General features: G+C 37.1%; 3 protein-coding genes across 6 annotated transcripts; 2 read left to right on the top strand and 1 right to left on the bottom strand.

Moving 5' to 3' along the window:
• The first annotated feature begins 23,401 nt into the window (after window positions 1-23,401).
• qki2 (QKI, KH domain containing, RNA binding 2) lies at window positions 23,402-80,717 on the top strand. 4 transcript variants are annotated; one of them, XR_007968491.1, is made up of 8 exons: window positions 23,402-24,127; window positions 38,859-39,001; window positions 56,126-56,242; window positions 59,790-59,933; window positions 66,443-66,530; window positions 68,275-68,571; window positions 71,177-71,994; window positions 76,497-80,717. XR_007968491.1 is itself a non-coding variant. In XM_052102772.1 (8 exons), the coding sequence occupies exons 1-8, from the start codon at window positions 23,986-23,988 to the stop codon at window positions 76,511-76,513; spliced, it is 1,023 nt and encodes a 340-aa protein (XP_051958732.1). In that variant the 5' UTR covers window positions 23,402-23,985; the 3' UTR covers window positions 76,514-80,717. The 4 variants fall into 4 exon arrangements, 3 of the variants coding, with proteins under 3 accessions (XP_051958732.1, XP_051958734.1, XP_051958733.1); XM_052102772.1 differs by having other exon boundaries at window positions 71,920-71,994; XM_052102774.1 differs by lacking the exon at window positions 76,497-80,717 and adding an exon at window positions 69,348-69,413 and having other exon boundaries at window positions 71,177-75,807.
• A 13,910-nt stretch (window positions 80,718-94,627) lies between these two features.
• Window positions 94,628-98,975, top strand: timm23a (translocase of inner mitochondrial membrane 23 homolog a (yeast)). Its single transcript, XM_052103023.1, has 7 exons — window positions 94,628-95,009; window positions 95,356-95,414; window positions 97,458-97,551; window positions 97,639-97,723; window positions 97,909-97,967; window positions 98,150-98,260; window positions 98,345-98,975. The coding sequence occupies exons 1-7, from the start codon at window positions 94,907-94,909 to the stop codon at window positions 98,455-98,457; spliced, it is 624 nt and encodes a 207-aa protein (XP_051958983.1). The 5' UTR covers window positions 94,628-94,906; the 3' UTR covers window positions 98,458-98,975.
• Window positions 98,976-99,751: 776 nt separating this feature from the next.
• Window positions 99,752-105,536, bottom strand: zgc:112285 (uncharacterized protein LOC561476 homolog). Its single transcript, XM_052102990.1, has 7 exons — window positions 105,423-105,536; window positions 104,421-104,907; window positions 103,823-103,932; window positions 103,631-103,725; window positions 103,088-103,368; window positions 101,226-101,389; window positions 99,752-101,127 (listed from the first exon to the last, which is right to left on the bottom strand). Exons 2-7 carry the CDS (start codon window positions 104,575-104,577, stop codon window positions 100,948-100,950), a joined length of 987 nt encoding a protein of 328 aa, XP_051958950.1. The 5' UTR covers window positions 104,578-104,907; window positions 105,423-105,536; the 3' UTR covers window positions 99,752-100,947.
• Between the last annotated feature and the right edge of the window lie 673 nt (window positions 105,537-106,209).

Genomic DNA, 106,209 nt, shown 5'->3' on the forward strand with positions numbered 1-106,209 from the left:
AGTCCCCACCCCGTCTGTATCAGTATCTCAGGACATCCCTAATGTTCTCCATTATGGAAAAGTGTCTATTTGGTAAAGGCTGACGTAGAAGTGAGAGTGTATGTACAGTATATATATAGTGTGTGTATATATGTGTGTGTATTTTATTGAATAACAGAACTCAATGACAGCCTTTTCAGCTAAATCGCACTCAGGAAATTCTCAAGCAGCAAAAGCTTTAAAATGATCTGAAAATCATTTTTTCTCAAGTTTCCTTTTGATCGCTCTGAGAGAGCTGATGCAAAAGGAGGATAAAAGTCTATGTATTATGAAGAAATAAAAATAGAAGGCCTTGTGCCAGAGAGTTCAAAGCATAATTGGAAATGTTGATTTGAATAATCTTTGGCCTGTTTAGTGTGATTCATGTGGCTGTGTGTTTTGTGGAGTAAATTATGACAGAATTAACATTTTTGAGTAAACTACACCTTTAAGAAGTCAGGTGAAAACATCAACACACCAGCACACTTTGCTGGAGACCAGCTTGCAAAACACAAAATCTGATGGTGATAGTGCACTTGTGAAAATTAAGTGACTGTGTCGCCATTTTTGCAAAATGATTGCACGATCATGATTTCCAGCTGGATTACACTTTTAGTTTTTTCTCACTCAAAACCAACAGGATCGCTTCAGAAGACATTTATTAAACCACTGGGGTCGTATGAATTTCTTTAATGCTAACTTCCCCTCTTTTTTCTGAGCTTTTGGAATTCTGGTCACCATTAATTTGCATTGTATGGACCTACAGAGCTGAGATATCTGGGATGGCATGAGGGTGAGTAAATGATGTGAGAATTTTAATTTTGGGGTGAGCTAACCCTTTAAACCTAAACCTAACCGATAGTGCCATAAAAGCAAATGTGAGTTGAAGAACGCAGTTGCTGAAGCAACCATGAATTTTGTGGCGATTCTATGACACTTGGCTCACGTGTCCACTTGCATGTTCTTCTAGATCCGTTCTTCTATCCTTTTGTTGCACGTGCAATGCTCTCTCAATTAAGCTATCGACCGAGGATTGCACTTGCGCATGTAGATATTATAACATGATTCTATGAGACCAGGTTGGATGGTAACCTGTAATTCTGGCCTTTTGTCAGGGATTGTACCTCATATATTAAATAAGATAGAAATTCAACTAACATTAGTCATGTCTGTGAAAAACATGCCAACAAAAAAAAAAACAACAACATAAAGTGATGACAGTAAAACCTACTAGAAATGTACAAAGCCCATTGTGGCTATCTAACTGCCCTTCGCTGCAATCAGGGGGCGCTTTGTCCGTCAAAGACAGTGTGGCCCTATGAAATGTGCAATTGTTTTGCTGGCGCGAGAACAATGGTTCGTCTTCGCCCTCACATGCCCACCATACCAGCTGGTGATCACAAACCATGTCACCACACCAATCCTCCTTGTACGTCCATGCGCCCATCAAGCACATAAGACCACTGTTGTCCCTGACTGGTCAATGGACACTTGATTGTTTGTAAAGCAGTGCTATGTGCTGATTGCCTGGTCTGGGGGTGGAGGGCGGCCAGGACGAGCATTCATGATGCTACATATTTGTCTTGTAGGCCATAGAACAAGGACACATTGAGACTCAATGAGACACGTTGAGTTAGGCTGGAAAAAGGCAGTGCATTGGACGCACACACTCATGTAAAAACATGGGCAAATATATGTTAACACAACATTAGCATTTCAATACTATAGAATCCTAAACTGCTTTGGCATGCATCGGATTAACATAAAAAGAAAGGCAGAATTAAAAATGGACAGTCTTATTAAATCATGCCTTTTCCCTATGTCTTTTCAACATGTTTGTTTACAAAATAAGGCACATTCCAGTATTCCTTGTGCGTGAAATAAATTTGTTTGAAAATGACAAAACTTCAAAGACATCATGCAACAGTTGTAACAGTTCTCAACTTTTATAATCTCAGTTTTAGTATTTATGTTAAATAAGAACTTGGAAGAATGCTTGTATGACCTGTGTGAGCATTCACAGTATCCAATAACAAGCTCTGGAACAAGAGGTTCTTAATATAACAGGCTGACCGAGCCAGAAGCATAAATGAGCCAAGTCTGAATTACAGTGGACTGACATTGTGACTGGAATATTCTGAGTTGTATGACTCATGTCTTTCTAAAGATTGAGCATTAAATCTGAGTCGCTGACAAATAACTCATGATAAAATAAAGTGCAATTTGTTGTTTAACCTTGCTGCAGGGTCCAGTCCTTTTTGACCACTTTGATTGTTTTGTTTTTTCTTTTTCTCTTTATTTTGCTATTAAATTATTTTTTTTTCCCTGCGCTGTATAAGGCCTGGTTACTTTTACTAAACTTGCCATCTAAATGCAAGTTTATGACTATATATTTTGAGTTTTAGTGTCTTCAAAGAGGCTCTGTGTACGTAAAGAATCCAGAAAATGGAGTAGTTTTTCACTGATAGTGTTAGACTGGCCATCAATCATTCAGAATGAGCAATTTATACAAGTATTTGGGAAATTTGAAAATTGTGAAATTTGTAATTGCAAAAACCTTAATTTTTCTTCAGATGTATCTTAGGCCATGTCCACATGAATATGTTTGAAAATAATTTTGTAACGTTTCCTCCTCCAACAAAAATGGAGACTTTCGAAATAAAGTCCTAATAAACAGTGATGGACAGTTGCTTTGCTACAAAATAACGAAGTTATTAGCTTAATTATATTTCTGAGTAGGGAGGTGGTAGCTTCGCTAGTTTTTATATCAAGTTGGTTTTCAGTATCGAAAGCTACACCGCTACATCATGCCTTGTATCTGGTGTTTACTATCGCAAGTTTTGAATCAGAACTAAAGATGTCCGATCACAAATGAATTGATCAATTGAGTCGGTTCTTCACAATACATTGATCAACCGTGACAGGAAACGGTCTAAATCTGAATGACTCAGAAAGCTCACGCGGTCACCGCTGAATCATTTGGTGCGTGCTCTCATTTGCAAACACATGAGCATGGTAATCATAAAGTATAACGATGTACCATTGTATTTTTTTTATTACCTTGAAGCACGTAAATACAATAGTATATGAATTTGGCAATCATATATCCAATTACCATAGTATTAACATTGTATTCCTTGAAGTACTGTGAAGCACCATGCAAATACAGTATAGTACATAAATATGGAAGTTGTATTTCAAAGTACCATTGTATCACCATCTGATACCATCAGATATCACATTGTTATTGCCCAGATGTGCTCACAGACACAAGGAATTTGGCCTCTTATCATAAGCTTCAAGTACTTACAGAAATACAACAGCTAGACAGAGAATCACAGGATAAGATGAATAGTATACTGTATGTATACATGTTCTTTTACAGGAATGTGCAAATGTAATTATTTTTAAAAGGGTAAGGATTTGTAGAAGTAGAAGTATAAATATAAAAAAACAAATAGTGATTTTACATGTTGAACACATGGGTTTGTATAGGGACCACGTTTAAATATGAATTTACATGTTGTTGTTGTTTTTATGTACACATACGTATTGCACCATACTCTATACTTGTATACTCTATTGCACTAAACTGTAATATACTGTACCATGGCTTTGATAAACATTATTTGAGTAAGTCTTTTAGATGCTTTGTCTATGATGGTATGCTCCGTTAGCTCAACAAAATTTTCTGTTAAGTAGTTGGTAACTTAGCTAGCTACATGAGTTGCTTGCCAAACACTGCTAATAAAGTGCCCGAGGTGGTCTCCTTGTAGCCCATCCGCCTTTGAATTGTTATGAATTCTGGAATGCAATTCTGCTCACTGCAATTGTACAATGTAGTTGTCTGTCAGCTCGAACCAGTCTGGATATTCTCCGTTGACTTCTCTCATTAACAAGATGTTTCCATCTGCAGAACTGCCACTAACTGGATGTTTTTTGTTTTGAGTAAACTCTAGAGAATGTTGTGGTTTAAATCCCAGGAGATCAGCAGTTACAGAAATACTCAAACCAGCCTGTCTGTCACCAACAATCATGCCACAGTCGAAATGACAGAAATCATTTTTTCACCATTCGGATGGTTGATGTGAACATTAACTAAAGCTCCTGACCCATATCTGCATGATTTTATGCATTGCACTGCTGCTGTACGATTGGCTGATTAGATAATCGCATGAATAAGGAGGTGTACAGGTGTTCCTAATAAAGTTCTAAGTGAGTGTATATTAGCTACTATTATACCTTCTGTTTTGTGAGAACATTACTAATAACCATTCTGCTCAGGTCAAAAAATACCTGTAGAGAACAGTATAAACATACATTTTGACATTGCATTTTTTCACATGGAACACAAGCTTTTATAGTAGCATTTAATCTGGAAAGAGTGCCACCCATATGTCAGTGGTGGTACTATTTTTTTTACACTAGATATACAGTAAACCCTATATACAGTTCTACAGATATACAGCACACTTATATACATTTATATATATACATTTCTTCAGAATAACAGTGGTTTCAGTATATAAATGTATGTCCGGCAGATGAAAAAAATCCCATAGACTGACTCCCATTGAAAAGGTCTCTACACTTAATGATCACATAAACAATATCATAAGCAAGTATCATTAAAATACATTAATATTGTTTTATAATATTGGAGAATTGAAAGGCATTTTGGCCAAAGACAAGATCAAGACAAATTTTCACTGTTTAAACAGGTAAAAAAAATAACACAAATATACAGTAACAGGAGGGTTAAAGGTTACATAATAGGAATAGGTCAATTTTGACAGAGAACAAAACAAAAATGTATTAAACTGTGTTAAAAATAACTTTAAATCTATCACAATGTTTCCCTTTAAAGAGCCATATACTTCAGTGTATCTTTAGAACAAATGCTGGCATCTAATAATTCCTATTAAAACCACACTTACAGCTATTCAATAACTGTTTTATTCACAGTGAATCAGGCATTAAAGACCTCAGGGACTTGTGCCACAGAGGCAGAGAGTGGTCTTAAATCTTTCAATAAAACTTGCTCAGAAGTAAAGCAAATTCCAATGGACTATCAGTCTTTCAAATTCCAGGAGTTCCATTATATCTTATTCATTATCTAAACGTGATTACCAGTCTTTCTATTTTCTCCTACTTCTGTGAGCACTTCCTCCATTATCTGGTCCAAATGTAATGTCAGTATATCAGATGTCTGTGCTTTTACATTATGATGCACTATTTATATTTCACAATTTATGATTCACTCTTTATGATTAGTTTGCTTATTTAACTTTATTTGTGTCTCCTGATATTACAGTGATATGGAATGATGTTGAATCTAAACATGCTTTACCATGAGTTTCTGATTGGAATGTATGGCAGATGGAATCATAAACTGTTTCCTCAAACATAAATACTACATCCCCACACAGCATTTTATGATGTGGTGAAACTGACCGGTGTTATGCCCATACTTTTGGTTATTTTGTACGCTGATATTAGATGTAAAATCATCATAGAGATCAGAGTGGAGGGAATCTGACTTCGCAGATGGTCATGACGTAGTGGAACCTGGAGATATTTCCTTCAACAGTGTGTGTAATGTGTAACACCCTAATCCTGAGAGAGTAGAGAACGTTTGCCAAGAATGTGCTGCGCACAAGTTCCTTTCCCTTTTGTTTTTAAACTGGACTACTTTGAAGACAATACCAGGTGTGGAAAGATATACAGACCCTATTACCCTTTACAGAGTGAAAGCAATGTATGTACTCTATATAATACAGTAAATGGCCCCTCAATAAAAAGTACATTTTTGATACTGAACTGTACTAATACAGTTTACAGGAATTTTGTAAAAGCTTTTATCAATACAAGAAAATAAATTAATATAAGAAGCTGAATTTAGCATTTTTGCTTGCAACTTTCACCAATATGTGATGTGGTGAAAACAAATCAGTTAATTGTTTTGGGAAATCACAATTTAAACTTGCTGTGCATGCCAAAAGAGATGACAGCTACTTTTAAATTAAGCTATAAAATATGACTTCTTGTTTCTTTCTTTGTTTGCTGTTAAAATAGGTCACTGGGGGAAATTGTCAGAACTAGATCAGTCCAACGCCACTGTCTCCCACATTCCTCCCTACTTGTAGTTCTCTGCGCAGTTTGAAACTTTATATTGCAGCACTTCTTATGTTATTGCCTCCTTATGATGAATTGCTTTTGCTGTATTCCTCTTTTGTAAGTTGCTTTGGATAAAAGCATCTGCTAAATTAATAAATGTAAATAAATAAATAAACAAATGTTTCAAACAGGCCAAGTCTGTTTTATGGCCCTTGAGAGTGAGTTGGCTCACACTGAGAAATTTTGCTCTATCCCACTCAATTCCCTTTTGAGCTAAAAAACAAATGACTGACGACAACACGCAAGCAAATAACCATGTCACTGTTACAGAGGGGAACTTTAAATCAGTCCTTCCTCTGCTTCTTGGTAAAAAGTCAGATTAGGCATCATATTCAATAAACCCTATAAAACAGCTACAGTTGGCTGGGTTTTGTTAAAAGCATATATATAGATGCACTGTGCATATATACTGTGTGCATATATATTATTATTTGTAATTATATATATATTATTTATAATTATTTAAATATAACTATTAATAATTATTTCATCATTATATGTTGAAGCATTGTTATGTTCATGCCCTTCTTGATTCGGTTTGGCAGGCAATTTCATCTCGCCCTCACTCCTCAACCGGCTCAACCTCCAGATCAAGCCAGTTGAGAGACTCCTACCCATCCGCTCAGTGATAGGAAAACCTATCTGCTCTGGTTATATCACCCACCAAACTGAATCGAACCAAATCCTAGCCGTTGCTCATTCTCTCAGATTCCAAGTCGGACATCATCCTTGGTCTCCCCTGGCTCACCCACCATAATCTAGTCATATCATGGTCCACTAATGAGGTAACTGCTTGGGGTTCTTTCTGCGTTTCACAGTGCCTTACAATGCCTGTCAGTCTCTCCCATCCTGAACCTCTCCTGTGTTGCCTCACCACCATTGAGAGCCCTCATCCGCAATCTGAGACTTCCATCCCTGCAGAGTATCAGTACTTTGCTGAGGTGTTCAGCCAACAGAAAGCATCCCAACTCCCTCCGCACCATCCTTGGGATTGTGCCAATGATCTCCTCCCCAGCACCCCTCTCCCTAGAGGTAAGGTCTGCCCTCTGTCCATTCCGGAACAAGAGGCTATGGAATGTACGTCGACGAAGCCCTTAGACAGAACTACATCCATCCATTCACATTACCAGCCACATCTAGCTTCTTCCTAGTGAAGAAGGATGGAGGTCTCCAACCTTGCATCGACTACCGTGCATTCAATAACATCACCGTGAAGTTCTGGTACTCATTACCTTTAGTCCCTGCAGCCCTGGAACTACTGAGAGGGGCCCACATATTCACCAAACTTGATCTTCACATTTCGTATAACTTGATCCGCATCAGAGAAGGAGATGAGTGGAAAACTGCCTTTGTCACCTCCAGCGGCTACTATGAATATCAGGTCATGCAGTATGGACTGGTCAATGGCCCCTCAGTCTTCCAGTCTTACATGAAAGAGATCTTCCTTGGTTTTATCCATCAGTTCGTCCTAGTATACATTGATGATATCCTCATCTACTCCCCCTCCTTCGAGGAACATGTCCATCATGTAAGGCTGGTCCTACAGCACCTCCAAGATCATAGTCTGTATCTGAAAGCTGAGAAGTGTCTTTTACACCAACCTACCATCCAGTTCTTAGGATAAATCATACGCCCTCATGGAGTTCAGATGGACCAGTGACCACCTGGACCCTACGAATGACCGTGAATGAACTTCAACGGTTTCTCGGCTTTGCAAACTTCTACAAGCGATTCATCTGGAACTTCATCGCGGTAGTTACTCCACTCAAAAGCCTACTCAAGGGTAAACCTAAGCAAGCTTCTGTGGCCTTCCAGCAGTTGAAAGCTTCCTTCACATCAGCACACATCCTCAGGCGTCCAAATCTCGATCTTCCCTTCTTAGTCGAGGTTGATCACTGGAGTAAGGGCTATTCTTTCGCAGTGTCAGGGCAACCCCCCCCCAAGTTACATCCCTATGCCTTCTATTCCAAGAAATTATCCCCAGCAGAGACAAATTACGATGTTGGCAATAGGGAATTGTTAGCCATTAAGCTGGCACTGGAAGAGTGGCACCATTAGCTAGAAGGTGCTTCTCATCCCTTCACTGTCATCACAGACCACCGTAATTTGGAACATTTACAATCTGCTAAATGCCTCACTCCCTGACTGGCAAGGTTGGCTCTATTCTTCACCCATTTCAGTTACCTATTGTCCCGTTTAAAAAACTATCAAAGTTGATGCCCTCTCATGACTCCACTCACCAGACCAGCCCTCTCCCATACCAGAGCCTTTCTCCCACCATCTATTATCATCAGTCAGATCCAGTGGGATCTAGAACAATGCATTGCCCAAGCAACCTCTTCCAAGCCCACTCTAACAGCCTGTACACCTAACCGTATTTATGTCCTATCACCCATTCGCACACCTTTCCTAGAATGGCTCCACTCTTCCCCGGGGTCTGGACATCCAGGGATCACAAGAACCCTTGCCCTGGTCCACAATAGATACTGGTGGCCGCAACTCACCCAGGATGTTACCCACTTTGTCCACTCGTGCAGCCCCATCCCCTAGCTGGTAAACTGTTGCCTCTACCCGTCCCTCGCCATCCATGGTCCCACCTTGGAGCTTTATTACAGACCTTCCTCCTTCCCAAGGATACACCTGCGTACTAGTGGCAGTAGACAGATTTTTTAAGGCTTGCCGACTGATCCCCCTCAAATACCTTCCCACTGCCATGGAAACTGCTGAGGCAATGTTCCATCATGTCTTCAGAAACTTTGGAATACCTGAAGGTATAGTGTTTGACCGGGGGCCTCAGTTCATCTCAAGGGTATGGAAGTCTTTCTTTCTTTGTTTCTGTTAGTCTCTCCACAGGATACCACCCCCAGTCCAAAGGCCAGGCTGAGAGAAAGATCCAGGAGATAAGTCAGTTTCTCTGGACCTACTGCTACAAAACAATTGGAGCTGGTACCTGCCTTTGGCTGAGTCTACTCAGAACTCCCTTCGACACACATCTACTGGTCTCACCTCCTTCCAATGCTTCCTTGGTTACCAACCCCCTCTGTTTCCCTGGTCTGGAGAGCCCTCGGAGGTCCCTGCCATAGATCATTGGTTCAGGAACAGCGAAAGGCTCTAGAACGCAGCCCACATCCACTTTCAACATGCAGTCCAGCACCAAAAGATCCAGGCAGACACAAAGCATTCTTTCACCCCTCAGTTCCATCCCGGCTAGAAAGTGTGGCTCTCCACCAGGGATATCCACCTCAGACTCCATGCAAAAAGCTAAGTCCTCGATTTATTGCCCAAATCCCCCCCACCCCCCAGTTATAATGGTTCCACAAAGTTTCTATTATTTTCATCATTAGACAACAACGTGGAACTATAGAGATCAAGATAGAATACTTTAAAAGCATTTTTAATATCAATGGCCGAGGTAAATATTTCACCACCAGCAGATTTCACTGAGGGAATGGTAGAAAAAGACTCTCTCTGTTTTATATGTCTAGCCAGAAGCTTCCCTGCTTTGACATTTTGCCTCAGGCACTTGTAATATTCCCTTCCAATTCCACAAGTTCTTGTGTTTCGGATGTTTTAGTTAATGAGGCATACTGTATGATACAGCCCCTAAGAACCACCTTAAGTGCCTCCCAAGCCACGCCCACAGAGGATACCGAGGACCAGTTGGTCTCCACATAGACAATGATTTCAGCCTTTAGAATTTGTTGGAATTCAGGATTTTGCAAAAGGGATAAATTAAAGTGCCAACTATATAATTTCTTTTTCTTCGTATGTGGCAAGTCTAAACACACCAGGGCATTATCTGAGACAAAAAAAAAAAATCTATTCTTGAGTAAATATTATGGAATTAAGATTTTTTTTTTATAGTTCCTACCAAATGGGTTCAAAAGTCTCCAAATATCTATAAGACCAAGATTTTTACACATCTTGTGAAGCATCACTGTTGCTCTAGGGGGCTTGCAGTGCTTCACTATGATCAAGGACTGAGTCCATCAAAATATTAAAGTCTCTTCCCAATATTATATCATGAGTGGTGCCAGTGGCTGCAAAATCCTTTCAAGATCTATAAAAAGCCCTGATCATCAACGTTAAGTGCATAAATATTAGTATATAATAAGTGCATAAATATTAGTATATACAACGATGAAGGTCGTTGCCAAGTCAGCAACGACCTTCATCAGCATTGCCGACATGTTCAGCATCTCTTGCCGCATTTCCCGTATCTCTCCGACCAAATCGACTCCCGGGCCCGCGGCCTGCTCAGGGGTATCAGCTTGAGCATGTAAGTGTCTTTTAATATATCCAGAGCCTGAGGATTTTTATTTCTTTCACATATTGTCTTCCTAGAACAGTGTATCGAATCTCACTGGTTTATGTCATAAAAAGTATTAAAACTAGCAAAGAGCACAGAGCTTGCCGTTCACATGTCAGATCCTCGCATTGCATCACGTGACTAACCTCCGGAAGCCATAGTTTTAATGCAATTAACCATGGTGTTATTACAGTAATATGCTGTAACCATGTTTCATTTTGTGGTTACTATGATTTTACCACAAAATACCATGGTGATACTATGGTTACTATAGTAAAACCATGGCAATGTTTTATGGTTACAGGTTGGTGTAGGGTTGGGACTCTAAATAAACACAATAAACAAACTGCAGTGATACTGTAGGTTAGTATCTAATTAAGAGTGCATGTAGTATCTACCACTATTAGCTCTTAGTTAGTTATTATGCTTTTTGTTGCTATTTATTCTTAGTAGAAATAGCCTCTTCCAAAAACAATTGTTATTCCTCACACAAGAAAAAACTATTTTTTAGTGGAGTAAGAAAAAATACTTAATTCTTGATATGTATAAAAACGTTTCTTATTATCTAACACAATTTTGCTTCTTAAGTAAATTTATTTTATTTTAAAAATGGTACTATATTTTTGACAGACAAAATATGAATTATCTTTGATCTTTGTTTTAAAAATGAATAAATAAGAGTGCTTAGACCTTGTATTCTAAATATTTTGGTCTTTCAAAATATTACATCAGTGTTCTTAGGGGTTCAGTGTTCTTACAGTGTGGTGGATTATTTGAAATGACTGATCAATCCGTAGGCTGCTATGGTGATGTCATCACATAAGAAAATTAGCTCTATTCATGAAGTCACTTCTCTGTTTAGACTGTAAAAACAATGTGCGTCGGACCTTCCGCCCTTCAACCCACAATGATTACACGGGGGTGAAACAGCCTCTGATTGGCATTTTGGAATTAAACCAAGCCAAGGAGTATATATCTAGCCTAATGTCATTGATTGATCGTGGAGGGAGCATGTGAGATTGGTGATCCTCAATGAGTCTGTCATTAATGTGAATAACAAATGCAGAGGTCTTAAAGGGATAATTCATAAAAATGAAAGTTCTGTCTAATTGCTAACCCTCATGTTGTTCTAAATCCATATGACTTCTTTCTTCAGTGGAATACAAAAGGAGATGTTAGGCAGAAGGACAGTTTCAAAGAAAGACTTATGGGTTTGGAACAACATGTGGGTAAATGATAACAGATTTATAATTTAGAGTTAACTATTCCTTTAATACCACAGACGTGATCTCCGGACTCCACCTTCATTTTCCATATGTGTAGTGAGATTCTATGGATGACTCTATCTCTCCCTGAATCAGTGTTATATCTTGGATCAACTAGTGGAAAAACCAAGCTATAGACCCCTGTAATCAGGCCTGTCTCTGACAAATATCTTGGTTGGAGATAGCCGTCATACCCTTCCAGCCCCCCATTAACAGCCATCTGTCTCTCATTTGGGTTTGTGACAAGGGCATCAGGACCTTGGGGCATGTGCGACATGCTGCCGAGGTAAGGTGGTGATGTGAAGGGCTTTATAGAGAACTAAGTATAGAAGGCCCATCCTCCCCACCCCACCCCCCCACCCCAGTGCCCAAGGTGTCAACTAGAACATATTAATATCTCTCTGTTACCCATAAATAACCAGTAATTGTTATGATCCTGGCAACACTTCAGTGGATGTCTTAAGTTCACGTAAATTAACCATTAAAGTCAACATCAAATGAGTCATTGATGCTATGGTCGCCTACAAGCAATTAAATGGCATTTTGAATATTTTTGATTTTACCTTCGTACTGATAGAACCTTAAAACTGAAAAATCTGATAAAAAAAACTTTCAGCCTAACAGAACAGAGAACGGAGTCATGATATGTGTATATGGGGACCCTGAAATCGAAACTATTCTGACAAATTACTGACAAGCAGCTTCCCCCATCAGACATTTTTGCATCAATTCAATGGTGTTTACAGTTTTTTTGGCACTACTGATCATGTTGCATGAGCAGCCTCAGAGACACAGGTTCTAATTCTGTGGAAACCAGAAAGTAATTGCGTTCACATAAACAACGATGAGCACAATTCAGAGGTAGAATTTTAATTCTGAAATTACATTTGTACTCCATTGAGAGTTAGGTTTAGGGTTTGGGTTAGGCTGTATGATTTATAAAATATGCATTTCTGTATTTCTGGATAACAACATTTACAACTAAAAATATAACTTTGTGGACATTTTACCCGGAAACTGGAGCTCACATGTGCCCAATCATTCAACAATAGTTCCAGCTTTGGCCACTGGGGGCAGTGGTTTGAATTACGTTAAACATAGAACTTTCGACCTACTATTGCCAAATTCACAGTGAAATCAGCATGATGGCAAAAAAGGACAAAACATAATAAAATAAATCCATTCAACAAATACACTATATTCCAAGTCTTCTGAAGCCATACAATAGCGTTGTATGAGAAGCACACCGAAATGTAGGGCTTTATCCTATAAACAATCTTGCCCTCCAGTGCAACTTTGAAATGTAATTTGTGTTTGCTTTAAAAAATTGTGTGCCATTGCTGCCAAACACCATTTGTTCTTGCATATTACATAACCATATGCCAGTTCAAATATGCAGAATGGAGAATCACATTTTAGAGCTGGAGTGAAGGAAATGTTTTTCAGTGGAAAAGAACTATGTGAAGATTCTGAAAAACTTCCCATTTTTGTTACATTATAGATTTGGAATGACATGAGGATGAGTAAATAATGACAGAATGTTAATTTTTGGGAGAACTATTTCTGAAAGGATGTGAAAAATGTGAAAGGATTCAAGCATTCTTCGGATTGCATCGGCCCACAGCCTCACACTACAGTAGTATGTCCTTTTCCATACTGTCTGACATCATTCTTTGCCTATTAACATTTAGCAGCTACATGCAGGTTTGAGAGTCACCTTTGGACATTTCTTGCCTTGAGCGAACATCCTTTTTATAGGACAGAAAAGAAAAAGAGATAAAAAGTGGCAACCATGTAAATATGATTGGAGGCCAAAACTGTCCATCTACTGCAGGGTGGCATGTTGTGATGCCCCTGGGTTCCTAGGCTCTCCTACTTTTTCAGCCTAATGTTAAACCCTCTTTCTCCCCCTGCTGTGAGCCAGTGCATCAGATATGTTACATTACGCACTATACATAATGGATTAGAAATAAATCTATTTCTGTAACGGGGCTATGTCTCCCGCAGTATGTCTCTGACATTTTTATTAGTGAATATCAATGATGTTGTGCAGAAAGCACACACACAGAGAAAGAGAGAAAAAAGGGGTGATGAGGGGAAGGAAAAGAGCTAAAATATATGTTTAAGATGGCGCTATATCACCTAGGGATTTAAATGAATTCTGTCACGCTTTATTGCTCAGTGTTGTTAAAACACTGAAGCATTCTCATCAACATTAGACTTAGTGTCATAATTTGTACATAAGAAATACACAGGGAAATAAATATGGAAGAAAATACAAATGTACAGGGAACCCCTGCTGAAAAGACCAGCTTTCTGCAGGCAAATATTTTTGTATAATGATGACCGATAAACTGTATAATTTACCTTTGTCAGAGGTAAAGGATATCATAATTTTGCTGTGATAGTTTTATGTCTCTTGTATCACTCCACAGTCACTTTCTTCTCGCATAATACAATTATTTCATCTTAAATAATTATTTTTTGGCCATTTAGTTATTATATTCATGAGCATGCATTTCCATGCAAGTCCAAGACGGTTTGGTATGTTGGCTTGACAAAGCAAACATTCTACAGAAATGGTTTAGTGTTTTTCCAAAATCCCTAGAGCTTTCAAGCTGCATCCACCAATCTTGGCACAGACCTTCGTAATGTTCTTACTTTCATTGCTATATCTTTTCTAACTGATCGGAATTACGGTTTCACACAGTGGATGATCAAATATCTTAAAAATCCCATAGACATACATTGATGGAATGTTCAATCAGGCCAAGACCAAGACTATTAAAACACCACCACCTTTAGGCTGTTTTATAGGGGTGGGTAAAAATATTGATTTCCCGATGTGATCTTCATTTGAATGATCTCGATAATTATTCTTAAATCCAAGATCAATCTTACTCAATACTCAACCCTCCACTTCAGTGAGAGGAAATCACTCGCATTGCAAAAATGTGTATATTTGACATCTGTCTGGTAAATGTTTAGATTTCACTCTTAGTTAATGAATTGTGTAGTACAGTGGTGGAGTATGCAGCAGCGAGGTCCTTTCACTGCATGCTGAGATTAAAAGTTGTTCCGTGTAATGTGTGTGTGTCCAAAGACAAGATCCACGCAACCCATTTGTCAATGAATAAAGTCTCTGTTAATTCCCTTTTCTGTTCTCTACAGTCAGTTGTTGATCAAAAACAACAAAAAATAAATATTTAATTCAAATCAGGCATAGCACAGATTAGAAAAAGCCATTAGAGTCTCTCACTGAGTTCGGAATTGCATACTACCATATGGCAGATTAAGTAGGAGAAGTATGGTTAGTATGCAATTCCTCTATCCTCTCTCATTAACATGTGAATTTAATGACGCTTTTTACAGAAATATAAAGAGACAGTACCCTTTTTTTGCACGTGTTCAACAAATCAATGTAAATACCTGTAAATACTACAAATTATGCAACTAAACAATAAGCATTTAACAAAATATAATATATGCAATATTATATCATATTTATTGATTAAATACATTGATTAAATACATTGATTTATTCATTTTTAAAAAGCTAAAATGTTACCAAAATAATAAAAAAATATAATTAGTAAAATTTATATTTTCATATTGTCGAATCGAAATCGTAATCAAATCAAATCGAGAGGTTGTGAATCAGAATTGAATCTTAAAATATGTATCGACACCCAGATAAACTGCTTTACTTATCTATCTATCTATCTGTCGGTCGGTCGGTCGGTCAGTCTGTGTATATATTTACATGGTTTATCTAAATATCTATCTGACAGTCTATCTGATTATCTTTATAACCATCAAGCTTCAAATTTTGAAAACTAGTTTAAACTGTCAGACAAGGCTTTGTCAAACCATCATTAACATTACAAACTTTACAAACTTTGTAGTTTGTTTTGTTTTGTTTTTGTACTGTCGATTATTTTCTTTTCCAAATTTTATTTTGAAGAGGCACTCCTCCTATACCTCCTGGGAGAAAACACCCAGGGGAAATTATTTGTTGGACCCACAGGTGTGTAAATCCCAGTCTAGAGGTCACTATTTGTCCAAAAAGAAACATTTCTTCTTTGATGAAAAACACTTTTTTTTGTTTTGTTTTTTTTTGCTCTAGTACATTTTTAAAGGAAAATATTCCTTTAAAGCTGGCTTACTAAAATGCTTCTTCAAACAGATCAAATTGCAGGGCCAACAAATTGTGCACATTATAGTCTTCTAACAGTGAGGACCACCAACTGTCTTTTTTTGAATAACAGGTGATGGGCAGCTGAATCTACAGCAAAGGTGGGTCACTTCATTGGAGGTGGTCTTAAGAAAATCAACTGAAATGCCTACATCCTGGTAGGAAACATATGAATTGCAGTGATGCAGAAATGATTTTGATGATATGAAAAGATTCCAAGGGAAAACATGAAATGGGGAATCATTACGCTTGTTAGAGACTCAAATACATGGTTAAATGATAGGATACAGCTCGCTGCATGTGCTTGGCATTATTATGGCCCCTTTGAAATAGGGTGTGTTGAAATCACAGTGTGAAGGAAGGTCTAAATAGGGATAAAAGATACTAATTCAGTGATATTTATGTGTGCAATTTACAGAATGTTTGTCAAATACTGCACAGATTTAAACATACATTTTTGGCAAACCCTTTCTTGCCACAGCGACAAGAAAGAGCATATTACAGGATATTATGTCTAGACACAGTTATCTGAACAGCTTAATATCAAAAGTCAATATTTTCTTTTTTTAAAAGATTATTACATAGTTCTCAGAAATAATTGAGTCTGATTGGTCATTCACAGCATTCTGCAGTGAAATATGTTTGCATAATGACTGTCACACAGAATAAAAGTGCTGCAGCCAAATGATTTCATAGATTGCTGTGTTAATTTCCAGTCTCTTGTAATTTGTAACTGTGCAGTCTGAATTTTTTCAAGTCAAATCAGTATTTCATGTCCATTTATTTATTAATTTAAGAAGTAGTAATGTCATAAGTAGTATAATTGCAATATTAAACCCCTCAGGGTGAAGCAAGACTGCTCCAGTTTGCATCGGGTCCTGATCACTCTGTCAGGGATAATTGTGCGATTATGACTGGCTGATTACATTATTTCTTACATAAATTATAATAAATACAAAACAACAACATCATTATTATCTCTTACATGAATTATAATAAATGCAAAACAATGCTATCATAGATAATTATTTATGTATTGTACATGTCATGTATCCATGTGCCAATTGTGTCAATAGGCTATCTAGGAATGTCGAAGATGCAGACATAATGCATAAGCATGTGTTGAACTCTGACCTTTCATCTGACCCAGGCTACATGCTGTTTGTAAAGCTCGTTTGGCCGGATGACAGACCAGCATGCAAAGGGCAAAAGCAGGCACACTTGCCTGTTTAATGCCTTCTAGTTTGGCTTTGGTATGTGTGCTTGTGGGAGAGGCACTTTTTAGTCTGCAGGCATTCATTATAACAAACAAAGCATGTTCATTCTTTTCTTCATTTGTTAATGTATACAGCCATGCACAATATATATGCTCAGACATACAGTAAGGCATTGTAAACATGGGTACACACACAAATTGTATGCTTATGTATATGGATGATTGTTAGAAGAGCATACATACAAGGACACATAATCATTTTCAAACAAACTGTGAACAAACATTGTTTAACATAATCACACAATGTAGGACATTACACTCTCACAACCGTGTCAAGTAGATGACAGCCCACATATAAAAGCAAGATTCTCAAATGCATGTATCTGTGTATATTTAATAATTGGGCCATTTTTCTGAAAAAACTCATGAATAGAAACGCAGATATCCACCTTCTCTTAAACTGCTTCCATATGAGCAGGATTGGACCAAAAAAAAAAAGAAAAAATGCTTTTCAAGTGGAAATTACAGGTTTGTGCACTGAACCTTTGTGCCCCCCAGTTCATAAAAAGCAATTCCTCAGAGATTAATGGAATTTCATTGGCACTGTCGTTATCATGAGCTGTGGAATCACATTTGGAAATAGACTCTCCTATCACTCTGTTTTAGAGAATACCATGCTACCAAGTTTGAAAGATCCTACACATTTTATGAGCCCGATAGTTTGGAGAAAGATGATATCATAAAATAGTTTTATTGACAGCTTGTCTCTCAGTTAATACAATTCACTTAAGGGTGAATTTCTTCTATGCTAAAATACTTTCTACTATTTTAATGTTCAAAGCCACTTAAAAAAAGTTGACTTGAATGGTGTACATTTTAAATACTGCCTCTGTGGCACTGTCAGCATGTCTTTGTTTGTTTAAGGACCATGAGTTTGGGTGGGACTATCTGTTTGTCCGAACCCGGGAGTTAAGATTTAGCTGGTTAGCTTCAACAGTTAGATGCTGTAATTATACTATTACGTGGGCAAAAAGCCTTTTTCTCCAGTAAAGGATCATGGCTTCAGTTAAAGGGATAGTTCAACCAAAAATGAAAATTCTCTTATTATTTACTCACCCTTGTGCCATCCCAATTACTTTCCTTCTTCTGCTGAATACAACAAAGATTTTTAGAATATCTCAGCTCTGGAGGTTCATACAATGCAAATTAATTATGGCCAGAACTTTGAAGGTACAAAAAGCACATAAAGGCAGCATATAAATAATCCATATTTCTCCAGTGGTTAAATCCATATCTTCAGAAGCCATATGATAGGTATGGGTGAGAAAAAGAGCAATATTTAAGTCCTTTTTCATACTCTAAATCTCCACTTTCACAATCTTCTTTTGTTTTTGGCAGTTTGCATTCTTTGTGCATATTGCCAGCTACTGGGCAGTGAGAATTAATTATTTAAAAAAAAGGACTTAATATAGATCTGTTTCTCACCCAAACCTATCATATCACTTCTGAAGGTATGGATTTAACTACTGGAGTCGTATGGTTTCCTTTATGTGCTTTTTGACTTTCAAAGTTCTGGCCACAAATCACTTGCATTTTATGTACCTACAGAGCTGAGAATGGACGTGCCAGCCATATAAGCAAGATAAGCAGTGCCTAACTAACAGAAGTGTGAAATGAAAAATGACACTATGAAATATTTCAATATAACTGTTAATATAAACTACTGTTTTAATTCAAATTCGTCATCTTTCTTCTCAGTTGAGCAGCACAGACAGTTATTAATGTATTCGCTTTTGCGCCACCCTCAGCTATGAGCACTATGTTATGCTTTCTCTGATTCAAAGCATTGTTTACCGCCCTTTCATTCAACACTATACATTCTATCAAATTGAATCACGCCTGCTATTACAAACGGCCAAGGTAAGCATGCTTACCATAATGAGTAAGCTGTTCAAAAGCTCCTTCCTTTAGTCACACTATCTGGCTAGATTAATGTTTTGCCTCATCACGTTCAAGTTCACGTAACTAATACATTATTAAAATATAAAACTTTTCGCAAACTTGATTTCAATGGAAAGAGAGGCTATCGAAACTTCAACAAGTGCGTGTGCGTCATTCGCAAGGAGATATTAAGGGATGTAGAATGCCGTGTCTACATTGCATTTGCCTTGTTCATTCAGACACACAGTGTTTAATAATGTGTATTAAAAATCTTTGATGCTTGCCCAGTCTCAAAGCTCAAGGCCCGTGCCTGGAGCCGAGATATTCTACTAAAAATCTTAGTTTGTGTTTAGTAGAAGAAAGACAATCACACACATCTGGGATGGCATGAAAGTAAGTAAATGATGAAAGAACTTTAATTTTTGGATGAACTATCCTTTTAATTGCCATTCAAAAGTATCTGAGCCGTGTTATTTCATTCACTAAACACATACAGCTGTTACAGACTGGTATATCTGTAGAACAAGTTTCCATAAATAAATTAACTGCTCACTTTCTCTTCGTTTTGCTCAAAGCCTAAACTTTTCTGTCTCAATGAGATGTCAGTCAAATGACCATAGTGTATTTATATGTGCAAATGAGATTTGCACATATTATTTTGTCAATACATCTCACTACCTTTGTCTACCAAACAGTCTCTCTCTCTCTCTGTCTCTCTCTCTCTGAATAAGCAGCAGTAATGAAATGGCCTGTTCTCTCACTAGGCTGTTAATTACTTTTCTATTTATTTAGCGGTTGTGCTGTGGTGATGGGAGGCCCGGGGATTGTCTGACTCCCATGCTAAATAGCCTGCATTCCAATCCCTTGATGCCCAGGCTAATACCCTCCTCACTTTCATCTCCACTGCCTGGCAAATTAGCACCCATCTAACTCCCCATAGTGAAAAATAAGAGGAGAAAGTGGGTGGACAGCATCCTGGACCAATTTGACCACTGAAACATCAGTTAGACTTTTTAGTCTAATGGAAGTTCTACCTGAACCACTGTGTTTATACAAGTAAACGCTTTAGCCCCAAACCATGTGATCCTCAAAGCAAAACACATCTAAAATACATCACAGTTAAATACACATTATTTTGGCAAATGCAACTTTGTTGAAATGTTTTACCCTGCAAAATAAAGCAGTTAATAATCTGTGCACTGCAAAATAAATAAATAAATAAAAATGTCTCAACCTGTATTTTGTCTTGTTGTCCAGTACTTACAACAAAATAGATTTCCTTGAAAGGCAAATTTTCCAAGATAACAACATAATTTCCCCCCATTTTATCTAAGTTTAGAAAGGTTTATGTTTTAACCCTTAAACGTATGGGAATTTCACTAAACATTCTTGCATATTTTTAGAGACCCGGCACATATCTATCACAAATGGATCAACGAAATTCCTAGATAGTGTCAAAATTTCAAAATATTTTCCAGACAATTAGAAAATAATAGAACCAAATATATATTTTTTATATATTTTGATGTGTTATTTTTCATATATCAAAGAGAAAATGCAACAAACCAGGACAAATCTATAACAGGATTCATTACTTTTACTATAGACCCGAGGTATGCATTTGACAAGGACAAAAAAAAATGCCAGTTGGGTAAAATATACTCTGAAAAGTCTTAATATCTTTTAAAATATCTTAAAATTTATTTCTGTTTTCAAGCAAATTAATTTTGTTTACCGATCATAGGCAGAATTAACAGATGGGACAGGTGAGACATGTCCCTACCACTTTTTGTGTTTGTTATAATAAGTGTCTATCCAGCGCTGGATTTTAGTCATTTTTGTTATAAAGAGTGCTCGTTGCGGCTTTTATCAGTGGCATTGAGTGACAGGTGCGGTGCATCATGATCATTTCCAGTAAATTGCCAAAAAATAATAATAAATGCAAACATGATATAAATGCACTAACTATGGATGTCCACATCACTTTGTTAAACAAAGTGATGCCATTGTCACTGATTATGTACAGAATACAAAAGTTACTTTTTTGCAGTGTGGGCAGTTTGGCATGCTAACCCATGCCACGCCTCACTTTCACTCAATGTACAATCACAAAGGCAGTCGTTCTTGGATCTGTTTTTTCCACTTGCGCTTACCATAGCTGCTTACAACAATAAATGGCACATATCTGATCCTGGGTCAGTATTTTATATTCACACTGCTCCCTAAAGGAGGGCCCCTCTCACTCTGGTCTTTAGCTGCGAGAGCAATAAAGTCTGTGTCCATCTGCATAAGAATGTTACCCACTTCACAGAGGAAGGAGGAGGGACAAAGGAATGAATGAAAACTTTTCCTGTTCCCTTGAGCCCTTTCACTCCCTCTCTTCCGTTTATCAAGACTTGGCTGTGTTGTTTTACTTACAACTGTCTGTGCATATTCAATTCATGCCAGCTTCTAATATGAAACCTGTAGATAAAGTGTGGTTTTGGAACATGTAAACATGGTTGATGAAGTGGACAGTACACTAGCAGTAGTCACAGCTGATAAAAAAAAATAAAAATAAATAAATAAATAAATAAATGCTACCAGCAAGATAATCTTATCTATGAGACAGTCCATATCCACATGTAAATACATGTCCATCCTAAAATTTCCTCACAAATACAGAACAGTAACTTTAGGGTAACAAGAAAAATTAGGTTCTGAGTGTTAAAAGTTACATTATATAAAGCCTTGTTTTAGAATATTATTTTGTAAATTCCTGCTATGTGGCATGTTGTCACAAAACGTAGTGAGTTGTGCATGGATGACGCGGAGAACAGCATGAAGCCTCCACACGCTCTAGGTCTCCGTGGTAATGTGCACAACAAGCCATGTGAAAGATGCACGGATTGACAGTCTCAGATGTGGAGGCAACTGAGATTCATCCTCCACCACATTAATTTGAGGCGAGTAACTACGCCACAATGAGGACCTAGAGCGCATTGGGAATTGGGGAGAAAAAGGGGAGAAAATCAAATAAATTAACAACGTTATTAACCATTCTTTTGTTTTGTTCTAACAGGGCATTTACCGATTGGAAAGGATGCTGCGTAACGGTGGAACCAGAACAATGAAAAAACATTTCGTTTTTAGTCCTTGTGAGTGTCATTAGATTTATGTTAACAGAGATATAATCATCAGTGTATGTTTTCAAATATGTTAGCTAGATATCATTTACAGACCATGTATAGGTTAATTTTATCTACATAATGTCCATGTTGATAAGGCCCAAACATATTCTATGCAAGTTCAATTTCACACATCGTTGGATTGTGAAATGTGTCAGCACTCAATTCATAACCAAACTCAAGTATGTGCTGCATTCTCAGTGTTGCAGCAAGGGGCACTAGAGCGGATTTACTGACAATGGCAGTTGACACTTTAAGTTGATCAGCTAATGTATTTATTTGCAATGTTTTTATTGTTTGCAAATGTAACCGGTCCTACTTGACCCGATCTTAACGGGATTCAAACCAGTGTCTCCAGCGTGGGAGGCAGGCGTGCTAACAAATAGGCTAAAGGCTACAGCCTCCAGCGTCACTCGCTTGTGTGCCTCTTGAGGCCAGCGGAGTGAGGTTTTCATACTGCACATCTACCTACCAGCTGGCTACCGTTACACTCACGCCCCTAAACCTCACTCCCATCCGGGTCACGGCACCACTGTAACCGGGTCCTACTCTATCTGCTCTGAACAGGATTTGAACTGGTGTCTCTGGCATGAGGGGATGAGTGTGGCCTCAGTTGGGCACGCTAGGCTAAAGACTCTAGCGTGAGTCGCTAACGTTACATACAAATTATAAACCAGCTCATGTGGATTTTTTTTAGAACTCTGTCAATGCTAGCTAGATGTATTGCTGGCTTCCATGGCTGCAGCATGCTGTTTGCCTGCTGACTTGTTTAAAATCTTGCAAACCGGGATGTTGAAATACTTTTGGGAAATGGGCAGTTAGCAGGATCACACAGGCCAAAACACAAACATACATTCCAAAGGAGAATATACTGGCTGTTGTTTTCAGAGAAGCATGTTTCCTAAATCTCTGATCACGTATTATGATAATTTTATGCTTTAGCAGGGTAAATATATTACATATTGCTCTTTTAAGAACAAAAGATGTCTCATAACAAGTAGTCTATTTGTGTAGAAGTTTGTGCGTGCGTGCGTGCGTGCGTTTGTGTGTGCATGAGGGAGAGTGAGAGAAAGACAGAAGTATCTCCTCCCATTGGCGACTTCGCACGATGGCAACGTTGAGCAGTCTAGGGGTTGATCATCATCATGTGACAGCCAGCTTTGGGAGAGAGAACACCACTGACTGAACACAGAAACATCTAAAGGAGTTTCCGTAGCGCGAGAGATAGTGAACGTTGCTCCGTTATTCAAGTGCTCCCAATAGGCATCGACGGCTCGGTGATAAGTTCTGGAAAGACGCTGCTCTGAACAGCCCGGATAAAAAACATTCTCCGAGGACAGAAGAGAGATTGAGAGAGAGAGATTGAGAGAGACGCACTAATCTCAGCGGGCATGCGGGAGTTTTCTGAGTTATTTGACGGCAAACATTGTACAAACTAATACGAACTCGCTCGCAGATTCTTTTCCTTTATTGCGTCATCAGTTTGGTATTTATAAACTGTCAACCGACTGTTGTCGGTTATAAAAATTTTCAACATTGCGTTTGAAAAAGTAACGATTGCAGGGCAGGAGTTTGGATACTGGAATAAAACGGGCAACACAGATTACACCCCTCTGTCGCCCTTTTTTCCTTGGGGGTCTGTTGTTTATTTCCCTCAGCCCGACACATTTCCGAGATTTTTAGGCAACGGTTCAAACATGGTTGGGGAAATGGAAACGAAGGAGAAGCCCAAACCGACTCCTGACTATCTGATGCAGCTCATGAACGACAAGAAGCTGATGAGCAGCCTCCCAAACTTCTGCGGTATCTTCAACCACCTCGAAAGACTGTTAGATGAAGGTGAGAGGAATTTTTGGTTTCATTTGTTTGACTTTGAAGAGGACGCATGAATGTTTTTTTTTAATTCACCAAATAGTCTGGGTGCACAAAGTTGTTTTTTTTTCTTTTCTGAAATTATGACAGCGTAGTCATATTTATTTTTCGATTTCGTTATAAATAAAACTTGATAGAAGTCATTTATTCCTTCTTATAAGCAGTCGACGGCCCTGCCCGGGTCACGCATGTGAGGGCGTTGTTGATGCCCAGAAACTTCTGCGGCCGGGTGTTGCTATCGCCAGGGGTCGTTGTCCAGTACATCTGAGGGGTGTGGAGCCCTCACATCACCCCTAAATCTTGCTCTGTAGTGACCTCATACTGCACATAAACACATTAGACATGTTAAGATTTTGTACATTGTGACATTATTTTCATAACAGTTGCACTCATTTTACCCCCCAATAATTGTGGACATTGATTCCACTCAATGAAAAAAAAAAAAAAAAAAATGTAGGCTCTACTCTACTTTATAGCAAAGACCTAAATTAATTGAGTTAAAGGAATGTTCTGGGTTCAATACAAGTTATTCGACAGCATTAGTGGCATAATGTTGATTACCACAAAAATAAATTTCGACTCCTTCCTCTTCTTTAAAAAAAGCAAAAATCAAGGTCACAGTGTGGCACTTACAATGAAAGTGAGCATGGCCAATATTTGGAGGGTTTAAACAGAGAAATGCAAAGCTTATAATTTTCTAAAAGCACTTGCATTAATTCTTCTGTTAAAACTTGTGTATTATTTGAGATGTACATTTTTTAAATTGTAATTTATACTGTCGTTTTAGGGTTTGTAGACATTACATTGTGATGGTAGCATAGTAAAATTTGTAGTATAAAATTTGCTATAACTTTACACAGAACAGGTTTGCAAGTAATTTTATCACACTAAAGTTATGTTTACACACATTTCTTTTATGTCTTGTGGTTATACTTTTGAAAAAGTGAGTATTTTAATGTAAAAAAATAATTGGCCTCCATTCATTTCCATTCTAAGTGCCTCACTGTAACCTTGATTTTTGTAACCTTTTAAAGAAAAGGAGGGAAGAGACTAAATACATTTTTGTAGTAATCAACCTTATGCCACAAATGCTTTAGATTGAGCTTAACTTGTATTGAAACCGGAACATTCCTTTAAAGGGGAAGTATGTAACTTTTATGTCAAAATAAGTTCTACTATCCCAGTTTATTGTTTATTGACAACTATAAGTAAGCCATTTGTAGGTTTACCTACCCCAAAAATATAAACACTGGGTTGTCCAGGCACTATCAAAACATTGATGTTTATGTTTTGAGCGGCCTGCTCCGTTCGACCCATCCCTTTCTTGCTCAACCTATTGTTTGGGGCGTGGCTACTTGTTCAGCTGGGTGAATATGAATATACATGGAAGACGTGTACACAGAAAAAGACATTTCGCTTTGCCAAAATTTGAAGACTTGCTAAAAGACACTGATACAGAGAACAAAGTAAAACCAGAGTGAATTTCGCCTAGGGTGCCAAAAATAAAAAAACGGCGCTGTCGTTATGCTTGATAGTTACCAGAAAACAATCCTACCTCATGCTGGATCCCACACACACCCAGCTGGCGTTCAATCCAGCAATATTATTGGACAACCTGATTCCTCTGCCACTCTTTCTGTCCGGTGTTTATATTTTGTAGCGGTTTGTTCATTGCGACATTAAACATTTATCACCATTTTTTAGTATGGTATATTTACTCATATGGAATCGGAGTGCAAAAGGGCGTGATGAGTCAAAGTGGTGTTGACGAAGGTTGTTTGGAAACAGAGCTGGACAGTAATCTGGCATACCGGGCATTTTCCCAGGGGGCCGACACACTTTGGGGCCGATCAGGGACAGACTGGCCATCTGGAGAACAGAGCTGGGCGGTGAGTCAGCCGCGAAACGGGCCGAAAGGGCCGCGATAAGCTAAAATGATCCGCCGCGTTATGCAGAACGGACCACAAAACGGTGCTGCGATATGCAGAAAAGGACAGCAAGTAGACTCTGAATGCATCTAATCAAATTCAAAAGGACTGAGATATGTTCCAGTGAACTTATAAAATCAGCCAATTTTTTATCCAGCCAGAAAGCATCAATACAAGTCCTAATATTCTGGCAGTTTTTGGAGAGCTACTGGCAGCAGTTGAGACCAGCCTACTTGTTAAACCCCGTTCACACCGCCAGCAATTTTGTAGCTTGATGTCGTTAGACTCTGCGATTTGTGTAGCTAGTGGCCGTTCCTACTGTTTGTCGCTGTAACGTTATTGGAGGACTGCTTGTCTGGCCATAGCTTTTGAAAATATGATCAAGGATAACACCAGTAAAATTAAGATATCATTAAAATATTGACAAGGAATCAGTAATCTTGTCTCCTAAAAATGTATATTCTGCAGTGTAGAGTGTTTTAGAAAACATGCAGCAGTGTTCAGTGCATTAAATTATTAACAAATTGGATAACTATCAATCCAATCTATCATGAATGAACGAATCAAACTCCTTCGGAATGCAGAAAGTTTCTGACATGCTTTTCTAATCATCATTGTGTTATTCTATTCATGCATGTGATTACATTTAAGTAAAAATTCCTCACGACGCTGAAACTTCTCCGTCTTGCCTGCACTCGTCTCCAGTCTGCCAGGAGTCAGATAACATGAGTTCTGCTGTCTTCACGCTCATTGGAAGATGCTCGCGATTGTCACAAAGTTGAATTTTTCTCAACTCATCTTATCGCTCTCAAAGGCAATCTTTGTCGCCAACGGCCGCGACAGCTCGTGCCGCCGGAAGTCGCTGTGCTCTCAATGAAAATGAATGGGATGGTCGCTGTCTCGAGTGATGAGGCGGTGAGCATGGGGCTTTCGATTCAGATAGTAGCAGGTCTATTTTTAACACATGTATACTAGCAAGTCATTTGGCTTTACCCTCCTGACCTACATGGTATTTGTGAAATAGATTTTGTAAAGAATGTAAAAGTTTGAGTTTGCTCAGTGTTGACATTTCTATGACAGCACGCCTGAATGCTGAAGAACACGTGCATTGCACAGAGAATGCAGGGGAAGCTGAGTGCCTGATAACAGAAATACTTCTCCCTTTCTCTCTTACTCTAATCACAGCACTTGGCCCTGGGTTATTTCATTCTCAGTTTATTGCAGATAATCCAGTGTAATATAAAGGTTATCACTGCAATACTTTCACGGAAAGAAGGGTGATCTGGTAGATTTATATATCCCCAGAATTTTGACATTCCTGTTAGAGTGAATTCAGTCTGTCTAGTACCCTGGTACACTGAATCTCTTTTCATCAGATCTCACTCGCTTGTGTCAGAAATAACTTCACTAAGCATGGCTTTTTCAGTTCCTCTGTTTAGAGTTAATTTAGCCTTGCCTGTTCTCTTCAGTCAAGCAAACTGCAAGGAGCAAAGGCTAAAATGTTGATCAGCAGAAAAGTAGGTGGAACTACAATGTTTAGCTCTCTTTGATCTCCTTAAATCTAGCTAATTTCTTGCAATCACAGATGGGTTCAAAATGACCCACTGCACTTTGTATAGCTTTATTGGCTCACAGATTTGTTTTATTTATTTTTTTGTTTTAAATATGAGGATCCCAGTTATGTCAGGTTATTATTTAGAGGGTACTGTAATATAAGCTTGGTATTTTGAATGAGCATTTGTAGGCCATTATTTTGTACTATGAACTGTGTTTTTTTGGTCTACAGTTTTCTAAATGTACATTCTATTTTACTATTTAACACAGAAACATGCTTATAGTTGCTATATAGGTTTATCTGTGCATTATTTTATGTCTGGTTCCTCTCAATGATTCTTCCTCATTAACGTAAATCTGTAGTTTGTTAATTTTTGTTAAAATATCTTTTTTCTATTTCAGCTTAATATGGATACAATGTAATGTGGACTTGATATAAGCCAATTGTAGGTCGATTCCAACATAAAACAAACAACATAAACACTATGGTGCTATCAATACATTGTCTTTGTTGGATCATCCCAACCATTGGCTCAAGCAATGGTGTAAGTTTGGGGCGGGGCTGTCTGTTTGTCCAATCAATGGAGGACTGGGGAGAGTTTGGGGAAACCTGTTTGAAAACAGTCGTTTATTTTTGCAATACCATTCAGTGAAAATCACAATACAAATAAATCGAAATTGAAACTATTTCAATTTCATTCATAACATTGTATTTGTAATGTTCCAGATTCATTGCACATCATTTTTGAAAATTGATATTTAAAAATCTGAGTTGTTAAACATTATTGGTCTAGCTATTGTGAAGCTTCAAAGTGTGTATTCAATGTGAAGAGTGTTTTCAACACTCTCTAAGTGTTCCCCCTAAGGAGCAGAGATTCTGGTATGCAGCTAATTTAATTATTTGAGCAATTAAGCCATTGTGGAAGAAAATATCTGGGAAAAGATCCAAAGCAGTGTTAAATCTCTCTTTGAAAACACTGGCTTTTTCTTATCTGATTTAGATATAAAAAGGAACTACAAACCCCCAAGGGGGGCCTATTTAAAGGTTAAATTGACACAAAGTCTGCCTTCCTGTTCTTTTCACTGTTATATTCTGCAATATTTTTGCATTCAACTAAACACTTCAGTTGCCTTTAATAAGTACTTTCTCAAAGTGTAATCACTGTGACTCTGTGGCACTATAAAAACATTGCTGTATTTGTTTGAGCAACCCGACCAGACCAACACAGTGACATTAGCTTAACAATGGTGTGAGTTTGGGGCAGGACTATGCGTTTGTCTGACCAATGAAAGATGGTGGTTCGGAAAACCATTTTTGGCTATTCCATTTGATGACGCTAATGCTGCAGAAATTGCACACCGTAGCTTTAAATAATCAGAATAGTTGGTATTTTGACAAGTGCATGTCTCCATTGCGTCATGCATTTTCTGAAGGGGTGAAAATTGCACCAGTCAACAATTTTGTGAAATGTTGAATTTTGCTGATATCCTCACATTACGGTCTCCATGGTTAAGCTGTTTTCACCCCTTCCAAACATAGCTGTTACATGAGTAATCTAGAGAAGCCACTTTGACCTATGCATCATATGACTATGACAATAAAACACTCACAATGGAGTGAAGGAAAGATCACGATTCTTCATTAAATTTTTCTTCACTTCATGACTGTTTCTGTACGTGTCCACTGGCATGTGGTGAGCAAAGCAGGCATTTTAAATTCATTCCAATGAGAATCCACTTTGCGAGCATGGAATCCCATTGGAATGAACTGAAAACTCTTGCTTCGCTTCACTCGCCACGTGCCAGTGGACATGTACGGTTATAAGTGCTGAGTGTTCCACTGAGGGAAGTCAAGTTTGTGTGTGTGTCAAATCGAGGGATGAACTCAATTTACAAAAACAAACAATTTATACAGAAAGCAAATCATGTCTTTTTTTTTTTTCTTGTACCCTGCTGTCGACCCTGACATTTTTAGTATGGTTGGTAAAATATGCATTCCTGTTGTCTGTATTACATCAATAACAACTAAAAACAACTAGCTTTAGGCACCACTCTGTGGACATATATATATTTACATATGTTCAACAACACTTCCAGCTTTGACCACTGGGGGCAGTGATTAGGATTTCGGTAAGCACAGACCGATTTTAGCTGAAGAACTTCTGACCTAATGTTGCCAGATTCACAGTGAGATCAGTCTAGAGTAGTTACAGGGTTCCTACGGTTAAGGAAAACCTGAAAATATCAGTGAAATTAAAAATTGTGATTTCTAGGCCTTGAACATTATGGAGATAAGTTTAATAAAATCTTAAAGTAATTGAAAATTTTAAAGCATACATATATATATTTTTTATTATTTATTTTTTTTGTTATGCTCTGCTCTAAAATATTTAGCTAAGAAATCGCTCTTTGTGAGTGCAAGATCTTATAAAATTATTTTTAAAACCACTTATCCAGTAATCATAAAAGACTGGAAGAGTAAGGAAAAATTAATTGGTCAAAAGGTGTGGGGGAATCCTTTAGTTATAATGATCCTAATTTAAAAACAGTTGAAGTCATGATATGTGCCCATTTTGATAGTTTAGTTTGTGCGCACAGAAGTGCCTTTTAGTGTAATTGTGCAAATTGTGTGCATGTATGATTTTTTCACTCTCTGAGAAACTTATTGACCTTTTCGTCTCAGTGCATGTGACATCTGCATTCTTTGATTTTGACTGCATTAAGCCATTACCTCCTTAGCCAGATCCTGTGACATAGACAGAGTGAGACACAGAAAAACCCAGGCGATCAGTGTATGTGTCGAGGGCATGCAAAACTAGACAGCCTCCCTCAAACTCAAGGAGAGTGCAGTCAGGACAAATGTCGCAAAATTAACATGCACTAAAATGAATCCTTCTGATATACTTCTCTGTAGGGAGCAGGTGTAAATGAAAGGCTGAACTTGCTTTGCAACCTCTACACAAAAATAACATGGACTCAGTTATTGTATCTTGCATCAGAAAACATCTGGATGATTTTAAAAGTGAGAATACAGAAGAGATTTGTTTTTCTTTTATTTAGGATCTCATAAACATTGATAAAATTAGGAGCATGAAAAAGTGTGCTATGACATCAGCAAAAGTTTTTCATATAATATTTATGTTATGACTGGTTTTGATTCTGATCTGTCAAAGATCACATGAATGGCAAACTATTTTAAACTAGTTTCAAAATGTGACGTAATAATGTAACGGATCTTCAAAGAGAACAAAATGTATGTTTTATGTGTTCCATCAGGAATATATTGGATCATGAAAAGTTTTCTCTATATGACAGATGGTTTAAAAGGGAGGGGTTGCTAAATAAGAGGTCATGGTGGTGTCGCCTGAAATGTTTTGAGAATTTTTTTCAGAGTTGGAACAAGTTATTTCATTTTGATAAAAGAGTAAAAAAATTTTCTTCAAAATAACTTTCCATTTTGATTTCCTATTAACTTTAAAGGAATGTTGCATGTTTAATACAAGTTAAGATCAATCCACTGCATTTGTGGCATAATGCTGATTTCCACAGAAATTATTTTCAACTTGCCCCTCATTTGATTTTAATCAAATGAGGGGCAAAATCTCTTACTAACCTTATCTGTGCAAAGTTATATCAAATATTACAACTTGCATCATGAAGATGTAATGCTGGTAAACCCTGATTACAGTCTTGTGGCTTTACTTTTGAAACCATGTGTATTTAAAATGTTTTGGATTGGCCCTATAACATTGGACGATTCAGTTTTATTTTATTGATCATAAACTTTTTGCAGAGAATGCTGTTGATTGAGCTTAACTTGTCTTGAACCTGGAACATTCCTTTAAAAGATGTGTGTTCTTATTATGACTCCGTCTTTAAATACTCCTGGGCCTTGCTGGGATTTCCCAAAATAAAGGACATTGGAGTTTAGTTTTTATCTCAAATAGATTAACAGAAGCAAAGATGGAAACAAACATTTTTATTTCAGCAGCCAGATCTCACTCCAATGAGAAATGGCCTTTCTAAATGAAACGGCATTGCTTGTCCGTGGGTGCACATCAAAATATTTGTGCCTAGAAAGATAGGGTGGCAGTTCTAATGTCATTTTCAGGTCAAATCTTTGCCTCCATGTCAAACCGCAAGTGTGTATGTGTGCATGAAGATGCTTTGTGGTTGTTTCTCTTTGATGCGATAATAGTGTTGATTATCAAGTTTGTCAGTGCAGTCGTCCTGATCTCATCAGTCTGTCCTGCTCTTGCCAGACAGCTTTGCTTGCGTCTGTAAATACACAATACTTATCTCACCCTTAACTGCCAGTTTGCCTTCCTGTTGTCTTGACACATCACACGATCTCTCTCTCAGCCTAAATGCAATCAGTGTCATCCAATCACAACAGCATGTTACCGCTGACCATTGCAATCACATCAAGATGATGTCATGGAGCTTACAATCAGAGTGACGCAGTGATAAGCACTAAGTACACATTTCACATTTTCTTCAAATTCTGAAGAATCAGGAAGGCGTTATTGCAAGGAATAGATGTCAACATGTCAAGACGAAGCATTGAAAGTGCAAAAGTTTCTTTTAAAGGAATCGTTCACCCAAACATTTAAATTCTGTGATTTACTTGCCATCATTTCATTCCATCATGACTTTCTTTTTTCTGTTTTACACAAAACTGGATTTATTAAGAAAGTCTTGGATGCTCTTATATGCTCCATATAATTAAAGTGAAAGGAGACTGGAGCTGTCAGGCTCTAAAATGTCAGTGTATGTACGATTTTGACATTTATTATGTGAATAAATAAAAGGCACATTTCTTGTTTCGAAATTAGTTGTACTTTACACTTTTGTTTTGTTGGACAAGAAGAACTAGCTTCATACCATGTGACTCGCATTTGATTTTCAATCATTGAAAATAGGCCAAATTTAACAATTTATGGATGGAGCCACATTGAGAGCCCCATATCTATGGAATTTAAACATACCTTTAGTTTTGCTCTAAAATCATTTGTGAAAATTAAAAATTGTATCCCCGTCTGGATTATTTTGGCTATCATTATCATTTGTTTATATTACTTCAGAAAAAGTTTTAACAAAATTTCAGCTAGGCAAGTTTCAGGAATTTCACGGATTTGACATTGAATAACCCAGCTTTGTGTGAGAAACGTACAGAAATTTAATCATTCACTGAAACAGCATTTGCTTGCAAGAAACACAAGAACCTATTACTTTACTGTTGACCTCAATTCTAAAAGCCAATTTGTACTTCTGCGTCCAACCTACACCGCAGACTATGCGTAGCTATGACAGTTATGGCATTTTGTACGCCGTAGGCTGACATGTGCCTCTTCCAAAATGTAACTGCATTGTATTGATGCAGACCACAACAACTGTGATTGATGCACTTTATCCAAAGACCGCCTCCCGGAATGATAAGAACCATTTCTGAGGTAGCCTTACATTTTCGCTCCTTTTCTCCCCAATTTGGAATGCCCAATTCTTAATGTACTCGGAGTCCACATGGTGGCGTAGTGACTCGCCTCAATCCTGGTGGCGGAGGACGAATGTCAGTTGCCTCCGTGTCTGAGACGTCAATCCACGCATCTTATCGCATGGCTTGTTGAGCCATTATCGCAGAGACATAGCGCATGTGGAGGCTTCACGCTATTCTCTGCGGCATCCATGCACAACTCACCATGCGCCCCACCGAGAGCGAGAGCCACATTATAGTGACCACGAGGAGGTTGCCCCAACGTGTGTCTACCCACCCTAGCAACCGGGCCAATTGGTTGCTTAGGAAGATTGACCGGAGTCACTCAGCACGCCCTGGATTCGAACTTGCGACTCAAGGTGTGGTAGTCGGCATCTTTACTCGATCACATTGTATTTGGATTTGGGGCCATTAAAGCAATTTTCCAAGCAAGGTATTGTATAATCAGCATGGAACATAAAAAGTGTGCCAAAATATGTATTTATTATTATTTAAGCAACTCGAGCAAGCATACAGTGCAATGCAGACATATAAATAATAATATGTAGCCTACCTAAATTTCAACATGTTCACATAATTTGAACTTGTTTTTACAATAATTTAATCAATAATTTTTATAAATAATTAAGCGGATTACATTGCTTTAGTTTATTTGTACATGTATAATTGTTTGTAGATAGAAAGTTGGAAGGTTTTCAATAATATTAGAATGAGTAAATGATGACAGGGTTTTCCTATTTGTGTGAAATAACCCTTTTAATGAAAATATTTTGTAAATTGACAAATAATTGAGGTTTCGTGAATGGTGCCTCTAAGTCATAAGTTCTTTCTTAAAATTACAGGAGTTGAAATTGCACAGCCTTCACCACAGGATTTTGCCCTGAAGCTGAAAAATAGCATTTAGTTTAAAGATATGTTGTCAGAGTAAATAGGAATATTTTTATTGCATGAACACATTTGTTTTGATTCTGTCACTAACAGTCTGACAATTGCAGTAACTGTAGAGTCTGCTCTCTCCGTGTGAACACGAAGGATGAGTCGAACAGTTTTCTGGCGGTGAACAATTATCCAGATGGTTCCCTGTTTGAGGTCTGCTCTTTTATCCCTCTAGCAACCTTTTCTGTCTTATTTTTTTATGTTTCTTCTGTTCTTCCCAGCGTCTCTCATCTCTTCTACGCTGCCACAGATGGCCGACTATGCTGTCTGTGTATGTGAGACTGAAATACTGTTTCTGATCCAAACTCACCAGTGCTTGTCCTGCATTTTAAGGTGCACTGATATATCAACAATTAAAAAGACTCTAATGTACCAACTTCCAGTTGTTCATTGAATAAATTGCATTCAAATAGTTTTTTTAGTTTTTTTGCAAGAACTTGAGTACTCTGGAAGTGACATCACTAAGATGTAATCGATCATTAAGACTCAATAATTGCATGACTAGACTTTTTTTTTCAATTTCAAAACATTTTACTTTGATGGAAATCCAATAACAACTATATTTTAATGATCCTTTAAAGGGGCCTTTGTAGTCCCAAAACACGGAAGAGAATAAGCCATGGGTTCCTGGAATTATTATTTTTATTTTAAATAATGATGAGTAAAATAATTTAGAACATAATTACAGTCTTTTTCTCTAGGTATGTCCACTTTTCTGTTGTTTATATGAATTTCAGTGTGTGTGAGACTACATCTCTTCCAACCTTATGTAACGGCACACACTGTAAAGTAGGGTTTGGTTGAGTAACCACTTTGTTTCTATTCAGTGTCCAGGGTGGTCTGAAGACTGCCAGCTCTTGCGGGCAACAACACTTTTGTTCACCAAACGACCAAGGAATGTGTCTAACATCTTTCCTTTTAATCATGCTGGTCTTTCTGCCAGCAAAGAGCTTTGATTTCCAGTTCTATATAACTTGCATGCATATAACTTCAAATTTGGAATAGTGATTTAGGTGCAAACTTCTCTTGGGTTGTTTCATCCTCGGTGTGAAAAATACTAAAGGTGTCAGCAAGAATAATTCTAGCCAGACGCATGACAGTGCATCATTAGTAAATAACAGTAAATGAATAGGTTATCTTTGTGTGTTAAATGTGCAGGAGGCTTGCTGGCATTATGGAGGTTATATTTATGACTCAGTAATGTAGTCGTTGCAAGTTGCCATACCAAACTGAGTGTATCATACTGTAGTATCGGACGGCTAGACTCCGATGACAGTAAACAACACAAACTGTAATCAAAGACGTCTCGGTTTCTCTCTCTCTCTCTCTCTCATACACACACATTTGTAAATGATGGTCTGCAGTAGGAAGCTCGGTCACTGTCTGTGTATGTGTGGTTTTGCAGTGTTGACCAGTCGCATGTAATGTTTGTTTTTAGTGCCCTTGATGGTTGTGCTAAATACCAACCTAACTGGGGGTGGAAATTATATGTCACTTTATACTGTATGTCACTTCAGTTCAAGTGTGTGGAATTACAGTATATTTATGGTTTAAAAAAAAAAAAACCCAGTATTTTAACTGATGTCTTTTTTTATTAAGCTATTTGATATCTTAACATTTATGTATTTTCTCTGAAAAGGCTTAAAAGAGTGTTTTTCTTTTTCTCTCTCTCTTTCAAATCAGGCAAACAAAACCGCTATTGTATCAAACAGCTATTTCAACCCAGGGCCTTTTCTAGCTAAAAGCAATGTCATTTATTTTATTTTAATATACTAAAAGCTGCGGCTTGCATCAGAGTGTGGGGGAATCAGTTATCAACTGAAGTGATAAGTCATACTTCATTTTAAGTGTCGAGACTGTTGGAATTTTAAGCTGTGGAGTAAGACTAAATCTAATATAAACTGACTGGCTGGTTAAAATCACCTTTAAACACTCAGTGTAGTGACCAATTATACAACTAAAAAGGCCAACATGTGTAATTTATTCCCTATTTAACTGCAAAAAGCTTTTAAATGTTTTTTTTATATTTTCTTTTCATTGTTGGCATCATATAACTGGGTTATAACCGTTTTTCATCTTTATTCTGAATGGTAGCATATGTGTGCATACTGATTAATGCAGTTCTAATAGACCTTGTAGATCACAGAAAGCTTTGTTTTTGTTTTGAGTGTAAGTGTGTTGTAGCGATTGTTTATAGCAAAGAACGTTTAAATGAGAAAAGAAACAATTCAATAGACGGTTCCATTTTAACTTGGTGTTGCACAGTAGCCTATACCAGTGCCATAGTACTGCCATGGATTCAAGCTTCATAAAACCGGTGGATCTACAGTGTTTTTCATTAAATACAGTTGTATGTACGTGCATTAATGCTTATGTTGCGAGACGCTGATAATAGTGCAAGGCATAGCGAAGACACAACCGCCAGAGACCTCCAACTCTCTGAGGGCTGTTGACTTTGAACGCCTCCATCTTTTTCTATGCAAGCATGTGCTAGACGAACTTCTTTGATTGTTTTGTTGAGTCACGCTGTTTTTTTTCAGCGTCTCGTGCAGTGACGATGCATTTTTTAGACGCTGTGTCAATTTAAAAGGAAATTCATGCTTTAAAACATGTCTCGAGTCACCTGTAAATGCTCATTTTAGCATTCGAATATGCATTTTTATCTTAAATTCAACAATATTCTACATTTAATTTGACAGCCTTAATACTCATGAAATTAACCCGCTCATTCTTTGGGACTAGGTGAGGGTGGTGGCATCAGTGGGGCTGGAGTTCAGAGGAAAGACAGCCCACTGAGTACCAATGAGTTATTGCTTGTCAGATCTAGTTGAGGTTTGTTACTTTGCTCTGAGGATCCTATGGGAGCCGAACGGGCTACAGCTGGCTCCGCTTAGGGTTATATTAGGGTCACATTAATCTGCAGGCCTGGGCCGTGCTTTGATGTTGTCATTTTGAACTATATTGTACATCAGTGCAAATCCATTCAAATATACTTCTGCATCTTCCCAATATCCTCCAAAGAGCCTTTGTTAAATAATAATCATTGCTTCAGTCTTTTAAGCTGGTCTCTTTGGAATTCCATGGTTTGGACCAGAGAGCATTCAAAGGGCCTGGTGTCTGATCCACTCTTTGCGAATGCACGTCATGGTGCGTCTCTCCATGGCTGTCCGGGCTCTCGTGCCCTTAAGGAGTTGTATTTGAATTAAATTGTTAAAAATAACTCCCAAAACTCCTGATGAGTTCATGCAAGTTTCTTTTTTTGAAGATGGATGCAAAGTTTATTGCTTCATCACTGCATTTATTGTGATCAGCCTTGTGTTACACTCTGATTAAAGGGTAACTAAACCCTAAACCAACTTTTTTTAGTTAATGATCTGTAAGCATGGGGCTTTATTAGTACTGGTCATTGATTCAAGTAATTTTTTTGACATTTGTGTATAAAGTGTTTTAAACAATATATGGTGTAAAAACATCTGAGTGCTGCCCTCTTCAGGTTGAACGGTGGCTACTGCAGTTGAATTTTCCTATTGGCTGTTGCGGTACTTCGTGACATAAGCGGTGACAGCTGACGTAAGCAGGTTCCAGCTCACCACGGCAGATTCATGTACATGTCGTCTTGCGACCGTGTGAGGAATAATAATAACATAGAGTCTGACCGCAGCTGTCAATTAATCCGTCACTACGAGTCTCAGGTGCCCGCCACCCCATCACCCCCCCCCCCCTCCTCCGCTCAGCCCCGCACTCGGTTCATTCCCTCTATCCCCGCCGGGTCTGCCCACTTTTCCAGCATTTTCAAATATTTCTAGTGGGTGGAGTCAGACTCTGAGCAGGTGTTTAGTTACCCTTTAAACTGTCTAGAGAATATTAACACTGCTATTTGTGAGGAATATACATATTTATAGCTTTTAAGGATATGTTTTCAAAATTGACTCGCCTGTGGGCTGCCTGAATGACTCATCATTCACACCCTCTCATGTTGTTCCAAACACTTGTGATTTTCAGTCTTCAGTTGAACATAAAAGGAGATGTTGGGCAGAATGTTAGCCTCAGTCACCATTCACATTCATTGCATCTTTTTTCCATACAATGAAAATGAACGGTGCCTGAGCCTAACATTCTGCCTAGTAATCTACTGTAGTGTTCCACATAAGAAAGTAAGTCATATAGGTTTTAAAAGTTGTATGATTTGTTTTAACTGGAAAGGCTTCCTTAAAAAAAAAAAAAACAATGCTTATGGTGGAACATTTAAAACAACAGCACAAGTTTTTCATAACAGGCAAAAAACATCCAAAAACATGTCTTTAATTGTTACAAATTTCAAGAACTTTTCCAAGAGGGTTTTACCATGCAAACATATGAATGTATACTGTACTGTGTGTGTGTGTGTGTGTGTGTGTGTGTATATTTAGTATGTATGCAAATATAAAAAAGACAAACTAGTCTGCCTTATCGACTAGTCGACCATTGTGACTCATCCCTAATGCAAACTTTATTGCTTCCTAGATCAGCCATGTGTTACTCTCAGATTCAACTGTGTAGAGAATATAAAACCGTTATTTGTAAGCACTTTGCACATTTATTGCTTTGCAGAAAGTATTCATGTGGTGACTTGGCTAGCATGATCTTTCTGGAGGTTTGCCTCTGTGAGATGTTTTACCTTTAGCATTGTTTGCTCTATAACCTTTTCTAGTTTGAATTTCTGTCCATCATTCTCTCTCACACTCTCCGGGGCTTAATTCTCCGCATGCTTTTGTATAATTGAGTTTGTAATGTGTCTGTTTGGCAGAGATTGGACGGGTACGGAAGGACATGTACAATGACACAATGAACGGCAGCACAGACAAAAGAACATCGGAGCTCCCGGATGCTGTGGGGCCCATTGCACAACTCCAAGAGAAACTCTATGTGCCTGTCAAAGAGTACCCAGACGTGAGTGTTACTTTACTCTTCCAAAGTAGAAATTTCACTAGAGTATATTTCTTGGTTGGTCAGTTACTTAAACTATTGTATAGATGTAACTTAATCTAAATATATAAATTGCAGCGGGTATGTTTTCTTCAGAATCAAACACCTTAACACCAATGGTTTGTTTTAAAGGTGCCGTGCGTAGGCCTAATTTCTACAAATTAAGCCGTGCTATTGGTTGTCCCGCCCCTGTTTCCCTCCATTGGTTAAGTTAATGTTGCCATGTTAGGTTGTTGAAATAAAACAGAGCAATACAATTTAAAGCTCAACAGTGTTTTTACACACGTTTTGTGGAATTCAATGAATGGCTTATTTAAAGTGTCCATGCAAATTAAAATGAGTTGGGAGAAAGTATTTTAACCAAAAATTACATGCATCACCTTTTAAATTACATATGATAATTTCAAAGAAAAGCAGAAGATTTATCGATAAGAAAACGTGCATCAGGTGCATTTTGCTCTGGTCATACAACATCAAGAGGAACGTCATGCTCAATTATAGCTGCTTTACAGCAGATTTGTATCTGGATAAAATGAATGCCACATTCATGGTATTACTGGAACATTAATGCAAAGAAACAGGCTTTTCCTTTATGGTAATGTGTTTTATGTGTACTTAAAATGCACTTACAATCTGATCAGTGCAAGATGTAGAGATATTTATTAGTGCTAAAGGTCATGTCTCTAATAATAAAATACTTTCTCCTATCACAGTTGAATATGCAGAGACAACCATAAATAAGAAAAAGTACAAGTAACCATTTGTAGATACCCCAAATTTGTAAACTCTGTGATGCTAAAACATTGCTATTTTAGATTAATGTACAGTAGCAATCATTTTTGTTGCAATATATTAATTTATATATATATATTACGGCTGCTAATCCCACACCTACTCATAAGCCTAATCGTAACCATTTATAAAGCATATAAAACACTGATACATTTTATCACGATGATTTATTTAGAAAAATCACTAAATTCAGTACAAAAGTAGTCCAAAAGGTGATGCGCCGCATACAATAGCTTTGTGTGAGATTGAGAGTTGAAATTAAATTATTAATCTCTGTAAATCTTTTCCTGATGCACACCGTAACAAGCTGTCACATCTCATTCAAATACATCGCAGAATAAGGTAGTCGCAAACGGTGACGAGACCCTTGAAAAACAATGAGCATGCGACATCACTGCCGTTAAACCGGTGGTTGTAATACTTCTTGAGGCGGCAATTTTTACATTTTGAAAATGAAACCAACCAACGCAGGTTGACTGGTATGCCGGGCGCAATGCCGTTATGGCAGAAGGTGATTGAGTTTATTGAATAAAAGGCTTGAATTTGGATCTGTTCATCACAGAAAGCAATCTGAAGATTTGGATTATAGCTAACAAATGTATGGATAAATTGTATAATTGTTTTATGGTGCAATATATGGTGTTTTGGCATATTTTAAGAAACTCCTTTTGTGTCCCGGGGCAAACAAAAATTATATTAAATGCTTAATAAATGATTAAACGATTACAGAGGTTTATTCATTTTAACAGTTGGAAGTGTAGTCTTGGTTAAAGTGATATAATTCTTTAAAACATTGTATAGGGAAGCAAAAAACACACAAAACTGACTGAAACTGTTAAAATATCATATTATAAAGTCAACTGTGTTAAATCTGATGCCGTTTAACTAATCTCATTGATTATAAATTTAATTAACTGATTAATTCTATGAATTTAATATTAATCAATTCATACAGTACACCATTTCTATAGGTGTTAATACATAAAATGATGACGTTTAGATGCTGTCAATTTGGTATATTTCAGTGTTTATGCAAATGTAAGAGAATGTTCTTTTACTAGAACCAAATTTTATGTAAGAAAGAATACTAATACTCATGAGATCTCATTGCCTGAACAGCCCTACAGGGCAACATTGGGTGCAAACCAATGCTGTGAGTTTGGGGCGGGGAATACCTGACGGTGGGGAGTGTTCGGGAAACCTGTCTGAAAACCATCATCACCGTTTTACAATTCCAATTGGGAATTACACACAGAAATTACATACTCCACCTTTAAATGGATTTTGTACATTTTTCAAAAAACAAAAATGAAGAAATATGTCTATGAAATGTCAGTACCTTATGTAAGGAAGTCTGTTATCGCAGGTGAATCCCCGGGGACAAACATTTTGTTATTTGCACTTTGATTGTCTCACTTCTGTTGTCTTGACTCAAGGGAGAAAGAGAAGCCTGCAGCAGAATAATCCAAATTTCTCACTCTACTAGGACAGAAATAATCAAAAGACAATAAGCATGATAAATATTGCTTTATACTGTGTGAGTGGGCATTATTTGGAAACTCGCAGTCTGTCCTGCTTATTATTTAAATACATAATGACTGTCGAATCCTAAGCAAGGACAACTTTCACACTTTTCTCTGAAATCGTAATTTAAGCAGAAACGGTCATCAGACTTCAGAGTGGATTACACAAGGAGCTGAATCTGAAATATTTGTGGGGTGCACTCAATAAAGCAGCACGTACCCAGTGGGTGATTATGTGGCCCGTTTGATCCTGACCGGGTTTGGAGTTGAGGAAAAGTTTGAAGGAGAAGTAATTCATGCTGCTGTATCACGTTTCAGCAATCTTAATGTCCCTGAGAAGTGCATTGAAAAGCACAGCTTACTTTACACTGTTGACATATTTCCTACTGAAACATGAAGTTGGGGTGGGACTTATTGAACAGCTCATGCCATTTGTTAAAATACCCAATAAGCACAGTCATAAAGACACACAAACACACACACACACATATTACTCTGTCCACCGTGCTGCTGTTAGAGAGTGAATCTGTACAGAAACTGAGCGATCTCAACCTAGTTCGGCTGCTTTTCCACTGACTTGTGATCCAAACAATGATCATACTAACCCTGTTAAAAACAAAAACAGCGCAATGGGACTTCACTACTGATGAGGCAGGAGCTGTTGTACAAGTCATGAAAATGAATCAGAAACAAGCAAATAAAACATTACAACACATGTTTTGAATTACTACATCCCAAAAAACCTCTGAAAACGGCTGCATTAAATATAAACTCCAGATTCTTTCAATGCTTAACTCCCACGAGTGCATTCCAATCTGAAGTGATAGTCCCTGTTCCCTATTCCCTTCAAAGTCAATTACCCTCCACTCTGAGGGCTTCAGGGGGCTTAAAGGTGATAACGGTCAATCACAACTAACTTCTACAGTGAGTATTATTGGACATTCTGTTTGGAAAGACCACACAACATGGATTGTGCTCTGTTTTGGCACTTTTCCACTGCACGTTATGGTTCGACTCAACTCTGCTTGCTTTTCCACTGCTATTTAGTGCCACCTTAATGGGGGTGGGATTATAGGCTGCTCGTCATAGTGGCACCACCTCTACTGCCGCGAAATCATCTTAAAAGCGACACAAACATTACTGACCATAAACAATAACACAGCCGCTAGCTGTTAACTACTAGCTCATTGTGCTGCATGAAGCAGTTGTTGCATGGTGACTTTACACAAGTGTAACAGTTAAATTGGCCTGGTTGTTTTAGAAGCAAGCTTTCTAGTAGCTGGTCAACTAAATAAAGTGAAGCTTTCTAACAGAATATAGAGTTAATGTAACAAAACGTACCATCCTCCATCGTGGACTCCAACAATGTCGTGGCCAAGTTCGGGGCACTCTCCCTCCCATTGATCGCCGGTCTATTGCCATAAATAGTCTCCATTTGGTCGAACCACTTCCACTTTCTTCTGTTTGAACCACTCCGGCTGTTGTGGTCCTTGATGGTTCTGTAGTCACTTAAGTTTTTTTTTTACTTTTCCCTACACAGTTGGTAGGTCCGGTGGTAGCCGTGTGCTTTTTCGTTTCATTCGTCGCTAACGTGAGGAACATCTGCACCTCAATTCTTGACCACGGCATGGTTTTGCGCACAGCCATATTTTATTACATTTTTGAAAGTCGCGTGAACAAATGATACCGCAATCACTATAGCTAACTTTAAAACTAGCGGGTTGATGTCCCGTGTTGCAAATCCAGTGAAGCCGGTAGTGATGATTCTCTCTGACAATCAGTGATCTGCAGGGTTTTGATGTCACATATAGTATCGGCTCGGCTCACTTGGAACCTTGACTGAGGTGGTACTAAAAAAAGTACCAGTTACCAGTACTATCCACAGTGGAAAACCCCCAAAAGGCGAGCAGAGTCGAGTGGTGCTGTACCGTGCAGTGGAAAAGCCCCATTTGAAGTGCCCTGTGAAGGAAACATCAGAGCAGGTGTGCAGATTAATGGGGCAGGTGCTTTTTTGTTCTAGAACGCATTTGATTGGACAAAATATCTTTTAGTACAGTTTGACATCATGATTTGACTGCGTCTTTCTAACCGGAAGAGTGAGATTGCAGAATTGAAATGCTTATAACTTGTGAAAATTAATTTAGTCAACCTTTACAAGTACATTGGCATATAGAAGACCCTAAAGCTAGATATGGACTAAAAGCAGCAAAACCTTCAGTTTGATTTCACAGGATCTTTAAAGAGCTGATAAGAGAGATTGTAGGGTAAGGGTTAATCAAGTTTGAATGAGAGATGTGCAACAGAGGCTCCTCTATTTATCTTCGTTTAGTTATAATAAACCACTCTTTATTGACTTCAGTATAATGGTGAAACCCAACTTACTACAGAAAGCACTTGAGCAAGTGTTTGCAATTAACTTGTTTGAAAAGTATATGAAAAAGAATATAAGCTTAAAACAAGAAAAATGGGTGAGAAAAATAAATGATGCAAAAGTCTGCTCTTGTGTCAAGTAAACATGTTTTGAAAGAAGTAAAGCCTTTGAACAGATTAGTCTGATGGATGACAACACAGAGGAACGTCTGATTTGATGTCTAGTGTATTAAAATGTGAAACATTTTGACAACCTGCTCCGTATTTCCCATTGTTGAGTGACATATTGAGGTCACAAACTTCATAAAGAAACAAAGTAATTTAAAACAACACACGCCGACCCCAGTGGGTTGCATTCATGTGCAATATTCCAAGATTATTCAGGGCTCAACAATAAGGATTTTTCAGATTTCAGAATTTTACGCTCCCTGCCCACATTTTTACTGGTCTCACCATGAGCAATAATTCATTTTATTTTTTAGGAACACTGTTTTATACGTTTCAGAAAAATCATATGATCATTTATCATATAAAATATATAATTGAACACAAAAATACATTTATTTATTTATTTTTTTCAATTTGCACTAATAGCTTGAGATTTTACAGCTAATTAGGGTCAAATTGAGGGGAGCTCAGGGAAAAGAAAGGCACAAAAATTTGAAAACTCCCCAGAAATGTCTAATTTGTGGCCAAAATTTTTTTATTCGTAATGAATTGTTCTGTTTTTTTATTTGTAAGATCTGATATAGTTCTTAATATTTTATTATAGCCCTAGTTATACATATTATGGCACAAAACATTAATTTAATTTAATTGTTTATTAAATTCTTAGGGTATTCTTGATCTTGAGAATTTGTATTAATGCATTAAAGTATTTGACATTATATTTAGAGCTGAGTTTGTTTTTAATGATTAGAAAAAATTATGCCCTCATAATAGTAATAAATGCCCCTGAAAATAAAATCCATGGGGCACATATTGCCCTTTAATTTAAAAGTTAATTTCTGACACTGGCTAGAATTTAAACTAATGAAAAACTTCATGAACACAATTATGGCATATGGTGCTAAACATTATTTATTTTGTTTATAATTTTCAACCCATTCCAACTGATGTCTCCAAGACTATCATAAGTTTCACAATTTTACCAAAACCTCATTTATGTTATCGTGACATTTAAATGAAAACACATGTAGACGATCAACAAATATAAGATCATTGGACTGTGCAAACATCCTTAGTGTTGAGCCCGGTTGTTTATTTTTTTTTATGTACTGGTTTTTTATGTACTGGTTTGCCTCCACACCTTTTAAAAAAAAAATATTTTTTTTTGTTTTTACAGATTGTTGGTTGTTTTCTGTTATAGATAATTTAGGGTCTAAACAAATCATCATCTTATCTGTCATCGTCAGTCATCGAGCTTGTTTTGAAAGTGGAATTGCTCCCATGTAATACAATCAGGGTTCCAATAATCCCGCAAGAACCTTTCTGAGCCGCCACCATTCGCGCCAAGTAGGCGTGAAAGACACAGGCCACTGGCCTCTCTGCCCTCTGTTGCCACCTCTTTTGGAGAGAATGATCTAGAACATTATCCCTGACAGGGAAGTCCGTGTGAAAACAAATGTGGATTTTGATGACGAGGTGGGAGAGGTGTTGGTATTATGATTAGTTTTCCAGTCCACATGCTCTCACTGTCTCTATGATCATTCGGAGTGATTCTCATTCTGTCATTCGCTTCCCACTCTTTTCCCTTTAGCTATTGGGTGGTAATGAGATTTGTCCAAGGCTTCGTAGATTTTGTTGAGAGTTGCGCACTTCAGATGGATTTAATAAAAGAGTTACTTTAGCATTTCATTATCATTTTGTGGGTTTCTTTGTTATTTAACCTCCTGAGACCAGAGCGTGACTGCGGTTTCCTTTTTTGATTTGTAACCAGTAGCACCTTATAAACGTATAAAAAAATTAAATAAAAAAAAAAATCTAGAGCAAATAGCTTTCCTAAAAATTGATGGCAACATTTGTTGACAGCAGGCCTAAGTTGTGAAATTTTAAATAATACATAAATAAATCCAAGCTATAGAAAGCTTTTTTAATCAAATTGATTGTTTCCAGGAGTGTTGGTTATTCATGTTTTTGAGACGTTACAGACATTACATCTGAAATTAGCATAATTAATTCTGATTCGAAGTAATGGCCAGCATCATTCGATCTCTGCCAATCACGTTAAAATACAATTATACATTATACATTCTGAATCTATGTACTTATTACCATTGTCCCATGTCAGCAAAACATGTTGAGTGGTCCACACATCATCTGCAGCCTGAAACTGAAATTTTGGTCACACATTTCAGGAGTGAATGCTTTAATGACAACTTCTCTTTCCGCCATCAGCCATGGCCGATATCACAATGACTGCTGCTCTGTATCTGTTGTGGAAGTCCCAGATACATCGGAAAAAAACAAATGCCGTTGTGTTTGGGTGCATGATATTATCCATTTATCCAGATTTCTTCTGCTACTACGTCAGTACGTCAGTGACATCTGGACAATCCCAATGCTGATAGGCTTTCGCGACAACGCGTCATGTGGATATTTAGAGCGAGTTGAAAAATTTCAACCCGTGCGAAGGGTTTACGCGAACGGAGAATCGATTTTGCGTTTTCGCTTTGCGCCATTCCCTTCATTCGTGCTGACCGCCGCTAATTCATGTCTATTCACGTCTTTGCATTGACTTTGTATGTAATCGCAATGTGCAAAACGCTCTATTCATATTGTGTGTGAATGCACCATAACTCCGTATAAATCCTCTGAAAGCTAAATTGTTCAGCTTTTGGATGAAGCCATTGATTCTCTTTGTGAGAATGCAAAGTACAGAGTACAACGCTAAAGTACGAATTAATGTGCAATGTGTTTAGCTGCATGGCGTTTCACAATAAATCACTAAAATTACAAATAAAAAATGGCATATGGACTCAAACAGATTTCAATGTACAAACTTAAATGGGTTTCTTACCTGATGTAGTTTTGTTGGCGTTTCACCCAAAGACAAACTCTGCTGTGATCAGCGCCATGTTATTTTGTCACATGACTCCATATATTCACAAAAGAATATATTTTGTACTATCTTTACATACAGTAGCTCTTTGTCATTCAAGAAGAGTGTCAAGCCATTGTTCACTCATCTTTCCTTTTGCATCAGCTCTCAAATAAAAACACTTGACAATGTCAATGACAGGTTGTTTTGATTTAATTTAATTTGAGAGCTATGTTAGAGGAGTAGATTTACAGTGAATAATTCCCCGTGGGGACCCGAGGTAGAATAGGTCCCTATCACCCCCTTGCTGATCGTAAGAGGCGACAAATGGGGCAACTTGTATGCCATGAGTTGCGACTCGTGTCAGTGGAGGAAGAGATCCTGGTGCTTGAGGATTTTGGCCTGCTGCGGCCGCCATATATCCAACACATCACTTTGGCTCCTACTTCATTCAGACGAGAGGTTGGAATGGCCCATTCCAATCAATCGGCTTGTCAGGATTTGCCCTGGACTTGGTTCAGAATTACAACCAACTATTTAGTTTTCACCTCTTCCAGAATGCACTGGTGTAGGGTCAATTGAGTAGTATAAATCTTGTATTATATGCTCAAGTATATCATTTCTCTATCCTTGGTGTGCATCCGGTGGATTCCCGCGGCACTGTACATCCCCTTGTAGGACTCCGAGGTCGGTGAGGAGCAGAGATGATGAATTTATTCTTTCTAAACATGGCAAATAAACAAAATATCAAAAAACGGATACTGGAACAAGACTTGGAAGTCGAACTAACCACTAACCTTTTTTCTTCAAAAGAAGGAAGTTGGCAAAGATTTATTTTACTTGAGTCTCTATCAATTGACAGCCATCTCACTAAACTGTCTCGTTTAGCTATTCAGAAAGGAATCACAGGAATAGCAGGAACAGTCAAGGATATTAAAAAGCTGCGATCGGGACAAATTTTGGTGGAGTGCGCTCGGAAAGCAAACTCAGAGAACTTATTACGAGCAACAAAACTGGCTGGAGTCACTATGAGAGCATTCTGTCACCCTTCTCTGAATAATAGCAAAGGAGTGATCCGCACCAGAGAATTGCAAGACATGGATGAAGCTGACATAACCTCAGAACTGAATCATCTAGGTGTGATTGATATCAAAAGAATAAATATCAAAAAAGATGGACAAATAATTCCAACAGGAACATACATTCTGACTTTTCACAGACCTCTCCCGCCAGAGAGAATTCAAATAGGATACCTAAGTGTCACTGTAGATATCTACATACCAAACCCGTTGAGATGTTTCAAATGTCAGAAATTTGGTCATGGTTCTGCTGGATGCAAAAATAAGGCTGTTTGCCACAATTGTGGTAAGGATGACCATGAAACAAACTGTACTAATTCCGCTAAATGTAAAAACTGTCTTGGTGACCATGCAGCCTCATCAAAGAAATGCCCTGCTTGGATTAAAGAGAAGGAAATACAAAAAATTAAACATACAAAGAAGGTGAGCTATCCTGAAGCCCGAAAACTTGTTGAAAGTCTCCCTGCCTTCACGCTGAATAGATCCTACTCTGCTGTGGTCAAACCAAATATACGAGAAATTAGTACTCAGACGGAACTGACTTGGATTTCTACAGACAAACCTCAAGTTATTAGTAGTAATAAGAATTCATCTCCACAAAAAAGCAAGAATGTATGTATCCAAACTAATCCGACTCAAGATACCCAGTTGGAACAAAGAGAACCCAGAGAGAAAAAGAAATCTCAAAATTCAGTAACTCGACTACCAAACCAAGATAAAAACAGAACTTCAAAACATGACAACCCAAAAGATGTCGAAATGTCAGAACCTATGACTAGTCGAAGTCGTAGTCTCTCCCCTAAGTGTAAGAATAAAGGACTTGTACCTATCCTTCCCACTTGAAGATGAGTGATCTTTTAGTCCAGTGGAATTGTCGGGGTTTAAAAGCTAATTTTGCAGAGCTGCAACGTTTAACTTCTGTTTTGAACCCCCTTGCCTATTGTATTCAAGAGACTCACTTATCTCCAAATGATCCCCTGACTGTTAAAAATTTTAGACTGTTTAATGTTTATGGACCAAACGCACAAAGACCTTCTGGTGGGTCTGCCGTTTTGGTTAAAAAGGATATTATTCACAGTCACATTGTACTGGATACCCAAATACAGGCATTAGCAGTACGTATCACCTTTCATAGAGTCATTACATTATGCTCTATCTACATACCTCCCAGCGAAGTTATTACATTGAAAGAATTGGACAAACTTGTAGCACAATTGACGACTCCATTTATACTTATGGGTGATTTTAATAGCCATAATCCTTTATGGGGAGAAGATCGATGTGATGCTAAAGGAAAGAGAATGGAGGATTTTATACATAATAATGACTTGTGTTTACTAAATGATGGAACCAAAACCTACCTTCATCCAGGTCATGGCACGTATTCTGCAATTGATTTGACTATATGCAGTGCTGAAATCTTTTTAGATTGTACATGGCGGGTCTGGGACGATTTATGTGGGAGTGACCACTTTCCACTTATTACCTCATTTCCTCAATCGTATGTCCAGCAAAGACCTTCAAGATGGCAACTTAAAGCAAATTGGCCTTCTTTCGAAATTATGTGTTATGAAAAATTTATTTCAGCAACTCAAGACAATCAGAACTCTATAGAAACTTTTACTGAACAGTTAATTGATATTGCAAATGAAACAATTCCAGATGAAATGAAAGACATCCTCTAAATCGCACTGTAAAGCTAACCCCTGGTTTAACGAGCAGTGTAAAAAAGCTATCGGGGCACGGAAAAAGGCGGAAAGACTTTTTAATAAACAGCCTTCAACGGTTAATTTTATATCCTTTAAAATTTGTAGAGCTCAAGCTCGGAAGAATTTTAAATGAAGCAAAAAAGCAAAGCTGGAGACAATTTGTATCAAGTTTAACATGCTATACTCCCATGAAGAGGATCTGGAACATGATTCGCAAAATGAAGGGCATTGGAAATAGATTTAATATCCAACATATTAAAAAACTAGATATTTTCCAGACAAAGGAAATGGATATTGCAAATACATTAGCAGAATCTTTTGAAAAGAATTCGTCCATAGAAAACTGCCTCCCTGAGTTCCAGTCAATTCGAATACTGCAGGAAAGGGAAAAATTGAACTTCTGTTCTGATAACAAAGAAGTACATAATCAACCCTTCAAGATGGATGAATTAATACACTCTTTAAAATGTTCCCATGACACTGCTGTAGGGCCAGACCAAATTCACTTATCAATTCTTAAAGCACTTACCCCAAAGCATATTATCTCTTCTTTTAGATAATTTCAACTCTGTCTGGTCTTCTGGACAAATACCACCCTCCTGGAAAGAAGCAACCGTAATTCCTATACCTAAACCTGGAAAAGACCATTCAGATCCAAATAACTATCGACCAATCGCTCTTACCAGTTGCCTCTGTAAAACGATGGAAAGAATGGTAAATAATCGACTCGTTTGGACTCTGGAGTCGAAGAAACAAATAAGTGACTATCAATGTGGCTTTAGACGTGGAAAGTGCACCTTGGATCAATTAATCCGACTGGAAACTTATATTAGAGATGGTTTCATTAGAAAAGAACATGTTATTGCCGTCTTTTTTGACTTGGAAAAAGCATATGATACAACATGGAGATTTGGGATTTTGAAAGATCTTTACCACATGGGTTTTAGAGGACGATTACCCATTTTTATTTCCAATTTTTTGGCTAGCAGATATTTTAAAGTCCAAGTAGGAAACACTTTGTCGGATATTCACAAACAAGAAATTGGAGTTCCTCAGGGAAGCATTCTTTCTGTCACTCTCTTCAGTATTAAAATAAACAGCATTGAGAGCATCATTGGATCTAATATATTCTGCAGCCTATATGTGGACGATCTCTGCATCTGCTATAGAGGGAAGAACATGAGTACAATTGAAAGACAACTGCAGTTATGTATTCACAAAATGTATCAGTGGTCAGTTGAAAATGGATTCAAATTCTCTAAATCAAAAACAGTCTGTACCAACTTCTGTATCCAACGATCCCTTCATCTTGACCCAGAACTCTTCATTAATAGAGAACTGATTAGTGTCGTTAAAGAAATTAAGTTCTTAGGACTTCTTTTTGACAACAAAATGACTTTCATTCCCCATTTGAAAGCACTAAAAAACAGGTGTCTTAAAGCTATGAATATAATGAAAGTACTGGCAAAAACAAAATGGGGAGCAGATTACATGGTTCTTTTGAGACTCTATAGAACACTAATTCGTTCCCGGCTGGACTATGGAAGCATAATTTATGACTCTGCCAGAGAATCATATTAGCAGATGTTGGACTCAGTACATCATCAGGGCTTACGACTCGCCTTTGGAGCATTTAGAACTTCGCCGATGCAAAGCTTGTACATCGAAGCCAATGAACCTTCACTTCAAAACAGACGATTGAAGCTCTCACTCCAATATGCTATCAAAATAAAGGCAAATAAAACCAACCCCGCTTATTCTTCAATCTTCAACCCACAATTTACTCCTTTGTATGAGAGCAAACCTAAAAGTATCAGATGCTTTGGTATTCGTATTAAACCTCATTTGGAGAACTTGAATATAAATTTGAGCATTTTAAACCAAATACAATTCAATTCTATATCTCCCTGGAAATAAAAGAAGCCTAATATCAATTTGGACTTGACTCATCAGAAGAAAGGGGTGACCCATCCAAATGTATATAGACAGCAATATTTGGATATAAGAAACCAATTCCCCTACCATGTACCTATATTCACAGATGGCTCGAAGATGGAAAACAGTGTAACGGCAGCAATGGTGACTGGAAATCAACGCTATGGAATTCATATTCCAAAACAGTGCTCAATTTTCTCTGCTGAGGCACGTGCTTTACTTTTAGCTCTGGAGCACATTGAAAATTCTCTGCAAATTTTTTTTATAATTTTCACTGACTCTAAATCCTGCCTTCAAGCAATGGACACTTTAAAAATTGATCATCCTCTAGTGGACTGCATCTTAACCAAAGTGGATTATCTACTAAATCAGTTCTTCAGCATTATTTTTTGCTGGGTTCCAGGACATGTTGGTCTTTCAGGAAATGAACAAGCTGATGCAGCTGCTAAGGAAGCTCTTAATCAGGAAGTTAACGAATGTCAAATCCCTCCCTCAGATATCAGACCGATTATTAACCGATACATTTTAATTAAGTGGCAAGAAGAGTGGAATTTTGGCAAGAACAATAAGTTGTATGTAATTCATCCGGAAATTTCAAACAGACTTTTTATCCATTTTAAAACTAGATTTGATCAAGTGGTCTACACCAGATGCCGTATAGGTCACACAAATCTGACCCATGCCTTTTTGCTTAAAGGTGAAGACCCAACCCTATGTGTGTTCTGTAATATTCCCTTATCTGTCAAACATATTTTACTAGATTGTCCTGGTCTTAACGCAAGTAGAATGCTCTTTTATGAAGTTACCTCGTTAAAAGACTTATTTAATGAGATTGTGCCTGAAAAGGTTTTGGATTTCTTGTCATATGCTAATCTTAAAAAAAATATTGTATAATATGACTTGCTATCTATATTTGTTTTGTTTTTATTGTATTTATATGATATCTGTATTTTTGTAATTGAATTCTTGCCATGAAAATAGCTTTGATTGCTGACATGGCATTAAACAAAACATACTACTACTACTACTACTACAGTGAATAATGGGTTAAACTGTGGCCTGCTCATGACACAAAGCTATCGTATGCAATGAGAACACTTGGAATATACAGTAGAACACAAGTTGTGTTGACTTTTATGGTGGTTTTATTTATTTATTTTTTGTTTGTTTTGTTTTCTTTATGGAGCTTGACAGATGTGGTCACTATAAACTGTTGTTAAATGGAAAAGAGCTGTTTAACGATGGTCGGGGCAATTTCGTAGATGAACACAATCCAACTGAGACTTTTGTGATCTCACTATTAAACACAGGTACGCTGGTAAACAAACATACAGACAGAGAATTTTTCAAGTCAAACACTTGTGCAAACATTTCTCAAAACTACAATAACAAGGACGCAGGCAGACAGACAGTGCCATCCACACAGTAGTGTTATGAGCTCAGTTCTAAATATACAGCACAGAGGCTCCACGGCCCCCAGCAGCTGTGAGCGGCCTGAGAAGACATGAGCTTTAAAAGGAAGAGAATGCATTGTGACCCTGAGAGAGATGCAGCTGCCTGGCTTATCACTCAACCCTTGTGACAGATAAGGTTAAATGCTGAAAGTGCATCCCTGCCGCCAGCCTGCAAATACCAAAAAGCACAATGTCCCGGTCCTGCAATAAATCATGCTAGGGGCCAAATCACAGCTATACCAGTCATTCAATTTGCTTGACTGGTTATTTTCTAGAACCTGCTGTTGTGTCTAGTCCTGAATACTCTTGCCATGACTCTTGGTTGTCACAGAGCATCATTTATAAATTTAGTTTAACAGGGCCTGTATGGCACTAGCTGAGTGCAGAATCAGTTATATTGGTCATTTTATGTGCCTGTTTTCTTATGGAAAGTGCTTAAACGGGTCCATGGCAGGAAGAAAATGAGCCTTAGCACAATAGTAATATCAACTCTGTCTGTTAGAATTTACACTGCATGACTAAGCTACTGTACGATGTAATTTTCTCAGAGTTTTGAGGAATGTCACCGACCAATGATGCATAGAACAGCCATGGTGCTTGACAGTATTGATGAACACATACCCTTATTCTGCAAAAGCTACTTATAGAGGAGTTTTATCCAAAAAATTTGAAGGAGAAAATATTATCTTCCATATATCCACCATACAAAAAACAAACAAACTGATATTATGAAATTAGATCAAAAAGGGATCATTCTTGGGGATTCAAAAATCATTCAGGGAAACACAAAACATGTTTGTTGTAAACGGCTCCTAAACCAATCATCTGTCTAAAGTAATACTGTCCAGTGACACCAGTAGATTTCACCTTTTAATGTATTATTGACATTATCGTTTTTAAAGCAATGCCTTTTTTTTTATTATTTTTTTATGCATAAACTTGAAAAGACTTTGAATTGGTTTTAATAAATAAGATGTTAAAGTTATGCTTAATGGGTTTTTTTCCTGAGTGGTGGTGGCGTAGTGGCTAAAGCACAGGGCTGTTAATCAGAAGGTTGCTGGTTTGAACCCCATGGCCACCACCATTGTGTCCTTGAGCAACGCACTTAACTCCAGGTTGCTCTGGGGGTGTTGTCCCTGTAATAAGTGCACTGTAAGTCGCTTTGGATAAAAGCGTCTGCCAAATGCATAAATGTAAATGTAAATCATGACCACTCACATGAGATGAAGACTAGTCTTATCAGTATCCTTATAAAAGCTGTTTTATTCTACATGGAGAGGGTCCACTCATGGGGGCTGACATGTTAGGATCAAATGACCAGTCCAGTACTACTCGCTCAATCTAACTGCCCTGTAATTGGACACTGTCTCACTTATGTAACAAAAAACAGAATTCACCTTTAATATAAACATGCAAAAATATGATTACTGGTTGCTTGTTGATTGTGTAATATAATTGTGTGTTATATGCTTTTAACACAGAAACCATTTTAAACCATTAAAACAAATTAATAGATAGTCCTTTAATCCTTTATTTTGATCACACATTATACATACATTTTAGCATATATACAGTGAAATGTATTTGTTTTCACATATCCCAGCTAAGCTTGGGTCAGAGTGACATGATACAGTGCCCCTGGAGCAGATATGGTTAAGGGCCTTGCTCAAGGGCCCAACAGTGGCATCTTTGTGGTGCTGGGACTTGAACCCCCAACAGGTCAGTAACCCAGAGCCTCAACCGCTGAGTCACATGACTTTACATGTGACTTTAAAAATCCAATTGCAGAGAGGGTACTTTGCCTGTTTATTTTAGAAATCCACCATCAACCTCTGGTGTACAATGCCTGTGAACATTCTTGTATAACTTATACCTATTTCAAATCATGTTGGATGTTAACTATGGTGGGTATTTGTGTTTGTGACTTTTTGACTCCTTTGTTAAAGCTTATATTTGTTATATGTGACTTGTGTTTGGGCAGGTAGAGGGCTGTTTAGACTTCCCCCGTACCAAATGGTACATTCCAAATCTGCACTTTGTCTCTTGATGTTCCCCTTTCAATAAAAGGGGGATTACACATTCCATGCATTCTCTGCCAGGCTTTACAAAGTCCCTTTGATTGAATTATACAATTATGTTACCATGCAGTAGTTTACGTTCAAGCACTGACAAAGCATCCATATGGGACAATCACTAGCAGAGGGGATGATGGTCTGCTTTTGTGTTTAACCTTGAGGATGCGGCAATTGCAGCCTCTCTCAGACGAGTCAGAATGCTGGCCTTTTCTGCTGTGATTTTGAAGGTTCTCTTTCAACTAGTGTCAAACTAAGTTTGATGAAATAGTTAAAGGGGTATTTCCCCAAGATATGAAAATTCAGACATAATTTACCCACCCTCATGTTCCAAACCTGTTTGACTTTCTTCTGTGAAACAAAAGAGGAGATGTAGCTAAAGGCCAACACATACTCTATGCAAGTACGTGAACGCTAATTCGAACACTTGACCACCACATAGCCAATATGTGGTCCGGTTGAACATGCTTAATGTGCGTTCTTTAGTTACCGTGGCATGAACAAACCTCCGTATTCAAGGGGGCGATAGAGTTATCTTAAAATGTCTGTGCCTGTATGTGTTATTATTCAGGTATGTGGCTATAAATATATTGACCGTAACTTGTTCAGCAATGTTCTCTTCAAACTGTTGCTCTTCCATGACAGTAGTAGAAGTGGACAGTTCACATTAATCTTGATCTAGGGCCCCTTGTAGCAACATTGAGAATGCAACGCGTAGTTACGTTGTTATGAATTGAGGTCTGACACATTTTAATATGCAACGACGCATGAAATGGAGCTTGCGTTGCAAGATGTGTCTGCATTCACGTATTTGCGTAGAGTATGTTTCGGCCATTAGGCAGAATCTTAGCTGCAGACATCATTCACTTTTATTGAGAATAACATTCTGCCAAACATCTCCTGTTTTTGGGTGAACTTTTCCTTTACGTTTAAAAATATCAGAGCTATGTTTGTATATAATGCATGTTTGTGCACAATGATAGAAATCCATCATGCACAATTGATACTGTTTTCATATTGACAAGGACATTGAGCCATTTCAAATGTGTGAAATGCAGATGTCTTCCACTGAAAGAAGTATTCTGTTCACAACCTCTTTGATGTCTCTTCACAGTTTAATTTTGTGGGAAGAATCCTGGGACCCCGTGGCCTGACAGCCAAACAACTGGAAGCAGAGACGGGCTGCAAGATTATGGTGCGAGGCAAAGGTTCAATGAGAGACAAGAAGAAGGTAAGCTTTTCTTTACTTTCTGTCCCTTTTTGCCTCTTTCACCTTTTGATTTTTGTGTTTATTCCAATTTATTTTTTCTTATCTTTATTTTATTGCTTGCTTTTTACATTTTAACGGAATTCCTGACAGAGTCTGCATGGCCTTCTCCACTGGAGAAGGGGCAGACGTGAAATGATTGCTAATAGAGAAAGGAGAATGCTCTTCTCTTTTTCAAACTCCGAGAGGGCTCTTTCATATTCTTGCATTAATGGCTTAATGTTTGTTTAATGTCATATAGTCTGCTTTTAAACTTAGCGAAGAGACACAAGCAACTCTTGAGAATAATCAACAGTCTTTTGTTTGAGTCTGCAGGCCTGTTTAATACACCCACACACAAGTTTAAAGTAGTGATCTCTCTTCCACAGACAAAGACTAATTTCATAAAATAAATCACTCAAAAAACATTTTGTCAATCTGAGACTTTCCCAGTTCTGTTTATTCCTCAATGAACAGCTTCCACTGCCTACACAAGCATACAAATGAAATATTAAGAGCCTACAAAAAAATACAAATGAAATATTGGATTACAGGCATTGATGTGATTTCTCACTCTGCAGTGCTAATTCTGACTAATGGGGAATTAATGGAATACAATGGGCATGGTGCTTCAATGGGCTTGGTGCCATTTTCTCACTGTATTACACAATCCTCATTTATCGCACCAGCCATCCACAGAGATGCTTATAGAGGCTGTTTCATCGGTCAGGATAGGAACACAGACTGGTGGCTCAGCATTCTTTGCCAGACAAGGTTTTTAGGAAGCGTCAACAGACAAATCGAAATGGAAAGTTTAAACTTCAGCTGTTTCTACAACTTTGACATGATTGTTTTCAGACAGCAGCCACAAGGGTTCTGCTTTTAAAAGGACACTTTGCATAATAGCTTGTCAAAATTAAATTCACCATGTGTTTTTAAAAATTGATTTTGGAACCAAAACTTATATTGCTTTGTAAACAATTGATGTACTGCAGAAACTACTGACAGCAGAGCAAAAGAAGGTTTCTTCATAAATCCTGTGAAAAATGTAGCAAATCAAGCCAGAGAGAAAAATAGGAATGTTACAGCCACAAATAAACCAGAAGTCAAATGGAGATTCCATCTGCATCTCTCTCTCTCTCTCTCTCTCTCTCTCTCTCTCTCTTTTCCTGAATTCGATTAACTGCCAAATTCTCTGTTGTAAACACATGGTAGGGATGGTAGGGACACAGTTAGGGACTATGAAAGGCCAATCCTCTTTACAAAAACTGCCTTGTTTATGATGGCACGTAAAGAAATTGCCTGTTTGGGGACTGTACACTGTAATTCGGAATACGCAGTCTTTTTATTTCATTATATTCAATTCTGACTGCGAGTTCACAATTTGTTTTTGCCATGACGCTGTAGCTGAATTGCTTTGAAGGAGTCCTTACTAGAAAGCTTGTAATCATTTAGAATTGATGTGAGCTATCTGTAATTAATAGCTTTTTTGGAAATGCCTTTTTTCTTCACAATTTGGAATGGCCAATTCCCAATGGTCCTAAGTCCTCGTGGTGGCGTAGTGACTCGCCTGAATCAGGGTGGCGGAAGACAAATCTCAGTTGCCTCCGTGTCTGAGACCATCAATCCATGCATCTTATCACATGGCTTGTTGAGTGCGTTACCATGGAGACATAGAATGTGTGGAGGCTTCACACTATTCTCTGCGGCATCCACGCACAATTCACCACGCTCCCTACTGAGAGCGAGAACCACACATTATAGCGACCATGAGGAGGTTACCCCATGTGACTCTACCCTCCCTAGCAACCGGGCCAATTTGATTACTTAGGAGACCTGGCTGGAGTGACTCAGCACACCCTGGATTCGGACTCGCGACTCCAGGGGTGGTAGTCAGCGTCAATACTCGTGGATATGCCTTTTTTTTTTAATGTTCACTCTTGATGTATCGCTTATAGTTAGGGGCATCGTGCAAGCAGCTTTGTTGCAGTTTGCTGTGTTGTGCACAAAAATGCATACCCATAAAAAGTAGGCCAAAGAAAGAAGACCTCTATGCATTGTACTGTAGCTTTGATTTCTACTCTCTATAAAAGTCACAGTTATTACTAGCATGTTACCAGCTGTGTGCAAGTCTGTACCTTTATTGGATGCATATATGTGATCATTTAATTACTTCTGAGGAGGTGGCAGCCACTTATTAGCAAATACATCACCACCTACTGTGATCTGAGACTTGCGTCCCCGGTCAAGGATGTGACTGGGGTGTCTATGTCTTTGTTTCTCTAGTTCAAACTTTACCTTTGAGACCCAGGCTATCTGTGAGATTGTTTGAAGAAGGCAGCGGCGAGCGAGTTCACAGTAATTGATTGTTCTGTGGGGCTGAGTTCTGTGTCGTAAACATAAGCCCCGCTGTGATGAAAAACCAAACTGGAGACAATGCATTTAATAAGATTCAGTGCTCGGGCTTGAGCCCCCTGTTTCTATGGTGACAGTCACTGCTGTTGGAGGTCAGAACCCTGAGATAAACTGAGAGTAATTTGACTCCAAGCTTATTGTTACTATGACAAGCAGTCTTGTCTGTGTTTGTTGATGTTTAGGCCTATGTGTAGCAGCACACTTGAAATAAGAGTCTGGAAAAGTTTCCATGGAAACTGGGTACAGCACAATCACAGGAAGTGGTCTGCACTCTCATATGCTATTGTTTCCAAGTCTTAAAAATGGTCCAGAAAAGTACATTTGGTTAAAGTCTTGTTGGGGATGTGGCCATGCAGGGGATGTGGCCATGCAGGTAGTCCACATGCTCAGACATGTTGATTGATGGCGCTTATGCAGGCGGCCTAAGTCATTTTTCAGTCTTTTCTCCCTATTGTTTCTTGAATCTCCTCTCTGACTGTCCCTGTCTGGTAGGGAGATCATGATACCAAAATGTCAGTAGTTTACTGGTAGTACCATTACCAGTGAAATTTCACAATTCTCGATACCAATTTTGATACAACAGAAAAAGATGTACATGCCATTAATCTTACTACTTGCTTTTAAACGTTAATTATTAACTAGAGCTGTTAGAATGAATGCATTTACCATTAATACAACATAAACACTGGTGTGAAAGGCGGAACCTTTGTAATGTGTCCACCCGGAGTCATTACACTGATGTGCATGCCACAAACAGACACACAACAGCACCAGAGCCCTTCTACCAAGAAGAGCCTACAAGCTTGGCATAAAACAATGAATAAATGAATTTTGACAAGAGAATTTCAGCACTTTTAAAATCTGTGATTAATTGTGATTCAAAATTCTAATCGACTGACAGCACTAGTATTAACAAATCGCCTCTTTACATTAGCTTAAGAAAAACCTACTGTAATAGTAATAATAATAATAATAGTCGTCAATAATAAAGTATTGTATAGACTCAAACTCATTTTATAATGGTGGTAATTGTATTTTTATCTAAGGGGAAATTGCAATGTTTCAATCAGATGATGTATCTGATAAGAGTTCTTCTGTTTTTTCTTCTTGTGAACAGGAAGAGCAGAACAGGGGGAAACCTAATTGGGAACACCTGAATGAAGATCTGCACGTCCTCATCACTGTGGAAGACTCTCAGAACCGAGCTGAGATCAAACTCAAAAGAGCCGTCGAGGAGGTCAAGAAACTTCTAGTTCCTGCGGTAAGTGATATCAAAGTCCCCTTAGGGAAAGTAGGTTCACACGGCGGCCATCTTCGTAAAGCCCCCGGGGAGCATTTAAAACAATTTTTTTTTTTTAAATGTACATATACAACAATAGGCATGCAAGTACAATTCCTATCTGCTTTAATGGGGAAAGACAGAAATCTCCACAACTGTTTATAAAGACTACTTTTCAATAACATATTTGAAATCAGCAATAACGTATAACAACAATGATATAATAAATGTTGCTTCCTTAGCCCTAATCACACAAAAAAAAAACTATCAAGCTAATGCTGGGGAGGATAAGTGAGCCACCAAGCACACATGACTCCAAACGTGCAAAGATGAGCACCATGGGTAGATTTTAATAGGCTTAATTACCTTTGCTTATAAATTAATGAGGAGTTCTCAGCATCTCTGTGGGACTCTAAATGGCAATTAACCTTTGGGTTTGACAGCAGGTTCTGAGGAAAGAGAAAAAAGGTTTAAATATTTTTTTTTTAAGAATTGTATTTAGAAATAAAGGAATTTCAAGAGATAGTTCACCCAAAATTGAATATTCTCTCATCATTTTCTCACCCTTAATGTTGTTCCAAACTTGTATGACTATTTATTTTGTGGAATGCAAATGAGCCTCAGTCACCATTCACTTTCATTGCATCTTTTTTCCTTACAATAAAAGTGAATGGTGACTGAGGCTAACATTCTGTCTAACATTTTTGTGTATTCATGGAAAAATTATTTGTGTTTGGAACAACATGAGGTTGAGAAAATAATGAAATAATTCAAATTTGGGGGTGAAATACCCCTTTAAGAGAAGTTCCTTTTCTGTAATGTTTTTTAACGGTTTCTTTTCTTTTTTTTATATTAAAGCAATCAAACAAGATATAGAAATATTGTAATATTCTTACATCAGAGTTGCCTAATCTTAGCTTGAAGGCTTATTATAACGTCAGTAAGAGCAATTCACATTTTGTGGCTTGAGGTTACATTTTAACTTCAAGTAAATGTTCTTGGTCTTATTGTGAACAATAAATGTGCATTTTGTTTTTTTATCATTATCAGGCCCCATTTTATTATTTTTTTTAACCCCTCCCTTCCAAACACCTATCATATAGAAACCACTTTTCACAAACCAATCAATTCATGATGAAAGTATTTCCATCCTACTTTTTTTACACACAGAAATAGGTCACATACAGAAATAAAATGGGTTGGTTTTTTTCCCTCATAGAAAATCCTGTTTCACTTGGAAATACATCACATTACAGAGTAAAATGGGTTGTGTAACTTTTCTCATTTAATGCCTTTTTCACTCAGAAATAGGGCTGCAACTAAAGATTATTTTTATAATCGACTGATCTAACCATTATTAGAACGATTATTCGGGCGATTATTGCAACGATTAAGCTTTAGCTCTTAATTGACTATTCAGCTTGTGTTCTGACTTAAAATGTTGTAATAAACGTGCTTACTAACAATAAAGAGGACAAACTCATCTTTTAAAATACCTAAATGACTTTCACTGAATTAAAGGGGAAAAACAACTTATACTAATTAAAAAAATATATACTAATTTTCAACATAAATGCTCTAAAAGCAAGTCTTAATATCGTATATGTTGCTTCTCAGGTAAATCTTGTTTTAAGGATTTTTTGATATTTTAAAATATTAAAATATTAAAATGTATTAATATTATATTCAAAATTCTCTGATAAAATTTTTTTCTTCTGCAGTATAACTGCTAAAGTAAATGTACATAAGGAGTTTTAGATATTTATATTGTAAAACAGACCAAAAAAAACACAATTGTTCACTTGATTTCGATCCATTTTTAACTCACAAAAAACAAACTCTTTCTTCTTTATAGAGCTGCGTATCGGCAATTTTCTTCACCATAAGATAAACAGTGACACTCATATTATAATTCAATATGTTGCGAGCAATCACTATAAACAAAGTCTAGCCGCAGCAAGCGTGCACCCTAGTGATGAGCGTCTCCGTGCGAGACCGTGTACCAGCTGGGAGAAGTTTGAAAATCTCTCATGCTGTTTTCCACGCGACTCATATAAGCGGCTCTGACCGCACAGACAAATGCCAGTTTCGGAGTTTGTGCTTATTTATACAACCCGCTTCCTTATTATTTGAGCTTTAATAAAGGATGCGTTAAATACAGTATATAACGCCGTAGTGTTTCCTTTTTAGATGCTCTGACAGGCAAGTTTTGCTCAAGCGGAACACCAGGTATGGCTCCGCTTTATTTCACGATGACACTGCTTATGTATTTACTTATTTGGCATTTTTGTATTCTAATACTCTGCAATCAACATCACCTTAATCTGTTTGGAAAGTTTGGAGTGCATCCGGACTGTGAGCTGTTCTTTCTTCCACTTCTCAATCAAGTGCGAGCTGAAGTGCTGCTCTACCGCGCCATCATTAGTGTTTCAAAAGATGTGTTAAATGTAATCAGACGGCTTTTCGACAATGAACATTTTTGTAGACAATTTTTTATTGTGTGTATATATATATATATATATATATATATATATATATATATATATATATATATATATATATATATATATATATATATATATATATATATATATATATGTATATATATATACATATATATAATACGCATTTCAGCCCTACTCAGAAATGCATCACATACAGAAGTAAAATGGTTTGTGAAATGTTTTGTCTCGTTGAATATTCTGTTTCATTTGGAAATACAGGACGTTGCATTACAGAAGTAAAATGGGTTGCAAACGCCATTTCATGTTGACTTTATTGGTGGAATGAAGATACAAGCAAAGCAAAAGTTAGGTTTTGGTTTTGTGTATTTTCTCATTGTGAAAATTAGCAATGTTGTGTAGAAAGCAGAATAGAACTAAATGGAGAACCCAATTTGGTATTTTGTGTAACCGTGGATTGTAATCCCTTCTCCGCTGTCAAAGAGAGAGGGTTTCTGGCTCCCTGTAGTGCAACCATGGTTACCCCCTTGGGGATGCACTGATCCTTGATTGACAGTTGTGCCCTTTCACTGCAATGGAATCCTGAATAGAGAATAAGCTCTTTATAAAGTTTAGCAATGTTTACTCCGGGAAGCTTTCGTCGTGAAGGTTAACCCACTGCTGTTGTGTTTGTCTTCATCAAACTATGTTGGAAAAGACTATTTAACTTTTTTCCTTACATTCAAAATGTAATAGATTGTCATTGCCAACTTGTTGCATAGCTAGCTGTGAGAAATGGTATAGTTTTGTTTATGTAATAGAATGAGGTGTAAAGATGTTTTAGTCAATGTCATGCTCTCATGCCCTTCTGAACATTACCTAATACTTCTTCTCCATCAATGTCATATTCTAAAAATGTTGAATGTTTCACTTCCAGTGGAATAGAAACTTGGGTTACAATGTTATGTATCGGTATGTATATATATATTTAGTTGTGATGTTTTTAGTGGCAGTGCTTTTATTAGTGTGCTGAAATAGTGCTCCGGTTTAGCCCCAACATGAATATTGCATTTTTTAAGATGCTGCATTATCCTGCATTCTGTGCATTTTTGTTGTGCTCTGTCTTGCTGTTTTTCAATGCAAGAACTTTCTCGTCTAAACACCGCTAAACATTTCTGAACAGAAGTCACATGATCCTGAAGACAATCTAATTATGCAGGCCTTCCTAGACTTATAAGACTAATGAGTCAAACCTACGGACTTGTTTGTTTTTCGCACCTAGTGTAGTGAAGAATGTTCTTGAAGTGCTTGTTTCCCAGCTCAAGACCCAGAGCATTAGGAAGACCTCTCTTTCCTTCTTATAGAGTAAAATGTAGTCTTCCCATTATGCTGGGGAAGATGAGGCGACTCTGTAATTATATACCGAGTTATAAAAGAATCCCCATAGCAACACATCACTCTTTCGTAGGCAAGTGTGCTTCATCCATTTCTTTCCTGAATTGAATGGTGACTAATCTGAAGCTTTGGCAGCCATCATATTTTCCACCACTTCAGTGTTCAATTCTTTATTTTCGAATCAAAACTGTACACCTTTTAACACCTACTTCACAGGGTTACATATACTCCAAAACATGTTATGTAGAACGCTAGATATACTTTAGATAAATGTAATATATACACAATGATGCACTAAAAATTATAATTTTTTAACTTTTAAGCAGCATTTTGCATATTCAAAATTAATTCAAATGAAATTAAAGTCAAGTCATGTTTATTTGTATAGTGCTTTTTACAATACACATTTTTCAAAGCAGCGTTACAGAAAATCATGCTGTAGTGTCAAGTCCCAGTTGAGTAGTTTCATTGAAAAACTTGTGCCTAAAAGTCGGCATGAAACGGATGTTGTGATCGATTTCCATTGTGATGTATTTCTGAGTGAAACTGCATATCGAACGAGAGAAAAATGTAGGGTGGGAAATGTAGGGTGTAGGCTGATTGGATTCTTTACAGTGGCGTTGCATACTGGAATTGAGGGAGACCTGAATGAGAGTTTGCAGTCGACACACTAACACACACCACTTCCACCGTCTCTTCAAGCCGGGAAAAATGAGTAGCTATATCAACACACTGATGATCAAACCTACAACATAAATGCATGAGCACATCGCAGTCTTTGCTTACGATGAGGCTGAAGCCGCTGAGAAACGAGCAAGTACAATATCACAATATTTCAATGTTTTGTATCATAATACGCAAAATATAAAGGGAAAAAAACACATACTCATGCTGTACATCCCAAGATATCTGCTTGTAAAAATATGAATAAACTCTAGAGGCATCTGAGTCGTGTTGTGTTCAGTAGTGATCACCTCGCTTGAAAACGCTTGAAATGTCTCGAACACAACCGCAAATTCGCCATTATACCTCCTTCGAAATGTAAATTCAAGGAACTTTGGGGTAAGGAACAGGAGTTTAAAAATACACCTTTTCATCTCTGCTTAACTGCTTTGACACCAGGTTTGTTTACAAGAGTCTTGAAGGGGCGGGGTTAAAACTGACTACCACTTGCATCCGCCAAAAGAGAAGAAGTTTTGTCATTTTGATTAAAGTTTACGAGGTCAATTTTATATATATAATATATATAATATGTTATAATATGCGTGAATTAATCCTTCACAATAAGACCAGTAACTAGGTCAATTTTGATTTCATGAAAAATGTTATGTTTTTGTCTTTTGGCTTGAATGAATCAGTCAAGTGACAAATAAATGTGTTTTTAAAAACAGTGGGAAAACCTGTTGACCAGTTACAGAACCCTCAGATATACACTTTCCCTTATGCATTCATTTAAATTTAAAATCTTGATCCACAAAATTCTAGTTACATTGTCATCAAATTCTAGTAATGATAATGATCCCTAATACACAGACTTTGACTAGTTGTGGACATTCACAAGCTTCAGTCATTTGTCGGGCAGATCTCTGCAAAGTAAGCAGAGAAAAGAGTGATGTGTGTACACACACACACATACACACACACTGATCCCATTTTGAAAAGCCCTGCTTTTCTTTCGCTACTCCGCTTGCTGACATAGTTCATATTATTCTGTGGACTGTTTGCCGTGACCCTCCCTGACCCGCTACCTAATCAAACTTTTCAGTCCAGGAGCTTGATGAAAATGAGTTGCTGATCTTTCCCCTTTTTGTACTTCTCACAGCTGGGAAGTTTTATGCTGTCAATGCCGTCATTTCAATCTAAATTTATTAGCATTAATAGATAAATGATTAGTAAAATAGAAGGATTTAGATGGAACTTCATTATTCACTTGCAAAAATCATCATTCAATTACGTGCATGTGAAGTGTATTGAGGGGGAAAAAGCTTGTTGGATAGAAACGATGTAGAGGGTCGAGAGGGAAAGCAGAGAGGACAGGCGTTGATCCCAGCACTGGCTGTTGAGGGTAATGCGATCTGTTGCCTTAACCTCTTAGCTCTCTGGGGCTGGCTTGTTTGGACAGTGGCAGAGTAAATCATCCATTGGCTGTTAGCAAGCTTGAAGCCTTAGCTTACCTATCGGCCCACTTTACCACAACAATTAGGACAGCAGTTCAACTGACTGAGGATAGATACTATGATCTATGACAGTTTATAAGATCTTCTCAATTTGAAAGATACAAATTACTTTAACAGATATCAGTTGGATACAATTTCAAAGAAATTTGAAAACAGATAATGTTTATTATCCATTGACCAGGCTGGCAGTATATTTCTGAATATATGTTGTCTCTATAAAATTTTCATGTAATTTCAGCAATTTTGGGAATGTTCAATTGTTTTATACGTGTGTGTGTGTGTGTGTGTGTGTGTGTGTGTGTGTGTGTGTATATGTATATATATATCGGCCATCGGCAACTCTGCTCACTAGATACCATCATCATCTGCCATTGAAAAACCTTTATTGGCTGACTACTATTTATAAACAAGCTAAACAGTCCATAAATTATTCCTAACCGTTTATAGTAATTGTTGTTTCTTGTTTGTGTGTGTGCAGGCGGAAGGTGAAGACAGCTTGAAGAAAATGCAGCTGATGGAGCTGGCCATCCTCAATGGCACATACAGAGACGCCAATGTCAAGTCACGTAAGAACGACATCACCAACCTCTGTTCACCTGTAAAGTCTCTATTCCCTTTATATCCATCCCTTTTATTTCTTTTTCTTTTCTTTTTTTAATTAATTTCCTCTTAAATTTAAAAAATGTTTGAATTCTTTTTAAACTCATTACTTTCATTATTTGACCTCTTTGGCTTTAGAACATGTAATGCATAAGGGACCTTTTACAGTGCATTTTTAATCTGTCTGGGCTGTTTTTTTTTATTATTTTTCAATGAAACATGCGCCAGACCAACATCTTTGACTGTTGTGCCTTATCTCACCATTTTTAGATGCTGTGTCAGATTAAAAACACTGTTCTGTTTGTTGGGCTGCATCTAGCATTTTTTTGCGTAAAAACACTTTCGCTGCCAGTCTTTATAGATGAATGGATATACAAACATATGGATAGTTAAAAATACTAAAAATATTTGTAATACAGTTTGGGAAAGTTGACATGTCTCATTGATTTGACATGAGTTACATGATTTACTCCATCTATAACTACTTTAAATAGCTAATTCATTGCTTATTCTTTTATAATTATTATGCATGCAGAACCTTCCCACCAGAATAGGCTTCTGAAACTGGCCTTACAATACGCAGTCAAACTCAAAGCATATCGAAGTAATCTGGCCTCTACACCAGTATTTCAACCAGAATGTTCTCATCTGTATGAAGCTAGACCAAAAGTGATCAAACCTTTTGGAATATGGATTAAACCATATGGAGAACTTGAACACCAATCTTGACAACATAAGGCAGTATCATTTTTGGCCTGTCCCCCCCGGACCTTGGAAAAACCAACTATTTCTATGCCATTGGCACAACTAAAAAAAGGCAGAAACTCTCCCCAATGTGTATCAACAGGAATTCTTGGTACTGAAATGTAGTCTCCCACTCCATAGTACAGTATTCATGGATGGATCCAAAATGGATAACAGTGTGTCAGCAGCAGTAGTGATTGGAGACCAACAATATGGCATATGTATTCCAGAGCAGAGCTTCACAGCTGAAATCTTTCCTTCATGCACATGAATCCATGGAGACTGATCATCCCATTATCATAAACATCTTGACTAAAATACATCGATTACAGAAGAAGGACTTCAACATTATCCTCTGTTGGGTGCCGGGACATATTGGTCTGGCAGGAAATTAAAAAGCAGATACAGCTGCAAAAGAGGCATTAAACTGGGAGATCTCAGAATGTCTGAAACCACCCTCTGACCTCAGACCATTTATAAACTCGTATATCACCAATAAGTGGCAATCAGAATGGAATGAGTGTGACAGCAATAAATTATTCAAAATAAACCCCAGGATCCAAATAAATTACACTCATATATATATATTATACTAAATAAATATTATGCATGCCATTTTTTGACCTCATAATAATTGGGAAACAACATGGAAAATTTGTACTTCTAAAAATTCATGTCACTCTACAAGACTTTTTTTAATGAGCTAGTAAATTAAAAAAGTACTTGTGATCAGTCACAGCACTTAAAATATATACTTTCCGTTATACATTATTAGATATTATAGCATAAAATCAAGTTCATGTATATGTTATGCTTCAACTACCCATATATGGATGTTTATTCTTGTGTGAATATGATGATGTGTGTACAGACAGTTGCCTGTACTTTCCAAATTCCTAATGTATGGGAAAGATTCGAGATTTATTAGGACCTAATATTTGCTCTTGTGCGTCTCACTCTATTTAGAAGCCTTGGCTTTCTCCTTGGCCGCCAGCGCACAAGCTCCCCGCATCCTCACAGGCCCCTCCCCGGTGATGCCCAATGCGGCTCTGCGTAACCCTGCGCCTGCTACCCCAACCCTCATGCCCCTCATTCGACAGATCCAGACCTCCGCCATCATGCCCACAGGCACGCCCCACCATGCGACCCTCCTACCCCAGACCCCCGAGTCAGGCATCATCTATGCACCCTACGACTACCCCTACACCCTTGGTCCTGCAACCTCCATCCTCGAATATCCTATTGACTCCAGTGGTGTTTTAGGTGAGTTTTGAGTGTTTCTTCTTTAAAGGTATGGTGTAGATTATGCATTAAAAGGAATAGTTTACCCCAAAATATTTTAATTATGTTGTCATTTACTCACTTTTATCCAAACAGGTATGAGTTTCTTTGTTTCTTTTGTTAGACAGTTGTTAGGGACTGACAGCCTTATTCACTTTTATTGTATAGAAAAATAAATGCAGTGAATGTTAATGGAAACGCCTAATGTCCTTTTGTATTTTGTGGAAGAAAGAAAGAAATTCATATGGGTTTGGAACAGTATGAGGGTGAAAATGAGTACAGAATTTTCATTTTGGGGTGAACTATGCCCTTAGCAGAATTTGGAGTTAGGGCTGGGCGGTGTGTGTGTGTGTGTGTGTGTGTGTGTGTGTGTGTGTGTGTGTGTGTGTGTGTGTGTGTGTGTGTGTGTGTGTGTGTGTGTGTGTGTGTGTGTGTGTGTGTGTGTGTGTGTGTGTATATAAAATGAAAGAAAAATTAGATGGAACCTCTTAAAGGTATATTCCAGATTCAGTACAAGCTGAGCTCAATCGACAACACTCGTGGCATAATGTTGATTACCACACACAAAAAAGAAAAATCGATGACACAGTGAGGTACTTGCAATGGAAGTGAATGAGGGGCAAAGGCAGAAGGAGGGTTTAAAGGCAGAAACCTGAAGTTATAATTTCGTAAAAGCACTTACATTTATTCTTCTGTTAAAACTTGTATATTATTTGAGCTGTAAATTTGTTTAAATCGTCGTTTTTGTGGGATTACAGGGTTTTTTCGCCATTAGGTCATCATGGCAACGAAGTTGTAAAATTGGATATAACTTTACACAAAAGGTTAGTAAGCAATTTTATCAATCTTAAATCATGTTAACATGCATATTGTTTACATCTTGTGGTTATACTTTTGAAACAGTATTTTAATGTTTACGGATTGGCCCCATTCACTTCCCTAAGTGTCTGTAAACTCGATTCAGCTTTTTTTAAAGGAGTGACGAATCAAAATACATTTTTATGGCAATCAACATTATGCCACAAATTCTATCGAGTGATCTTAACTTGTATTGAACCCAGAATGTTCCTTTTAAGAACTGTAACACAAAGCAGATTTTAGTTGTTTGTGGTTGCTGAGCAACATCGGAACTTGCCATGTTTAATACAGAATTCAATGAAGGAGTTGTTGCTTTTGTGTGTATATTGGCTGTTTTACTACAGCTTCGGATATGGCTAATCCAATCAGAATTTCGAGTCGAAAGTTTGGAACTATCTGCTTAATAATATTAGTTTTAAATCTTTTGTTTTTAGCTCAAGTGTTACATAATGTGAAGCTGCATGTGCACTGTTGCCAGATTATCATTCATTTGTTATGAATAATCTTATTATTTGGTTTGCATCCATTGAGTTCCAAATAAAAAGATAACAATCAAATGACATGAAGTACCTTTTATATGAAAAATATTCCATTCACTGGATTATGCAAAAATATGCATAACTGCAAGGTTATATAATGTATAATAGGGCAGGGTATTGACACAGATTTCCCGATTCGATTCCGATTCACAAACTTTACATTTTGATTCATTTAGATTAAATACTGATTTCGATTCGATTGAATATTGATTCAGATGGGTATATTTCAGTTATGATGTCCCTTATCAGTTATAATGCTTGCATATAAAATAAATTATCCCCCAGCTAATGCTGTTAACTACACATGGGACCTTCTATGTAGGTACATTACGAAAATATAAATTTTACAAATTATATTGAATTTGTTTTAAATCATTTTGGTCACATGTTTTTTTTTTTTTTAAATCAATAAATATGATATTATATTTGGTTACATGTTTATTGTTTAATTGCATAATTTGTACTATTTACATTTAATTAGTTAAACATGTGCCAATCACCGGTACTGTTTCTTTAAGAAAGCCGGCATTTCTGTAATGAGCATCTGTAAAGAGCAGGTTAACGAGAGACTCGAATGGCTTTATCTCATCTATAGTTTTTTATCAATATCTGGCTGCAAAGAACAGAAAGGGTATTAAAAGAGACATTATTAAATGACAAATGGGTCACTTAGTTTTTTTGGACCCCTATTACACGGAACAACTTTTACTCTCAACACGCGATGAAAGGATCTTGCTGCTGAATACTCCATTATTGTACTACACAAGTCATTCACTGTGAGTGAAATCTAAACATTTACCAGCCAGTTGCCAAATGTATACATTTTTAGTCGCATAGCGTGAAATTTGGTTGCAAATGCGAGTGATTTCCTCTCAATGTGCGTTGGGCTACGCATAGAGTAAAAGATCGATCTTGGTAATTAAGAATCAATATCGAGATATTTCAAATGAAGATCGCGATACATAGGGAAATCTATATTTTTGCCCGCCCCTAATATATCATTTCTTTTTCATGAATTCCCTGAAAAAATTACAATATCCTGATATATACTGTTACTGTGAAATAAAATGACTCATACCATGATATATGATCTTGGTCATACTGCACACTCCTATTGGGAGTACAAGATTTTTCCTCATTTGCTCAGAGATCTGGTGGACTAACTCCAGCATTCTGTCTTGTCCTTGTAGGTATGGCTTTCCCAACAAAAGGCTAATAATGCTCAGAGGTTTAACAGTCTACAACCCATACGAGTGTTAAAAAAATGCTTTGCTTTACAGCTGCCTTGGAACAAAAAAAGAGCAAACGAAGAAACTGGTTTTATTTTTCAGAAACGAAAGAATAAAGTTTATTACTACTCATGTTTACACTGGTCTTAACTGTTTTTGACTTATTAAAAATTGATATTTTAAGAAAAATACTGATAATTAAGCATTCCTCTGTTTGAAATGTAATCTATATTTGTTTAGCTTGAAATAATTGTATTTCTTATTTTCCTGCAACTGTGTCTTAGATATTTAGAGAGTGATCAGTATTATTGCTAATATAACTTGCTTGTGAAAAACCTTCTACAGATGATATAGCTTGTAGTGAATTCAAATGACCTGAGGCATATAGTATGTTAAGAACTATTTGTTAGGTGGAAAACAAGGGCTCTATGGTCATGGTTTAAATAAATCATTAAAAGTTGTGTTTTTATGGAAATACTTAGAATTACAGTAAAGATAATTTGTCAACGGGCAACAGCATATGATGAAATTTTACTATAATGTGGCCCTTGGAATTGTTAAAGAGAAAATATCACTTGTGCCTTGTAATTTGGTGTTACAGGCCTTGTTAAATAATTTGTGTGAAGTGTGATGTAGTTTTAATGCATTTTAATGAATAATCTGATGTTAATTTTTGTTTGTTGGCAATGTTGCGCTTTGAGCAGGTGCAGTGACTACTAAAGTACGAAGGCAGGATATGCGCGTCCATCCTTACCAAAGGGTAGTGACCGCAGAACGAGGTTAGTTTAGCTCCAGTGTTCAAGCTGTGCTGTGTGTGTGTTTGCGTGTACAAATGTGTTTTATCTTCTTGGGTATGCTGATTACACTTGTCTTTCATTGCATCTCATTCAATACAAAGAGAGGAATCCTTTATATTCACTTCTAACCTGCCGAACATACGAATCATCCCAGCATCATTTGTAAGTTGTGCTTTGATGCTGTTGTCATGTGAATTATATAGCAGTGGAACTGACCAATTTGACGTTAAACCTGCCATCCTGGTAATGCATTGAAACTGTAAGTGTTATCAGCTTACTCATTATATTTTGAGCATGTTCTTGAGGTCACTGAAGCAAAGGTTAAAACAAACATACTGTACATACAAAATGATAACTTATTCTTAATAGGTCATAACAACCTGTGATGGCTTATGACAACATTCCAAGCTCTGAGATTTGTGACCTAAATAACTTCAGCACTTAAATGCATTATGTGTTTAGACAAACATGATCTAAAGCTAAGTGTTGGAAAGTATGTATCTAAAAAGATATAAAACAACTACTTTTGTTGCCACAGAACATTTATGGCGTAAAATAGACTGTGCTCTGTTACACTGATGACATTGTGATGGCCTTTGGGCTCATAGTCAATGAAGGGTGATGGAGCTAACCTGATTGTTTTCCACGTTTGTCATTCCATTCTCAATTTTGGTGTAATTTTTTTTTATTTAATTTTTTCAGATAATTGTGTCGCTTAAGTGCATTAGTGTCTCATTTCTTTTCAACTTCCTTTTTGCCATTCTGTTCCATTGAAACATTGTTTTGGCAGCTTTCAAAGAAACACGTTTGAAATTTTGCCTTGTGAATAATGGGAAAAAACTATGTTTAAGTTTAGGATTTGGAGCCAAGTTTTATTTACTCATCTGATATGAAAATAACATACCAAACGTATTTATCGTGGTCCAAACTAAACTGATCAGCATAAACAGTTCAAAAAAGGGTGAAACTATAATGCAATGCATATTTCTTCCAATTTACAGATAGAAGTATGCTTAACTGTATTTATTGAGCAAATTCAGTATTGACTATTATTTCAGTCCTGTTATAAGCCGTTTATGGCTGTTGGTCAGTGCATACTTTGATTTTGTCAAACTCTACTTTTTTTCCCTCATCATTTATAATGCATTTTTTTCATAATGCATACTTTTAGTACTCGTACTGTTTGATTTTTGTTTTCATTCTACATTTTTTTTTATTTATACCTTTTTACTGCAGTTTTTATGTATAGATCGCTTTGATTGTTATCGTTTAGGGTAAAAGTAATAAGTTTGTGGCCAGAAACATTGAGCATATTCATCTCAAAATCTTTCAAATCTCTTGCATAAAAAAAATAAACTAGATCTAAGGGAATTACAGTATCAGCTTTTAAGACTGCTCTGTAATGAAACTGATATTAATCTCATGTTAAAAAAAACATGTATGTGCCAAAACTGTATATATAGGCTAATCACTATGACTCCTGAAAAAACTGTAAATGTGAGAATCTACTGATCAATGTAAGTGAATTTTACACCCATAAGACCTTAACAAGTCATAATTTAATAGACCAATACGACTGACCAATTTAATGCATAACAATTGTGAAATTGAACAAAAAGTCAAATCTGTCATGTCTGACTTACTACCCAAAGCATTTGAAAACTCTTTGAGCATTTGTAAAAGGTTCCTGAAAAGAGCTGGACATTGAAGATGCCGTTAGCTGATGAAGTTTTAAAGGGATAGTTCACCCAAGAATGAAAGTTCTGTCATTTAATCACTTCAAACCAGTTTGGCTTTCTTTATTCCATTGAACACACATGTAGAAGTTTTAAGTTGGATTGCATCAATAAGGATTAACCTTAAATTGAGATTAAACCAAACCCGATTATCCTGTTGCACAAAACTTTTAACCCCAAAATAATCAGGGTTACACTTAAACCATCATTTTGATCCTGGTTTAAATGTTACAGTTAATCTTGTTGCTCCATTTCTTGAACTCGGATTTAAATCTCAGTTAGGGATTAATATAAAACTTGTAGTTTAGGTGGTTTAAATTCAAAATAAAGAAAAACGACCTACAATTAAACATGAATGACTGGGCAATCGAACAGTGAATGTGCCATTGGCACATATTTAACCTATGTTTATTATGACAGTCGGCCATGATGCGTGCTTTGAAGTTGTAGACTAGTAGTAGACCATACTAACGGTATACAGCTGGGTTCAGAATCCATCATAGCAGACTAAATTAATCCCAGGTGAAGGTTTTTAATCACAGGTTAAAACTTTAATCTCTTATTTGTTCAATCATATTTCAAATTAAGTTTCACAACTTGAAAAATGCAAAATGAACCTTGGATCAACAAACCCTGGGTTGTCTCTAAACTCTTAATTTAATCCTTAATGGTGCAACCCACCCTATAAGTGTGTTTACGGCTGCTCTTTTCCCATATACTAAAAGTGGATGGTGACCAGGGACTGTTGAGCTTCAAAAAGGGCAAAAACACCATAAAAGTATTTCAAATGACTCATTCACTGTATTACAATCTTTCTGAAGCCATACTATAGCTTTATGTGAGAAACAGAATGAAATTCAAGTTGTTATTAACTTGTTCTAAAGTCTTGCTTGACAGCCATGGTCACCATTGACTTTCATTGTGAGGAAAAGTGCAGCTTGGACAATTTTCTATAAATAACTCCTTTTTGTTGCTCGCATATAATATGGCTTACGAAAGACACGAGGATGACAGAATGATGACTGAATTTTCATTTTTGGGTGAACTTTTCCTTTAAGAGATCTCCCCTTCCATTCTTTTGAAATGTAACTGGTCCCTTTTGAGATTTAAGAAATGTTGACGATAATGTTCAAGGAATAGGATGAAAAATTCCTAGCACTTGGTTTGGGTAGTGTCACATAAGACAGACTAGATAGTTATGAAGGTTAAACTTGTTTGAGAAGGCAAGTCATCATATACACTGCCTGAACATTTTTGCTCAGTGCGTAATCTATGAATAATAATTATTCAGGTGTTATGGAGTGTTTATGATCACTTAAACTTTCCATTCAAGAAATTCCTCCTCATAGCAATATGGCACAAATAGTTTGCACTGAAGATTTGAAATCACCAGCTCCTAGTCTATGACACTCTGACAGAGCGAAGTGAAATGAGTTAAAAACAAAACGGTAAAACCTCATGAGATGTTAAGATGTTTATCAAAGCAGGATGGTCACACACTAGGCTAGCCTGTTAGCACAACAACAGATAAACTGAAGAAATATTCAATATTTGGTTTGTTTGTTTCTTGTTTGTTGTTTTGCAGTAAGCTTCTTTTTTATTTCAAATGTATGGAAAAGAACATAGTTATCATATGTGGGATCTTTTTACGATTAGTTTTATGAAAAGCAATATGTTTAACTATAAAGCAAAAACATTTATGAAATTTTATTGTATTTGTAAATGAATAGAGAATTTATACTAGTAAAAATGTAGGCTTGGAGAACAATGCTATGTTATTTTTCCCTAAGAGGGGTACTTTTTTTTATTTTTTTTTTATTTTTTAGGATTTCATTCCTGTGACAGTAATGATACACTGTCTTATAAGCTATAGGCTAAGAGTTTATCAGCTTGCGAAACAAGTAGATTTGTCTTTCTAATTGTTTTCTTGTGTTAGTGTTGTTATAGCCCTGAAATATCATTGTTTTATTAGCAGTCTGTATTTTTTTGTAAATAGTTAAATTTTAAAGCCAATAAAATTTGAGTAAAAAAACAAAAAAACAGAGCTTTTTGTATTGTGTAGAATTCTTTCTGGTTAGACTATCGCTCTCACTTCTCTGGGTTTTTCCTCAATCACATCTCTGTAACTACTCATGAATCCATATAATTATCTCTAGCAGCTTTGTGGCTTTGAATTGAACCAGCACTCTAATGCTTAATAGCAGTCTATGTATTTGCATCTCTTAATCCTGGATAGATATGCCTTTACGCCTTGCCGTCAGTTTTTCCAATTACCCAAACACTATTGACTGCTACTAACTATTAAGTGCTGTTAGTTTGATTTGTAATTACTCTGTAATTGATTTGCCTCTTTGCTTTTTTAACCATTTTCACCTGGGAGATGGGTTCTGGGGTGAAATCATGAGGCCTTCATGATTTTGCTGTCTTAACGTAGTCCAGGGCTGTTCAACTCCAGTCCGGGAGGGCCACTGTCCTCCAGAGTTTAGTTCCAACCCTAATAAGCACAGTTAGGGTTGCTAAACTCTGCAGGACCATGGCCCTTCAGAACCAGAGCTGAATTGTCCTGATGTAGATGTTGAGCAGTTCTCTCTTAAAGTAGCTGTAATTAGTAATGTCATATTGTCATCCAACCATCACTAGCTGAAACTAATCTCCTTCTCTATCTTTTTTCTTTTGTGTCCGTTTTTTGTCTCCTTTTCTTTTTTCGTTTCCCTTCTTGTCTGTCCATTTTTATCTCTAACAACCCAGCCGCCACCGGCAACTAACCAATGACCCTCTGAGCTCTCAACTCTTCACCCAATGATGACCTGACCATTGCCTGCCTGCTGACCAGTTCTCTGGCTCTCGTCCTTCGCTTCTATGTTTTGGCGGCCTGCCAGTGAGCCCAGCAGCTTTAAATGCTTAACACAGCCGAGAAGCCGTGATGGCCCCACGCCACCACCCGCAGAACAGAATTGCTCCCCTTCTCAAAACCCGAGGACCTCCTTGGTCAGGTGACCTGGGCTACTCAGCCTGCACTAAAGTGTCAAAGCAATAACACTGTCTGGGTATAACCCCACTGTTAGCCTTTCACACACTAAATACAGACACATTTGTATTGATTTCTACAAATAAATGATTGAGCATTATGTTTAAAGGTATAGTCCCAAAAATGAAAATGTCTGTCATCATTTACTCACTCTCATGTTGTTCCAAACCTCTATGACTTCAGTGGATCATGGTCATATGGGTTTGGAACAACATGAGGTTGAGTAAATGATGTCTGAAGTTTTCATTTTTGGGAGAACTGTCCCTTTAAATCTCTTAGTTTGTGCACTCACAGTCTCTTATGTTTCTCATACCATCCTGAAGAGTTGGAAACAAAATAACACATTTGAGTAAATAATTGGTGGAACCAGCTATTTAAAACTGACCTCTAGGTCCAGATGTCCATAAGGGATGTAAAAGCCATGCTTGCCTACCAGCTTTTTATTCGTAGAGCGGTTGAAATGCATCCAAACGCATGAACAAGTGTGTACAAACACTGAATATCAATTGATATCTTTTTGATATGAGGGTGCTGCACATGAAATTGCTATATATTTTTCACAATTGATCGTTTTTGTATTCAGAAACAGTATTGTTTAAATGTGATGAACAAACAATGTTTATTTCTTTACAATAACAGACAAATTTTAGAGACCAAAACGGTGTCTTTTTTTAAATCAAACAAACAAGTGCCTTATTTTACACATCATCATCAATTACAAACAAGTATGAATGTCCATCAATGTGTTAAATGCCAACATATCAGGTATTTCTCTTCAAGTCCTCTTTATGATAATGAAAACAAGGGTTGTACAGAACTGAGTTGCAGCCGTAACACTCACACTAGTTTTTTAACCCTCTTTTTAAAGTGTATTTTATTTTTCTTTACGAATAGAAATAGAGTTTTAGTCTGACTACATTTTGAGACCTTTACGCTCACTATCTGTTTGTGTTTATATTGTAGTGTACAAGCTCTCTAATATATTAATAGATCCATAACTACATCTGTTACAAAAGCAATTAAGCCTCCCAACAATCTGGGCATCATTAGTGAAACTGTTACTATTTGGGAGAATCGCACGAACGTTGTCAGTTCATATTCTGGCCCTATTTCACACCAAAATCACAAGAAAGAAAGAAAAAAAAAATGCTTGAAGAAAACTCATATTATTTTAGGATTTCTTGCGTTTGTTACATCATTTTCATCACAATTAAGAAAATTTCCCACCAAAATTTGTATTACCATAATGCAGAAAAATATGTTATTTAAACTGTAAAGTATTTGAACATCATGGTATTATTTGTTGAACTGCCTTTTGTTCTGTTTTAAATAAAATTATACTATTTTTATTACTATATTACAGAATTGAGAACCTATTGAGAATAACTATTGAGAAAAATAGGAATTGCCAAAAAAGTAAAATGTTGGAACACACTACTGTAAAATAATCTTAATTGTCCTAAAAAAAAAAACTAAAAAAAAACATATAAGCTTAATTTTCTTTTTTCAGTATATACAGTGGCAAGAAAAAGTATGTGATCCCTTTGGAATGAGCTGGTTTTCTGCATTAATTGGTCATAAAATGTGATCTCATCTTCATCAAAGTCACAAGTATAGACAAACACAATGTGCTTAAGCTAACAACACACACACAATTATATTCTTTGTTGTCTGTATTGAAAACATTCCATTATTGCTGTTGAAAAAGTAAGTGAACCCTTGGATTTAATAAATGGTTGATCCACTGTTGGCAGTAATAACCTCAACCAAGCATTTCCGGTAGCTGCGGATTAGACCTGCACAACATTCAGAAGGAATTTTGGACCATTCTTCCTCACAGAACTGCTTCTGTTCAGCCATATTCTTAGGAAGTCTGGTTTGAATGTCTCTTGAGGTCATTCCACAACATCGTTAATGGTTAAGGTCTGGACTCTGACCTCTTTTTTTTTTTTTAAGTCATTCTGTAGTGGATTTACTTAGATGTTTAGGGTCATTATCCTGCTGCTTCACCCAGCCTCAGGTGGCACACAGCCACCCTGACATTATCCTGTAGGATATCTTGTGAAACTTGTGATACATGATGCTTCCTCCACCATTGAGAGGATGTTTTCATGTTGGTATGTGGTGATCCTCTTACACCATACATAGTTCTGAGTGTTCTTCCCAAACAATTCAACCATGGTTTCATCAGTCCACAAAACATTTTCCCAGTAGCGTCCTGGAGGGTCAAGGTGGTCTTTGGAAAACTTTAGGTACACAGCAGTGTTTATTTTGGAAAGCAGAGGCTTCATTCATGGTGTCCTGCCACGGTCCACATCAGCAGATACTTCTTGTGATTAGCAAACACAAATGTTTGAGTGCTTTTTATAAAACAAAGTAGATCTAACCCACACCTCCAATCTCATTTCATTAATGGAATGTCAGGTTTGTCAAGTCCTGACTAATTGGCTTTTGTTGACGTCATTAGCCTAGGGGTTCACATACTTTTCCAACCTACACTGTGAATGTTTGAATGATGTATTCAATATGTACAACAACAATATAATAATTTGTGTGATATTAGTTGAAACTGATTTTTCATTTATTGTAACTTAGATGATCAAACCAGATTTTACGACAAATGTATAAATGAAAGCAGGTAATTCTAAAGGGTTCACGTACTTGCCACTTGTATGAATTACCATTTTGATTTATTGGTAAAATGTGATTTCCATATATTTCTAAATGTTTCACTATACATTCAGTATATCTCAAGGAGCATTTATTCAATTATAAAGGTTTAGGGTTAATTAGCACAAAAACTTTTACTCGTTATAACAGGTTGGACCCCTTATGAAGAATTACGTTTTTACCAGAAGAGCATATTTGTGATGGACATCTCACATTTCTTCATACTTTCTATGCAAATGATTTTCATTTAAAAGTGACAACACATTTCTGCAGTTGGTCTTCCAGTTAAACTTTCAAACCATTTCAGAACAGAAGAACGAGGAGAATAAAAGCCTATTAACAAACTTTAGAATTACACTTTGCTATGTAGTTGTCATTACTGGATTTTGTGAAGATACATCTCCTTTTTTTAATGATATTGGTTATATTTATGCAGAGCAAATGCAAGATGTTTGATGTTTTTGCAGTTGCATGTAATTGTTTATTAACCTGGATATTGCTAAAGGAAAAATCCTGCAAAGATGGAATTGTTTTACTATAGAATGTATGTCAGTGTGTGCGAGTATGTGTGTCATTGTGTTTACGGTGAGTGTTTAGTGTATTGTAAATGCCAATGAACTGCAACTCTCCATTCAAGGTTTGATTATTATTGTTTGTTTGTTTTTGCAATCCCAAGCAGCTCCTTGCATTGGAAAATATACAGTCCTTTTTATAACCATTGTATACATTATAATGTATTTTTCTATCATATTTTGTATGTGAGAAATAACATTAAATCACATTTCCAGATACGAAAGGATGCCTTATTAAAACAATTGGTATTTGAGAGAAATACTTTCAAACACTCGATAATTGTATTTTTTCCATGATGATATAATTCTATAGGAAAATATAAAAAAAAACACCAGTTTGATTATGATATGATGAACAACATTTGGTCCCAAGCTCACTCAAAGCAAGTGTTACAAAAGTTGTTATTATTTGCTGGGGTGTTCAGTTTGTCATTTTTGCTTTGCCTCTGTGCCTTATGTAAATTGTAAGCTATTAACCATTTTAGTTAATTTGATTAATTTTTTCTTGACGATTGTACTAACATTTGATGGTTTCTATACATTAACCCCATCAATAATTTATTTTGTCTGCTTTGAATCTTTAGAACAGGAGATGTGTGAAACTAAGCAAGAGTGTTTTACTGACTTTGAAATATGCTGGACTAAACTCTGTACTGCGAAGCAATAGCCGAATATTAAAATCATAGTTTTAAAAAGGAACTAACTTGGTCGCTCTTTTCTCTTGTGCTTTTTTACATTTGCCAGATCACTTTGCCTACTAATCTGATTCAGATCTGCTATAGATAGAAGATGGTATCTGTCCAAACTTCTCTTTATCGTTTAATTGACCACCCTGAACAAAGCTGCATTTAACCTGAAAGAGATGAGATGATTAAAGAAAAGTCAAAGGGGAAGGAAACCCTATATTAATGATACTGTTGTTGGGGTTGAAAGAACACTCACACTTGCACTTCACCTAACCTCTATTTCACAGTCTTCTCTTTATTTCTATCTTTCACAACACTCTCCATTGTGTGTGCTCATAGTCATAGCCATCTGAGTTTTGGAAAGACACAAGAGTCACTAAGACGAGTATCCTCCATTTACAGTAATTCTTTTTCATAATAGGGCATTGAAAGCCAGAAAACTGCTTCCAGATTTAAAAATAAATAAATAAATAAATTCACTAGAGTGCCACACCTATTAAGTGGAATATTTTCCAACTATGGTCAACAGCACACAATATCTGAACTCCCTAACTATAGAAATAAAATTTGGTATGGTTCAAATTATTTCCTCATTTGTGCATCCTGAGAGAAATATCTGAGGATGAAATCATGAAAACAATTTGAATTGAGGACTCGGACTGAATCTACTAAAGGCTAGTTCACACTACCTTAACGGACACTAAAAAACACCAACTTCCAATGGTTTTTGGGTTTTGTTGCATCAATATGTTAACCCTGTTACTGTTTGTTGGGACAGTGTGATGATGACAGTAACGTTTCAAACTTCTAAACCCAACACCCAACTTCAGAATAACTGAACCAGCATTAACAATGATCCATAACCCTACTGTTATGATTGGGTCCTTTTGGGCCCATTTATGAGTTTAAAACATCCACAAGTCTCTAGGGGGGAACCTTTTCAATGTAAGTCTGGGATGTTTAGCTAATTTTTTTGTCTGCCGGGTAGACATTTATATTCTGAAATAACATTTCTGATTGATTCTGTATTTGTTTCAAATATATTTTTTTGTTTCAAATTATCAGCTTTTTTGATCAAAATTTTGGGTTTATATCGGTTGTTAAAAAAATAGTACCACCACTGACATGAAGGTGGTTTGCTTTCCAGATGAGATGCTATTATAAAAGCTTCTATTCAGTGTGGAAAAACAAGCCTACAATAGAGTGCAACTCTCCCCGTCCACTTCTTTAGCCATCTGGGTTTTGGATGTATATTTCCCATTCATTTTTTTTTTCCATAGGCTTTTTTAAATGTTTTTTATAAAATCCCTCATAAAAGACTTGTAAGCCATGAACCAAACCAACCAGCTCTTAGGTGAATCACAACATTACAAACTTTGATTTGAAGCAAAAAAATATTTGAAAATCAGACAAAAAGACAAAATTACAAGACTGTGTACTTACTGCTTTTCACAAGGGCATGAACTACAATCCCATGAAGCATTGCGAATTACATAATTGAATAAAAAAAGAATGGAAATATATAAAACTGTTTATTTTAGGTTGTTAATTATATGTATGGAAACAATATGTTTTAAGCTTCATATGTAGTTTAAATAGTGTCCATTGCATCATTTGCAATGCATCATAGAAGTGGACGGCCGCTGCTGGACTTGTTTGGCGGGCTTTGTTGGCCATGGTTCTCTGATTGGTGATCTTTCTCTGCTAGATCATGGGTAGTGTAGTTGGATTCTGCTATAAACACTATTTTAAACCAATGAAGTTGAAAAAATGTGGACTGATTGCTTCAACAAAGGCATATACCATCGATGAACAACCTTGGAGCACATGGTAGGTTGGTCTTTAAAGGTTTAGAAGTTATCATTGAAAATCAATCAGACTATGGAAAAATTTATGGGATTTTAACCTTCAGAGCCAGACTGTTGCGCTATATTCATGTTTATAACCAAAAAGGAGGTGGGCTGTATATCTACTGTACTCTACGGGGTCTTTTTTTGTTTGTTGCCCAAACAGAAAAGTTGTTAGGAATTTTCTCAAGCTGAATAACCTTCTAAAACAACTGTCATTTTTGTAAACCAATTGTTTCAATGAGTTTCTGTTGTTTGTGTAATGGTCTGTGCTTAGCCGATAAAGCTAAACAGACTCTCTTAGTTCCCAAAAGACCCCATAACTGCACCCAAGAGTCGATACTAGCTTTTGTTTCCTTTTGAGTTTAGAATAGTCTCAAACAGAACATATAAAATAAATACTGCCATATCCAAAAGAAGAACAGCAGAGCTGAATCTGTGACCGTCACGCTCTTTGGTGAGGATGATGGTGTTTTAATCCACAACAAAATGGGTAAATGGAAATGCTCAGAGAGGGAGAAATTGAATGAATGGAAAGCAGAGAGGAGAGTGTGATTAATTCGCTCCCACAGAAAGCCAACTGTTCATTAAACACCACACATTTCGTGTTAAATGGTTCCTGTGTGTCCCAAATTACTAGCTGCTATGTAAGGTAATCATTCCCTCTTCGCTTTTTTTGTCCCATTCTCTCTGGTTCTAAACTAGAATTAAAACCTAAATTTCTTTCGATGTCTGATGCCCCCTCCAACCCCCTTAACTCTACAGTGCCTCTAACCTTTTCAAAAACGTGTGCATGCACACTACCCAAAGTAATAGGGCGTAATGCAACAGCGGCAATAGTTTAATGAGTGGATAACAGTTTTAGCTGAGGGCCATAAAAGGAAAGATGAACTGGGTAAGTTCCTGTATAGAGCCGAGAGAGAGAGAGAGAGAGAGTATCCTCTGTTGACTCGCACTCCCTCTGATGTCCCTCTTTAGAAGCAGCAATGACCTGTACAACCTTTGTGCACACAAACAAACTCAGGACTCACTGTCCCAACTTACCAAATGAAAATAGAATCTTTTGCTTCCTTCCTTCCCTCCTTCCTTGTCAATCTACTGGTTTTATTGGATGCCAATGGCAAGTCAAGCTAGAGACAGTTTAAGGTAGGGGAGGCAGACCATTGGTAAAAAATGAATGGGAGGAATCGCAACACTCAATATGGTGGCTGTAGAAAAGGAAGTCCCGGCTTTCATTTGAAAGAGACAATCACCTTAAAGGCAGTGCCTTGTCTATTTGCTCTAGTGTGCATATGAGCTTTCACTAGCGAAGGCAGGAAGCTTTTTAAGCACCAATGCAATAAAATGAAGAGTAAAGCCACAAATTAGGTGTGTAATTAATGCTTTATCCATCTTATTCTTGTGCGGCCACGTGTAATAATGGGAAATTTAGTTTTGTTGCAAATGCTTGTCGCTGCATTAACCAGCTAAATGAGTCTTATTTTCTGGTAAGTTTTATGGTTGTTCGTCATTAACGGTACAAAAACTGCAAACACAAATTAAACTGCAAAGTCAAAATCCTCAAGAAAAACATAAATATTACCACTAAAAATTTGCTTCCGCCTTCCAAAGTTTCCTACTTGTAATTACAACTTTGTGGTATCGTTCATGTGCGAAGTCGTAAATACGATCCCTCCAACATGACTTGAACGCACCATGATCCATGTTTTTTCGATTACACAGTGCAGTCCCTACTCTCTGAGATTCTCATTGGTCAACGCATACATATGTCGGACTGAAGCCAAAGTTGAAATGTCCTCAACTTTGGTCCCATGATGGAGCATCACAAACCCTTGCATTTTCTCCCTCCATCATTCCTACAAAGCAAAACTGTTGAAATCGCAGCGTTCTCTAAAGCAGTATAAACTCTAGTGTGTAGGTACCCTTTAAGGGAGGTCCCACAAGGCTTTGAGCACACACATTTTTTTTGGGAAAACCCAACTGACCAGGATATGATGTCACTCACGAGGGCTTTTGGTTTAAGTAAATATTCACTAATAATATTATAACAAATAATATTATATTCAAAATTGTAAAATATATTGTCTACTTGATTTCCTTTAACAAGAAAACACACAGCTTTGAAATATGTATTCATTGTATTGAGTCAAGAGGTCAGAATGTGAGTTGACCAATAGAAGACCAGCAGTTGCGCTTCTATTGGTCAGCCGTCCTCTTGTCATATGGATTTGCAGGTCAGAGTTTGCCAAACTTAGCAGATAAACTCATGGGAAGAAATGTCCTACTCTGCTGTATAAAAGAGTTTGAGTGCGAAGTGTAGTGTGACCGTCACTTTAACTGGACTAATCTGAAAACCTGATTTCAGCTAAAGCAAAATAAAAAAATTGATAAAAAAAAAAAATGGGACCATATAACAATTTTAACACAAAATGTCATTATGGTGTAAGAGTATTGTGTTCTTTATTTATTAGTATTAATTTTGTCATTGTTTTTAAACATTTGACGCACATCTATACTATTTAGCTTTGGGTAATTGAATTGGAATAATAAGAAAATAATGATAAAAGGAAATAAAATATTAAAAAAATGTATATAAAATATTGGAACCGTATTAGAATTTTAAATCAAAATGTCATAACGGTACCAGAATATTTTTATTCATATTCATTTTGACATTATTAAAACAACATTTGACACATCTGTTCTATTTAACTTTGCATAATTGTAGTGCAATAAAAATAAAATAAAAAATAATATTAACTTTAAAATATAAAATATAATCAAATATATTATATACGATATTATTATAATAAATATAAATAAGAAAAACGGGACCATATTAGAATTTAAACTCAAAATGTCATAATGGTGCAAGAATATTCTGTTCTTCTTTTATGAATATAAATTTTGTCATTGTTTGTAAACAGCTGACATACTGTACATCTATCTTACAGTATTTAGCTTTGCATATATTAAATAAAATAACAATAATTTGATAAAATATAAAAATATAAAATGTTACAAAAATATAATATACAATATTATAAAAATAATAAAACTAAAATTGCTATTGTATTGCAGTGAAAAAAAAATATGATACGGTTTCATCAGTTTGCCTGTGTTCTGTTAAACCAAGGGGAGTGTCAGCACATGTGCAGGTCTTCTAGGAAACAAACCATACTTGATCTTAAACAATGACCACAAAGACATGTCCAGCGTGAGGAAATGGAGAGGGTGGGGAATGTCCTCCCAAAGGGGTTTGGACAGAACAAATCTCAAGGAACGCTTCCTGTCTGCTCTATTAACGAATTGCTTTCACGGACACTTCCATCAGTGTTTGTTTATGTAAGAGAGGAAGTCATTACTGTCTACCTTGCTTGTGTAATTGTTTCTACCCATAGGGAAAGATCTGAAACATATCAGTGAGAGATGGTGATGGTAGCTGCACAATGAGGACACAGTAAATTAAACAGGATGACACAACAGCTGTTAATGCACAGTGGAGTAACATAGGGGCTCTGCTTCACTTACATCCAATGTGTTGTGTAAGTAAAGATGTACAGGAAGCGTCACTGACTTGCTTATTTCTAGTCATTTTCATTTCTGGAATTTCACTTTATGGCTGTTATCTAGGGCGGATTCTACAATTAGGAAACTTTTATTTCCCCTATGATGACTTCAAAGTAGGGCTGCATCGAATTAATTACATGATGTCCCGATTAATTTGTTGCGATTAATCACATTTAATTGCATATACAAATATTAGCTGAGAAAGCCCCTCATAATAATAATTCAATATATAATGATGAAATAATTATGCATAGTTATCTTTAAATATTATATATATATATATAAAAAGAAAATATTCAGATAATTAAAATGCATTACAAACTTGTGGCAGAAGAGTTAATCTGTTATGTATACCTTGTCTTGTTTCACTGTTGCCCTTTTGTTTGCCATTTTTGTCACTTTTGCACTCCTTAGTTTTCACTTTTGTCCCTTGTTTAACTCCATAGTCTCCTTGTTAGCGTTCGTGTTCCCTGTCATTGTTTTCACCTGCCCTTGTTAATTTGCCTTTGGTTTCTGTTAATCACCTTGTCATCTAGTTTGTGTTCTGTTTGTTCATTGGCCCCTTTGTCCCATGTTTTTGTATTTATATCCTGGTTTTCGGTTCAGTCCTTGTCTGTCGTTGAATGTTTGTGAATGCTGTTACCCTGGTCTGTGGTCCCTGCCAGAGTTCTCTATTTATGTTTATTTCCCCACTGAGGGTTTTCCTTTCTGTTTTTGTAAACAATAAAGTAAGTTGCATTTGGGTCCTCAACCTTCGTCTGCCTTCATTGCCTTAAATTCGTGACATAATCATTGATAAGACAAAAATAAAAGGCTTTAGAATACAATGTTTTGTTTACTACCATAATATTGATCATAAGCCAATCACTGGCATACAGTTCACAGCAATCCATTTCACAAGTGAATTTGTCAATCAGCTCGAGATTTATTATGAGGGCTTGTTTAAGGACCTGTCAATTTACACCTGCATCAGACTGTGAAGCGTCTCGGGTGCGTTGCGTCATAAACGTAAATTTTTAGGTCACTGTTTCAAGTTAAATATAATTTAATACTTTGAGTGGTACTACAAGCTTGCATTTCTCAGGAATGTTCCTTATTACAATCCGGGGGCATTGCGATTAATTGCGTTAATTTTTTTAATGCGTTTTTTTTTTTATCAAATTAATCGCACGGAATTAACGTGTTAAATCGACGGCCCTACTTAAAAAGGGCAGTTCACACCTAGATAAAAATTTTTCATCCTATACTCACTCTCAAATTGTTCATATGACTTTAGTTTTTCAGTGAAACACAAAAGAAGATGAAAAGCAGAATGACAGCCTCAGTCACTATTTGCTTTCATTGCTATTTTTTTTTTTTCATTCTATGAAAGTGAATGGTGACCAAAGCAAACAGTTTACCTAACATCTCTTTGTTCAGTGAAGGAAAGAAAGTCATATGGGTTTGGAGCAACTTCAGGGTAAGGAAATGATGACAGGATTTTCACATTTTTGGGGTGAACTAATGAAAAAATAAATAAATAAAAGCTTTAAAAAAAATTATTGTATCTCTTTATTTTTTTAAAGAGTGTTGGCATTTTAAATGTCCATAATTCACTATTTTGAGTTTGTCCCCCACCCTGACTAAGCGTTAAAATCAGGAAAATTTTACTTTGCACTTTTTCCTAAATATTAAAAAATATATATTTATAAATATACATTTTCAATTAATTTGATATGTATTCATATCATTTGTACATTTTTATGACAAAGAATCACTGTCCTCAATCAAAGTTTTTCAAAAATGGGCTTTATTTGGTTATAATTTAAATGGGGAAAAATAGTACAAGGGAGAACATGGGCAGGAAAGTGACAGTTAAAATATCCATAATTATTCATTTTAGATTTTTATGTCATAATCTGAAAATAGCTATTTTAGGTGTCATTATGCTACCGGTTGGTATTTGAGAATTTTAATTGAGAAATAATCGATTTAATTAAAAATACCTTTTAGCTGCCTCGTTGTATTAACAAGTCCAAGGCTCATTTAAATTTTCCAAAAGGTGAAACATGTCATTGCCATCACACATCATCCCAAAATCCACTTAAAGGTATGACCAAGGCCATAAGAAGACCATTATTTCAATATAGCAGATAGCTGTTTCTTTTTCAAACGTTCAATGAGTCAAAAATGCCCCCAATTCACCCAAAAAGTCACCCCTTCAAAAACATTAAAGAATGCTTTTACACAATCTTGCATGGTGTGGCTGAACATGAAAGATGCTTCTTGGCACTGCTGTATGCCTCAGTTCTCTTCATACCCCCTTGTTAGTGCCCCACTCCTCTTCCTCTTGTTCTGTGGGGTCCCCCGCCCTTCCTGCATGCTGAAATGGTCTATCTCAATCATGGCCCCCCACACTGGCTCCTCAAGGCTGGACACTGTCCAAACTGGTGAGAGAGGACAGCAGAACTTGGCAGAGCACAGTAGAGAACATTCACAGCCAAGCCTAAAGCACTGGCAAAGTATAACGGGGAGCTTGAAATGACAAGAGCTAAGCCAAGGGACAACTTTGGCACATGGATTTTACTTTTGTACCTGGGATATTATAAAGCTTATGTAAATCTGTCATAAATGTCAGAAGGGTTTTAACCAAACAAATCCACATTATGGTGGAGCTGTTGAGTTTGGGTGGATTTCAAGTTTCCATGGATATTAAACAGGTGATTCATTTTATCTCACTCTTGTGTTGTCCAACACGGTGACTCTTCCATGTGTCATATTTCTGGAGAAAGTCATGTGTCACATATAACACTCCAAAGTCAAAAGGAAAAGAAGATATTATATTTAGTGAATATATTTGGACAAATTAACATTTACCCCTCAATTGTCAGTAGCCTACTGTAATTTAAAAAAGAGGCATTCGCGGTTCTGTATTGTAAAAAATAAAAAAAAAATACATAGCTTATATTGTAATTTTATATTTGTTAAATACAATTGTAAGAATATATCATGGTGGTATTTGTTGTAATAATAATAATAATACAATTAGTTTTATATAGTGCATTGAAAGGTAACTTTTTAAAGGCACTTTACATTTAACAAAAGAAAAAGGAAAAGAAATGTAAGAATAAACTGTTTGCTTCTTAAATATATTTAGGATGATATGTCCCTCATGCATGCCATTTGGTCATAAGACATTAAACGGTCTAATAATAAGTAATTACATTTTATATTGGTAAGCGTGACTCTTAAAAAGCAACAGTGTGTTCTTGTTTTCTCTATATATATATATATATATATAAATAAGCATGATGGCTTTAAAGTCTTCATCTGAGAGATTTCAAAGAATGCTTTTGAACCCCCCACCCCCTCTTGTCCTCCCCTCTCATCTCCTCAAAACAAGTTTAAGGAACAGAGGCTCTGCACAGCTTTCACATCTCCATGGTTACACACCCCCTTTGGGATCCCTGTGGAGTTTTTTGTGTCTACTTAGCGTTGTTCTTGAGTTCTGGTACAAAAAAAGTCTCAAAACAAGAGGCCAACACAAAGCAACACGATACAACACAAGTATGATGAAAAAAGATATTCTGAGAGATTCATTCAATATAACATCACAGTCATTTCCCAGTGCGGCCATGTTCCTGGGGCTGCCTGTCTCTATTCTGCTGCCTCTGGTTCCCTTCAGCACTGTTGGCTGTCTTTAGGAGGCCTTCCACTGACTGTGAATGGTCTTTTTGTTGGGGAACAGTGAGCCATTTCTGCTCCCACAGAAAGCCTTGGGTAATTTAGTGTGAATGCCAGGAAGTCTGAGCTCACAGAATGACAACAATGGCAAACGTTATTGCTCCACCTAAAGGGGTGGAAAAGAAAAAGAAAAAAAATGCTATGGTGATAGAATTCTGATTCAATGTCCCTCCCACACTCCGAATTCCTCTTAAATCTCGTACGATCTAGAAGGATAAGAAGATCTTTATGATGCTTAACAACCATTTGTGCTTTGAGGCATGCATTACAGGACATGGTTTGCTGTGGCACACAATTTAGTATTTCCTCTACAAAACTAACAAATCAATTGGAGAAAAAAAAATAAATCATATAAGAACAACAATTTTCAACTTCAGAAATTTTAGAAAATTGTCCTTGGCAGCCATCTAGTGGACAAGCTTTATATTCAGTCTGAAATTTTTATTGAGGGATAATATTTCAAAAACAGTTGCAAAACACAGTTCAGCACAATGCAGTGACTAACTTGACATATCTAGTGAGTTAACTAGTAATAACCAGTAGCCCAACTTTATTTACAGGTGCCTCGCTAGACAGCGAGATTTTTTATTGCGTAATAGTGGGGTTTAGGTTGTTCATCATAAACAAGTTTACCAGCTAGGGGTAGAAAGTGTTTTGTTTTTTTATGTTCTACATTTTCATAGTTTTTAACTTTTTTATATATATTAACATTATCATGAGAGCCATTAGTTTTGCCCTATATTGTGTAGTTTTTGTTTCTATAAGATCAACACTTTATTGCAGATTAACTTTGTTATATATTTTATTTTCTAAATATTAATACCAGAGATAATTTATTGCCATGTTTCAGTGACGTAACGTTTTCCTCCCAGCTGCCATATTTGTGACCATCAGCGGCACTTAATAATGGCGCTGAATGGAAAAAACACCCGTAAAACTATATCAAGAAAAACCTTAAAATTCAGGTCTTCAGGTCTGTATTCAGGCCTGAGGACAGCACAAATATTGCCAAATTTGACTTTCGCGGATGTTTAAATACATTTTATCCACCATTCAACTCCCTACGCAGGCGAGTCTGATGTGTGACCGGTGTCTAAACGATGTTTTCGCAAAGGTATTTGTATTACATGAAGTTAGGCTTACTATAGTATAGCCGTTATAGTATAAGCCTAACTTCATGTAATAGGCCTACAATTACCTTTGCGAAAACATATTTAGATAGGCCTACATTGTAATCCGGGAGGCAGCACTAATATTTTCAGTGTTGCTTTAATAAGAATTAGGAAACTCGTTAATATTCATGTATGCTCCGCCCAGTGCAACCGAAAATCTCAGAAACCGAAAATTTCAGAAGTCACACATTTCTTTGTATTGTTTTGTTGCATATACTGTATATATCATGAACATTGCATTTTGTTTTTATGTAGTACTGCCTTGAAGAACCTATTTGACATGACAGATACTCACATACAGTTAAAGTCAGGTTTACATACACCTTAGCCAAATACATTTAAACTCAGTTTTTCACAATTCCCGACATTTAATCATAGAAAACATTCCCTGTCTTAGGTCAGTTAGGATAACTATTTTATTTTAGGGAACATTAAATGTCAGAATAATAGTACAGCGAATGATTTATTTCAGCTTTTATTACTTTCATCACATTCCCAGTGGGCTAGAAGCAGTGGCGGGCCGTGCAGTTTAAGTCTGGGCCTTCAGTGTGATTCAGACCATTAAGAAAACACAGTTTAACAATGAATAAGACACCCTATGCCTTTGGGCATCATACATTATGTTGCAGCTAACTAGTAATACCAATTGACCATATAAAAACACACCCCCGCATGAAAACCAGAACTTGAAATGACAATTAAGTGGTGGTGATGTAGTGGTCTAAGGCACATAACTGGTAAACTGGTAATCAGAAAGTCGCTGGTTTGATCCCCACAGCCACCACTAATGTGTCCTTGGGCAAGGCACTTAACTCCAGGTTGCTCCGGGGGGATTGTCCCTGTAATAAGTGCACTGTAAGTTGCTTTGTATAAAAGCGTCTTCCAAATGCATAAATGTAAAATTAATGTTCAAGCAAGCGTAATTTTAACTGTTTTATTAAAGGTGGGGTATGTGATTTGCAAAACGGCCGGCAGATTTTGAAAATACACAACTCTAAGATCCTACCTTCTCTCCTCCAACGCTGGCCCTGACTCCACCCATTCGAAAAACATGGACGCGCAATCATGCACGAGCGAAAACTCAGATGCGCAGTGTTCTAGCAGTGTTCTAGACTCACTAGTCAAACAGTGCATTCACCTGTCAGACAATTTTTCAGAGCAAATTGTTGACACAGCAGGAGGAGGGGTTCGCATACCACTCTTGAAAGGTGTAGAGCTGATTTTCTCATAACTGTAAAAAAAAAGAACATAGCCAGCCCTGGCGTCTGTACAGCTGTCTTCTATTCAAAACAGGATTCATAGAAATGTGGAACAACCCCACTAGCACTATAAAAGCTCTATTCTCCATACATAAATACACTCGCTTCCTGTTACTGGGTCACGAGCTTTGAGTATGCGCACGAACGTGACACGCGCGCCAGGGTGGTGGGGGAAGGGGGGCATGGTACGACCGTTTGATTGACACATTTTCTGTCCAATGATTCTAGATGGTCTTGAAAATGATTGGCTGGAGTTTTTCGAGTCCTGCCCGTTCCACAGATGATTACATTGCTTAATTTTCATTTCAGTGCTTCTAATTTACAGCCAGTAAGTGGGTTAGGAATAGGATTTCAAGTTATTTTGAAAAAATGGTCAAAAAAGAAAATCACATACCCCACCTTTAAATGAACGTCTCTTGAACAGACATTAAAAAAATCATAATTATTCATATAAATCTATCAAGGAGGTCTATAATACCTGGAAAAATCGATCTAGTAATATTTGCATTTTAAATGTTGCTTGCAATAATTTAATTTTGTCAGGGTACATGGTCATGCTGCGTTCCATTCAAGTTGGATGTGGGATATTCCTACTTGATATCTCCGACCATAAATTCATTCCATTCCCCGATATTCAGAAGATGACGTTTAAGGAAACAAAACTGCAATGCTCCCGTCAGCAGGGGTTTGACTCTCATTAGAGATGTCTCCTAGCAACCCAACTGATAAACAATGCTGCAGCGCTAACATTTGTGCTTCAGGTGTACGATTATCAAAAGAGATTATAATGTTTTATACACCTGTTTCTGCAGGCGTTTATTAAACACGCTTTAATATCATGTAATGTGGAAACAAAATCATTTATTGATATTACTTAATAAAGTCAATGTTTATCACTTAGTTTGTATATCTCACTGAGTGTTGACATGTTTGTGTGACATCATGCCCCTGCATCTCAGCGAAATCAGAGTTGAGAATTTCTGCACAAGCCATCAAGTTGTAATTCTGACTTCAAGATGCATTCCATTGAACTTTTCCCAGTAGGAAGTTGTAAAACCCAACTTTCCGATTTCAAAGGAACGCAGCACTTCTTTTCAAAACTTGATCCGACACTGAATGCTCAAGCAGCCCAATTTACACTTAATTTTTTTTTTGCTGTAACAATGCAAAAAAAGCACTTACCAATTTGCTTGAAGTGAAAATCAGTCCTCCTTTCCTGTTTCATAAATTAAGCAATCACACGAATCTGACAATATGACTTTAGTTGCTCATTCATTTGCACTGTTGGTCTTGGCTGATTTCTTTAGATTTTCCCATGATATCAAGCAAAGCTTGAAGGTAGGCCTTAAAATACATCCACAGGTACACCTCCAACTGACTCCAATTAACCTATCAGAAGCTAAATTAGGCTAGACATAATTTTCTGGAATTTTCCAAGCTGCATAAAGGCACAGTTAACTTAGTGTATGTAAACTTCTGACCCACCGGAATTGTGATATAGTCAATTAAAAGTGAAACAATCTGTCTGTAAACAATTGTTGGAAAATGTACTTCTGTCATGCACAAAGTAAATGTCCTAAACGACTTGCCAAAACTATAGTTTTCTAATATGATATCTGTGGAGTGGTTAAAAAAATTTGTTTTAATTACTTCAACCTATGTGTGTAACTATGTGTATGTAACTTCTGACTTCAACTGTATATTAGGATTAGATAAGGTATTTTCGTGGTGTGAGAAATTAAATATAGAAGGCCTACTAGTATCAAGTATGCACTAAATGTCCAGGGACACTTTAAGGTGCCACGGGGCCCTAGGGGCTTGAGTGACAATTTGCCTGTTCATTAATGTGAACCTGGACATGACATCAAAATCTCACTCTAGCCTGGTATCCAAACAAAGGTGTAATCGCTGTAGAAGGGCTCTGGTATGGATCAACTAGCGTGTTACGAGTCACGACAGTATGCGGATACCATGTAGCTTTTCCTCACAAAAGCGCTTTAAGTAGCACACTGAAGCATCGCTTCCGCGCGCGCGTGCACGCACACACACACACACACACACACACACACACACACACACACACACACACACACACACACACACACACACACACACACACACACACACACACAAATGTCGCAAAATGTCGTAAAACAACAAGTACTTCCCAAGGTAAATCCACTGTCAGGTCCTCCTCAGAGAGCAATAGCATAATGTTTTCATGAACCGATATCATCACCATAAGTTCCGTCTACTATAATAAAGCAAAGAAACATTTATGTAATGTGAATGTAACCTTTCTGGCTGTTTACTGAAATCCTCAGAGATCTCACGACCCATTTTGCGGCAGTCTTACGTCAGTGGTGTCCTTCTGCTTTACGGCAGGGCAGCATGTGGAGGTCAGAGATGCTGCAATACTTAATCAGAGACTGAAAAACTATACTGATCATTTAATATTAATACTTGACATCTCTTGACAGTGATATCGACGAGGGACAGATTTAAAATAGAACCTGATCGAAAAGAAAAATCGCTTGGTGTAGCTAGTTGGTCTTTTTCACACGGGTCAGTGCGGAAGTCAGATCATCGAGTCGGTTCATCTAGTATAATCTGTAAGAAAAGGAAAAAGAAATGGATAATAATACACCTGGATCAGGTCTTAGAGGGGGACTCGGGAGTCTTTTTGGTGGAGGAGCTCCTGATTATTCAAATTCTGAGCTCGCAGGAGTACCATGTAAGTTATCAGTGTCTCGTCCTTATTTACTTTAAGGTATTGTTCACTCAAAATGTCACCATTTACTCACTCCCATGCTGTTCCAACATTGTACGACTTTGCCTATTACGAGGAACACAAAAGGAGATGTTATTAGGCAGCATGTCAATTAAGTTCTGCCTAATATCTTCCAGTTGTGTTCCACCAAAGAAGAAAATGTCACACCATGAGGGTGAGTAAATAATGAAAAAATGTTCATTTTGTGGTGAACTATTCTTTCCAACGCTCACTATTCAGTCTATTTAGTTAAAGTGGAGTATCTATACGTTTGATTAAATGTGTAATGAGCGTTATCTTTTATTCTCAGTGACTGGTATGAACCCGCTCTCACCCTACCTCAACGTTGACCCTCGTTACCTTGTACAGGTAAGTTTCAGTAATGTGACAGTTGCATTTCTACGGAGCCGGACAGGGCAGGATTTTGTTTTTCTGAAAATGTTTTGCTTTCTCTCGCAATACATTTACCAGGGTTTTACTTCATTATGCAGTGGTGTATAGTAATGAAGTACAAATACTTAAGTACAGTTTTTTAATATTTGTACTTTGCCTGAGTTTAAATATTTCTTTGTACTTTTACGTTCACTTCACTGCATATTGACGAGAAAATTTATATTTATACTCCGATAAATTTCTCCAGACCCGTTTTGGACCCTTCTTAGAATCCCCTCATTAGTTTTGCGACTGAACACCCCAAAAAAGCTGTATGTGCAAAAATGCATTCAGATCAGAGATAGCGATGTGTGATTTGTTGAAAGAATCATTTTAGTAAAATCTTTTAAATTTGATTCCTTTGAACTGTACAAAAAGTGATCTGAATGATTTGTTTTGCTAATCTGAATCAAAATCACAAGTGAAGTGCGCACCAGATTATGTGTTCCATCGTCTGTCTTGACTGAAAAAGACAAGAAACTGCTCATGTGGGTTAATTTATTATTTGATAAATTTAGACTTAAACATTACGAAAGCTGTTAAATAATTAAGTTATGTGCGGCGAGTCTCCAGCCTTTCCAGGAGACCTGCTCATATAAAAGTTAATCACATGCGTTTACATTTTACATTTAAACAAGGTATAATGTGTATGAATAATTACCAGCGCTGATGAAAATGTCCAACAATATTTATTTTTATGTGTGAATGAAAACTAGTTTTCTGGTGGTTGTTAAAATGTTATATTTGCTTTGAAGCACATTTATGCTACAGTATGTGGTAGGGTTTCTGGATGGTTGCTAGGGCATGCTATGCAGTTGTCAAGGTGATCTCTGCTGTGTGTTGTGGCACATTGCTACATACAGTATGTGGCTGCCAGGTTGTTACTATGCTGTTGCTAGGTTGTTTTCAGTGTTTTTTGCACATTGCTCTGCAGTTGCCAGGGTGTTCTGGGTGGTTGCTTATTGGCACAAGTGAAAAGAGCCCACCCCCACAAGTCTCTGTTCTGGTCACTAAGGCCTTGTTCAGACTGCCACATAAATCAGATTTTTTGCATATCCAGATTGTATCCAGTTGAGATTTTTATAGTCTGGATAGCAAATAAATCCCACATGAAATCAGATTTTTTCGAATCTGATTCAAACCACACTGGGAGGTGGTTTCAAATGCGATTGCAATCGGATTTTTTTCAGATGCGTCTCAGTCCGTATGCTCTGGCTGCTCTATTCGGATTGCAAATGGTCTTTTGCGTCACTCTTAAGACAACACAAAATGATGACGTCAAAAATCTGTGACTGTAGCTCGGAACATCCCAATATTTACTAGTCCCCTCCATCGCTGATTTGTTCTTGTGCAACGGAGTTCTGCACCGTGACTGGACAGGGCGCTTATTTTGCAGTCTGAACATGACTAATATGACTCAACTCCCTCCTTCAATGTTCCAATTTTTATGGACCATGGTCTTCATTTACACTCATCCCATAAATATGATCATTCTGAGGTGACTTGAATGCGGCATTAAAGGGATAGTTAAAAATGAAAATTCTCTCATAATTTTCTCACCATGATTTAACCGCTGATCTCCTGGGATTTTTACACACAACTGTCTCTATAGTTTACTCAGAATGATGCCAAAAACAAAAAACATCCAGCGGGTGGCAGTTCTGTGGACGGAAATGCCTTGTTGATGAGAGAGGTCAACAGAGAATGGCCAGACTGGTTTGAGCTGACAGATAACTCAGATAACCTCTCTGTACAATTGTGGTGAGCAGAATAGCATCTCAGAATGCACAACCGCGTCGGACACATAGTGTTTCTAATTAAGTGCTCAGTGAGTGTATATTTAAGGGTTTAACAGACAGAAAAATTTGATAAAATATTGTGTACAAATATTAATTGCCTATTATGCCTGTTTTCTTTTTGTTTTTTTACTGTGTTAGAACTTTTGTTGTCAGGTTCATGTTGCTTTTCTCACTCTCTTAGGATACAGAAGAGTTCATCCTACCAACTGGCGCGAATAAAACCCGTGGCCGCTTTGAGCTGGCCTTCTTCACCATTGGGGGATGCTGTATAACAGGTGAAGCCTGTCTCTCTTAAGTCTATAATACATGTCTTAAACTGCACCAGCTTTAATCCCAGTTTTATGACACGTTTTTCCTTAAAGGTGCTGCTTTTGGCACAGTTAATGGTCTCCGTATGGGCCTGAAGGAAACTAGAGACATGACATGGTCAAAACCCAGAAATGTACAGTAAGTGTGTGTTGCATTTTAAATAATTAGAAAGTATGACGTATGAGTGTAGAATAGAGGATTCAGGATTAATTTAAATATATAGAAATGTGAAAATAGAAAAATACAGACTGTTTTGATGTTGATGAATGCTTATGATTAAACTAATCCTGTAGAAATTTTGACCTTTTTTAATGTTTTGTCAGGATTTTGAACATGGTCACACGACAAGGGGCCTCGTGGGCCAACACACTAGGATCTGTGGGTAAGAAATGAATTGAATTCAATAGGCGTGGGCGTGAGCACTCGGAAGTGACCGCAATGATCAATCATGAGAAAACAATAATTGCATGACTCTATCCCTTGAATCATTGAAAAATATGTACATGTCTTTGAATTATATATATACATGCCTGTTGTAATCTTTGCTTCTCTTTATCGCTAAAGCTCTGTTATATAGTGTGTTTGGTGTGGCCATTGAGAAGGCCAGAGGTGCGGAGGATGACCTCAACACAGTGGCTGCTGGAACGTTAACAGGGATGCTTTTCAAATCCACAGGTGAATAGAAGTCATGTTAACTAAAGTGCTGAAAAAGTGCAATCTATGGTGGAATAGAACATGATTTATATCTATTGTTTGCAGCTGGATTCAGAGGAGCTGCCAGAGGAGGTCTCGTCGGTTTAGCCATGTCAGGGCTGTATGCTCTATACAACAACTGGGATCACCTGAAGGGGACGTCACCTTCACATTACTAAGGATGACTGAGAGCTCAAACATTGGACTTATTTAGACTCTGAGCCTTTTTCACCCTCTCCATTTCCATTTAAACTCTTGGAGAATAACCGTGTTCCTCCTTAGGGAACCTTTGGACAACAACATGTGTACAAGTTTCATAAGAAGCATTTTAGGTGTAATATTTAAATTGCAGAGCCAGACTGCCTCCACATGTGTGGAATGCACAGCTGTGAATTTGCTGATAATTAGAACAAGTCAGTCAGTGTTTATATTATCATAACGATCTGTTGTCATGTACGTACTATACATGTCTTGGTCGGAATCAGTTGCAGTTGGATCTTATCTAAGATGACTGAGGAATTCGGAGTCCTTTAATCAGTTTTGTCTATTCTGTATGTGGACTGATAATATAAATAGATTTTTTTCAGTGCTGGCTAGTTTGAAATGTGTTCATTTACTATCCCTAAACTGGCCACATCAGCTCCACACCTACCTAAAATAAAATGCAAGGTTCAAGTGTCTCGGACTCTTCATTTGTGTTTTAGAGGTATTAATAATGACTAAGCAGTGTAACACAATAATTCATAATTAATGATCAGTGTTTCATGGACATGACTGAACTGTTATAGGATAGTGCAGTATTTAAAAGAATGTTTCACAGCGTTTTTGCCATAATTGTTTTGTGGCAATCAATGCATTATTTCGACTTGTCATTTATTTCAATAAAGCAAACATTGCAGTTACAGTAAGGCACTTAAAATGGAAGTGAATGGGCCACTTCATAAACAAAATTTACACTGTTTTAAAAGTAAAGCCACAAGACAAATGTGTTTAGTGTGATCAAACTTATATAAGGTTATATCCAATAATACAACTGAGTTGTAATGTCAATGTAATGCCTGTATTGTTATTCCTGATTTTATCACACTAAAATCATGTACAGTATATTATTTATGTCTTGTGGCTATACTTTCCAAACTGTATTTTGATGTTTATGAATTGACCCCATTCACTTCCTTTGTAATTGCCTTACTATAACTGTGATTTTTGGTTCTGTTTTTCTAATTAAACAAAGGATGAGTTTAAATGATTTAATCAACAATATGCTACACATGCTGTAGTTTAATCTTAATTTATATTCAACCTGGAGCATTCCTTTCAATTGAGTTCACATAATTATTAATTATAATTTTTCTTTTGCTAATTTAAGTTAGCAAAACTTTAAATTGTAATGTACATTGTTTTTAACAGTATTGGTGTTGCACAAAAATTAATCGATGGATATTGTTTACAATTGATTTATTTGTAAGCAGATTAGACAAGTAAATGTACCGAGTACAGATGAATAATGAATGATAATTACCATATTGCTGCAGAATATTGTCCCTCCTTCAGCTACTTTAGATATATTTGATATCCACATAATATTTTGAAAGGATTATTTCTCAACCAGAATAAGCATTATTTGTTCTATAATTTATTCTTAATTATCCAAGCAGTATTGCACCACTACCCCAGACACTCTTTGTAGTTTTAGTAGTTATGTAGATGCATATATTAAATTATATAATTCATTAAAGCCCCCATTTCCACAACTTGTTCAACTGATATTAAAGGGATTACGCACTCAAAAATACAAAAATTATCCAATCATTTGCTCACCCGTATGTTGTTCCAAACCCATATGACTTTAATTTTTCTTTTTTCTGTGGAACAAAAAAAAAAAGATGTCCAGAATGACAGCTGCAGTCAACATTCACTTTCACTGTGGAAAAAAAGGTACAAGGAAAGTGTATGGTGACAGAGGCTGCTATCCAGCCTTAAAAAGAAAGTTGTACAGGTCTGGAACAAAATTAGGGTAGAGTAAATGATGACAGAATTTTCTTTTTTGGACAAAATTTACCTTTAAAGTATCTTGGGGGAACAAACTGATTTCTGATTCTGGCTATATAAAGTGTGAAGTATAACATTTCCAATCTGTGTGGAGATTTCTTACTCTCTGTTCAGCGTCAAAGGGAAACTGCCTCGCCGTAGCAGGTAAAATATATGAGATATTTCTGTCAATAATTGAAACCGTCAAAAAGCACCTTAAGGACTGAGCACTGGACTGCCCAAGAGAGAAAGCGAAAGTAGATGCAAGTCCATATAGAAAAATGAGACCGAATAAGCATTTTGAGTGTAATGTACAATAGCCAGGACTTGTGCAGATCTAGTTTTACAGAAAATGTCGCTTAGCTAACTGAAAGCAGTTAAAAACTTTGCAGTTATGAGCTACAGCGAAGCCCATAAGAATCGCACATGTACAGCAGAGAAACGACCCTCAAAGCAGCGCAAACTACCCTAACTTTGGTGACTGGTGGCTATGTTGTACACCAGCCTCCAGTACATGGACCACAACTGGTTTACCAAGTCCATGGGCCAGACCCTGACCGAGATATGGAGCTAAAGATGTTATAATGACTCTTTTTGGTGCCTGCAGATGTGGGCAAGGATTTCTCAGAGATGAGAAATCAATGAAGGAAGAAGTCCCTGATGCGTGTGGCCTCTATCCATGGGATGTAGGCTGCTGTGCGGGTGAAGACACTGGGCTTGTTCTCCACCGTGCATCCAATGGGACCAAAGCTCACGATGCCATGAACCTCCCAGTGGTCACGCTCCAGCTGACACAGCAGAGGGCCTCCAGAATCACCCTAGAGGAATAAGATCCACACAGAAGGTAGAAGAAGAGTTAAGAAGAGTTTCAAATAGTTTTGAAGATAAACTTGGCCAAATAAACCTGTTTTCTGACCTGACAAGCAGCTGGGGTTCCTTCTGTGTCTCTGAACCCGGCGCAGATCATGGAGTCTCTCACACGGTCACCCCAGAACTTCTTCTGTCGGCAGGTCTTATAGTCAATGATTGGGAGTCGAGCTTGGTTCAGCGTTTCAGCAAGTGACATGTTTTCTTTTCCACCTAAATTTTACAGAAGAAAAAGAGATGCCAAACATCAGCCCTGGATCAGTGGATTACGTCCCTTTGTAAATTTACGATGTAAAAAAATAAGATTAAAATATTCTTTGTTTTTGCTTTAAGGGATTAAAATGAACCAGTTCTACATTTCCATAGCAGTTATTTACTGTACAATCCTCATACTATCTGTGTGCCAATAATTTCATAGCTTCAAGACCCCACTATTTTGGATCAGTGTAAAAGTAGCAGCGCTACTAACTTAACAACATTTTTCAATAGCGTGACAGTAGCTCAACTGTTTTCAATACAGTGTAGTTTTTCCAGCAACGAGCTACATTAAGTAGTGGTGTAGCATCAAAATACTGTAAAGTTTGAAATTTACATTTATGCATTTGGCAGACCCTTTTATCCAAAGCAACTTACAGTGCAATTATTACAGGGACAATCCCCCCGGAGCAACCTGGAGTTAAGTGCCTTGCTCAAGGACACAATGGTGGTGGCCATGGGGTTAGAACCTGTGACCTTCTGATTAACAGCCATGTGCTTTAGCCACTACGCCACCACCATTGAAAAGGAGTTACATTTTGGTCTGTTCTCACCCAAAACCAACTGGATTTCTTCAGAACACATTGATTAAACCACTGGAGGATTACTTTTATGCTGCCTTTACCTCCTTTTTGGAGCTTTTAGAGTTCTTTTCACCATTCACTTGCATTGCCTTTCTAAAAATCTTAATTTGTGTTCAGAAGAAAGAAAGTCACACATCTGGGATGGCATAAGGGTGAGTAAATAATGAGAGAATTTATAGGGCTTTGCCATAATTCACCGTCTTCTTTTTTTAAGCAAAATATTTATTTAATTGCTGTTGTTTATTGCTATATTTCGATAATAAAAAAAGGGTGTTTTATTGGTTTATTAGCTTACTTAGTATAAATGTGTAATCCTGTACTCAGTCAATTGAATGTTGTCACAGTTGTTTAATGTTACCCTAATTAAAAATATAAGTACGATATGTACATAAATAATAAAATAAAGAACTTCCGATTGCAAAATGAAATCATAACATCAGACTATTATATTAAAAATATATATTTTATCTTTAAATAGCTTGAACGTAGTAACTTGTAGTGTAGCAAACTGCTTTTTTAAGTTGAGTAGTTTGACTAGTTTAACTAATTTAATTTATAAGTAGCTTGTAGCTTGGGAAGCTACAGTTTGTGTGTTTTCCTGGGAATTGAACCCATGACCTTGGTGTTGTAAATTCCATGCATTGTCAATACAGCTATGTGCAATAATCAATCCATCCATTCCTACTTATATCCATATTTCATTTATATACTTTAACATATCCTACCTCTTCTTCAATACATTACATCACCTGCACAAATCTGTATATAAATTATTCAAAAAACATTATTGCTCTATTGTAAATTTAATTTTTTTTCATCTGTTATATCTTATTTATTTTATGTCACTATATATATATACTGTATGTTTAAATGTATATGTTTGTATGTAGTAAAACTTGGCAATAAAGCGCATTCTGATTCTGATTCTCTACCAGTTGGTACTTGGAAAACACATCTCTTGTTTGATATGTTGATTGATTGTTCTGTGTGCTTATAAGTATGATCATTTGGAAAAAATTGGCTAATTCTGAATCTGACATTAAGCACAAAGGCTTATGGTGCAGTTCTGTACCTCTTGTGTCTCCCCAGCCGGTCACCCAGCACAAGTGCCCTGGTTTAAGGTTGGTCTGCTTGCGCGGCAGGCAGGCGTAGCGGATGAAGTTAGTGGTCTGGATATCCGTGCCAGCTTTGACCAATGCAATGTCATAGTCCAGCTCACTGTGGGCCGGATAACGGAAGTGTTCGTGCCTGTAGATCCTCTTTACAGGAAAAATACGCTCAGCTGACTCTGCCCTCTTCAGCTGATGCTTACCCACAACGATACGCCATCTGCTAGCATCCTCTGCTTTGCCCCTAATCAAAGGAAGAAGAAAAAGCACAGAGAGAAGGACTTACACACTGAGATCTGTTAATTATGATTCCAATAATTAGGATTTATCAAACAGTGTGTTGAGCATCTAATTCAAATTCTTGCAGGTACTGGTAGTTCATTACATTTACTATCCTCACTGGCTAGTTTTTCTGGTTAAACTGTTTTTCATTTAAATAAAGTAATTCTTGACTATAGATGTGTTAACGTCCTCAGTTTTGGTTTTTGATGAGGATCTTGTCTTACTTTTGGAAGCAATGTGCAGCAGTAACAACCCAGTTCTTGTGGATCAGAGTTCCTCCACACACGTGAACATAATGTTTACTGCCTCTGGGACGAACCTACGTCAATCAGATATCAAACAAACATCAATGACTTCCTCATTTTACTTTTTGCACTCTATCGTAGCCATGTTGTGCCATTTCAAATGTAACTTACCTGCAGTGAGACCTGCCATGGCCAGGAATGGGGTCTTGCCTCGTTGCCTGACACAATGCGCTCCACTGTGTTTGGTTTGAAATGAGCCAGGCCACAGTCCTTTGGCCAGTCTAAGGAGAGTCCAACAGTTAATTTAATGTTAGTGAAGTCTATTAGTTCAATACAATTCACTCTGTCCATGCAATACATTTAACTTTTCCCCCATATAGACAAGGTACTGTACACTGGACTTATGATAAAGCAAATGAGAGGTGTTTTACCAGGACAGAAAAGAGGTAAAGGAAACCAAATTAATATTTGGGTGGAAAAGGCAGCTTTAAGCAGCCTAATATGATTTGCTGGTTTTAGATGATTTAAGATGGTCTCAGCCAGACCAAGTTGGTGCTCAGCTTGTTTAGCTGGTCTGACCAGATGAAAATTCCCCTAAACCACTTTAAACCCAACCAGATCAGGCTAGGGGGCCAGCTAAGACCAGCAATCCAGCTAATACTGTGAGTGTAATGAGTCTAATGAGTGTTTTTTAGCAGTGAGATCTTTGAGAAACAGATATTTGAGCCAGAAATGTCAGTGGTCAATTGGTTTTGATTTGCTTTCTCACCAAGGACTTTGTGCTGTTGAAGGTGACTGGGGTTGAATGCATGGGTGGAGTCTCTGTCCTGCACCAGACCCAGCAGCATTAGCAGCAGTGGAAAAAATGGGCCCCGTACTGCCATGATATACAGTAAACTGTGTGTTGCACTCTGGAGATAACCCATTTATATAATGCCTAGTACAGGGGCGGTCTTTTGTCCACCCTACACCCCTGTCACTGGGACAAATCAGTCTGACAATAGCCCTCCCAGTCCTGGATTGTTCTGGTTGAGTAGCAAAGGGTTTTTTTCTGGCCCCAGGGGACCATGGGAGTTCTATCAGCACTTTCATCTACTTTTGTCCATTGCCTCAGTGCAAAACAACCCACACAGAATGGATTGCCAGTAGTCTCCTTATAGTCATGCCATGTTGACAGCAGTTTGGAGAATAGTGAGATGTTGACCTCCAGATCATTTTCTGCTGCCTTTCAATTGCCTGCAGGAACCCAGATACACCTGTGTAAAAAAAAAAAAAAGAAAAAGAAATTAACAGGCATGACTGAAACTTGTGTAAAGATTAGAAGAACCAATTTTTTAGACAGTTATTTATCCATTGTGACTTACAGTACAGTTATTCCAGGAAAAATACCCTATGGAGCAACCTGGGTCTAAGTGCCTTGCTCAATGGCAAAATAGTGATTGTTCATGGTTTGCTTCTTGCGGGTTAAAATTTTACTATTCAATTGGATCTTTAATAAACCACCTCATTTGTTGGTTTACAATTGGTAAAACACAAAATCGATGAAGCCCTCACTTAAGTTCAAGATAGCAAAGGACTTTAAGATTATACAGCACAATTTTGCATGTTGCTGTAGCTCAACTGTCTTAACAACAAGATCATGGGTTTGTTCCCAGGGAATTCACATTCTGAGAAAATGTATAGCTTGAATGCACTGTAATTCACTTTGGAAAAAATATCTGCCAAATGCATAAATGTAGTGATTTGATGGCAGTTTGATATTGTTTCTCACATGTTACCAGCAGAGGGCATAAGAACCAGACTGGAGAGATTGAAGGTCCTGATATAGGTCCTGCTCAACCTATTGGATTCTGTAAACAACAAAAATACTTGTTGTGGTCCTTAGTTAGTTTGATCAAAAGGAAATCGACATGATGTATCTGAACGTTCATGTTCCCTGAAATCAAACCTATTCAGCCAAAATTACTCACAATCCACATCGCCATCAGACATTTTTGCATAAATTCAAGCGTGAACATATTTCCTATAGTGCAGTCTCAGAGACATGGGAGTAATCGCTTTCAAATAAATAATGATGAGTGTGATTCGAAAGGGTTGCATTTTCACTCTCAAATTACATTTTTACTCCACTGCAGTTGGGCATATGGTTGGTGTTTGGGGCTAGAGTAAATAAAAAATGCATTCCTGTTGAGTTTATTACATTATATACAACTAAAAATACAACTCGCATTTTGCACAACTCTCTGGACATTTCACCCAGATACTGGAGCTCACGTGCCAGCTTTGGCCACTGGGGGCAGTGATTCAAATTTCGCAGTAAGCACAGACTGATTTCAGCACCAAAACTTTCAACCTACTGTTGGCTAGTCTGAATTTCCATCTACATTTCAAAAAACATGTAATGGCTATATTCAGTCCCCCCATGGTACCAATTTAAGCAGAATGATTTTGTTACATTTAACGACCTGACCTGTTCGTAACATATCCTTGCAAACTTTGAAATTTATCCTGCTCAATCTCAAACTTAGAATAAAAGGGCCGTAGAAATTTCCAGGGCA

This window comes from Xyrauchen texanus, chromosome 33 (assembly GCF_025860055.1).
Source record: "Xyrauchen texanus isolate HMW12.3.18 chromosome 33, RBS_HiC_50CHRs, whole genome shotgun sequence".
NCBI lineage: Eukaryota > Metazoa > Chordata > Actinopteri > Cypriniformes > Catostomidae > Xyrauchen > Xyrauchen texanus.

What these genes read in the sequence shown, in the direction of transcription:
- qki2 (XM_052102772.1), top strand. Translation starts at nt 23,986, where the DNA reads ATGGTTGGGGAAATGGAAACGAAGGAGAAGCCCAAACCGACTCCTGAC. An exon ending in CTGTCAAAGAGTACCCAGAC is followed by an intron (nt 39,002 to 56,125) that starts GTGAGTGTTACT and finishes GTCTCTTCACAG; the next exon opens with TTTAATTTTGTGGGAAGAAT. An exon ending in CAATGAGAGACAAGAAGAAG is followed by an intron (nt 56,243 to 59,789) that starts GTAAGCTTTTCT and finishes TCTTGTGAACAG; the next exon opens with GAAGAGCAGAACAGGGGGAA.
- timm23a (XM_052103023.1), top strand. Translation starts at nt 94,907, where the DNA reads ATGGATAATAATACACCTGGATCAGGTCTTAGAGGGGGACTCGGGAGT. An exon ending in TGAGCTCGCAGGAGTACCAT is followed by an intron (nt 95,010 to 95,355) that starts GTAAGTTATCAG and finishes TTTTATTCTCAG; the next exon opens with TGACTGGTATGAACCCGCTC. An exon ending in ACCCTCGTTACCTTGTACAG is followed by an intron (nt 95,415 to 97,457) that starts GTAAGTTTCAGT and finishes TCACTCTCTTAG; the next exon opens with GATACAGAAGAGTTCATCCT.
- zgc:112285 (XM_052102990.1), bottom strand. Translation starts at nt 104,577, where the DNA reads ATGGGTTATCTCCAGAGTGCAACACACAGTTTACTGTATATCATGGCA. An exon ending in TCAACAGCACAAAGTCCTTG is followed by an intron (nt 103,933 to 104,420) that starts GTGAGAAAGCAA and finishes GACTCTCCTTAG; the next exon opens with ACTGGCCAAAGGACTGTGGC. An exon ending in CGGCTGGGGAGACACAAGAG is followed by an intron (nt 101,390 to 103,087) that starts GTACAGAACTGC and finishes TGTAAAATTTAG; the next exon opens with GTGGAAAAGAAAACATGTCA.